The sequence below is a fragment of the Pimephales promelas genome, chromosome 15 (genome assembly GCF_988280905.1).
Source record: "Pimephales promelas chromosome 15, fPimPro1.hap1.1, whole genome shotgun sequence".
Taxonomy (NCBI): domain Eukaryota; kingdom Metazoa; phylum Chordata; class Actinopteri; order Cypriniformes; family Leuciscidae; genus Pimephales; species Pimephales promelas.
Window position 1 is genome coordinate 523,568 of NC_142783.1, and position 107,933 is coordinate 631,500.

At 42.4% G+C, this 107,933-nt stretch overlaps 8 protein-coding genes across 10 annotated transcripts in view; 6 read left to right on the top strand and 2 right to left on the bottom strand.

Moving 5' to 3' along the window:
• The window catches only part of ddx24 (DEAD-helicase 24), a 19,189-nt gene extending 11,982 nt beyond the window's left edge, over nt 1-7,207 (bottom strand). Inside the window, exons 1-5 of one of the 2 annotated variants that reach the window (XM_089119997.1) lie at nt 7,078-7,207; nt 5,502-6,153; nt 3,949-4,179; nt 3,855-3,876; nt 3,586-3,818 (exon numbers count right to left, since the gene is read on the bottom strand). In XM_089119997.1, the coding sequence (XP_088976123.1) occupies nt 3,586-3,818; nt 3,855-3,876; nt 3,949-4,179; nt 5,502-6,150 (1,135 nt within the window). In that variant the 5' untranslated portion in view covers nt 6,151-6,153; nt 7,078-7,207. The other variant, XM_089119996.1, reaches the window with a different exon arrangement.
• A 4,214-nt stretch (nt 7,208-11,421) lies between these two features.
• LOC120462451 (nuclear factor 7, ovary) lies at nt 11,422-16,367 on the top strand. Its single transcript, XM_039651089.2, has 6 exons — nt 11,422-12,062; nt 13,224-13,319; nt 13,548-13,778; nt 13,844-13,866; nt 13,948-14,066; nt 14,888-16,367. The coding sequence occupies exons 1-6, from the start codon at nt 11,661-11,663 to the stop codon at nt 15,376-15,378; spliced, it is 1,362 nt and encodes a 453-aa protein (XP_039507023.2). The 5' UTR covers nt 11,422-11,660; the 3' UTR covers nt 15,379-16,367.
• Nucleotides 16,368-25,205: 8,838 nt separating this feature from the next.
• LOC120462462 (membrane-spanning 4-domains subfamily A member 4A) lies at nt 25,206-31,108 on the top strand. Of its 2 annotated transcripts, none has more exons than XM_089119970.1 (7): nt 25,206-25,434; nt 26,338-26,511; nt 26,657-26,776; nt 26,855-26,911; nt 27,116-27,232; nt 30,635-30,772; nt 31,065-31,108. In XM_089119970.1, exons 1-7 carry the CDS (start codon nt 25,375-25,377, stop codon nt 31,071-31,073), a joined length of 675 nt encoding a protein of 224 aa, XP_088976096.1. In that variant the 5' UTR covers nt 25,206-25,374; the 3' UTR covers nt 31,074-31,108. The 2 variants fall into 2 exon arrangements, with proteins under 2 accessions (XP_088976096.1, XP_088976097.1); XM_089119971.1 differs by lacking the exon at nt 25,206-25,434 and adding an exon at nt 25,940-26,013.
• Nucleotides 31,109-35,984: 4,876 nt separating this feature from the next.
• On the top strand, nt 35,985-46,540 carry LOC148973432 (membrane-spanning 4-domains subfamily A member 4A-like). The gene is made up of 7 exons (XM_089119998.1): nt 35,985-36,058; nt 38,997-39,180; nt 39,371-39,490; nt 39,573-39,629; nt 40,264-40,404; nt 41,813-41,950; nt 46,428-46,540. The coding sequence occupies exons 2-7, from the start codon at nt 39,013-39,015 to the stop codon at nt 46,434-46,436; spliced, it is 633 nt and encodes a 210-aa protein (XP_088976124.1). The 5' UTR covers nt 35,985-36,058; nt 38,997-39,012; the 3' UTR covers nt 46,437-46,540.
• Nucleotides 46,541-51,497: 4,957 nt separating this feature from the next.
• LOC120462463 (membrane-spanning 4-domains subfamily A member 4A) lies at nt 51,498-56,431 on the top strand. The gene is made up of 6 exons (XM_089119972.1): nt 51,498-51,647; nt 51,793-51,912; nt 51,992-52,048; nt 52,248-52,364; nt 56,012-56,149; nt 56,347-56,431. The coding sequence occupies exons 1-6, from the start codon at nt 51,498-51,500 to the stop codon at nt 56,353-56,355; spliced, it is 591 nt and encodes a 196-aa protein (XP_088976098.1). The 3' UTR covers nt 56,356-56,431.
• Nucleotides 56,432-60,448: 4,017 nt separating this feature from the next.
• LOC120462415 (membrane-spanning 4-domains subfamily A member 4A-like) lies at nt 60,449-68,718 on the top strand. Its single transcript, XM_089119973.1, has 7 exons — nt 60,449-60,558; nt 63,508-63,691; nt 63,863-63,979; nt 64,061-64,117; nt 64,847-64,999; nt 65,309-65,446; nt 68,575-68,718. The coding sequence occupies exons 2-7, from the start codon at nt 63,524-63,526 to the stop codon at nt 68,581-68,583; spliced, it is 642 nt and encodes a 213-aa protein (XP_088976099.1). The 5' UTR covers nt 60,449-60,558; nt 63,508-63,523; the 3' UTR covers nt 68,584-68,718.
• A 1,680-nt stretch (nt 68,719-70,398) lies between these two features.
• vash1 (vasohibin 1) lies at nt 70,399-82,372 on the bottom strand. The gene is made up of 7 exons (XM_039651106.2): nt 81,059-82,372; nt 79,390-79,478; nt 77,366-77,422; nt 75,592-75,666; nt 74,023-74,404; nt 73,792-73,901; nt 70,399-73,717 (listed from the first exon to the last, which is right to left on the bottom strand). Exons 1-7 carry the CDS (start codon nt 81,398-81,400, stop codon nt 73,654-73,656), a joined length of 1,119 nt encoding a protein of 372 aa, XP_039507040.2. The 5' UTR covers nt 81,401-82,372; the 3' UTR covers nt 70,399-73,653.
• A 1,256-nt stretch (nt 82,373-83,628) lies between these two features.
• Nucleotides 83,629-103,653, top strand: LOC120462450 (gamma-aminobutyric acid receptor subunit rho-1). The gene is made up of 10 exons (XM_039651088.2): nt 83,629-83,813; nt 90,072-90,122; nt 90,823-90,929; nt 91,889-91,956; nt 92,687-92,910; nt 94,491-94,573; nt 94,713-94,853; nt 98,887-99,039; nt 99,977-100,173; nt 103,185-103,653. Exons 1-10 carry the CDS (start codon nt 83,698-83,700, stop codon nt 103,479-103,481), a joined length of 1,437 nt encoding a protein of 478 aa, XP_039507022.1. The 5' UTR covers nt 83,629-83,697; the 3' UTR covers nt 103,482-103,653.
• The last annotated feature ends 4,280 nt before the right edge of the window (nt 103,654-107,933 follow it).

Sequence of the window (107,933 nt, forward strand, 5' to 3'; positions counted from 1 at the left end):
TTCTTTTCTTCCTTGTAGGCCAGAAACGAGACTTCCTTATAGATTTCCACGACGCATGCGCGAGATTTGCGATCTGAAGTAGTGTAAGCTGGTGTAAGGAGATCGCAATTCTCGCGCATGCGTCGTGGAAATCTAAGGAAGTCTCGGCAGCAGCCCTGCTAAGATCAGGAGCATTAGTTTCTTTACTTTTAATGAAGATGGTAGTGTTGCGGTAGATCATCTGAGGTGATGCGTGTCGCAGTAGTCGTCATATCTGACTAAAATAACATGACATAACACGCTCTCACACGTTTATTTTTTTAGCATTTTTGGGAGTAACATTTACATATGTGGTTTCAACAACCAGATGCATTTACTCATGTCCAGTTTCGTCAGGAATGTGGCCCAGACCTCCTGATGTGGTTTGAGTGATCGGAGTTTCGGACGGCATTTACACCTGGTCTTTTCGAGATCGGATACAGAAAACGTATGAAGTGAATCAGAGCATCCGTTAACTGAATTAATTGAGAATCTCACCTGAAAATCCAATAACATCAGCATTGTCATTTAAGCAGCTGATTTCTGTATTATGCATTACATATGCACTCATCAGATATTTCATCCCTCTCTATTCATTTGTATTATTAGAAAAAGAGCTTCCCGGACACTACTAAATAATTAATTTTGTGTTACACAGAAGAAAAGTAGATCCAGTGGGGTTAGAATTACACAAGACAACAACAACAACAACAACTGATTTAGTTATTATTTCGTACTGTTTAAAACTAGGGTTGACAATAGAATAAAATAATTATGATTACTCTCATTATTCATAATAATATGAACACTCCAGTGTTAAATCTTGTATAAAACATATTCAGACCTAATTACAAACTAACCGCGAGGTTATTTACACATATAAGAACGCCTTTGGGAGAATTCAAATGATCCATTTTAATCTAGATTAAAAAAATTAATCTATGCCCACCTCTAATAAATACCTATGCATGCATGTATATATTTAAGAATTGTTTGCGCTTAAATTCTGTATATATATATATATATTAGGGGTGCAACGGTACAGATAGCCCACGGTACGGTCCGTACCTCGGTTTTTGGGCCACGGTCTCGGTTCGGTTTCGGTACATGTTTTGTGCAGAAAGAGACTGCTATTTCATCCCAAAAATCTGTTTTATTTTTCTTATGAGCATAAACAGAATGTCACAGTAATAACATCAATGTGTATGGAATAAATTAACACTCTAGTCTGTACTGAACCTCTTCAACTACCACTTATGAAATACAAAATGTAAACGAGGAAACTTTAAAATATTCAAGTGGATCCCAAATCCAAACCTTGATAACTGGTAAATGAAGTGATCAATGTGAAAGAAAAAGTGCACTTTTACCTTTAACATAACTTAGCTTGTGGTTTGAATAAAAAGAGCAGAGCAAAATAATATAATTTAAAAAAAAATACTGCATTCAGGATACAAAGTGCAATGTTATTTACTCATCCACTTTTGAGAGATTCTTGTGCAAAAATATACTGCAGTCAAACGTTTGACTGGGTTTGCGTTATGCATCTGTGCTGGGAATGTAGAGAGTAGGCTACGTGGAGCCGAGGTGAGGCGTTTATTTAGTAAGCGTGAGCGCGCTGGGGCGGGCACGTAACTTACATTCGCAGCCTGACTCATATGAGTATTCAATGTGCGGCGGCTCGCTAACAACAGTGGGTTGTTTTGAATGAGATGACCCGTGTGAACGGGGAGCGCTTTATGAACGTCTATGACGCGCGAGCAGCGCCGGTCTGTTCGTGTGTCTGTTAGAGTGAGCGCTCGTGAGCGACACACACATTACCTGATTTATACGTGGTTGAACTGGCCGTGTGACAAACAAAGCGGGCATAAGCTGGACACGAGCGCGAGTTCGCGGGCGAATTTAATAATGCGGAGCGTTGTTAACTAATTGATCCATAGCTATATAGTAAGGCGCTCCCGAATATAAGGCACACTGTCGTCTTTTGAGAAGATTAAAGGCTTTTAAGTGCGCCTTTTATAGTGCGGAAAATACGGTAAAAGGATCAGCACGAACTCTATGGCAGTCTTGGCAGAACCGAAGTCCCGCGGGACACGAGGTTAGATTGTCCCGTGCAGGGCTGACCGAACGGTCCGGGTTTTTACCGTGTACTAGGGGTGGCACGGTACATGAAAAAACACCCGAACCGTTCGGTTCGCTTGTCTCGGTTCGGAGCGCGTGTGCGTCTCACGGTTCGACGCATGCGCAATGTAACCTCGTGCCCGTATGTGACGTGTGTTTTCTTTTCGCGCGACATAAACTTGTTCGACTTGGACCGCTGCACAGAGCGATCGGTGAATAACATCAATCTAGCGCGAGTCGGCTCCGTATGCATTCATCACTTTCGCGGTATTTGATGTCATTACCGATCGCTCTGTGCAGCGCCGGTTCAAGTTAATAAACAAGCCAGTAAAAGTGGAGTATGGAGCGCTGCAGGTCACGGCACGCGGAGAAATGGCAAGTGGGAGAGATGAGGGAGTTGGAGGACGCACCAGCGTCGTATAAGTCTATGGTATAAGTCCGGTGTGTGGGAACATTTTGGATTTCATGTTATGATATTTTAATTTAACTACAGTGGCACTTTATGTATAGATAAGAGCTTCAGTCATACGTTTCCAAACCCTGCACTTTAATTTTAAGTGGAAAAAAGTACCCTTACATTTTGGGAATAGAAGCATTGTTGATACTGTTTTTGTGTTGAGGTTGAACTTAAATTTCACTTTATGTTTATGGCCTTTGCTATTGCAATAGCTTTATTATCTATAGGCAATGAGGTTTCATGTATATTGACATTTAAAAGACAGTGTTTTAAGAGTTGCTCTCTTTTTCTTTTAAAAGATAGAATTTTGGTAAGAGCTACAAAAGTTAGCAGTTGATACATGAAAGTTAATTTCTTTGTGTAAATAAGATTTATGTGATAAAAATGCACAAGTTCTTGTAGAGATAGTGATACACATTCTCCTTTTTTTTGCCAAATAAACAAAAAGCATGTCAATTTCTTCTCTCTTGCTGTATCTAAATCTCACCTAGCTTTCCTCTGAGATAGTCCCAAAATGTGCTTAAAGTCAAAGAGTCAAATTCAGTTTGTGCATGATTGCATGAATATAATATATATATTTTTAATACTGTATCCTAAAGTGTGGATAATTAAGCTATATATCACATGCTGAAGTACATTTCTGGAGTGTTAAAGATTAAAAGAAAAAAAAATAACAAGAACCGTACAGAACCGAAAACCGTGACCCTAAAACCGTGATACAAACCGAACCGTGGGTTTTGTGAACCGTGCCACCCCTACCGTGTACCGTTGCATCCCTAATATATATTATATAAATATTTTATATATGAAGAACACATTTTCTTAAATATATACATGCATGTGTGTGTATTAATATATACAAAATAATAATATACAGCACACACAAATATATTATGTAAACACAGACTTTTATTTTGGATGCGATTAATCTCAAGTAATTTTTGCACAGCCCTAATATATATATATATATCAGATGAAGCCACACTGACCTGTGAAGCGAGCCACGGCATCGATGTGGTGTTTGACCTGAACGGCCAGCTCTCTGGTGGGGGTCAAGATCAGACCGAGCAGCGGCTGCTTCTGCGGTTCATCAGCGCTCACAGGGTCATCAGCTCCAGCTTCAACAGCGCTCACAGGGTCATCAGCGCTCACAGGGTCATCAGCTCCAGCTTCAACAGCGCTCACAGGGTCATCAGCGCTCACAGGGTCATCAGCTCCAGCTTCAACAGCGCTCACAGGGTCATCAGCGCTCACAGGGTCATCAGCGCTCACAGGGTCATCAGCGCTCACAGGTTCATCAGCGCTCACAGGGTCACCCGGTCCTCCATCAGGAGCGCTGCAGTCCTCTTCACCCGGTCCTCCATCAGGAGCAGGAGCGCTGCAGTCCTCTTCATCCGCTCCTCCATCAGCGCTGCAGTCCTCGTCCTCACGGCTCGTGTCTGACGGCAGGTACAGACTCTCCACACGCGTCTCTGCATCATCAGGGTTCCTGCCTTCATCCGTCTGCTCGTGGCTCGATGCTTCCTTATACTCCAGAATCATGTGGATCATCGGAATACCGAAACACAGCGTCTTCCCACTGCCTGCGCTCAACAAGAGGAGTGGACCACATCATGAACTACTGGGACACTTACAGCAGGCTCAACTTGACCAGCGAGTACTAGCTGCGATTTATTTGGATTTTGGCTTCTAATGAACATGAAAACATGATAATTGGGATAAAATGAGTCGCTGCACTTGACAGAATTACTTTGAGAATCAAAGGCAAGGCAAGTTTATTTACTGTATAGCACATTTCATACACTTCACAGACAGGAGCTGACCGATACTTTAAAACTATCGCGATTCTCGCAAATTAAATATGCCATGATTGCTAAATTTATTAGTATCGACACTTTTATGAATGACCGCGTAAGAGTCCAGTCCCTCCCCATGGATGTCTGTGTTTCTCCTCACGCACGCAGTAAAGAAGCGGCAGCTGTCGTGAGGCTAACAGTACTGCGAGCACACGTGATGCTGTGGCCGCCGGTCAGTGGAGATAGATCGAGTGAAGACGGTGCGTGAAGACACTGTGTCCATGCCACTGATAGCAGCGATAAAGAGCGCTCCACTTGATTAAAAAAACAGATTTTAGCGCTAGATCTCCTGTTTAATAGCCAACTAAATGAATGCTCAGCTAGTCAACAGGAGATGTTTTATTTATTGTTGTATTAGCTGTACAACTGTCCCCCTCAACTTTCATAGATAACATTAATCATTTGCAAGCTGCTAAAATAAAGCATACAAAACATCAGCTAAAATGATCTGAGTATGATTATAATCAGTGCATGTGTTTGTCAGTGATTTAATTAGATTAGGTTATTACAGCATTTAAAGAGCACAGATCTACACACAGGAGGAGCAGGAGAAACGCCCTGTGAAAAATACTGTCCTTTTCAGGAAAAGTATCAAAATCGCAATTCTTGACTTGTTATCGAAACAATAATTGTGGTATCGTGACAAGACTAAATTAAAATAAATCACAAAATAAAAGCAAGTCATAATTGATACAGATAAACTTCTCATCTGGCAAAGCATTTAACAGGATGTGGATACAAGTTATTATTGTATTGAATCAATAAAGTTATACTGATTAATTGTGTATTTATGATATGAATAATATACTTCTGCATTTGTATAAATAAGGCTGTTCTATTTGTGTATTTTTGCCCATGTATAAGTAAGTAAGTAAGTATTATTTACAGAATGGATTATGTTATTTATAAGTGTATATTACAAGTTAAATTTGTCTTACCAAATAATAATAATGTGATATGAAGTGATAAATTTGCCTTCTATCATATAAAGTGTAAATGGTGAGGTAACGCCGGTTTAACAGTGCTGAGGTTTGTGGACGGGCACTCACCGGTCTCGGCCGCTCCCAGCACGTCCAGGCGGTCCCGGATGGCGGGTGGCAGTGCCAGGGCCTGGATGGGGGTCGGGGCCGCAAACCCCAGCGCACTGAGAGCTTTCAGAACCGGCGGCGGGACCAACAGGTCTTTCCACGCGGACACGTCTGTCATCGGAGCCTCGGGGTCGCCGGCCGCCGCGCTCCAGTTCCGGCTCTTCTTCTGGCCCTCGGCCGGGGCGTCTGCAGGCGCTGGCTGCTGCTTCTTCTTCTTCTTCTTCTTCTTGGCTGTGTCGTGTTGTGTTTCTGGAGTCACGTCAGCACACTCGTCCTGTGAGATCTGCTCCTCCTCAGTCTCCTCGTCCGGCTCGTTCTTCTTCTGCCTCTTCATCGTCTCCTCTTCAGCGTCAGACTGCTCTTCAGCCTCGACCTCGCTGGCCTTCCTCTTCCTCTTCTTCTTCTTGTCTTTCGGTGTGGTCTCGCGCACGGCGACGGCCCGTTCGGGCTCCACCAGGGAGTAATCGGTGAGCTCCTCGAAGCACACCAGGCCGTCGAGCCCCTGCTCCGAGAACAGCCCGGGGTCAACCTCCACCGGCCTCCAGCGACCCCGCACCACGATCCCCCGCCGCCCACCGCCCTTCTGCACCTTCATCTTCTTCTTCTTCATCTCCTGCGGGGGAGAGAGAGTCAGAGGAACAGCGGTGTACGGACATACGTGTGCATCTATACATCGTAATTCAATTCAGTGACAAAATGAAGAATAGCATGTTCATCAAGAGAGATGAGATAGTGTCATCTATTGTGTGGTCAGGAGCAATACTGAAGAAGGGTCATCTGACTCTTAATCTACCCTGTTATTACAGCATTTACTCTACAGAGCAAACATGAGGAATATATTTTTTAAACATGAGGAATACAGGACTTTGGGTTTGTGTGTGCTGAATATGTATATGAATACTTAAATACAAAAGTTGACTGTAATAATTTAATTCACATGTAGTTGTCCACATTACACATAGAGTGATCTGTTATTAGAGGAAAATGTCTAAGTTATGTATTTCAGAAACGTATATATATACACACAACATCACAGTGAACATATGTATTACTTTAATCAATGTAATAGTTTAAGGCAGAAACAATGAGCTCATTGAAGTAATGCATACTATACTAGTAAATAAAGATACTTATACAAAAACAGGATGGCATTATAAAATGTTACACTTCATTTTTAAGGTTTCCGTCTTTAAGCACAGAGTAATATTAACTGACAACAAATACATACTATAGGATTAGCTAAAGCTGTTGTTTGGTTGAGGGTTAGTTGCTATTAATTATACAATTTACTGTCATTACTACAGTTATTACAGATATGTAACAACAGGACACGGTAAAATAAAGTGTTATAATACTATGCAAAACAAGGTAATCTCCTTGTGTGTATGTTGTAGCGCAGTAAATATCTTCAACACGCACATTAGCGATAACTTCGATATAAACTACATCAGTAGACAAACATTCGCGATAAAAATGCGATTCGTTCTCAACACGAGTGTTTAACAGCATTCGTAGTGATATTAAAGATAAATCTTACGTGTAGTTGTCTCTGTTTTGTCACACACTTTCACACACATGCACAACACGAGGGCGCCGCCATGATGGGGCTGACGTCAGCGCAAACCCGCCAATCGGAGAGACTCTCGTCACCATGTGGCAGGAAGAACCATAGCTATCTAAGCCTAGATATCTCGTCCACGCTGCTGGCCCATGGAGGTCGACGTCAGCACCTGGCGGCCATCTTGTCACAGGCAGCTCGCTCACTGGTAACATTATTTTAATGGTGCATGCACTTTTTAAATCATCGTAACTTGCTCAATTTTCTACCGATTTTCAAACAGTTTGGTTTGTTATAAACGGCAGAGATGTAGTTATGATACTGCATACTTATGAATAATAAGTGTATAAATAATCATCCAGAATTATAGCCATGTTAATAATGTTTGTAAGAAACCAAACCGTTTGTAAATCCATCAAGATTTCAACGAGATAAGAGTATTTCTTACATCAGATACCACAAGCCCCTTATACACCAAAGCATTTTGAGAGTCGGTTCGGAGCCGGTACCTGCGCGCGAACCAGTTCTTTGTGTTTCGACAGCTAAAGAACCGGTTCTCGGACGGGAAAACTGGTTCCAAAGCGGCACCAACTCTTTGCTGGACTAGAACCGTTCTTTTAGCACGTAATGTTTACGTCGGGGGCTGAGGCGGGTTTAGATGTGTCCTAAACATCTTTTCTGACCATCACAAAGCCAGGAGAAACTGCAGAAACACGCAAGCGTTTTTATTTATTTATTTTTTATTTGAAACATAAGCAAAGAAGAAAACAGTCACGATATATAGAACAAATAAATGGAAAGAAAAAGGACACACGACAGGGGTACATAACTTTTCAGAAAAGATTACATATCAAACGAAAAGATTAAAAGACTTACATATTTCAATTGTTTTTAAAGTTTTCTTGGTACACGAGTTAGAGATAATCCCAAAGCAATAGAGTGCCGAAGTAACGACGTCACTGTAGGCCAAAACGCGGAAGAGAGTTAGCATTTTAGCACTACGGTTCCCTCGCTCTAAAGCCTATGGGATTTTTGAATGGGTTTTTGCTAAATCGCCTGAAATAAGGTCTGTGGTGAACAGAGCCTCTAAATATTTTCACGTTTTGATCTCTGACACAGAACACACGGTTATAACCTGCTTGTGGTTTTTTAAACTTTATTGTGTCTGATTGTGTTTTTAAAAATCTTTATATAGGCTTCAAAATGTACACATTTTGGATTACCTTGTAAAGATTATCTTGCTAGACAAAACGTGTACGCAACCCTTTGTTAAACACAGATCTTATTTTTTGCTATTTTCCAAAAGTCTATGGGGAAAATGCATTGCTTTTCGACCGAGGGAACCCATGCGCCGCTAGCTTCCGAGTCGTCCTACAAAGTGACGTCATCACTTCGGCACTCTAGCGTTACATGCACAGTGACGTAACGACGTCGTTCCCTGGGCGCTTTAGTCAGTGGGAAAACAAACAGGTTCTGAAGCGGTTTGCAAGTTGAACCAACTCCGAACCAACTTTGAACCAGCACCAGTTCTGAACCAGTTCTTTTTTCGGTGGAAAAGGGGTAACAGAGCCCTTTGTGTGACAAGATGGCCGCCGGTGATGATGACAAATACTCCGCCGTGAGACATCTAGCCTTTATATAGATCTATGGGAAGAACCTCCCAGACCGGTTATGCTCTATGGTTATGCTGTCCCGATGTGTGTTACAGGTTACAGACAGCTCGGAAGATTTGTCATGAGGGAAAAAACAAATAACACATTTGAACAGCACAGTTGAACACTGGGCATGATATGATTATGAACTAAAGGAAGAGAAAGAGTTTACATGCGTGAGCAGAGAGAGTTCCTCCTGAATACTTGGAATTGCAACATCCTGATGGATGTAAATGGCGACGCGCGGGTAGCGTCTAGACATACGGACAACCTTAAGACGCAAAATGCGTCATTTCCGATTCTTCTTCCTGTATCCAAAGACAACAACAACAGCAGCACGCGGATTATGAATAGTACGGGGCAGATAGCGATCGCCTTTGTTTGCGCTTAGATGCGGGTAACGTCACTGAGCTCGCTCCAAAAGTGTGCTGTGCTGTGTCTCGTCTGGTCTCGCCATGTTTACTTCAGGTATACTGCACGTGGATTTTTGAGCCCGTTCTCATCCCAAAGCGCCATATAGGACGCTTTTGCAAAAGCGTAAATATCCAACGCACATGGCACCCTTTAACGTGAAATGAGACGCAGATATATTTGGGCAGAAGGCGCCCCCTAGTGGTCTAACCCTAACCCTACACCATACCTAAACTTAACCATAACCGAAGCGTCTCATTAGACGTTAAAGGGTGCCATGTGCGTTGGATATTTACGCTTTTGCAAAAGCGTCCTATATGGCGCTTTGGGATGAGAATGCGTTGGATTTTTCTATTCGCCGAGAAGTTTCTCTACTCAAAAGACCAAGATTCCTTGCGAATAGAACATGCGCAGAACACCAATCACTATGGGGATATGCTGATACTCTAGCCTGACTTCGTCATACTCATATTCAAGAGAGAATATGAGTCTGAAACTCCTCCATTGGGCTTTGATTATGAGGCGTGTCGTAACCGAACCAGGAAAAAAAAACCTCTGCACTCAATTGGATAGTCGGTAGACCTACAACCAATCAGAGCAACGCATAAGTCAACTCCTTTGCATAGCACAGTTTTCAAATACAGAACGTAGCCTAACTTTATTTATTTTAGAAGTTAAATAACGAGTGTTGCTTCTTTTACTTACTTCTCCATGAGTGCCACCAAAGGAGAAACCTCAACGACCACAGGCTTCATTACGTCCCATCTTCTTAACGACCGTCAGAGTCAGCTGATGAGTTACACTTTTCCCGAATCATGTAGGAAGGACGCCAAAAATATCTTTCCGATCGACAAATGCCTTGATTGCAGTTCTCTGTTTGTCTATTAAAATGAATGCGCTGTCGATTTATTTTACAAAAGACGCGACTCTATCTATACATCTCAGTTCTCCAGCTGCAGTCATCTCTGACAAGCGCTCTTTGATAACGTGAGGATTACGTCCCTGCAGATCATCTGTCAATCAATCGTATAAAGCCCGCCCTGGCAATTTGATTGGCCCGATCATTTTTTGCCTGATCATAATTACTCCTCAATGGATCGAGTCCAGACCGAACTTCCCGACCAAATAATGTTGTGGGCGGAGTTCGGGCTGGCATCCAAGCTACTCGTTTACATGATCAAAAATACCCCAGGTATAATTTCCCGGTTTTTAAAATCCAGGATATGAGCATTTTTCGGGTTTTTGCCGGAGTTTACATGGTTGTTCGCGATCGGGTTATTGCTAATATCCCAGTTTTGAACGGGTTATTGGCTGCATGTAAACGTAGTCACTGACACAAGAGCAGCTGTGAATTGACATATACATTTTAGTCCAATGATGATGAAGTTACAAAATGGTTTAAATAACAAAAGGATTTATAAAACTCAGGTAAGTCATTGGATGTGTAGTGAAGTTTTTCTTGAACGCAACAGATCAGGAGACTTTCAGGTATCTTTCACGCAGAAGTTCTTTATTGTGTCGCTGTTGCCATCTCAAGAATAGTCTAACAAACTAAAATACAGAACTATTCTTATACATTTCAAAAGGGGATGGGTTGCATAAAGGTGGAGACACTGAAACAAAGCAAATGGAAATGCATGTGACGAGGGCAAACGGTCTCAGAAATGAACACAGCAGGTGTTCAAACTCGCTCAGCAGGAGTTTCCACACGGTGAGACGAGAGACAGGAAAAGCACGGCTTTCTCGTGCCGTCACAGGACAGTCAGAAGTATAAACTCCTACTGTGTGCAGAGATTTAGAGACTTTCTCCATTTAAAACATTAAATTAAACATGGTAAATAAAATTTGTTATGCCACAGACACTTAGATAACCTATGTACAAATAAAGAGCAATAAATAAAACACACAAGTAAAGTGTCTTTTTAGTATTTTTATGGTCAGTATTTGGGTTTTTATTGTTCTCTAGTGTTTGAAGTTTTGTTAAAATTGAATCTGAAGAAACCCTGCTGTTGTTCCCCTGCTGAAAAATCCAGCTAAAACCAGCCTAGGCTGGTTGGCTGGTCTTAGCTGGTTTAAGCTGGAAGTAGCTGGTTTTAGTTGGTCACCCAGCCTGACTACCAACTTGACCAGCTAAGGCTGGGAGACCAGCCAAAACCAGCCAACCAGCCTTGGCTGGTTTTAGCTGGATTTTTCAGCAGGGTCTTTGAACCAAAGATGATCATAAACTCCACCCTCATAAACTCCTCCCTCTTACAACACTCACCAGGAAGAGACTGAGTTATTATTTCTCCTTTCTGATGACTCTCTTCTCTCTCGACAAAATCAAGAAAGAAGCAGCGATCAGTGGAGAATGAAGATAAACACTTTCAGGAAGGATTTGTGAGACATTTGTTTCTGAACAGAGAGCAGATCGTTGTGATTTTCAAGGTGATTTATTCTTAAACCCGTCGTTCAGAAAGTGAAAGTAAAGTTTGTGTTGCTGGAGCTCAAACTGTGGAAATGGCTTCACTAAACGTGTCTGCAGAAGAGCTTTCTTGTCCCGTGTGCTGTGACATCTTCAAGGCTCCTGTTGTTTTATCCTGTAGTCACAGTGTCTGTAAAGAGTGTCTTCAACAGTTCTGGAGAACCAAGAAAACTCAGGAGTGTCCCGTCTGCAGGAGAAGATCCTCAAACGAACATCCTCCTATTAATCTGGCGTTAAAAAACTTGTGCGAGTCAATCCAGAAGGAGAGAAATGAGACTCGTTCATCAGGATCTGAGGAGATCTGCAGTTTACACAGTGAGAAACTCAAACTCTTCTGCTTGGAGGACAAACAGCCGGTGTGTATAGTGTGTATTACTTCACAGAAACACGTCAATCACACAGTCAGACCCATCAGTGAAGTGGTCTCATCATATAAGGTAAGACAAATGCCTTTTGTGTCACATGTAAGTGAAAGTAAAAGTGAATCAGTGCACACACACACACACACACACACACACACACACACACACACACACACACACAGCCAGTATTGAATCAAACCTGCAACCTTCATTTACTGTGCTGTGAAAAAGTATTTGCCTCTATCCTAATTTCTTCTGTTTTTGTATCTCTTACTAATTTAAATCATTTTTAAATGTACATCTTAAAACAAAACACAACACTACTTTACTCTGGTCGACTCTGCTCTGGATGGAGAGTTTTTGATCCGGTTCTGTTGATAACGGAGAGTTCTGTACCTTCTTCCAGACGGCAGGAGTTCATCAGAGCGATAGAGTACATCAGACGGGTCGCTTTAAATCCTCTTTGCCTCATTTAATGTGCATTGCTCATACAGAGTCTGATTACTGGGCTAGTCTTTCAGTCCAGTCATTTTCATCGAAGTTTGAACAATATATAGTATCTTTGATATATTTGACCGTAACAAGTGGACAGACCATATCTGATCACACTTTCTAGAACAGACTAATAAAAAAGGAAACATAATTTTCCTGTCAACTCCATTAAACCACAATCTTTGTAAAAGTACCATCTCTGGTGAAGTCTTTCACATGCTAGTCCCAAACATCGACAAAATGAGATATCTAACCCGAACCTCCGTGAGGACGACTCGAGCCGAGCGGGACGTTTCTCAGCGATACGCTGCTCAGTTTGAGGATCATTATGAGATGTTGCCGCTGTAGTTCCTCATGTGGCGAGCGGGGCGAGGCCGAGGGGGAACGGCGTGATGGATGATGAGCGACTCCTGTCTCTCACGGAGGAGCGAAGCATAAAGCAGGAGCGACGACAGTGAAGGATGAGAGAGGCTAGGCCTGGAGTTTAATTGTGTTATGTCTGTGAGGGGCTGCTGTCTTTACTTTCATGTTGTATTGGTTGATTTTTTTGTTAAAGTGTGTTTGAATGTTCGCTGGTTCCCACCTCCTCCTTCCCATAACAAGTTGCCTTTGTTTTATGGTAGGTTTTAATTTCTGAATCAATTTAGAATGAGAAATCAGGACGAGGGCATTATAATATTTCCATCATTGATCATATCTCTGTATCGTCTTCTCTTCTTCTCTGTATTTGTTCTCCAATTCTAGGAGGAGTTCAATACAGCACTGAAGTCCTTACAAGAGAAACTGAAACACAAAGAAAACATTAAAGGAGAGTTTGAGAAAACAGTTCAACACATCAAGGTGAGGAAACACAATCAGGAGTTATCTTCAGTACAGCTGTAGGATCACTGTATACAGTTATGATATGACATATTTAATATAATGGATTCCAGTTGATTATTTCTGTAAATGACGAGCATCAATCTGCTTCTGGATCCGTTATATGTCGAGTTTATCTCTGATATGAATGATGTGAAGTGTTGATGTGTGTGGATTGAGATGATTGAAGTGAATGTGATGTGATTTCAGGCTCAAGCTGAGCACACAGAGCGTCAGATTAAACTGCAGTTTGAGAAGCTTCATCAGTTTCTCAGAAAAGAAGAAGAAGCTACAGTCACTGCACTGAGGGAGGAAGAGGAGCAGAAGCAGCAGATGATGAAGGACAAGCTGGAGGAGATGAACACACACATCTCAGCTCTTTCACACACAATCAAAGACATGGAGGAGATGATGGAAGCCAGTGACGTCTGCTTTCTGAAGGTCTGATTTCAGATCATTGGTTGATTGATTGAGTTCTTGATGATCATGGTGTGTTTGTTCTGCAGGAGTTTCCAGTCTCAATGGAAAGGTGAGTGATCTGCTCCTGTCTCTGGTCTCTCTGGTTCTGATCCAAAGCCACTGCAGTTCTGACTCCTGAATGTTCTTCCAGAGTCCAGAGCTCACGGCCGGATCCACAGATGGCGTCTGGAGCTTTGATTCATGTGCCACGATACTTGGGCAACCTGCCGTTCAGAGTCTGGAAGAAGATGCAGGACATCGTCCAAAACAGTGAGTCTGATGGCGGAGATCTGAGATAGATAGATAGATAGATAGATAGATAGATAGATAGATAGATGATAGATAGATAGATAGATAGATAGATAGATAGATAGATTGATAGATTGATAGATTGATAGATAGATAGATAGATAGATATCCAGTTTGTCCTTAAATTCTCGTTTCTGGGACGACAGCTTTTAAAAACTTATTTCTGTGTTTAAGCTTGTTTGTTATAAAGTTTAGGGATGTTGTCTGTTTAAATATGATTTTTATTTTTATTTATTAATGTAATGAGTTTTTAGTTGGAGTTTGAACAGTTTTGATCCTCATTTTTAGGAAAACTGTAAGTCTGATCCGTTATAAAAGATAAAGCCGGAGTCAGGACCGAGTCTGGAGGTTTTTAGCAGGAGTTACAATTAGAACATTTAGTCTCAGAATAATAATAATAATTTCTCAATCCAGAATAGTTAGTCAAACACAACAGACTGTCAGAATAAACTGTTTTAAATCGATACACAGACTGTCCACCTTATTTCCAGCTCCCATGATTCCAATTCCTTGTGGGACTTCCTGTATTTAAATTTCCCAAAGTATCAGTTTCTGTTGATGGACACAAATGTCTGAATCCCATATTTAATGTTTGTAGTTGATGCCGTTAAACGCTGATGATAAAACGAGTGTGAAACTAATAACAGCACTGACAGCGATCAGAGGAAAATGAGTTTGATCAACAGGACGAGTGTCATAATTCATAATAATCTGTGTTGGGTTCACTGTTGATCATTATATGAAGATCAGAATTAAAGCATGTGTTGATTGTGTCTCATCAGCTCCTGTGATTCTGGATCCAAACACTGCGAATCCACATCTCGTCCTGTCTGATGATCTGACCAGTGTGAGAAACAGCAGGAACAGACAAACTCTTCCTGATAATCCAGAGAGATTTGACTGTATTCCCTGTGTTCTGGGTTCAGAGGGTTTTAACTCAGGAACACACTGCTGGGATGTGATCATTAAAGAGAGTAAATTCTGGAGTCTTGGAGTAATTTCAGCATCAGCCCAGAGGAAGGGAGGAGTTTTCTTCATCACTGATGATGTCTGGAGAGTGTCGTACAGATTGACTCCAGGTTCTAGTTTTCCTGTTAAACAGAAGCTTGACCGTGTGAGAGTGAATCTGGACTATAATGGAGGAACGGTGTCGTTCTCTGATCCTGTAACTAACACACACCTACACACACTCACAGCCACCTTCACACACACTCTCTTTCCATTCTTCTGGTGTTCTGACTCTCTGAGGATCTTACCGGTCAACACTCAGTAAAGTGACTCCTGTAGATCTGGATCTTCCTGCTTTCATCATGTTTCCCATATTTCCTCCATATCTCATGAGTAAGAGTGCTGTAGATCTGAGTATCAGTACGGCTGCTGTGATTGGGCCGTGATGATCACATGACTGATATCCAGCACTACAGCAACACACACACACTCATGTTGCTTTAACAGACCAATAAACAACAGGGAAATTTGTCACTCCCTCATTTTCATAGTATTATATAATATTTTCTTCTTCTAGAAACTGAGCCTAATTCTACACATGCTCAATTTCAGTGAATTTGTAAATTAATAATTGTTTATTTCAGTTTAAATGGTCATTTGCTCACTTAAGTCCATGGATGTAAATGATAACAGGGCGACGAGAGGGTCCGTATCTCTCCCCATTGGAGGAAGCGTACGGGCTAACCTGGGTCATGTGACGCTCCTCAGCCTATCAGCACATCTCCTGTTTGGACTCTTTATCCTCAACTTGTTTGTGGTGGCATTTCTTTTCTCTTAATGTGTAATTATGATATATCCACACTCCCTCTCAAACGCTCCAACGTTCATCATCAGGTTCTCTAAGCATGGGCTCTAATTTATAAACATTACTTTTCCTCATGTTTAACTCATCTCCATATCGGCCTGAGTCCGATCTTCAACCACACAGCTGGATAATATTCTGACTCACTGTTCTTGATCCAGTCTGACCTCTGACCTGTGACGCCTGAATCATCCTCACACACTGTTGGCCAGAGGACTGAGCTGAGGGTTTCACCATTCTGATGGAGTTTGGGTTCCTCCTCTGTCCCCTTGGCTTTAGGCGGCTTAGTTATAATGAACATTTAATATTCAACTATATTACTGATCTGCCTTCATGTGGACGATGACACAATATTCTTCTAGAAACAAACTTTGCTGTATTATTTTCATGTTATCACTGAGACACAATCTGTCCTGTAAAAGCACTATATTAATAAAGGTGGCTTGACTTGACCACAGAGATGTTTTATCTGGAACAATAAGAGTCCATTTTATGACAATGGGCTTTATGCACAGCTGCACTACTTCCTGAACTTCAGCCAGCTCCTTGTTTCCGGTCTGCCATTATTGGCCAAATTGATTAATTCAGGTGTACCTGACCTCAGTAGTCATGACAACAATAATCAGACACACCTGAATTAATCAATTTGGCCAATAATGGCAGACAGGAAACAAGGAGCTGGCTGAAGTTCAGGAAGTAGCGCAGCTGTGCATGAAGTCAATTGGTTCAGTAAGAGTTAATGTTTTCTGGACTAGTTGTTTAATAAGCAAGATATTTAGAACATCTTTCCAAAACACCAATAACTCCAGACTCGATAACCCCAGACTCGATAACCCCAGACTCGGTAACCCCAGACTCGGTAACCCCAGACTCGATAACCCCAGACTCGATAACCCCAGACTCGATAACCCCAGACTCGATAACCCCAGACTCGATAACCCCAGACTCGGTAACCCCAGACTCGATAACCCCAGACTCGATAAACCCAGACTCGGTAACCCCAGACTCGATAACCCCAGACTCGATAACCCCAGACTCGATAACCCCAGACTCGGTAACCCCAGACTCGGTAACCCCAGACTCGATAACCCCAGACTCGATAAACCCAGACTCGATAACCCCAGACTCGATAACCCCAGACTCGATAAACCCAGACTCGATAACCCCAGACTCGGTAACCCCAGACTCGGTAACCCCAGACTCGATAACCCCAGACTCGATAAACCCAGACTCGGTAACCCCAGACTCGATAACCCCAGACTCGATAAACCCAGACTCGGTAACCCCAGACTCGATAACCCCAGACTCGATAACCCCAGACTCGATAACCCCAGACTCGATAACCCCAGACTCGATAACCCCAGACTCGATAACCCCAGACTCGATAACCCCAGACTCGGTAACCCCAGACTCGGTAACCCCAGACTCGATAACCCCAGACTCGATAAACCCAGACTCGATAACCCCAGACTCGATAAACCCAGACTCGGTAACCCCAGACTCGATAACCCCAGACTCGATAACCCCAGACTCGATAAACCCAGACTCGGTAACCCCAGACTCGATAACCCCAGACTCGATAACCCCAGACTCGATAACCCCAGACTCGGTAACCCCAGACTCGGTAACCCCAGACTCGATAACCCCAGACTCGATAAACCCAGACTCGATAACCCCAGACTCGATAACCCCAGACTCGATAAACCCAGACTCGGTAACCCCAGACTCGGTAACCCCAGACTCGATAACCCCAGACTCGATAAACCCAGACTCGGTAACCCCAGACTCGGTAACCCCAGACTCGATAACCCCAGACTCGATAACCCCAGACTCGATAACCCCAGACTCGGTAACCCCAGACTCGATAACCCCAGACTCGATAACCCCAGACTCGATAACCCCAGACTCGATAACCCCAGACTCGGTAACCCCAGACTCGATAACCCCAGACTCGATAAACCCAGACTCGATAACCCCAGACTCGATAACCCCAGACTCGATAAACCCAGACTCGGTAACCCCAGACTCGGTAACCCCAGACTCGGTAACCCCAGACTCGGTAACCCCAGACTCGATAACCCCAGACTCGGTAACCCCAGACTCGATAAACCCAGACTCGGTAACCCCAGACTCGGTAACCCCAGACTCGATAACCCCAGACTCGATAACCCCAGACTCGATAACCCCAGACTCGGTAACCCCAGACTCGGTAACCCCAGACTCGGTAACCCCAGACTCGGTAACCCCAGACTCGGTAACCCCTGACTCGGTAACCCCAGACTCGATAACCCCAGACTCGGTAACCCCTGACTCGATAACCCCAGACTCGGTAACCCCTGACTCGATAACCCCAGACTCGATAACCCCTGACTCGATAACCCCAGACTCGGTAACCCCAGACTCGATAACCCCTGACTCGATAACCCCAGACTCGGTAACCCCTGACTCGATAACCCCAGACTCGGTAACCCCTGACTCGATAACCCCAGACTCGATAACCCCTGACTCGATAACCCCTGACTCGGTAACCCCAGACTCGGTAACCCCAGACTCGATAACCCCAGACTCGGTAACCCCAGACTCGGTAACCCCAGACTCGGTAACCCCAGACTCGGTAACCCCAGACTCGGTAACCCCAGACTCGGTAACCCCAGACTCGATAACCCCAGACTCGGTAACCCCAGACTCGATAAACCCAGACTCGGTAACCCCAGACTCGGTAACCCCAGACTCGATAACCCCAGACTCGATAACCCCAGACTCGGTAACCCCAGACTCGGTAACCCCAGACTCGGTAACCCCAGACTCGGTAACCCCAGACTCGGTAACCCCAGACTCGGTAACCCCAGACTCGGTAACCCCAGACTCGGTAACCCCAGACTCGGTAACCCCAGACTCGGTAACCCCAGACTCGGTAACCCCTGACTCGGTAACCCCAGACTCGGTAACCCCAGACTCGGTAACCCCAGACTCGATAACCCCAGACTCGATAACCCCAGACTCGATAACCCCAGACTCGATAACCCCAGACTCGATAACCCCAGACTCGGTAACCCCAGACTCGGTAACCCCAGACTCGGTAACCCCAGACTCGATAACCCCAGACTCGGTAACCCCAGACTCGGTAACCCCAGACTCGGTAACCCCAGACTCGGTAACCCCAGACTCGGTAACCCCAGACTCGGTAACCCCAGACTCGGTAACCCCAGACTCGATAACCCCAGACTCGATAACCCCAGACTCGATAACCCCAGACTCGGTAACCCCAGACTCGGTAACCCCAGACTCGGTAACCCCAGACTCGGTAACCCCAGACTCGATAACCCCAGACTCGATAAACCCAGACTCGATAACCCCAGACTCGATAACCCCAGACTCGATAAACTCGGTAACCCCAGACTCGATAACCCCAGACTCGATAAACCCAGACTCGATAAACCCAGACTCGGTAACCCCAGACTCGGTAACCCCAGACTCGATAACCCCAGACTCGATAACCCCAGACTCGATAAACCCAGACTCGGTAACCCCAGACTCGATAACCCCAGACTCGATAACCCCTGACTCGATAACCCCAGACTCGGTAACCCCAGACTCGGTAACCCCAGACTCGGTAACCCCAGACTCGATAACCCCAGACTCGATAACCCCAGACTCGGTAACCCCAGACTCGGTAACCCCAGACTCGGTAACCCCAGACTCGGTAACCCCAGACTCGGTAACCCCAGACTCGGTAACCCCAGACTCGGTAACCCCAGACTCGGTAACCCCAGACTCGGTAACCCCAGACTCGGTAACCCCAGACTCGGTAACCCCAGACTCGGTAACCCCAGACTCGGTAACCCCAGACTCGGTAACCCCAGACTCGGTAACCCCAGACTCGATAACCCCAGACTCGATAACCCCAGACTCGATAACCCCAGACTCGGTAACCCCAGACTCGGTAACCCCAGACTCGGTAACCCCAGACTCGGTAACCCCAGACTCGGTAACCCCAGACTCGATAAACCCAGACTCGGTAACCCCAGACTCGGTAACCCCAGACTCGATAACCCCAGACTCGGTAACCCCAGACTCGATAACCCCAGACTCGATAACCCCAGACTCGGTAACCCCAGACTCGGTAACCCCAGACTCGGTAACCCCAGACTCGGTAACCCCAGACTCGGTAACCCCAGACTCGGTAACCCCAGACTCGGTAACCCCAGACTCGGTAACCCCAGACTCGGTAACCCCAGACTCGGTAACCCCAGACTCGGTAACCCCAGACTCGGTAACCCCAGACTCGGTAACCCCAGACTCGGTAACCCCAGACTCGGTAACCCCAGACTCGATAAACCCAGACTCGGTAACCCCAGACTCGGTAACCCCAGACTCGGTAACCCCAGACTCGATAACCCCAGACTCGATAACCCCAGACTCGGTAACCCCAGACTCGGTAACCCCAGACTCGGTAACCCCAGACTCGGTAACCCCAGACTCGGTAACCCCAGACTCGATAAACCCAGACTCGGTAACCCCAGACTCGGTAACCCCAGACTCGGTAACCCCAGACTCGGTAACCCCAGACTCGGTAACCCCAGACTCGATAACCCCAGACTCGGTAACCCCAGACTCGGTAACCCCAGACTCGATAACCCCAGACTCGGTAACCCCAGACTCGATAACCCCAGACTCGATAACCCCAGACTCAATTCCAGACAATTTGTTTCAGAAGCATCTCACGATTTTGCTCCCTTATCTGATCATAGATTGATTAAAATTCATTTAGTAGGCACTAAACAAAATCAAAACAATCTTCGTGGTTTTTGGAAACTAAATAATGACATATTAAATGATGAAATATTTTGTGGTGATTTTAAAAGAATAGCAAAACAGACATTTGGGGGTCCTAAGATGAATCATACACAAACATGGGAATACTTTAAATTTAAGATAAGAGAAACAGCAATGAGACGGAGTAAAGAAATAAAGCTTTCATAAGGTCAAGAGCAAAATGGTTGGAATTAAGCGAAAAGAACTCTAGCTACCTTTCTTGCCCTAGAGAAACGAAATCAAAAAAGAAATAATATGTCTGCACTCAAGATGGATGATGTCATAACCACTAATCATTTGGACATTTCAAAATATGTTTATTCATTCTACAGTAATATATACAAATCAAATTCCCCAATCAATGATTGTGATAAGTTTATTGAATCAATTAAAAAATATACACCAACCATTTCAGTGAACAACCCATCACAAAATCAGAAATATCAGAAGGAATATCTCCAGGCAACGACGGCCTCTCGATTGAATTATATTTACATTTCTGGAATATTATTGTGGATCCTTTATTGGAATTATTTAAGGAATGTAAAGATACGAAAGATAGGTCAACAAGTATGAAACAGGGTATTATAACACTAATCCCTAACCTTATGATAGAAAATTGGAGACCTATACGCTCCTGAATATAGATTACAAAATTATTTCATTGGTATATGCTAAAAGGTTAAAAGAAAATCTTGGAGAAATTATCGCCGAAACTCAGACACCGTCATCAGTTCCAACATAAGGCTTGTTCTTGACTTATTACACTACTCTGAAAACATTGATAATGACTCCCTTACAGTTTTTCCTGATTTTTACAAGGCTTTTGATACGGTGGAATATCATTTTTTGTTTAAAGCACTTCAAACCTTCAAACCAAAATTTTATTTCAACAATTGGAATGTTTTATAAAAATACTGACAGTTGTGTCATAATATCCAAACACTACCCGTAGATTTCCAGTGCTGAAATCCGTCCGTCAAGGCTGTCTGATTTCTCCCTTTTTATTTTTGATCGTTGTCGAATTGCTCTCATTACATATTTTAAAGAACCCAATAATTGAAGGTTTGTCTATTTTTGGAAACTGACCCAACTAGCTGATGATACAGCATTCTGGACTAAAATTGAATAAATCTAAATGTGAAATTTTATGTCTGTTTGAAACAAACGTTAAAACCATATGTAATATGCCTGTTAAAAATTGTATTAAATATCTCGGTATTTTTGTTTGTAAGAATGTTATAGAGCGCCAACGATTTAACTTCTCCCCCAAAATGAACAAATCTAAAACTATATTGAACCAATATATGGCTTCAAAGAGACTTATTAATCTTAGGTATATAGGGTCCTAAGGCTGAAGGAGTTTCTAGATTTGAGTATCCAGCACGTGATTCTACATGTAAAGAAATCAATGTTTGTAAAATTTGTATGGAAAAAAAAAGCTTTGCTTTCTGGTCCTAAAGCTAAAGGGGGCTTTGATCTATTATACTTTGTGGATTTAAATATATACTTTTAAATAATAATTTTAAAGAATATACTTCTAAGGGAAATGGTTAAAGGAATGCTTAAAAGCCCCATGCAGACTCAATATGGAATTTTATTCCTCTTAATATATTCAAGAAGGTTGGAGGTCTCAAGTTCTCAGTATTTCTAAATTACCAGTTAAGATGTCAGGATTTCATCAACAAGCTCTGTTAGCCGGGAAGCGTTGTCATTCACACAACTTTTCACCACAGAAATCTAGCATTTGTAACAATGAGTATATTATTAAAAGGAGCAAATCATTGTATTTACAAAACTGGATAGATAATAATATCATTTACTTAAAAGATTTATTTAACCCTAATGGTCAACTTCTTAGCTATGAAGATTTTCTTACACAGAAAACTTTTCCTGTAAAATTTAAAGTATTTAGCTCCGTAATTAACTCTATTCCCATGCATTATTAGAATTAATGAAAAGCTATGTAGAGCAAAATGTACAACGCATCACTCCTAACATACTTTACATAAATGGTATTGACATTCTAAGCAAAAAATTTACTAATAAACATATCAGAGAATGTTTCTACAATGCCAAATAAATAATACCAAGAGGGAAATTTTTCTGGAATGCTATTTTTATGAATATTAATTGGCAGAAGGCATGGCTTGTTCCTTTTAAATTTTGTGTCACATCTAAAAATATTACATAACATACACCTAAGATGTACATTTCAACATTTCTTGATATTGATAACAAATGTAGCTACTTTTTGTAAAAATGAACTTGAAAATGTAACCCACTTGTTTTATTGTTGTTCATACAGTAATGCATTTTGGAAAGAACTTGAGAATTATATATTATGTAAAACAAAACACAAAATCAACATTGAGGGGAAGAACATTGTCACTTATTTTGAATACAAACAATACAAAGAATAAACTTTTACATTTTGTTAGGTAAGTTTCATATCCATAAGTGTAAATTCCAGAATTCTTCACCATCATTTAAGTTGTTTTTGATAGAGGTGGATTTTTATTTTAAGTCTCTTCATTTAATTACAAACAAGAAATGCATATCTGAACATTCATTCAGAAATTTTTAATGGTTAATATGTCACTAGAGTTATTTTTGTCATGGGATACAAATCTGTCACAAGTTTATTTTTCTTTATTGGTAACTTGCTTTTTTTCTTGTTTTTTTCAATCTTTATTATATTGTATTGAGACAATTATAACGAATGTGAACTGGAAAGACTGAAATGTTGTTTTTATGTTTAAAAGAAAAAAAAACTTTTACTGCAGCTATTATAAGTTTTTACTATTACAGCTATCGAGATTAACGAATCATGGGAATTTTTCCGAGTATTTAAATGTTGCTGTGATGAGCATTGAGCAGCAGATAACACTAATATATAAAGTAAATCCATGAATAGAGAAGAACAAAAAAAACGTCTTGACCCCTTGAGCAGGTTTCGAGAGTCATGCCCTTCGGCACTAAATAAAGGAATAGACTTAGCCCTAAATAAAAATCTTTAATTATTTTTTAAATGAAACAATCTTCTGGGACAGAAAAGCAGCTTTTCCACGTTTTGACCACAAGGTGTCGTTAGTGAGCAGCGTGTTGAAGAGCTTTGAGTAATGAAACATGTGAGAGACAGTCGAGAGGTCACCAGCTTCATTTCACCATCACTAGTAATTTCCTTTTGGAATAATTTGTTTATTAACTTTAATTGGAAAAAAAAAAAAAAAATCGAGCCTTTACAGCAGAAATTCTCACAAATAAAGTGAAAGAAATCTCCTTGAATCTCACACATGTTCTATCCTGTTAGGAAATGTAGGCCTATTCAAAGATAGAAATGTTTAAACAAACAGGCATTAAGCCCTCAAAGCAAACGAAATATACATTTCTCCTGAAACAAATAAAAAGGAGAAAACTAGAAACATTCAAATTTATGAAGTGTGGCCTTAGCCATCATATTGAGCTTTAATAACACACACACACACACACACTATACTTTTTTGGTGACATATAAAAAGGCAAAATAAAGACATTGAAAGTTTAATGTTTAGTTTTTCCGCTCTTGATCTGTAACCTTCACTTGAAGACCACATGTTTGAGAAGAGAAGCTGTCCCTGTTCATGACGGCTGTGGTTTGTGGTGAGTTTATCATCTACATCCGTTCACAATCATCCTGACCAATGTTTCAGTAAACAGAGTAATGGTTTTAAAGCCTCAACTTACATTACTCAAAACAGCAAAGGCACAGCGAGCCGACTGAAGAGGAAATATGAGTCCACCACAGATCTGCCTGATAATCTGCCTTTAACACGACCAGTGTTGTGTAAGTTACTTCCAAACTGTAATACATTAGGTATTACTTGCTACTGTTATTTAAAAGTAATTCATTACCTTACAATATTACTGCCTCAGAATTGTAATGCGTTACATTACTCATGTATTACTTTTGAGTTACTTTTACCAAAATAACTACAGAAGTAGAACTTAATTTTGTGGCTGTAACTACATTCATGCGTGACAAAAAATATTAGGCAAAATATAGTTTTTGTAATTCTGTTAATTACACTGCGCAAATCGGATGAGGAAGGGTTGGCTGTCCAGTCTCCATAGAACTTCAAATATTCATTTTATTTTAGTTTTCGTGTTCGCATTTATGAGGAAAAAACAAATGTTACAGACTGAAATGTTCAAGCCTCACTGTAATACAAATGTAATACAAGCCTCACTGAACATGTAATGAGTAAAATATTACTGAAAATTGATTAGTAATGCCTTACACTACTGCGTTACAGCAAAAAGTAATATGTTACTGTAATGTATTACTTTTGTAATGCGTTACTCCCAACACTGATCACGACTGGTGTGAAACTGGTCTTCTGTCGTCTGCTGGAAGAGATTATGCCGACACACGTGATCAGCTCCACTTTCCCAGGGCATGAAACCCACAACCTTAATATGAGGACGGCATTCTCCACGGTTTGGGCTTCAGGACCGCTGTTCAGATCCAGGAGCCGTTCTCTAGAGCTTTCTTCCTTTCTGTTTATTGTAATAAAGTGTATTAAATAGTTTATAGTTTATATGGCATTTGGCTGTTATTGATCAGATTATCCCACACTGGTCCCAGTATGAAGAACACACCTGATGCTGGTGATCCTTCAGTCACTGGAGAACCAGAAACACTTCACGGAAACAGAGAAAACGGTAACGAATCTGACTGGGGAAACAATTATTTTGATTGGATTTCATTAATAAATATTTTCCTTCATTTTTACTAGTTTTAGAAAACAGACCAGAATGACATTTATAATGTTTAATTAGATTAACTAACTTCCCTTTCCTGAAAACAGAATCTGTGTTAGACACACTGTCACTGATTACACAGTGTATATTTTACAATTTTAAATAGTATGATTTCATTCCTTTATACATCATATTCAATATTATATACAGTAGTTTAATACTATAACTTTAATTTAATGCACGAAATTGGTTGAATTTGCATTAGTTCTTGTAATTCTCGTTAATAATGTATTTTCTACTATTTAGAGAAACGCAGATATTTTCATCCTTCATCATTGGCCAGAAGTTATTATAGTTTATTTTCCACTCTTATGTAAAGCGCTGTGTATTTTAAGAAGAAAGCAGACGTTCTGTACGTAAAGTCCCTCCTTCTCTGTTCACACACACACACACACACACACACACACACACACACACACACACACACACACACACACATTCATCAAACGAGCTTCTAGACATCAGCAAATCTCATTTCAGGTGAAACCATTTATAAGTCAACAATTATCTTGTTATTAGATTTTTAGACAGTAAATGATGAATAATAACTTCCAGTGGTTGTTTTTGTGTTAAACTTCTTTAAATGTTTTGTGAGTTGTTTGGATGAAGGCATCCTTGTCAAACAGGTATTTCGCTATGAGAAGTACAGATATTTTTGTTATCTTTAAATAGTCAAAGTACGTGGCTCACATTTCTTCTTGAACTTGAACAGGAGTGATATGAGCATGATATGAGCATGATATGAGCATGATATGAATATGATATGAACATGATATGAGCATGATATGAATATGCCGATTACAGGTGACACCCAGAGCTGTTCCTGAGATGGACACCGGCGAGGTCAAAGATACGGTCATCAGATTAAAGGTGACACAAGGACACATTATTTCTGTTGATGGACAGGAGACCGAAGGACAATATCTAAATGCAGTTCTTCTTAAAGGATTTTTGAAATTGCAACCAAAGGCGTTGGGGGTAACGCATTTACTTAATACCACATTAATTATAATAATACATCGTTTTAGGAATTTTCTGAGTATTTCTTCTAGATTGCCGTCTCCATTCACACATGTATGTTATGCCATAATGAATGAAACGCCTGACCTATCTCTGCCCGTAGACTGTGCAGGTGATGATCGGAGTGGTGGTCTTCTTTCTCGGTGTTCTGCTCACCCTCAACGACTACAATTATCCTGCTATTCTGGTCTATAGTGGCATCACCTACTGGGGCTCTTGCATTGTGAGTTTCACTCCATGTTTTTCCTATTTGCCACTCTTTTAATTTCCAGAATGAACTGAAATGCCGTTTCTTCCTCAGTTCATCATTGCTGGATCTCTGTCTGTTGCTGCGCAGGATAAACGTCATCCTTCTGTGGTGTGAACATGTCCCTTAATAACTGATATATAACTGAGAGAAAGCCCAACACGGGGAACACAAGCCGTCTCTCACAACACATTACACTTGAACACCCTGGGACGCAACACCCGACTTAAAAACAATTATGAGTTTCTGCAAGCCTTTTTAATGATCTGTTGTTTGAGTAAAAATTGTGTGAGAGTTCATGCTGTGTCTGTACAGGTCAAAGCCTCTCTGGGAATGAATGTGTTCAGTGCCGTAACTGCAGGACTCGCCATTCCTCTGATGTCCGTACAGTTAGCAGTCATATCAATGATGGATCCAAGTTTATATGCTGAGGTATTACAGGCCATATTTTGTATTCATGTGTGATGTGTTTTTATCTTTTATTAATTACTTTTTTGTTTAAAATTCTGTCATATGACTAGTATGACTTTTTTCTTCCTTGGCCCGATCAGACAGAGCGCCTTTAATTTGTTTTCTATCTGCAGGGACAGTTTTCTCGTGTTTCAGTCGGCTTCTGCGCCTCGTGCTTTTGCAGGACATTGAAAAAAAATCAACTTGATGTCATTACGTTTTTTTCCCCACTGTCCAATCGAATGACTGGAGAGGCGGGCCTTCCTGTTTATATTTGCTTGGAACGTTTATTCTGAAATGAAGGATGAGAAATTTAGCCCTAACCGCTTCAGTCGGTCACGTTTGACTTATTGCTGCCACTTCCAGCACAGCGTGAGCTCCGGATCCTTTGGGCAGCTTGGGGCGTGAGATGGGAAAGGGCTTAGGCCAAGGAAGTCTGAACTGCTGTTCCACATTACACATTCAGACAGAATCGGATAACACTGGGAAAGCGCTGCAGAAGCCCCATCCACACCTATAGGTATCAGGGCGGTATCATGTGGGAGTTACACATATGGACTGGGCGTAAGGGCAGTCCAGCACACGTCACTGAGATGACTCCAGCCTGTAGGGGGAGGCAACACCGGTCAGAGACAGCAGAGCGAGGCAAAGACACGGGCTCACCTCAGGGGGCAGTACTGTGGAAGAATACACATATGGGATCCACCAATGCACACGAGTGTTAGGCCTGGGCTGTGTGAGGAACTGGCTGACGGGAATCTCACCAGGAGCAGAAATGGCACACGTATCCGGTCCATGAGAGGGGAATGGCACAGCAATGGGGGGTCTATGGTTTTGACTGGCTATTTGAAGCACACCACCAGCTCGACATGAAGGCTATAAAACCTAACAAACGTGTGGATGTAGTGGAGTGGGCTCACAACCTGAGGGGAATGGCAGGCCTTGGGATTGGCACGCCAAGATGATGGCATCCACTATCCGAACTCTGCTTGGAGACAGCCTTCCCCTTCTGCTGACCTCCGTAAGAGACGAAGAGCTGGTCTGAAGAGCTGAGGCTCTCTGTCCATGTATAGATGCAGAGCACGAACGGTACAGAGAGAAGCCGGGGCTGGGCCTGACTCCTGAAGCAGCCTCGTATGAAGCAAACCCAGCGGTGTTTCCCTCTTGATGTGGATGCCATACACCCCAGGAGCCTCTGAAACAGTTTCAGTGACCACATTCTGCTCTTGATTGTATTAAAACAGTTCAACACTGAGCGTTCCTCTGTGAGGCGGGCCATCTGTCTGACCGAGTCCAGCTCCACACCGAGAATAGAGATCCTCTGCAGTTTGCTCTTTTCCCAGTTGACCTGAAAGCCCAGAGGTGACTGGGCACCGTGTCCCTGTGTTCGAACTGCTGCCGAGACTGAGATAGGATCAGCCAGTCATCGAGATCGTTGAGGATAGGAACGCCACGCTCTCTCATGGGAGAGTCTCTCCTTCATAGAGACACGAGGCGACAGGGACGGCCTGAAGGGTAGGACTCTGTACTGATATGTTTGACCCTCGAACAAGGAAAGCACCGGAACGACCTCTGAACGTGTCACGGATGATCGAGGTATGAAAGTATACGTCCCTCAGGTCGACTGCTTTAAAACAATATTGGGGACAGATGCATTCAAAAATGCGTTTCTGCGTTAGCGTCTTGAACGGGAGCCTGTTCGAGGCCCGACTCAAGGTTCGCAGATCCAAGATTGGCGTAACCCACCGCCTTCCGTGGGTATGAAGAAATACGGGCTGCAGACGGCAGCCTTTATATCGGCTGGAGGGACCGGCTCTATTGCGTCCTTCGCCAGCAGGACTGCGATCTCCGGACGCTGGAAAGGGCTCATTTGTTCAACACAGAGTTGAAGTGAACGCCCTGGTCTTGGGTGGGTGCCGGGTGAACTGAAGTCTGATGGCATGGAGGAACCAGCTGGACGGGTTAGCCAGGCTCCCAGAGACGAACCAGGGGGACCAGAGGCACCACGGACACACCCGCAGTGGGGCAGCGCGGTGGAAGACGGGGACTCGACTCGGCAGGTATAGCGACCCGAGCGGGGTCTGAGTGTCCAAGTTTCCACGGATCGGCAGGGGTGCGTGACAAGGCATACTCGGGTTCGTGAACCACACCAGGGTGGCGAGGTTTTTCAGGGTTGCACACCGCCAGTCTGGCCCTCTTGGGTCACAGGAATAAAGGAATTTGCTCTTTTTTTGAAAATGTGGAAAAGCCTCGGTTCCCCAGCCGGCTCTACACTGAGGCCTGGGTGCTGCTGGGGCCGAGCGGGAGCGGAGGTGGTGGCGCGGGGGACGCCCTCGGTGACGGGCAGGCGGGAGATCTGCGGCGGGTGGCGGAACAGAAACAACCGTTGCAAATTAGCTCAAAAAGGGAATAAATATATACTTGATGATAATTAGTTATCGTTCATCATGAATGCATGGGGTGGATATTCGTTGAGTGACTGTGGGCCCTCATTTCCAGGGCCGATCACTCCAAATCAAGCGACGAGGTCAAGCCAGGCCCTTAACATCACCCGGCTCCTCGGAGGCGCAGTCCTGCATGGAGAACAGTCACTCCTCTGTATTTAAAGCTGAGGCTCTATTAGTCCCATCCCCGCGCCTCCACTGCTTCCTGCTTTCAGGCTCCGAGAGGGAGAGGACAGTGGATATCGAGGGGCGGCGAGAGCAGGAGCGCAAAGGAGTTTTCCCATTCTCACAATACAAGTGAAGCGTATCGATAGGGAACCTATGACCTCAGAAGGAATCTTTTGGTTTGCAGACTGATCTCATGAAGTAGGGTGTGTATGACACGCCAATTCGTATTTCCATTGTTGGTGTGCTATCAAGACGCATAATCGCTTTTCAGCGTGTTTATGAACGCCGTTGACTTAACGTTATATAAATATATGACTTACCTCAACCCCGTCCCTAAACCTACCCGTCACTGGGGTTAATGGCATTTATGACTGGAGATTTGACAGCATGTACAGACACGCAGAATCACTCGGACGTTAATGGCATAGACATACACGCGGATAGCTCAAAATGCGTAGAGATAACACGCCACTTGACTCGAAAGTGGCGTGTATGTTTATGCAAAAGTCATGATGTCATATTGTGGTTTGTGTCTTTTCTTTTTTTAAGCTTGAATGCCTTAGGTATCATTTATTATAAATGTGTTTAAAACAGTCATCAAGATGTGTCCTGTTCACAGAGGAAAGAACGGTGTATATAGGTTTGGAGTAATGACAGAATTTTTCTTAATTGCTTTATTTTTCTTATTGCTTGAATATCCTGATTGGGGGGACTGTCATAAGTAGCTCAAACTATGCATGCTTCTCAATTACTTGTGTTGAATGTTTTGTAGTATTTCAGTTTGCGGATCGTTGGAATAATGCTGGTGTTCACCGTTCCCCAGTTCATCATCTCCATCTGTGTGTCTGCATTCGCCTGCAAAGCCTCCTGTAACACACACTCTACACTGGTCAACGTGGCACTAAACCAGGTACACGACTCACAGTAATCCAAATCCACTTCAAATCCACTAAATAAGCCACAAAGGTATAGAGTTCAGAATGAAAAAGAAATATAAAGTTACCAGAAAGTTTCATGGTAAACTGCCGTTAACATTGCTTATCATGAAATAGATATAATAGGAAATATTAGTCAATCACAACATGATTTATTGTTTTTCTCTTTTTCAATAGTTTGTATGGTGTGTGATTCTTGTTGGTAAAATTAAACCTGATAATGAGTCTGAGTGTCTACACTGACATATCTTATCTGTTTCTTCCCAGGGACACTGAACCACAGAGAGGAGATCAGCCAGACAAAGTTAGAGATGAATTAATGATTTATATATATATATATATATATATATATATATATATATACACACACACACACACACACACACACACACACTACCAGTCAAAAGTTTTAGATCGTTTTTTTTATGTTTTTAAAGGAAATCTCTTCTGCTCACCAAGGCTGCAATTATTTGATAAAAAAATACCAAAACAACAACAACAAAAAAAAAAAAACCCAGTAATATTGTGAAATATTACCATTTAAAACAGCAATTTTCTATGTGAATATATAGTGAAGTGTAATTTATTCCTGTGATCAAAGCTGAATTTACAGCATCATTACTCCAGTCACATGATCCTATACAGAAATTATTATAATATGAGCTCAAGAAACATTTATGATTATTATCTATGTTTAAAACAGTTTTTTACATTTTTATTTCAGGAATTTTTGATGAATAGAAAGTTCAAAAGAACAGAATTGATCTGAAATGGAAAGCTTTTGTAACATTAATCACTACCATTCAAAAGTTTGGGGTCAGTAAGAATTTATTTTTTATTTCGGGGGGGAAGAAATTAGAAAATACTTTTATTCATCAAGGATGAGTTAAATTGATCAAAAGTTACAGAAAAAAACATTTGTAACAATCTGCATTTAAACTCTTTGTTTTTCCACAGATATATCACTATAAACGCACAAGGGGATCTTTAGAATGTCAGCAATAATCAGAAAAATACACTTCAATCGTAACACATTCTCAATGTTTTCTTCATCAAATAACCATGCTCAAGCACAAATGCATGGAAGTTTTTTGAAAACGCACTGTACCAAAACAAATCTTCAGACGGCGCTGAAGATCACAAAAAAACAAAACAAAAACAAAACAAAAAACAAACACCAACAAGCAAAAAAACAAAACAAAACAAAACAAAACAAAACAAAACATATCATTCCATTCATTTGCTTGACGCGCTGAGCGCGTATATTATGAAAGAAGAATCGTCCCGTGCGTGCAACCCCACAATTTCTGTCCCAGTCCAAAAACAAATGTCCAGTTTAGCTCAAGATCGCGCTACAGTCTTTCCAACTAAGTCAGTTCGCGAGAAATTATCCTCTGTTGGCTTCTTGACAATAAACGTAATCCACAAACAAAGGGAAAAAATAGAGCCTTGACTCTCTGGTGTTCCACTCAAAAAACAAAAACAAAAAAAAATAATAAATAAAATTAAATTAAAAAGTAATGAGTCAGATCTCACCAGCTCTGTAGATCGTCGGACAATATTAACTCACACACTTATGAAACTTGAGTCCAAGCACGTCCTCTTGCTGGAAACGCGCACCCCAGTACAGTTCGGGTGGTTAAAATATATGTTGTCCCATTAAATCCTTTACGTTTCGATTGGAATCTCTCAGACCATAAGGAAAGCTTTACTCTTTAACGCTGCAGCAAACAATACTGGCACGCCATCTCCCAAAACACACCTCACCACCATTAAATAAACTTAGGTGCACCTTACCCCGTAATCAAGAGCGTCCGAAACCTTAAAGGGATATTACCAAAATACACTGTAGACACCAAGTATATTAAAGAGCCCCTATCATGGATTTTTGAAAATTCATGAAAGTTCATGTAGTGTGGAATATAGCTCTAAGGGAATGAAAACATCCTACAAAGATTTATATCTGAAAGTGCACCGTATATAAAGTTAGGGTTAGGGTTAGGGTTAGGGTTTCAAAAGTGAGAGTTGACTCTGAGTCTATAAAATGAATTGTTTTTGAAACGAGTCATTAGCTGTTACATCGTGACGCAGATACAAAACATCAGCTCATTGGCCGCTCGCAACAACTGCGCGCGCAGACGAAAGTATAAACTTGAAGTCTAGAACACATTCAAATACTTCAGCAGAATCGCATCATGTCGAGAAGACGCTGTTCTACATTGCAAAGACAGTTCAGCCACTTGTTTCCATTGTCCAGAGACGAGCATGTGAAGAATCAGTGGTCAGAGTTCATATTTGCAGTGATACAACAACAGTATAGCCCGAACCTTGTGTTCTCATCATTTTATTGATGAATCATTCAAAAACATAAATGAATTCAAATGTGGATTCGCAAGCCGGTTGTTCCCGAAGGAGGGCTCAGTATCCAGTGTATATGGATCAGGTTCGTCCTCCTCCGAATCACAATCTGTAAGTATTATTAATAATGCTTGCTGTTATGTTTTCTGTAGCATGCACACTATAGTTATATTGTGTATATAGTTCTATATTCGATCTATATAATAAGCACTGCCCCTCAAAAGCCGCCGCAATGTGAGTTTCGCGGGGAAATCTCGCTCTTGACGGAGACGCGAGTAAGGGACCGTGTGGAAAGTGCACTTTTTCTGACACGTTTGTTCAAACACTATATACAATTTTCAACACTTGACGAGCTATAATCCTGGTTATGGGCGTCCCGTTGCCGACAGTCTCTGCCTACGGTTTACCAATAACAACTGACTGGATCATGTGACCAATCGCCGCAGATTTGCGTCACTCAAAGGAGGTGTTTGGGAAAATGACTCGTCGAACGAATCATTTGGGAATCGTTGGTCAAATCGGGTAAAAATAAATGCATATTATAAGACAAATAAAGTGTTTTTTTATCCTTGCATGCACGTTAAACTGTTTTTGGGAACTCCTAAAACAAATATAGGAACATTTCTAATGCTATGATAGGGGCTCTTTAAACAGTATGAACCATATACATGAAATTAATCATACATTAACATTATCCATAACCCATGTAATACGTTCTATGATCCCATAATAGTTTAGCCAAGAAATTATTTTGCAGCAAAGTGCTAACATCTTGATGTAGGTCTGGCATGCCAGGCTAATAACAGTTAATATCTCAAAGAAACCTTTACATTAATGTGATAATATTACACATTTATAATGATAGAAAATATTATATTTTAAATAAATGCTGTACTTTTGAACTTTCTATTCATCATAGAATTTTGGGGGGAAAAAATGGTACACGACTGTTTTCAACATTGAAAATAATAATTTATGTTTTTTGAGCATAAAATCAGCATATTAGAATGATTTCTGAAGGATCATGTGACACTGAAAACTGATGTGCAATCGGCAACAGTAATGCACTCTAAAAAATGCTGGGTTGTTTTAACCCAACTTTGGGTCAAATATGGACTAACCCAGCCGTTGGGTTAAATTTTTACATTACATTTTTAACCCAACATTTCGGGTTTGTCCATATTTGACCCAAAATTGGGTTAAAACAACCCAGCATTTTTTAGAGTGTGATGTTGAAAATTCAGCTTTCAAATTACATTTTAAAATAGAAAACAGTCATTTTAAATTGTCATAATATTTCACAATATTACGGTTTGTCATTTTATTTTCATCAAATAAAGCAGCCTTGGTGAGCAGAAGAGACTTCATTAAAAACATAAAAAATCTTACTGATCTAAAACTTTTGACCGGCAGTGTATATATATATATATATATATATATATATATATATATATATTCTAGTGTTACAGGCAAGAATATTTGTGCTTATTTTGCTATTTATTGTAATACTTTTGCATGAGGAAAGGACCAAAGTTTTGTAATATATTACATGTTTGACTTGATTTTATATTTGTTAACCAACTTTCTGAATTAGTATATCTTGGACTTGTATGTTTATAGTCTATTGTGATACTGTTGAGCAAACACACACACACACACACACACACACACACACACAAATAAATTCTGAATAGGCAGTTGTTTCTCACATTTCTAAATTATAGACCTGTTAGCAATCAATCATCTACAGTCTAATAACAGTATAATCATACTCCTGCTCCTATTTCTGAATATTGCTCCATGATGAAGTATTGGTCTAAGTAGTCTATGTAAGTAATGTTGTTAATAAAAATAATTTTATGATGTATTCTATAATAAGGCTTTGTTTCAAATGGATGAGAACTATAGCCTATAGTGTGTTTTTGCTGTGAATGATGTGGATGTGTGTTCTGTGTTCATCTAACCACGGCTGCTGGGCCGCATGTTCAAGGGTATCTCGCCTTACACATTTACAGTTACAGTTACACAGCGGAGAGTAATACATATTTTACAGGTATTTGGTATGTGAAAGATATAGACAATATCATTTATAATATATACATGAAATGATGTATTGAAGCGGATTAAGAGGAGTTTTTAGCAAGACAACAAAACTAATGTGGCACTGCATTATTTTAGGGATGACGGCACGCACAATTTTATCTGTAAAAGGCCAAATAGACAGAAACAGTTTGTCGATAATAAACAGTATAAAACTGGATAGAAACGTGTCGTCATTTCTAGGTCTAGTTCATTATTAGTTGTCTTGGTTTCTAATTAGTTCTCTCCTGTTCCATTAATGTTCTCCTCTGTCCTAATGTCTCCCTTCTGTACATTGAAATGATAATGTTTTGTATGAATGCCGTAGTAGTGCAGTGTCCCTCTCATTAATATTACACTCATTGCTTATGGGTAATATTTCAAATTTGTTGATACAAAAATGGCAAAAAATGTGTAGTTCATTTAAGGCCTTTTCCCATTATTTATTGCTAAATCAGAGCCCAACTACAGGATTACTGTGTGTTTTGAACAGAGACACTTCTGATGATGCTTTTAATCACAGATATTTTTGTCCTCAATCAATGGCTATAATGTAGGCTATCTTTTAGGTTTCATCTATATGTAAATTTGACCAGAAAGTGCATCAACATAATCTTTAAAATTATAAAGTAAATAAAATAAGTATTTCTTTTAAAGTATAAAGCAAGCTCATATGAAGCAAACTCCTCCTTAGCAGTTCTTCAGTCCACCACACACACACACACATACACACACACACACACACACACACACACACACCCACACACACACACACAGATACGCCATAAGCGCGATCAGACGTCCTCATCAACAACTCATTTCAGGTAAAATATTTTATGCATCAATTGACATCTATAGTTAATTTTATTACTAGTGAATCTCTGCGTAAACTGTTGTTCGTTTATTATCATACTTCGGCACATACAATTATATTTAATAGTTTTGCATTTGTTTGGACATTAGGCAAATATAAAATATGCAATCATGCAAAATATTGTGAACAGAGTAAATTTGAGGAGAGGACGACGTCTATAAGTGAATGTGAGCTTTAGTAAAGCAAGAATCACGGTTTAATAACTCTGGACAAAGGCATCAGACAATAATGCTTTAATCATAAATACTGTACTGTCCGTGAAATAAAAAACATTAAACAGAAATGTTTTTTTAAGTTTATTTGAATAGGGACAACTATGTCATGTTCCATATACTACATTTTAGCCGAGGCTAATTCTCAATGTTAGTCCCTAGTTGGCCTTTACATAAAATTAAACAATAAAATAAACAATAAGTTAAAATAAGCATAATAATACAGTATAACACAATATAAACGCAGCGGTCACATTTCTGACCTCTGATTAAAGAGTCTTTGAGTTTGTGTTTGAAAAGGACCCAGTTTGACTTCAGTGGGTAAACTATAGCGGCTGTTCAGAGAAAGCTCCTCAATCCCCGAACCCACAGCCCCGAGAGCAACTACTGATTTAAACATTTATGCATCAGCTTCAACAGAGAACATTTAGTGAAATTTGCAAAAGATAACATATAAATTCCTCAGACTAACACAATGATGTGTCCTGATGGGCTTCTAGGACTGTAACCGCTCTGTTAATAATCATCTGAAGTGGTTTAACTGCAGTAACAGCAGCTGTGACCGTGAGCAGACGCAGTAACACAACGCTAGAGAGTCCCGATCAGTCTGAATGCATGAAGATTTGCTTTGGTTTCGACAGATTTTTTTAATATGATTGTCCAATTTAAGTGGAGAGTCAAGTACAAGGCCCAGGGGTTTGACCTCTGAGACCTGCTGGATCATTTATCTGTAGATTTAGTTCTTCTGAAATGGACTTGAATCTTGAGGCAAAGCAAACAGACATAGTGTTTTAACATTTAATGTCAGATCTGCATTTTGAAACCACACCGCACAGGTATTTTGCTAGTTCATCAGAAACTGCATGCAAAACCACTAAACCATATCATCTTTCCCTCGCTCATAAACCACTGCATCGTCTTTCCCTCGCACATAAACCACTGCATCGTCTTTCCCTCGCTCATAAACCACTGCATCGTCTTTCCCTCGCACATAAACCACTGCATCGTCTTTCCCTCGCACATAAACCACTGCATCATCTTTCCCTCGCACATAAACCACTGCATCATCTTTCCCTCGCACATAAACCACTGCATCGTCTTTCCCTCGCTCATAAACCACTGCATCATCTTTCCCTCGCACATAAACCACTGCATCATCTTTCCCTCGCTCATAAACCACTGCATCGTCTTTCCCTCGCACATAAACCACTGCATCGTCTTTCCCTCGCTCATAAACCACTGCATCGTCTTTCCCTCGCTCATAAACCACTGCATCGTCTTTCCCTCGCTCATAAACCACTGCATCATCTTTCCCTCGCTCATAAACCACTGCATCGTCTTTCCCTCGCTCATAAACCACTGCATCGACTTTCCCTCGCTCATAAACCACTGCATCGTCTTTCCCTCGCTCATAAACCACTGCATCGTCTTTTCCTCGCTCATAAACCACTGCATCGTCTTTCCCTCGCACATAAACCACTGCATCGTCTTTCCCTCGCTCATAAACCACTGCATCGTCTTTTCCTCGCTCATAAACCACTGCATCGTCTTTCCCTCGCTCATAAACCACTGCATCGACTTTCCCTCGCTCATAAACCACTGCATCGACTTTCCCTCGCTCATAAACCACTGCATCGTCTTTCCCTCGCTCATAAACCACTGCATCGTCTTTTCCTCGCTCATAAACCACTGCATCGTCTTTTCCTCGCTCATAAACCACTGCATCGTCTTTTCCTCGCTCATAAACCACTGCATCGTCTTTCCCTCGCTCATAAACCACTGCATCGACTTTCCCTCGCTCATAAACCACTGCATCGTCTTTCCCTCGCTCATAAACCACTGCATCGTCTTTTCCTCGCTCATAAACCACTGCATCGTCTTTCCCTCGCACATAAACCACTGCATCGTCTTTCCCTCGCTCATAAACCACTGCATCGTCTTTTCCTCGCTCATAAACCACTGCATCATCTTTTCCTCGCTCATAAACCACTGCATCGTCTTTCCCTCGCTCATAAACCACTGCATCGTCTTTCCCTCGCTCTAGGATTGAGGACGGAAGCCAACTTGTAATGGGTGTAAAATGTTATTTGATCGTATGAAAGCCATAAGATGACCATACACATTCTTGAAAATACAAGTCAGAGACTTACGGGTTGATAACTGCATGTCTGGTCAGGAGTTCGTGTCTTCAATAATGGCATAACCTTTGTCTGTTTCTGAGGTGTGGGGAATAGTCCATTCTGAATAGACAAATTGATCAAGTGTGTCAGCGGCTTTACAAAAGTGTTTTTATTTAATAAAACAGACTGAATTTAAGTGAAAAGGATCTTTACTATAACTGTTGTTAACTGAGTGTATAGCTTCAAGCACGTTTGCTTCATTGGTCTGCTGAAGTGAGAATGGAGAATATTGGATTATTGATTGATGTTTACTGAAGTTTAGTTGCTGTTCTGCATTAACTTGTTGCTCCAGTTCTTCTACAAAAAACCTATTAAATTGCAGTGCTATTTGTTTACTGTCTCTAATCTTTCTAATCTTCATGGATGATCTTTGATTTGCCTGACGGTTTCACAACACCATTTATTTGCTTCCACATTATAAGTTGGCTTCCATTGGCTTCTGTTATTGTTGTAATGTAGGACTCATGGAGTGAGTTATATGAATGCTTAATTACAGGTGAAAACCTCCTACAATGGAGACCAGCAAGATCCTCTCGTCTGATAAAGCTACAGTGGTCATCCAGGTGAATCCACAGGTGACTCAGAATATTGTGAGTGGAGATGATGGACAGGAGAGCCGAGGAGCACACCGCAGTACGGCTCTGACTGGGTTCTCCAAAGCACAACCGAAGGCACTGGGGGTAACGCATTAATGAAGAATTATAATTACGGATGATTTGGGGATATTTTTAGTGTCTAATTTACTTCTGTGTAAAACATTAACAGAAAATAAAAAGCTGTTAGCATATGACCTCAAGTTCATGTGTGTGTGTGTGTGTGTGTGTGTGCCATTATGAAGAACAGTACTTGACTCACATCTGCCCTGTCTAGGCCGTCCAGATAATGATTGGAGTGGTGGTTTTTTCATTGGGTATCATACAAACCACCAATATCTACCGTTACTCACATATCTCTGTCGTCAGTGGCATCACCTACTGGGGATCCCTTATTGTAAGTGTCATTTAATGGTTTTCCTTTAAAGCCTCTCTTCTTCATTACCAGAATGAACCGTGAAATGTCCTGTTTCTCTCAGTTCATCAGTGCTGGATCTCTGTCTGTTGCTGCACAGAATAAACTTCATCTGTGTGTGGTATGTACATAATGTGCTGAAATCTTTTCTTATTGTTTCTAATGTATATTCATACACTATTATTATTAAATCAAACACAGCATCAGTCCAGATATCATCATCTGTTATTAGCAGCAAAGCATTAACCCGTATGTGCTGTCGGGGAAACTCCAAACTCTATAGAAGACTTTTCTGACACTACATCTACAGAAAAATACTGATGTGGTGTCGGACTGGATGTTAGTGGGACAAAAAGAAAGTGACACTCAGGATGTTTGGGGCTCTGTAGACACCACATAAGTGAATATTGTGTGTGTGTGTTGAATATAAGTGAGAAATGTAGATCTGATGATGTAGATTTTTCATCAAAATTAGCTATTCTGTATGAATAATTACAAATTGAGGCAAATAAGTTTTAAAAATGCCATAAATCCCCCAAAAAACTCTCCTTTACCACAGTAGTTAGAAGCTTGCACATTAATCTCAGCTTTCTTATAGAACAATGACACAGTTTTACTATTGAAGGAATGTGGACTAAAAGGAGATCTGACTCAATATCAATTTACATATTTAAAACCTGCAGTTCAGGACATTTTTTAAGTGTACACCTTTACTATTACGGTCACCCTTCACATGTCAGTTTTGTCTCCTGCAGGTGAAAGCCTCTCTTATAATGAATGTGATCAGTGTCATAACTGCAGCGACCACCATTGTTCTGATGTCCATAGAGATGGCAATTAAGATTTACGATCTAAGGTGGCGCTATGGCAGTGATTCTTATTACTATAATTTGAAGGTACTAAATGTACGCCTACAATACTATATTTATGTGATCGGTTTATTTTTTTTTCTTTAAAGCCACAATATGTATTTTTTCTGCATTAAAAATAGCAAAAATAACTGTATCTATGTTATATATTTCTGTTAGATATGTACTTACATTGTCCCGACAGTTTCCACCAAATTTCAAATACGGAGAAATTTATATTTTAATTCGAAGACACGGGACGTTTCTTTATTTCCGTTTCGTCGCCCGTCTGTGGCGTCATATAACCTTTGACTCCTCTATTGTCTCTAACTTCCTTGCGGAACCCGGTGAAACCGCCAAACACAAAGGGGAACACTGGACTACCGCCAATAAAGCAAAGAAAATGACGAAGAAAAAAAAGTTGTACGTATTTTTATGTGTGTAAATCACGTGCCCGCTCACGAGCGCTCACTCTTAACAGACACACTGTCCCCGGTGCTGCTCGCGCATAAAGCGCTCCCCGTTCACAGTAACCGGGTCGTCTCATTCAAAACAGCCAACTGTTGCTGTTAGCGAGCCGCGCACATTGAATACTCATTATGAGTCAGGCTGCGAATGTACGTGCCCGCTTCAGCTCTCTCATGCTTACTAAATAAACGCCTCACCTCCGGCGCCGCGCACTCACTACATTCCCTTTAGCCTTTAGCACATAGTGGATGAATAACGCAAACCCAGTCAAACGTTTGACTGCAGTATCTTATGTGCTTTATAATCCGGTGCGCTCTATATATGAAAAATGTTCTAAAATAGGTCATTCATTGAAGTAGTAATATTCGTCTGTATTATAGTTATGGACCACGATTACGCTTTGCCTGCACGTTCTGCTGCTACAGCCAGCTCATTAGCTAAAGCTCAAACGTACCTGAAAAATATGACCCGAGAAGGGTTTGGGACAGGAGAAGCATGACACAGGTAAACATTGGGGTTGGATTTAAAGCTTCTTGACAAGCTAAATCTACAGAGAGATGCCGTATATCCGTATATTTTGTGAAACGATGATGTCATGAGCTGAGCTGGTTGTCATTGACAGCGACAGCAACTCCCGTGAGCCCACGCTCTTTCCCGACGTCATCAAAGTACGTCTTTTGTTATTATTTTAAACGAGTGACCCCTGGTGGCCAAAAATCGCATACTGTACGTTTAATTGCTGTTCACCCAAAAATGACAACTGAGTCATCATCTACAAATTGAGACCAGTTTTTACTAATAAAGATTGTCTTTTCCATAGAGTTATAATGACTAACAACTCCTAATTGTGTTTTAAATTACACAAAAGGCATCAAAGATGTATCATAAAAATTACAAAGTAATCCATGTGACTTGTGCACTCAACCTCACTCAATATAATCGATTACTTGTAATCTACTTTTATCTGATCTTGTTGAATATATTTTAGGAATATGATCTGGGGATGGTTGGACTAATGCTGGTGTTATCCGTTACTCAGTTCATCATCTCCATCTGTGTCTCAGCATTCGCCTGCAAAGCCTCCTATAACTCAGACTCTGCAGTGATCAATGTGGCACTAAACCAGGTACACGATTAGTGGAAATTATGTCATTTTCTAACTATATGTCATGATTCTGCCTTCTTGTCTTTGATTTTCTCTAGTCGTGAGGCAGGATCATGACAGAATCATGTTTTGTGGAAAGCGCATGGCCAGTTTGGGCCATGTGCTTGTGTCGTCTCGTTACGTTACCCCGCCCCCTTGTTATCCCTGTCTTGTCATTATTGTCTTGTCAGTTTCACCTGTCCTCGTCATGACCTACCCCTGACCCCGCCCCTAAACATAACCGTCACGTGGGTTTAGACAAATCGTACAAATTTGTACGAGTGAGGTTACGAATTAGCCACTTTTGAATCATTCGTACGAATTGGTCGTGAGATAGGGTAGGTCTGCTGTCCTGTGCCGGTTCATTGTGAAACATTGTGTGATCCACTGTGAGTATTTGTCAATATTAATGTCCAGAGAGAAGTTCTGATTCTGCGTTTGCTGTTTTGTTTACTGTCTAGTTAATTGTCAGTCATAGACTAGTTTAGTCACTCGTTGTCCTGTTCATGTTTTGCCCCCTCGTGGGTATTTGTTTTCCCTGTTTACTGTTCTTAAATAAATCGTGTGTCTAGCAATCTGTCTGTGCTTGGGTTCATCCTCCCACATCATAACACTACAACCAGGGTGACAGTCAGTTTGATCCCAACAACAAGTCTTTTATTTTTAAATTTAGGTTAAAAAAGCCACAACCAACCACTATATATATATATAAAAAAAATTATGTGTAGTTCTATTATTTTATTTATGCAATTATATGGACCTATTATATGTCATCACAGTTATCTCACCTGTTCTGTTCTGGTTTGACCTCATCTGGCGTTTTCACTGGCCGTCGATGCTGCTTAAATCTTCCTGTACAATGTGGGTCAGCAGAACATCCATCTTGTTTGTCTGGGTCTGTTTACTGCCTGTTCACCTGCTAGTGACGGGTTTGCTTCAGTATTTGGCCACTGACCTGCTCGGGGTGCGCTGTCAGCTGACTGGACCTGCGCCGGAGGCTTTCCATCTTTTCCATCGCCTTCCAGCCTCATCAGAGATGCATCCACAGAGGGTCCCGCTGAAATTTCCACCACAGCAGCTCAACAGTAATAAAGTCCATCTGGTCCAGCTCTCGTCACCCTTCACGCTACACCAACCGGGCTGTTGACCTCAGTGTGTTAGCTCGATCGGCTAGCACCACCACCAGCTGTGACAACACTGCACTCCACTGCACTCTGCTCAACATCCGCTCACTGACAGACATCTCATCCAGGACCTCATCTCCGCTAGACTTTCTCTGTTTAACCGAGACATGGCAACAGCCCAACGACTTCTCTCAGCTGAATGAATCCACTCCTAGTGGGTTTGTTTACATCTGTTATCCCTGAAGGAGGTCTTATATTTTATCACAGGAAGTGGAAAGTCTTGCCGATATCTGTGCCTGTGTCCAGCTCATTTGAATCTGCTGTCTGCAAGTTGTCTGGTTCCACCCCAACCATCATTGCTACTGTATACCGCCCCCCAAAACCACATTTGGCTGCTTTTCTCACTCACTTATCCTAAGATAATACTGCTGGGGGATTTTAATATCCACATGGACAATATCAATCTGCCTCTTAAAGACTTCTCCTCCTGCCTAGAGAGCTTTGGATGCCAGCAATTGACTCTGTGCACGAGAAAAATGCTAACTTCCGCCTTGAGGGCGGATGTTGGGTACTTCGGTTCCGGTTGCCGTTGTTTACATCCTACATCAGTGGACCGGCTATCTAAAGCTTAGCTATATAAATATATTTGTCTAAAACTATGTTCGTTTGTTCATTGTCAAGTCAACCAACACAGTTTTCACTCCTATTTGGGTGGAGCCAGGCGCTGCTGCATTGTGAAAAGTAAACGATATTTCACATTTTGTCACCGCACCCAAGCAGTCGCTTTACAGAGTGGAGCGTTGCGTATCCATGACAACTAGAAGGAAGTTTTTAGGCTACTAATTATTGAGTGATCATGCTACTGAGTGATTCCACGTGTACCGCGTATGTACACGCCGTCAAATGTCCGAGCGAAACAAAACAAAATGTAGATCTACATCTGGGGAGCGATATTTATTTTTTCCTAGGATGGTAGGAGTGACGGGTAGGTTGGGGTTGAGGTAGGTCATATGCTATATATATATATATATATACACAAACAATAATAACGTTAAGTCAACGGTATTCATAAACACGCTGAAAAGAGATTACGCGTGTTGATAGCATGCCAAAAATACGTGATACGACATACACGCATACACGTGATACGTGTCATACACGCAATTTCATGAGATCAGTCTGAGCATGGATGTTGTTGTGACTTAACGTTCCAAAATGATGCAAATACTGAGAAATGTAATATTTAAACCCCTTCTCTCTTGCTCTGGGGAGCTGGAGGAAAATCATTAGCCAGTCGATGAACATAATCGACTGTAATATTCGGCAAATGTTCAAGACATCTGGAGAAACATACATCCTCTACGTCGTCCATCAGGCTACCGGAAACTAGACACCCCATATCGGTTTCGCAGCCGGAACTAGCATATGCTAACGTGCACATTTCCATATATCACTTTTCCCACACACTCCGAAGTACATACTCTGGACTTAAGGCCCGTACACACCGGGACGAATATCAGCGCGCGTTATTCGTCAGCGTTTTTCAACGCGTTTTTTGTGTTCACACCCAAGCGTTTTTCGCTGACGATGAGCTGAGTGAACATGCAAATTCATTCCCTGACATTAGATGGCGCTTAATGTAAAACAGAAATAATAATAGAATACTATACTAGGGTGATCATATTCATGTCTCAATGTAATGTTTTATTATGACAGATAGAAAAAAACGAATGAAATAATGATAGAAATAATGTCTTCTGTATTAGAAAAATAAATATATAAATAATAAATAACTAAAAGAAATGCCTCCAAATGTAACAAAAAATAGCTCTCACAAACTTACAAAAACGAACTAACAAAATCTATTTATATCTTTAGTTTTCATTCTCTTTATCTTGTTTTTCTTCCTCGTCCACCTTTTTTGCCCATCTATATTTTGCTGTAGGACTGATCTTTCCCAGCAGTTTTTTTTTTTTTTAAAACCAGGACATTTTCATCACTTAAAAACAGTCAGGACAGGACGTGGAAACAGGACGTGTGTAACGCAAAGTTGAGATGTTGCCCAGAGATAAAAACATAGCACTAGTTGTCGGATGAACAGATGTGCTCGACAAGACCGTTTTGTGTTGGCGCGCCCCCAAGTTGTGTTTTACTGTAACTTCAGAAGTACTAGACACGTGAGCAAACCCGCCAATCTCGTTGGTCGGATAGGTTTTGACGCGGCGCGTCAAACCAAAAAAACGAACCCGAGGCGTTTTTTTAAAAATGACGCTTTTACGCGTGGCGTTTTTCGCGTCGGTGTGAACACTCACATTGGCGCCCATTGTTTAGTCACGAGGCGTTAAACGTCGACGAATAACGCGCGCGAAATTCGTCCCGGTGTGAACAGGCCTTTAATCTGCTGTTCTGGTGTCACCGCTTCTGATCTTACAGCTGCTGAACTCCCCATAACTGACCATTTACTGTGAAACTCACTCTCTCCATTTATAAAATACCACGCCTTATTTCATTGAGAAATATAAAGAATATAAATCCTGCCACTCTCACTTCAAGTATCCAGTTCCGTATCCAATTCAAAGTCCTTCTGTGAAGATTCGAGGCCGTCCACAAACTCGCCCCCCATATCTGTCTGATCTCCTCCCAACTTCCACCCGCTCCCTTACATCCTCTTCCTCCATTCACCTGTCACCCGTTTATTTATTTCTGGTGATTTAATTGTCTTATCCCTGTACGGCGTCCTTGAGAAAGGCGCCTTAAAATAAAATATGTTATTATTATAAACAAAAAATACAGTTAATTATTGTACATAACCTTCTGAAACCTCCCAGATACAACATACATGCAAACATGTCTTTAATTATTCATTCTGTCAACCAAAGAAGTCAACATTTATGAGATTTAAATGCCAGCATTACCACAGGAACACAACCAACGTGCCGAGCGAGCACCGAGTGCGCCACTAATGAGTGTCCCACCAGAAACAAACCCCACATACTGTAGTTCCAGGACGAAAAGTAGCTATAACTAACATAGGCCTAAATAAGCTATAAAAATCAGAAAACTGTTTAGATCAAATAAAATGTATTAGTGCTAGTTATTGGTCTATTTTACACATTTGATTAGATTGATCTGTGTAATTAATGACTAAATAAATCATGTGCCATTCAAATTATTTGTCACAAAGCTGCAGATAGCAGATTATTACAGTTTAAATTATGGCAGTATTAAATTATGTGTTTAATTCAAATTTAGATTGCTTATTTAAATATAAAGTTAAACCAGATAATGAGTCTGAGTGTCTTGTGTGTTAACATTTCTTATCTGTTTCTTCCCAGGGATACTGAATCACAGAGAGGAGATCCTGCCAGACAAAGTTTGAGAGGAATTAATATCTCATATTGTTGCATCTGATGAATATTATTAGAAAATGTTGAATAAAAAAATTAAAGTACACCAAATAAATTGTTTGTTGGTGCAAAGTTTGTGTCTCTTTTGTTTTAACCTAAAATAAAATTAACAATTAAACACTACAACAAAATCATACAAATTATGATTGGGGGGGGGGGTGGGGGGGGGGTGGGGGGGGGAGACATGTCCCCACCACTTTTTGCCAGGGTCGATTTTGTACCCACCACTTTTGAAACATGATCTCGCGGCACAGATGTACCAATACAAATAAAACATCTCCAGTTAACAGAATTCGTTTCATTTGTTTGTTAAATAACAGGCGATCTAGCACTGAAATGTGTTGTCTTCTCTCGGAAACGCGCTTCAATCCGTTGTGGAGATTCGTTCTGGTGAAATCACAATTCAAAATGCACACAAACGTGTCCCTGTTTCTCATGGGTTCTAATTCCGCTCTCGTATGTTTTTCCCCCTCATCAAAACATATAAAACCACTGATAAACATTACATCAATGCAACCACTGATAAATATTACATCAATTCAACCACTGATAAACATTATATCAATTCAACCACTGATAAACATTATATCAATTCAACCACTGATAAATATTATTGGTTTTGATGAGGGAAAAAAAAAAAACTATACGAGTGCAGATTAGAACCTCGAACCTCCCGAGTCCCGACACGCTAGGCAAAAATTCTACCTCTGGACAATCACAGTACACATACATTAAAGGGCGTATATAGTTTATATACTCACTAAACTCGGACATTGTGCTCATTTTTATTTATCAGGAAGCTACAGGACATCGTCTTTCAAAACATAGTCTCGCGTAGCCAGACCTTCAGACTGACGGCTGAAGGTCTGGAATTCATAGCAGCTTTCTTTGGTCAAGGCCCGCCCATAAGGCCGTTAGACCAACATGTCAAACAACCAATTACAGTTCGTTTCGTTCAGCGTCATGTTTCGGGGCGTGGAAATGTCCCCACAACAACAGACCGGTGTGCAACAAGTCAGTCAGCAGTCACCGGAGGCGCTAACAACGCTCCGTGTTATTAAATTCACCCACGAACTCGCTCATGTCCATCTTATGTCCGCTTTGTCACACGAATGTAAGTTACGTCCCCGCCCCAGTGCGCTCACGCCTACTAAATAAACGCCTCACCTCCGGCGCCGCGCACTCGCTACATTCCCTTTAGCCTTTAGCACATCTAGTGGATGCATAACGCAAACCCGGTCAAACGTTTGACTCTGCAGTATCTTATGCGCCTTATAATCCAGTGTGCGCGACCTATATATTAATACTGAATCGGCCAGCTGCGATGTCAGCCTCTGTTTTTATGTTTGTCCACAAACGCAGCTGATATACCCTTCGCAATTAAGTACTTCACTTGATCTTCCATAATAGATTGGAGGGGACATACAACTACGTTTAGCTGATCTTGAGAAATGCTCATTGTCACTCACATAGGCCACTCATATAAACACAACAGTTTTTCTTCCGCAATCACACGTCTGCGCTTTGTTTCCCGGCGGACCGAAAATAAACGCGACACTGACGCCCCCCGGAAATCAGATAAAATTCAACCAATCAGATGACGACTTCGACATTCCTGAAGTGTTTCCAGTTAAGTGTACCATATGCATCAGACGTTTAGCCAACGTTCCGTGGGCGTGACGTCTGAGGCTGACACTACTCAAAACATGACGGGGATCTGTCAGGCAATGGAAGTGAATCAATCAAACTAACTTTATTTGGACAATAACTTTATTCTAGAGCTGCTATAAAGCCGAAACACTCTCTGTTACTGTAATCTCCTGTTATTACTGTAAAGCTGCTGTGAAACATCTACATTGTTAAAAGTGCTATATAAATGAAGATGACCTGACTATAAAAGTAATTATCATCTTAATTCTATCAATTCTGTTGTCAAGTAGATTTACAATTAGCATACAGGTTGGATTTGCTGTAGGGCTCTGGAACTCATCAGCCCTGCATGGATAAGAGCAAAAACCCCCAAACAAAACCACAAGCTAATATCCCCCAAACACAAAATATGAATCCCTTAAAAAAAAAACCCTCTGATTCTGGAAAAGACAGACAAGAAAGGACATTTGTAAAGAAACAGCATGTCCGTCTGAAACAGAGACTGAGAGACAGTGGAGAGTAGCGAAGGAGTGATCTTCTGTTACAAGCCGCCGCTGTAAACACAGAGACCCAAACGAGCTTCAGTAACAAGCATGTGACCCTTACCCAGAGTTCAGCTGATCAGACCAGAGCACGAGGAGAAAGAGTGATTAACCTTTAAGTGTCGGGTCCCTTTATTGAATAAACATCAAAATGCACAATCTGAACTTAAATGGTTGTAATTCAAGAATGCTTCAGAATATAGATGTCCTCTTCCTCTTCATCCTCTACCTCACCCCCTTGGCCAAATCATCAGCCGTCACAAAGTTTCATTCCACTGCTCTGCTGATGACACACAGCTCTATGTAGAGCAACCCCACCCTCACAGTCATCTTCATCATAACATCGCTCCGCCTGTCTGGAGGAGATAAAGGAATGGATGGAGCACAATTTGCTTCAACTAAATCGCTCCAGAACCGAAGCCATATGGGCTGGCACTCCTCACCCTACCAAATAATCATCCATAACCAGCATCAGCTTTTCTGGCACCAACATCCCCCTCTCATCAATAGTCACAAATCTTGGTGTAAAAATGACTCCCAACTCATTTTTGAAGCCCAAATTAATCACCTATGCAAGACCTCTTTCTACATCTCCAATGGTATAACATCTCCAATCTCCGCCCCATTCTCTCTTTCTCAGATGCTGAAAAGCTGGTTCATGCCTTTATCTTAGGGGTCGGCAACAGGCGGCCCTCGGGCCAAAACTGGCCCACCAGCAATAATATTCGGCCCGCGCCGCAGCCTGAAAAGTTTTCTTTGCCATTGGCTCATTTTGTAAGAGGCAAATCTGATTGGCTTTCTAAGCGAAACCCCATTCATCATCGTCATCATCTGACGGAGCTCGGAGTTACAACGAAAGGGAACTAGAAACATTCAAATTTATTAAGTGTGGCCTTGGCCATCATATTGAGCTTTAATAACACACACACACACACACACACACACACACACACACACACACACACACACACTATACTTTATTTGGTAACATATAAAAAGGCAAAATAAAGACATTGAAAGTTTAATGTTTAGTTTTTCCGCTCTTGATCTGTAACCTTCACTTGAAGACCACATGTTTGAGAAGAGAAGCTGTCCCTGTTCATGACGGCTGTGGTTTGTGGTGAGTTTATCATCTACATCCGTTCACAATCATCCTGACCAATGTTTCAGTAAACAGAGTAATGGTTTTAAAGCCTCAACTCACATTACTCAAAACAGCAAAGGCACAGCGAGCCGACTGAAGAGGAAATATGAGTCCACCACAGATCTGCCTGATAATCTGCCTTTAACACGACTGCTGTGAAACTGGTCTTCTGTCGTCTGCTGGAAGAGATTATGCCGACACACGTGATCAGCTCCACTTTCCCAGGGCATGAAACCCACAACCTTAATATGAGGACGGCATTCTCCACGGTTTGGGCTTCAGGACCGCTGTTCAGATCCAGGAGCCGTTCTCTAGAGATTTCTTCCTTTCTGTTTATTGTAATAAAGTGTATTAAATAGTTTATAGTTTATATGGCATTTGGCTGTTATCTATCAGATTATCCAACGCTGGTCCCAGTATGAAGAACACACCTGATGCTGGTGATCCTTCAGTCACTGGAGAACCAGAAACACTTCACGGAAACAGAGAAAAGGGTTACGAATCTGACTGGGGAAACAATTATTTTGATTGGATTTCATTAATAAATATTTTTATTCTTTTTTACTACTTTTAGAAAACACACCAGAATGACATTTATAATGTTTAATTAGATTAACTAACTACCTTTTCCTGAAAACAGAATCTGTGTTAGACACACTGTCACTGATTACACAGTGTATATTTTACAATTTTAAATAGTATGATTTCATTCCTTTATACATCATATTCAATATTATATACAGTAGTTTAATACTATAACTTTAATTTCATCTCATGCACGAAATTGGTTGAATTTGCATTAGTTCTTGTAATTCTCGTTAATAATGTATTCAATAAACGCAGATATTTTCGTCCTTCATCATTGGCCAGAAGTTATTATAGTTTATTTTCCACTCTTATGTAAAGCGCTGTGTATTTTAAGAGGAAAGCAGACGTTCTGTAAGTAAAGTCCCTCCTTCTCTGTTCACACACACACACACACACACACACACACACACACACACACACACACACACACACACACACACACACACACACACACTCATCAAATGAGCTTCTAGACATCAGCAAATCTCATTTCAGGTGAAACCATTTATAAGTCAACAATTATCTTGTTATTAGATTTTTAGACAGTAAATGATGAATAATAACTTCCAGTGGTTGTTTTTGTGTTAAACTTCTTTAAATGTTTTGCGAATTGTTTGGATGAAGGCATCCTTGTCAAACAGGTATTTCGCTATGAGAAGTACAGATATTTTTGTTATCTTTAAATAGTCAAAGTACGTGGCTCACATTTCTTCTTGAACATGAACAGGAGTGATATGAGCATGATATGAGCATGATATGAGCATGATATGAACATGATATGAGCATGATATGAATATGATATGAACATGATATGAGCATGATATGATTATGATATGAGCATGATATGATTATGATATGAGCATGATATGAATATGATATGAGCATGATATGAATATGATATGAGCATGATATGATTATGATATGAGCATGATATGATTATGATATGAGCATGATATGATTATGATATGAGCATGATATGATTATGATATGAGCATGATATGAATATGATATGAACATGATATGAGCATGATATGAATATGCCGATTACAGGTGACACCCAGAGCTGTTCCTGAGATGGACACCGGCGAGGTCAAAGATACGGTCATCAGATTAAAAGTGACACAAGGAAACATTATTTCTGTTGATGGACAGGAGACCGAAGGACAATATCTAAATGCAGTTCTTCTTAAAGGATTTTTGAAATTGCAACCAAAGGCGTTAGGGGTAATGCATTTACTTAATACCACATCAATTATAATAATACATTGTTTTAGGAATTTTCTGAGTATTTCTTCTAGATTGCCGTCTCCATTCACACACGTATGTTATGCCATAATGAATGAAACGCCTGACCTATCTCTGCCCGTAGACTGTGCAGGTGATGATCGGAGTGGTGGTCTTCTTTCTCGGTGTTCTGCTCACCCTCAACGACTACAATTATCCTGCTATTCTGGTCTATAGTGGCATCACCTACTGGGGCTCTTGCATTGTGAGTTTCACTCCATGTTTTTCATTTTTTGCCACTCTTTTAATTTCCAGAATGACCTGAAATGCCGTTTCTTTCTCAGTTCATCATTGCTGGATCTCTGTCTGTTGCTGCGCAGGATAAACGTCATCCTTCTGTGGTGTGAACATGTCCCTTAATAACTGATATATAACTGAGAGAAAGCCCAACACGGGGAACACAAGCCCTCTCTCACAACACATTATACTTGAACACCCTGGGACGCAACACCCGACTTAAAAACAATTATGAGTTTCTGCAAGCCTTTTTAATGATCTGTTGTTTGAGTAAAATTGTGAGAGTTCATGCTGTGTTTGTAGGTCAAAGCCTCTCTGGGAATGAATGTGTTCAGTGCCGTAACTGCAGGACTCGCCATTCCTCTGATGTCCGTACAGTTAGCAGTCATATCAATGATGGATCCAAGTTTATATGCTGAGGTATTACAGGCCATATTTTGTATTCATGTGTGATGTGTTTTTATCTTTTATTAATTACTTTTTTGTTTAAAATTCTGTCATATGACTAGTATGACTTTTTTTTTCCTTGGCCCGATCAGACAGAGCGCCTTTAATTTGTTTTCTATCGGCAGGGACAGTTTTCTCGTGTTTCAGTCGGCTTCTGCGCCTCGTGCTTTTGCAGGAAGTTAAAAAAAAATCAACTTGATGTTATTACGTTTTTTTCCCACTGTCCAATCGAATGAATGGAGAGGCGGGCCTTACTGTTTATATTTGCTTGGAACGTTTATTCTGAAATGATGGAGGAGAAATTTAGCCTAACACCGTGTCCTAACTACACGCGACGCGACGCCGCGACACGCGATAAAAGGTTTCTTTTCCATGTTAATCAGAGTTTTTGTCCTAACCAGACGCGACGGCAACACGCGAAATTTCTAATTTAGAAATGGTTCCTATTTCTGCGACGTCGCGGCTGACAGAATGAAGAAATTACACTGGTTATGAATATATACATTATTTATTTTTAGTTAAAAATAGGTCACTGTGCCACAAGCAATAACGGATAATTTAACTCAGATTTTGAAAGCATATAATACTGCGTTCAAAATTAATTCTATGCAAACATACGACTGTACTTCATAACAAAATTAGTCAATGAGTATATTTTGTAAATGTTTTGATTTTTAATAATGTTATTTCTTGATTTGATTATGTCCTTACCCATTTCCAATGCGAGTGCGGCCAACAGTGTCTGCTCACACCATAGGCTCACACGCTGTTCTGAATGTGTGGCATCTCACAGTCGCGTCGCGTCTAGTGTGGACAGACACACTTGCTGTCGCTGGAATTTTATCGCGTCGTGTGTAGTTAGGACACGGTGTAACCCTATCCCTAACCGCTTCAGTCGGTCACGTTTGACTTATTGCTGTCACTTCCAGCACAGCGTGAGCTCCGGATCCTTTGGGCACCTCGGGGCGTGAGATGGGAAAGAGGTTAAGCCAAGGAAGTCTGAACTGCTGTTCCACATTACACATTCAGACAGAATCGGATAACACTGGGAAAGCGTGTCTTTTCAGTGGACAGGGAGCGCTGCAGAAGCCCCATCCGCACCCACAGGTATCAGGGCGGTATCATGTGGGAGTTACACATATGGACTGGGCGTAAGGGCAGTCCAGCACACGTCACTGAGATGACTCCAGCCTGTAGGGGAGGCAACACCGGTCAGAGACAGCAGAGTGAGGCAAAGACACAGGCTCACCTCAGGGGGCAGTACCGTGGAAGAATACACATATGGGATCCACCAATACACACGAGTGTTAGGCCTGGGGTGTGTGAGGAACCAGCTCGACATGAAGGCTATAAAACCTAACAAACGTGTGGATGTAGTGGAGTGGGCTCACAACCTGAGGGGAATGGCAGGCCTTGGGATTGGTACGCCAAGATGATGGCATCCACTATCCAGTGGGCCAAACTCTGCTTGGAGACAGCCTTCCCCTTCTGCTGACCTCCGTAAGAGACGAAGAGCTGGTCTGAAGAGCTGAGGCTCTCTGTCCAAAGCCAGGGCTTGGCCTGCCTCCTGAAGCAGCCTCGTATGAAGCAAACCCAGCGGTGTTTCCCTCTTGATGTGGATGCCATACACCCCAGGAGCCTCTGAAACAGTTTCAGTGGCCACATTCTGCTCTTGATTCTATTAAAGCAGTTCAACCCTGAGCGTTCCTCTGTGAGGCGGGCCATCTGTCTGACCGAGTCCAGCTCCACACCGAGAATAGAGATCCTCTGCAGTTTGCTCTTTTCCCAGTTGACCTGAAGGCCCAGAGGTGACTGGGCACCGTGTCCCTGTGTTCGAACTGCTGCCGAGACTGAGATAGGATCAGCCAGTCATCGAGACCGTTGAGGATGGGAACGCCACGCTCTCTCATGGGAGAGTCTCTCCTTCACAGAGACACGAGGCGACAGGGACGGCCTGAAGGGTAGGACTCTGTACTGATATGCTTGACCCTCGAACAAGAAAAGCGCTGGAACGACCTCCGAACGTGTCACGGATGATCGAGGTATGAAAGTATACGTCCTTCAGGTCGATTGCTGCAAAAGACAGATGCATTCGAAAATGCGTTTCTGCGTTAGCGTCTTGAACGGGAGCCTGTGCGAGGCCCGACTCAAGGTTCACAGATCCAAGATTGGCGTAACCCACCGCCTTCCATGGGTATGAAGAAATACGGGCTGCAGACGGCGGCCTTTACATCGGCTGGAGGGACCGGCTCTATTGTGTCCTTCGCCAGCAGGACTGCGATCTCCGGACGCTGGAAAGGGCTCATTGAAGAATGATGAACTGGGTGAACTGAAGAATGATGGCATGGAGGAACCAGCTGGACGGGTTAGCCAGGCTCCCAGAGACAAACCAGGGGGACCAGAGGCACCACAGACACACCCGCAGTGGGGCAGCGCGGTGGAAGACGGGGACTCGACTCGGCAGGTATAGCGACCCGAGCGGGGTCTGAGTGTCCAGTTTCCACGGATCGGCAGGGGTGCGTGACAAGGCATACTCGGGTTTGTGAACCACACCAGGGTGGCGAGGGTTTTCAGGGTTGCACACCGCCAGTCTGGCCCTCTTGGGTCACAGGAATAAAGGAATTTGCTCTTTTTTTGAAAATGTGGAAAAGCCTCGGTTCCCCAGCCGGCTCTACACTGAGGCCTGGGTGCTGCTGGGGCCGAGCGGGAGCGGAGGTGGTGGCGCGGGGGACGCCCTCGGTGACGGGCAGGCGGGAGATCTGCGGCGGGTGGCGGAACAGAAACAACAGTCCTGCATGGAGAACAGTCACTCCTCTGTATTTAAAGCTGAGGCTCTATTAGTCCCATCCCCGCGCCTCCACTGCTTCCTGCTTTCAGGCTCCGAGAGGGAGAGGACAGTGGATATCGAGGGGCGGCGAGAGCAGGAGCGCAAAGGAGTTTTCCCATTCTCATAATACAAGTGAAGCGTATCGATAGGGAACCTATGACCTCAGAAGGAATCTTTTGGTTTGAAGACTGATCTCATGAAGTAGCGTGTGTATGACACGCCAATTCGTATTTCCATTTTTGGCGTGCTATCAAGACGCATAATCGCTTTTCAGCGCGTTTATGAACGCCATTGACTTAACGTTATTACTGTTTATATAAATATATGACTTACCTCAACCCCATCCCTAAACCTAACCGTCACTGGGGTTAATGGCATTTATGACTGGACATTTGACGTCGTGTACAGACACGCAGAATCACTCGGACGTTAATGGCGTAGACATTCACGCATACACGCGGATAGCTCAAAATGCGTAGAGATAACACACCACTTGACTCGAAAGTGGCGTGTATGTTTATGCAAAAGTCATGATGTCATATTGTGGTTTGTGTCTTTTCTTTTTTTAAGCTTAAATGCCTTAGGTATCATTTATTATAAATGTGTTTTAAACAGTCATCAAGATGTGTCCTGTTCACAGAGGAAAGAACGGTGTATATAGGTTTGGAGTAATGACAGAATTTTTCTTAATTGCTTTATTTTTCTTATTGCTTGAATATCCTGATTGCTGGGACTGTCAGAAGTAGCTCAAACTATGCATGCTTCTCAATTACTTGTGTTGAATGTTTTGTAGTATTTCAGTTTGCGGATCGTTGGAATAATGCTGGTGTTCACCGTTCCCCAGTTCATCATCTCCATCTGTGTGTCTGCATTCGCCTGCAAAGCCTCCTGTAACACACACTCTACACTGGTCAACGTGGCACTAAACCAGGTACACGACTCACAGTAATCCAAATCCACTTCAAATCCACTAAATAAGCCACAAAGGTATAGACTTCAGAATGAAAAAGAAATATAAAGTTACCAGAAAGTTTCATGGTAAACTGCCTTTAACATTGCTTATCATGAAATAGATATAATAGGAAATATTAGTCAATCACAAAACATATCTTATCTGTTTCTTCCCAGGGACACTGAACCACAGAGAGGAGATCAGCCAGACAAAGTTAGAGACGAATTAATGCTTAATATATATATATATATATATATATATATATATATATATACACACACACTACCAGTCAAAAGTTTTAGATCGTTTTTTTATGTTTTTAAAGGAAATTTCTTCTGCTCACCAAGGCTGCAATTATTTGATAAAAAATACCAAAAAACAACAACAAAAAAAACCCCCAGTAATATTGTGAAATATTACAATTTAAAACAGCAATTTTCTATGTGAATATATAGTGAAGTGTAATTTATTCCTGTGATCAAAGCTGAATTTACAGCATCATCACTCCAGTCTTCAGTGTCACATGATCCTACAGAAATTATTATAAAATGAGCTCAAGAAACATTTATGATTATTATCTATGTTTAAAACAGTTTTTTACATTTTTATTTCAGGAATTTGATGAATGGAAAGTTCAAAAGAACAGAATTGATCTGAAATGGAAAGCTTTTGTAACATTAATCACTACCATTCAAAAGTTTGGGGTCAGTAAGAATTTATTTTTTATTTTGGGGGGAAAGAAATTAGAAAATACTTTAATTCATCAAGGATGACTTAAATTGATAAAAAGTTACAGTAAAGACATTTGTAACAATCTGCATTTAAACTCTTTGTTTTTCCACAGATATATCACTATAAACGCACAAGGGGATCTTTAGAATGTCAGCAATAATCAGAAAAATACACTTCAATAACACATTCTCAATATTTTCTTCATCAAATAACCATGCTCAAGCACAAATGCATGGAAGTTTTTTGAAAACACACTGTACCAAAACAAATCTTCAGACGGCGCTGAAGATCACAAAAAAACAGAACAAAAAACAAACACCAACAAGCAAAAAACAAAAACAAAACAAAACAAAACAAAACAAAACATATTCCATTCATTTGCTTGACGCGCTAAACGCGTAGCCTATATTATGAAAGAAGAATCGTCCCGTGCGTGCAACCCCACAATTTCCCCACTTCTCTCTGTCCCAGTCCAAAAACAAATGTCCAGTTTGGCTCAAGATCGCGCTACAGTCTTTCCAACCAAGTCAGTTCGCGAGAAATTATCCTCTGTTGGCTTCTTGGCAATAAACGTAATCCACAAACAAAGGCCTTGACTCGCTTGTGTTCCACTCAAAAAAAAAAAACAACAACAACAAAAAACAAAACAAAAAACAAAACAAAAATAAAAATAAAAAGTAATGAGTCAGATCTCACCAGCTCTGTAGATCGTCGGACAATATTAACTCACACAGTTATGAAACTTGAGTCCAAGCACGTCCTCTTGCTGGAAACGCGCACCCCAGTACAGTCCGGGTGGTTAAAATGTATGTTGTCCCATTAAATCCTTTACGTTTCGATTGGAATCTCTCAGACCATAAGGAAAGCTTTACTCTTTAACGCTCCAGCAAACAATACTGGCACGCCATCTCCCAAAACACACCTCACCACCATTAAATAAACTTAGGTGCACCTTACCCCGTAATCAAGAGCGTCCGAAACCTTAAAGGGATATTACCAAAATACACTGTATATTACCAAGTATATTAAAGAGCCCCTATCATGGATTTTTGAAAATTCATGAAAGTTCTTATAGTGTGGAATATAGCTCTAAGGGAATGAAAACATCCTACAAAGATTTATATCTGAAAGTGCACCATATATAAAGTTATAGTCTTTCAAAAGTGAAAGTCGACTCTGAGTCTATAAAATGAATGTTTTTGAAACGAGTCATTAGCTGTTACATCATGACGCAGATACAAAACATCAGCTCATTGGCCGCTCGCAACAACTGCGCACACAGACGGAAGTATAAACTTGAAGTCTAGAACACATTCAAATACTTCAGCAGAATCGCATCATGTCGAGGAGACGCTGTTCTACATTGCAAAGACAGTTCAGCCACTTGTTTCCATTGTCCAGGGACGAGCATGTGAAGAATCAGTGGTTAGAGTTCATATTTGCAGTGATACCACAACAGTATAGCCCGGGAACTCCCAAAACAAAAAATAGGAACATTTCTAATGCTATGATAGGGGCTCTTTAAACAGTATGAACCATATACATGACATTCATCATACATGAACATTATCCATAACCCATGTAATACGTTCTATGATCCCATAATAGTTTAGCCAAGAAATTATTTTGCAGCAAAGTGCTAACATCTTGATGTAGGTCTGGCATGCCAGGCTAATAACAGTTAATATCTCAAAGAAACCTTTACATTAATGTGATAATATTACACATTTATAATGATAGAAAATATTATATTTTAAATAAATGCTGTACTTTTGAACTTTCTATTCATCATAGAATTTTGGGGGGAAAAATGGTACACGACTGTTTTCAACATTGAAAATAATATTTTATGTTTTTTGAGCATAAAATCAGCATATTAGAATGATTTCTGAAGGATCATGTGACACTGAAAACTGATGTGCAATCAGCAACAGTAATGATGTTGAAAATTCAGCTTTCAAATTACATTTTAAAATAGAAAACAGTCATTTTAAATTGTCATAATATTTCACAATATTACGGTTTGTCATTTTATTTTCATCAAATAAAGCAGCCTTGGTGAGCAGAAGAGACTTCATTAAAAACATAAAAAATCTTACTGATCTAAAACTTTTGACCGGCAGTGTGTATATATATATATATATATATATATATATTCTAGTGTTACAGGCAAAAATATTTGTGCTTATTTTGCTATTTATTGTAATACTTTTGCATGAGGAAAGGACCAAAGTTTTGTAATATATTACATGTTTGACTTGATTTTATATTTGTTAACCAACTTTCTGAATTAGTATATCTTGGACTTGTATGTTTAGTCTATTGTGATACTGTTGAGCAAACACACACACACACACACACACACACACACACACGCACACACACACACACACATAAATAAATTCTGAATAGGCAGTTGTTTCTCACATTTCTAAATTATAGACCTGTTAGCAATCAATCATCTACAGTCTAATAACAGTATAATCATACTCCTGCTCCTATTTCTGAATATTGCTCCATGATGAAGTATTGATCTAAGTAGTCTATGTAAGTAATGTTGTTAATAAAAATAATTTTATGATGTATTCTATAATAAGGCTTTGTTTCAAATGGATGAGAACTATAGCTTATAGTGTGTTTTTGCTGTGAATGATGTGGATGTGTGTTCTGTGTTCATCTAACCACGGCTGCTGGGCCGCATGTTCAAGGGTATCTCGCCTTACACATTTACATTTACAGTTACACAGCGGAGAGTAATACATATTTTACAGGTATTTGGTATGTGAAAGATATAGACAATATAATTTATAATATATACATGAAATGATGTATTGAAGCGGATTAAGAGGAGTTTTTAGCAATACAACAAAACTAATGTGGCACTGCATTATTTTAGGGAAAACGGCACGCACAATTTTATCTGTAAAAGGCCAAATAGACAGAAACAGTTTGTCGATAATAAACAGTATAAAACTAGATAGAAATGTGTCGTCATTTCTAGGTCTAGTTCATTATTAGTTGTCTTGGTTTCTAATTAGTTCTCTCCTGTTCCATTAATGTTCTCCTCTGTCCTAATGTCTCCCTTCTGTACATTGAGATGAAAACGTTTTGTATGAATGCCGTAGTAGTGCAGTGTCCCTCGCATTAATATTACACTCATTGCTTATGGGTAATATTTCAGATTTGTTGATACGAAAATGGCAAAAATATACAGTTAATTTTAGGCCTTTTCCCATTATTTATTGCTAAATCAGAGCCCAACTACAGGATTATGGTGTGTTTTGAACAGAGACACTTCTGATGATGCTTTTAATCACACATATTTTTGTCCTCAATCAATGGCTATAATGTAGGCTATCTTTTAGGTTTCATCTATATGTAAATTTGACCAGAAAGGGCATCAACATAATCTTTAAAATTATAAAGTAAATAAAATAAGTATTTCTTTTAAAGTATAAAGCAAGCTCATATGAAGCAAACTCCTCCTTAGCAGTTCTTCAAGTTCACAGTCCACCACACACACACACACACACACGCACACACCCACCCACCCACACACACACACACACACACACACACACACACACACACACACACACACACACACAGATACGCCATAAGCGCGATCAGACGTCCTCATCAACAACTCATTTCAGGTAAAATATTTTATGCATCAATTTACATCTATAGTTATTTTATTACTAGTGAGTCTCTGTGTAAACTGTTGTTAGTTTATTATCATACTTTGGCACATACAATTATATTTAATAGTTTTGCATTTGTTTGGACATTAGGCAAATATAAAATATGCAATCATGCAAAATATTGTGAACAGAGTAAATTTGAGGAGAGGACGACGTCTATAAGTGAATGTAAGCCTTAGTAAAGCAAGAATCACGGTTTAATAACTCTGGACAAAGGCATCAGATAATACGTTAATCATAAATACTGTACTGTCCGTGAAATAAAAAACATTAAACAGCAATGTTTATTTAAGTTTATTTGAATAGGGACAACTATGTCATGTTCCATATACTACATTTTAGCCGAGGCTAATTCTCAATGTTAGTCCCTAGTTGGCCTTTACATAAAATTAAACAATAAAATTAAACAATAAAATAAACAATAAGTTAAAATAAGCACAATAATACAGTATAACACAATATAAACGCAGCGGTCACATTTCTGACCTCTGATTAAAGAGTCTTTGAGTTTGTGTTTGAAAAGGACCCAGTTTGACTTCAGTGGGTAAACTATAGCGGCTGTTCAGAGAAAGCTCCTCAATCCCCGAACCCACAGCCCCGAGAGCAACTACTGATTTAAACATTTATTCATCAGCTTCAACAGAGAACATTTAGTGAAATTTGCAAAAGATAACATATTTAAATTCCTCAGACTAACACAATGATGTGTCCTGATGGGCTTCTAGGACTGTAACCGCTCTGTTAATAATCATCTGAAGTGGTTTAACTGCAGTAACAGCAGCTGTGACCGTGAGCAGACACAGTAACACAACGCTAGAGAGTCCCGATCAGTCTGAATGTATAAAGATTTGCTTTGGTTTGACAGATTTTTTTAATATGATTGTCCAATTTAAGTTGAGAGTCAAGTACAAGGCCCAGGGGTTTGACCTCTGAGACCTGCTGGATCATTTATCTGTAGATTTAGTTCTTCTGAAATGGACTTGAATCTTGAGGCAAAGCAAACAGACATAGTGTTTTAACATTTAATGTCAGATCTGCGTTTTGAAACCACACCGCACAGGTATTTTGCTACTTCATCAGAAACTGCATGCAAAACCACTAAACCACATCATCTTTCCCTCGCACATAAACCACTGCATCATCTTTCCCTCGCACATAAACCACTGCATCGTCTTTCCCTCGCTCATAAACCACTGCATCATCTTTCCCTCGCTCATAAACCACTGCATCGTCTTTCCCTCGCTCATAAACCACTGCATCATCTTTCCCTCACTCATAAACCACTGCATCATCTTTCCCTCACTCATAAACCACTGCATCATCTTTCCCTCGCTCATAAACCACTGCATCGTCTTTCCCTCGCTCATAAACCACTGCATCATCTTTCCCTCGCTCATAAACCACTGCATCATCTTTCCCTCGCTCATAAACCACTGCATCATCTTTCCCTCGCTCATAAACCACTGCATCATCTTTCCCTCGCTCATAAACCACTGCATCATCTTTCCCTCGCTCATAAACCACTGCATCGTCTTTCCCTCGCTCATAAACCACTGCATCGTCTTTCCCTCGCTCATAAACCACTGCATCGTCTTTCCCTCGCTCATAAACCACTGCATCGTCTTTCCCTCGCACATAAACCACTGCATCATCTTTCCCTCGCTCATAAACCACTGCATCGTCTTTCCCTCGCACATAAACCACTGCATCGTCTTTCCCTCGCTCATAAACCACTGCATCATCTTTCCCTCGCACATAAACCACTGCATCATCTTTCCCTCGCTCATAAACCACTGCATCATCTTTCCCTCACTCATAAACCACTGCATCATCTTTCCCTCGCTCATAAACCACTGCATCGTCTTTCCCTCGCTCATAAACCACTGCATCATCTCATAAACCACTGCATCGTCTTTCCCTCGCTCATAAACCACTGCATCATCTTTCCCTCGCTCATAAACCACTGCATCATCTTTCCCTCGCTCATAAACCACTGCATCATCTTTCCCTCGCTCATAAACCACTGCATCATCTCATAAACCACTGCATCGTCTTTCCCTCGCACATAAACCACTGCATCATCTCATAAACCACTGCATCATCTTTCCCTCGCTCATAAACCACTGCATCATCTTTCCCTCGCTCATAAACCACTGCATCATCTTTCCCTCGCTCATAAACCACTGCATCGACTTTCCCTCGCTCATAAACCACTGCATCGTCTTTCCCTCGCTCATAAACCACTGCATCATCTTTCCCTCGCTCTAGGATTGAGGACGGAAGCCAACTTGTAATGGGTGTAAAATGTTATTTGATCGTATGAAAGCCATAAGCAGACCATACACATTCTTGAAAATACAGGTCAGAGACTTACGGGTCGATAACTGCATGTCTGGTCAGGAGTTCGTGTCTTCAATAATGGCATAACCTTTGTCTGTTTCTGAGGTGTGGGGAATAGTCCATTCTGAATAGACAAATTGATCAAGTGTGTCAGCGGCTTTACAAAAGTGTTTTTATTTAATAAAAAAGACTGAATTTATGTGAAAAGGATCTTTACTATAACTGTTGTTAACTGAATGTATAGCTTCAAGCACGTTTGCTTCATTGGTCTGCTGAAGTGAGAATGGATATTTATTGGATTATTGATTGATGTTTACTGAAGTTTAGTTGCTGTTCTGCATTAACTTGTTGCTCCAGTTCTTCTACAAAAAACCTATTAAATTGCAGTGCTATTTGTTTACTGTCTCTAATCTTTCTAATCTTCATGGATGATCTTTGATTTGCCTGACGGTTTCACAACACCATTTATTTGCTTCCACATTATAAGTTGGCTTCCATCGGCTTCTGTTATTGTTGTAATGTAGGACTCATGGAGTGAGCTATATGAATGCTTAATTACAGGTGAAAACCTCCTACAATGGAGACCAGCAAGATCCTCTCGTCTGATAAAGCTACAGTGGTCATCCAGGTGAATCCACAGGTGACTCAGCATATTGTGAGTGGAGATGATGGACAGGAGAGCCGAGGAGCACACCGCAGTACGGCTCTGACTGGGTTCTCCAAAGCACAACCGAAGGCACTGGGGGTAACGCATTAATGAAGAATTATAATTACGGATATTTTTAGTGTCTAATTTACTTCTGTGTAAAACATTTACAGAAAATAAAAAGCTGTTATCATATGACCTCAAGTTCATGTGTGTGTGTGTGTGTCCCATTATGAAGAACAGTACTTGACTCACATCTACCCTGTCTAGGCCGTCCAGATAATTATTGGAGTGGTGGTTTTTTCATTGGGTATCATACAAACCATTATCTACGATTACTCAAGTATCTCTGTCGTCAGTGGCATCACCTACTGGGGATCCCTTATTGTAAGTGTCATTTAATGGTTTACTTTAAAGCCTCTCTTCTTCATTACCAGAGTAAACTGTGAAATGTCCTGTTTCTCTCAGTTCATCAGTGCTGGATCTCTGTCTGTTGCTGCACAGAATAAACTTCATCTGTGTGTGGTATGTACATAATGTGCTGAAATCTTTTCTTATTGTTTCTAATGTATTCATACACTATTATTATTAAATCATCACAAGCTGTCAAACACAGCATCAGTCCAGATATCATCATCTGTTATTAGCAGCAAAGCATTAACCCGTATGTGCTGTCGGGGAAACTCCAAACTCTATAGAAGACTTTTCTGACACTATATCTACAGAAAATTACTGAAGTGGTGTCGGACTGGATGTTAGTGGGACACAAAGAAAGTGACTCTCAGGATGTTTGGGGCTCTGTAGACACCACATAAGTGAATATTGTGTGTGTGTGTGTGTGTGTGTGTTGAATGAAAGTGAGAAATGTAGATCTGATGATCTAGATTTTTCATCAAAATTAGCTATTCTGTATGAATAATTACAAATTGAGGCAAATAAGTTTTAAAAATGCCATAAATCCCCCAAAACACTCTCCTTTACCACAGTAGTCAGAAGCTTGCACATTAATCTCAGCTTTCTTATAGAACAATGACACAGTTTTACTATTGAAGGAATGTGGACTAAAAGGAGATCTGACTCAATATCAATTTACATATTTAAAACCTGCAGTTCAGGACATTTTTTAAGTGTACACCTTTACTATTACTGTGACCTTTACTATTACTGTGACCTTTACTATTACTGTGACCTTTACTATTACTGTGACCTTTACTATTACGGTCACCCTTCACATGTCAGTTTTGTCTCCTGCAGGTGAAAGCCTCTCTTATAATGAATGTGATCAGTGCCATAACTGCAGCGACCACCATTGTTCTGATGTCCATAGAGATGGCGATTAAGATTTCCGATCTAAGGCGGCACTATGGCAGTGATTATTATTACCGCAATAATTTGAAGGTACTAAAGGTAGGCCTACAATACTATATTTATGTGATCGGTTTATTTTTTTTTCTTTAATTGCTGTTCACCCAAAAATGACAACCGAGTCATCATCTACAAATTGAGACCAGTTTTTACTAATAAAGATTGTCTTTTCCATAGAGTTATAATGACTAACGACACAAATTGTGTTTTAAATTACACAAAAGGCATCATGTACATATCATAAAAATTACAAAGTAATCCATGTGACTTGTGCACTCAACCTCACTCAATATAATCGACTGGATATTATATGTAATCTACTTTTATCTGATCTTGTTGAATATATTTTAGGACTATGATCTGGGGATCGTTGGACTAATGCTGGTGTTCACCGTTACTCAGTTCATCATCTCCATCTGTGTCTCAGTATTCGCCTGCAAGGCCTCCTATAACTCAGACTCTGCAGTGGTCAATGTGGCACTAAACCAGGTACACGATTAGTGGAAATTATGTAATTTTCTAACTATATGTCATGATTCTGCCTTCTTGTCTTTGATTTTCTCTAGTCGTGAGGCAGGATCATGACAGAATCATGTTTTGTGGAAAGCGCATGGCCAGTTTGGGCCATGTGCTTGTGTCGTCTCGTTACGTTACCCCGCCCCCTTGTTATCCCTGTCTTGTCATTATTGTCTTGTCAGTTTCACCTGTCCTCGTCATGACCTACCCCTGACCCCGCCCCTAAACATAACCGTCACGTGGGTTTAGACAAATCGTACAAATTTGTACGAGTGAGGTTACGAATTAGCCACTTTTGAATCATTCGTACGAATTGGTCGTGAGATAGGGTAGGTCTGCTGTCCTGTGCCGGTTCATTGTGAAACATTGTGTGATCCACTGTGAGTATTTGTCAATAGTAATGTTCAGAGAGAAGTTCTGATTCTGTGTTTGCTGTTTTGTTTACTGTCTAGTTAATTGTCAGTCATAGACTAGTTTAGTCACTCGTTGTCCTGTTCATGTTTTGCCCCCTCGTGGGTATTTGTTTTCCATGTTTACTGTTCTTAAATAAATCGTGTGTCTAGCAATCTGTCTGTGCTTGGGTTCATCCTCCCACATCATAACACTACAACCAGGGTGACAGTCAGTTTGATCCCAACAACAAGTCTTTTATTTTTAAATTTAGGTTAAAAAAGCCACAACCCAACCACTATATATATATATATAAATGATGTGTAGTTCTATTATTTTATTTATGCAATTATATGGACCTATTATATGTCATCACAGTTAGCTCACCTGTTCTGTTCTGGTTTGATCTCATCTGGCGTTTTCACTGGCCGTCGATGCTGCTTAAATCTTCCTGTACAATGTGGGTCAGCAGAACATCCATCTTGTTTGTCGGGCTCTGTTTACTGCCTGTTCACCTGCTAGTGACGGGTTTGCTTCAGTATTTGGCCACTGACCTGCTCGGGGTGCGCTGTCAGCTGACTGGACCTGCGCCGGAGGCTTTCCATCTTATCCATCGTCTTCCAGCCTCATCAGAGATGCATCCACCGAGGGTCCCGCTGAAATATCCACCACAACAGCTCAACAGTAATAAAGTCCATCTGGTCCAGCTCTCGTCGTCCTCCACGCTACACCAACCGGGCTGTTGACCTCAGTGTGTTAGCTCGATCGGCTAGCACCACCACCAGCTGTGACAGCACTGCACTCCACTGCACTCTGCTCAACATCCGCTCACTGACAGACAAAGTACATCTCATCCAGGACCTCATCTCCGCTAGAGTTTCTCTGTTTAACCGAGACATGGCAACTGCCCAATGACTTCTCTCAGCTGAATGAATCCACTCCTAGTGGGTTTGTTTACATCTGTTATCACTGTGGCTCCGGTCGGGAAGGAGGTCTTATATTTTATCACAGGAAGTGGAAAGTCTTGCCGATATCTGTGCCTGTGTCCAGCTCGTTTGAATCTGCTGTCTGCAAGTTGTCTGGTCCCACCCCAACCATCATTGCTACTGTATACCGCCCCCAAAACCACATTTTGTTGCTTTTCTCACTCACTTATACTAACATAATACTGCTGGGGGATTTTAATATCCACATGGACAATATCAATCTGCCTCTTAAAGACTTCTCCTCCTGCCTAGATAGTTTTGGATGCCAGCAATATATCACTTTTCCCACACACTCCGAAGGACATACTCTGGACGTAATCTGCTGTTCTGGTGTCACCGCTGCTGAACTCCCCATAACTGACCATTTACTGTGAAACTCACTCTCTCCATTTATAAAATACCACGCCTTATTTCATTCAGAAATATAAAGAATATCAATCCTGCCACTCTCACTTCAAGTATCCAGTTCCGTATCCAATTCAAAGTCCTTCTGTTAACATTCGAGGCCGTCCACAAACTCGCCCCCCATATCTGTCTGATCTCCTCCCAACTTCCACCCGCTCCCTTACATCCTCTTCCTCCATTCACCTGTCACCCGTTTATTTATTTCTGGTGCTTTTAAATGTCTTATCCCTGTACGGCGTCCTTGAGTACTGAGAAAGGCGCCTTTAAATAAAATATGTTATTATCATAAAATACAGTAAATTATTGTACATAACCTTCTGAAACCTCCCAGATACAACATACATGCAAACATGTCTTTAATTATTCATTCTGTCTACCAAAGAAGTCAACATTTATGAGATTTAAATGCCAGCATTACCACAGGAACACAACCAACGTGCCGAGCGAGCACCGAGTGCACCACTAATGAGTGTCCCACCAGAAACAAACCCTACATACTGTAGTTCCAGGAAGAAAAGTAGCTATAACTAAACATAGGCCTAAATAAGCTATAAAAATCAGAAAACTGTTTAGATCGAATAAAATGTATAAGTGTTAGTTATTGGTCTATTTTACATGTTTGATTAGATTGATCTGTGTAATTAATGGCTAAATAAATAATGTGCCGTTCAAATTAATTGTCACAAAGCTGCAGATAGCAGATTATTACAGTTTAAATTATGGCAGTATTAAATTATATGTTTAATTCAAATTTAGATTGCTTCCTATTTATTCTTACGGAGACTGATTGATTTAGTTTACCCCTAAACGTTAATTAATGCATTAACCCATGGTGGTGTTGTAGTATGCTGCCTGGAGTGCATACTACATTGAATTTCACACACTTTTTCATCACCATCCGCACACAGATTTCACACCCCAAACGCTCTTCTAAACGCAGAATAAAAAGTCATGACGCAACACCACTTTCGCTTTTTCTCTTCAGAATCGTTTCCGTGTAAACATAGCCTCAGGCTGCTGTTATGAATCAGTGTGACTCCTGTTGTAGTTAAGGGTTGCTCTTGGTTTATGATTAGTTCATATATTCACTAATCATGAGTTAATGTTGAAGTAACTGTAAATTCAGGTATTAGTACATGATTATCCATGGCATGTTATTGTAAAGTGTTACCGGTGACAGTGCTGTTTAAAAGCTCCCAGGGCTTTTCACATTGCCATATAAACATATGTATGGTGTGTGTGGACATTGTTAGTAAAGTTAAACCGGATAATGAGTCTGAGTGTCTTGTGTGTTAACATTTCTTATCTGTTTCTTCCCAGGGATACTGAATCACAGAGAGGAGATCCTGCCAGACAAAGTTTGAGAGGAATTAATATCTCATATTGTTGCATCTGATGAATATTATTAGAAAATGTTGAATAAAAAAATTAAAGTACTCCAAATGAATTTTTTTGTTGGTGCAAACCCCCTTTGTGTCTCTTTTGTTTTAACCTAAAATAAAATGAATAATTAAACACTACAACAACGACATACAAATTAGCTTTTATACTTTTGAAGTACATTTTTATCATTCAGTCAGGGATCTATCAGGCAACAGAAGTGAATCAATCAAACTAACTTTATTTGGGCAATATCTTTATTCTAGATCTGCTATAAAGCCGAAACACTCTCTGTTACTGTAATCTACTTATCGCTGTAAAGCCGCTTTAAAACATCTATATTGTTAAAAGTGCTATATAAATGAAGCTGACTTGACCTGACCTGACTATCAAAGTAATTATCATCTTAATTCTATCAATTCTGTTGTCAAGTAGATTTACAATTAGCATACAGGTTGGATTTGCTGTAGGGCTCTGCTCCGGGTAAGAACTCATCAGCCCTGCATGGATAAGAGCAAAAACCCCAAACAAAACCACAAGCTAATATCCCCCAAACACAAAATATGAATCCCTTAAAAAAAAAACCCTCTGATTCTGGAAAAGACAGACAAGAAAGGACATTTGTAAAGAAACAGCATGTCCGTCTGAAACAGAGACTGAGAGACAGTGGAGAGTAGCGAAGGAGTGATCTTCTGTTACAAGCCGCCGCTGTAAACACAGAGACCCAAACGAGCTTCAGTAACAAGCATGTGACCCTTACCCAGAGTTCAGCTGATCAGACCAGAGCACGAGGAGAAAGAGTGATTAACCTTTAAGTGTCGGGTCCCCTTTATTGAATAAACATCAAAATGCACAATCTGAACTTAAATGGTTGTAATTCAAGAATGCTTCAGAATATAGATGTCCTCTTCCTCTTCATCCTCTACCTCATCCCCCTTGGCCAAATCATCAGCCGTCACAAAGTTTCATTCCACTGCTCTGCTGATGACACACAGCTCTATGTAGAGCAACCCCACCCTCACAGTCATCTTCATCATAACGCTCCGCCTGTCTGGAGGAGATAAAGGAATGGATGGAGCACAATTTGCTTCAACTAAATCACTCCAGAACCGAAGCCATATGGGCTGGCACTCCTCACCCGACCAAATAATCATCCATAACCAGCATCAGCTTTTCTGGCACCAACATCCCCCTCTCATCAATAGTCACAAATCTTGGTGTAAAAATTGACTCCCAACTCACTTTTGAAGCCCAAATTAATCACCTATGCAAGACCTCTTTCTACCACCTCCGTAACATCTCCAATCTCCGCCCCATTCTCTCTTTCTCAGATGCTGAAAAGCTGGTTCATGCCTTTATCTTAGGGGTCGGCAACAGGCGGCCCTCGGGCCAAAACTGGCCCACCAGCAATAATATTTGGCCCGCGCCGCAGCCTGAAAAGTTCTGAAAGACATTCAGAAGAGTCTGTGGATCGCTAGACACACCTCTAAAATAACCGTCATGAAATGTCTAATATTATATTAAATGCGTCGCTATAGCATGTGTTGTGGTTATCGTGTGGTTATAGTCAGTTATATCTTATACTAATTGAATTTAGGACATTTACAAATGTGACATTATCGTAATTACATAATTATATAATTATGAGCAGTTTACTATTTTGTGATGTATTTCCATTCAGTTTAGTTTTTATTATTTTGCGAGTTCTCGTCTGACACTGTAAATCATCAGCGTATCATCATGACACAATTGACAGAAACAACATTTTATTTAACAAAAGAATTTATTGTACATTTCAATTTCAAGTGTCACAAAGGTGTATGAATGACATTCCAGTGGCGTGACGAAACATCTGTAGATCACACGCAGGTCATTGATCATGTGGCAGGAACGGTTCCCTCTCGAGGGACGACACTGGGACACTCCAGAGTCTGAAGCATGTGTCCATTGGTGTTACGTCATGTGACGAGTCTGAAGCAAGTGTCCGTTGGCGTACAAAGAAGCGACAAAGGAGAGCCGGCACACAACAACTCTTCAGCAAACGTTCTGTATTGCTCGTCAGTCATATTCGGTGTTGTTTGTCTCATACTGTGCAAAGCATTATATCTATTGAGAAAAAGAACGAAAGAAAGTAATGGAGAGTGAACGGCATTATAGGCAGTGCACGTCTCCCTGTCCTAGATTCATCACGGATGCGGACACACACTCTAGAGCTCCCTCCACGAGGAAACTTTATGCTTCAGTGGAATGTGTTAACTTTATGGTGCAGAGAACGCCAGTTGAACCCAGTGACCTCCCAGTGGAGAACGCCAGTTCAACCCGGTGACCTCCCAGTGGAGAACGCCAGTTGAACCCGGTGACCTCCCAGTGGAGAACGCCCGTTGAACCCGGTTACCTCCCAGTGGAGAACGCCAGTTGAACCCGGTGACCTCCCAGTGGAGAACGCCAGTTGAACCCGGTTACCTCCCAGTGGAGAACGCCCGTTGAACCCGGTGACCTCCCAGTGGAGAACGCCAGTTGAACCCGGTGACCTCCCAGTGGAGAACGCCCGTTGAACCCGGTTACCTCCCAGTGGAGAACGCCAGTTGAACCCGGTGACCTCCCAGTGGAGAACGCCTGTTGAACCAGGTTACCTCTCAGTGGAGAACGCCAGTTGAACCAGGTTACCTCCCAGTGGAGAACGCCAGTTGAACCCGGTGACCTCCCAGTGGCTTCAGCGCTGGAGTTCCTCCAAAGCCGGTTCTCTGTTGGTCTTTCCCATCCACACCTAAGGTCTATGTGGTGGCCATAGCTGCCTTCCATACGTCTATAAGCATGGCCCGTTAGGGAAACACCATTTATCATGTTTCCTTCGTACCAGGAGGATGATGCCTGTTGTCCAATCCAGGGCTCCCGTTGTGGTTCTTGAGGGGTTATGTCTGGCTCCCTTCGAACCCATTGATGAAGTGTCAAAGTTCTTTCCTGCTAGCTATTACCTCCCTTAAAAGAGTTGTGGACCTGCAGGCACTCTTGCCTAGACTTCGGTTCTGATAGAGTAAGAGGCCATTCTCCACCCCAGGCAAGGTGCCATCGAATGTGGGACGGTCTGTAATCCTGCAGTCCTTTCGTCCTCCACCACATGTCTCAGCTGATGAGGAAAAGCTACACCTTCTATGCCCTGTTCGGCCCATACATTCGTAGGTCCTCGGGTTGGAGGAAGTCGGACTAGGTACTTGTGTGCTTTGGGTCTCCTAAGAAGGGTTCCCCAGCCACTAAGCAGACTATTAGCAGGAGGATTATAGAGGCTATTTCATCAGCGTATGAGGCACACAGTTTGCCCTCGTGTCTCCTGATAAGAGCCCACTGGACTTGAGGAGTGGCGTCCTCTAAAGCCCTGCTATCAGGGGTTTCTCTTCAAGAGGTGTGTGATGCTGCTGGCTGGGCCTCCTCGCACACCTTCATCAGAGACTAGCCTGGATCTGCCCTCACACCGGGCTCTCCAGCTGTTCTTGACAAGCTTCACACCAGGACAGGCACTCGACAGTGTGGCGTAGTGGGTGTTTCGCTCCCCACAAGTGTCCTGTTCCCTGAGAAGAGAAAGGGCACTGTGCCCCTTTGCCACGCCTGCGTGCCTGAGAACGACTTGCTTCGACCTATCAGAAGCTAACTCTGTTGTGCGCTGGCTCCCCTTTTGTAGCTTCTGCATACGCCGCCGTCATGTGACGCCATGACGCGACACCAATCGAGATCTGACGAGTTCCATACGTGCTTCAGACGCTGTCACGCTGGAGGCGTTCCCCAGTGACGTCTCCGATGCAGCGTCTCGTTGCGTCTCAGGGAACAAGGGTTACATGCCTAACACAAGACGTCTCGAATGCATCATGAGACAGACGACGAGAAGATTTAACAGCACCAGCATCATCAGATGTACGTTTGGCTTCAATGTGTGTGTTTGTGTGTTTGAGTCAGTGAGCGAGTGCGTGTGTGTGAGTGTGTGTTAGGGATGCACCGATACCATTTTTTCAGAACCGATCCGATACCAAAAATTCGACCAATGACAATACGATACCAGCTCATTTTTTTTAAAATCAAGTAGAATTTTGTAAATATTGTATTTGGATCGGCCTTGTCTGACCGATACCCGATCCGGCAAAGAATGGCAGTATCGGAGCCGATACCGGTACTGAGTATTGGATCGGTCCATCCCAAGTGTGTGTGTGTGTGTGTGTGTGTGCTCTCATGAAATAGATTGCCTCTCAAACCGCATCACACTCCTCTAAAGTCAACATGAAATGATCTCATCATCTCTCCAGTTAAAGGCCTCGTTCACCAGAACACAGAGGCTCAGAAGTGGAGCAAGCCATTACATTTGATTAACGATTATGAAGACAAACATTTATGTCTCTAGCATATTGAGATGAAACATTCTTATTAAGAACAGGAACGTGAATTTAGATAGTTCTCATCATTTCATGTTGACTTCAGATGTTACTTGTAAAGTGTAAGTGAGCAAGTCTTTCAAGAGTTAAAAAATGTACAAAACCTAAAACCCCGCAGGGGCGAGTGCTGCATTGACTGAAGAACCCCTGAACCCTGTCTGCTGATTTACATGCTCATGATAACATATCGCTGGAAAATAATGACGTTCTTCCATGTTTCTGTCTTGTTTTTGTTAAACTAAGTGAGTTTTTGCTTATAAGAACAACAAATATCTGCCATTGCAGTAAAAACGGTTATTTCACTTTTTAAGCACAAACTCACTTAATTTTGATATATTGTTTTTATAAAACAAGACTTAACACCATAGTTATTTTGATTCTCCAGTAAATGTATGTTGACTTAAGGATGTTTAGACATTAGGGCTGAAAAATCATTTTTTCTGATCAAAGGCACTACAGACTAGCCTGTACATTAGTCTACTAGTAGAGGTAAAGGTTAAGTGCACTCTATTTACAGATTAAATGTGAAATGAATATAAATATGACGCAGTGGTGTGAGGAGGGATTGAGTGAGCACACGATCCTCTTCGTGTCGAGTCTCTCACACCCGGATCTGGTATCCGTTCAGATCCGCCGCTGGCCCCGCTCTCTTCTCCACCGCCAGCCTGTGGAGACAGCGCCAGCTAGTGTTAGCTCAGCTAGTGTTTCTGACGGTGTGCAGTGTAAGATCTGTAGGTACCGTCTGTCGCTCGGGCTGTTCTTGCGCATCGGGCTCCCCGGGGTCCTCAGAGGAGATCCCACCTCCTTCCTCCGGTCTCTAGGGGGCGACGGCGGAGCGGCTTTACCGATCTGAAACACACCACAAATGGAACACATTATTAACTAACCATTTTTTAAAGACATTCCATGTTCCTAACCTCAAATATTTCAAATGCTTAATAAGCTGTAAGTGCAGGCGTCTGGGCCGTACCTTCAGCCTCATGTCCCGGGTGTGCCTCTCCAGCTCTTTCCTCAGCTCCTCGCTGGACAGCTTGTCCACGTCCAGCACCGAATGCGTCCACTCGATCTGCTCCACGCTGTGGGGGTCGTGGGACACGTAGTGCCCGATCTTGACCTTGCACAGCGTGTGCCAGTAGCCCCGATAGGCCGCCTGGAACTCCTGCAGGAGGTCGCTGAGCGTCCTGAACTCCAGCGGCTTGTACATCAGGTCCTGGCGCCGGCTGATGCCCAAGGCCCCGAAGCGGCCCCCGCTGTGCACGCCCAGAACTATGTGACGGAAATGACTCCCTGAGAACTGTGTTTTAAAGCTGAGAGGAAACCGCTCCACGTTCGGCATGCTGTTGGTGAGGTAACTGGCAGGCCAGCGGGGTTAAGGGTTATATTCAACACAGAGGGAACATGTTCAAAATCTGTTCCCTTAATGCATGATTCATCTGTGCATACACTACTGCTCGAACGCTTGGAATAACTCTTCTGCTCACAATGCTGCATTTATTTTTTATCAAAAATAAATTAAAAATAGTCAAATATAATTACAATTTGAAACAGCAGTTTTCTGTGTGAATATAGAGTCCAATGTAAGTTGATCCTGTGATCAGAGCTGAATTTCAGCATCATTACTCCATCCTACATCCATCACTCCATCCTCTTGTTGCCCACATCCCTCTTTCTGTCATTGAAGTGTTTAGAACATGACTGGAAGACTAAACGTCACTGAACAATTATAAACGCAACACTTTGGTTTTTGCCCCCATTTTTCATGGGCTGAACTCAAAGATCTAAGACTGTGGACACAAAAGGCCTATTTCTCTCAAATATGGTTCACAAATCTGAATTTATTATGAGCATCTAGCAGCATAAAATACTCATAGACCCATCTAAAACCCATTTATGCTGTAAATATACCCCCGCTTTCAAAGACCAGCTTAAGCCTAGTTTCAGACTAACATGCATGTTTGAGCCGTTTTAACTGAAAGCAACTTGCGCTGACATATCTTAAAATATGCACGTAATATGCACTATTATCTCAAGATGCACCTGTACTGTTTTTAATGCACATTTATAAAAGCTACTTAAATGTCCTAATTGAACTAAGGCCTAATCTAAGCACTGTCTGTGAAAGCAGGCCTCAGAGTTTAAAGATTTAGGCCATAGTAAAAAGACAGTGCTGTCAGAGTTACATGTTGCTTTTATCATCTCTCATTTTGCATCTCTCTTCTAGTACTAAAAGATTTTAGTGCCTTCTTTGATACAAAATACCATGTCATTCCCTTGGGCAAGTTATAAGATGGTTATAAGATGCAGGATATAATGTTATATAACAATAACAAGTTATAAGACAAGCATTAAGGTGGTTTAGATCCTATTTGTCTTTTTGCTGCCACTTTGTTTGTATGAAAGAGTGAAGAAAGCAGTATGGACTACCGCGTGCCACAAGGCTCTGTATCAGGTCCTCTGTCGTTTTCAGTGCACATGCTTCTATGTTAATAATGTTCATACATCCAATCCAGGATTCAGTGAACTCCTAAGAGAAGGATACATCCCGAGGATAACGGCTTCCAAACATTTGATTGGTAGAGATTCTCTTGTCATTTCCTTGGCAATGTCCATCAATCTGAGGAACAAATTGTAGATATTAATGCAATAAGAGTCACAGTTCTGTCACCCTTGTCTGGGTTTTCTCTTGCTTTAGAGACAAAGCTGTGACACTCCTGGTTTGTCATGTGTTTGTGTTTCGTCTGGTCTGTTGTGAGCACATGTCTCTCATGTTATTTGCTTGTGCCATGTGCTCTCCAGTCAAGTGTCTGAACCCCGCCCATCGTTATTGTTTAATTTCCCCCACCCGCCTGCCTCTTTACCCTCTAATGTTTGTTCCCCTATTTAATCTCCCTGTGTTTGCAGTCCTGTGCTGGTTTGTTGTCCCTGTTTCCATCTCCTTAGTGTTTCCAGATCTTACCTGTTCTCGGTTTTCCCCCACGGGGGAGTTTTGTTTGTAGTTTGTTGTTATTAAATGTTTACCCATTGTTCTTGCACTTGAGTCCTTGCAAAACGAACCAGCCTACTGAGGACTCTGAGAATGCTGGGGATATTATCTTTCTGGCAGTTTGTGGGGTATGTTTACAATGACGGGGCCAATGCAGACTGGGAGGGTGGTCTTCCGCCTCTTGGCCCACCTCCGACTGACCTCACAAACTGCCAAGTCCGCAGTCCTCCGATGACCCCTTCGGAGAGAGGGAGGAAGAAAGGGTGAGACCCATCAGCCTCCTATCCAGTGAAGGCTGAAGGAGTTGCAGCACCCCCAGAGGCAGTTACTCTCACACCACCCTCGCCAGCGTAGGAGGAGGAGGGCTCCTGTCGCTTCCCTTCGGCCGGTGGTCCAGGAGGACCTGACTTTGGTGGTCCCAGAGCTGTCCTCTCTCCCTGCAGCGCTCTCAGAGGTAGCCGGGGATCTCGTAGCACTGACTAGCTCATGTAGACGGAGGAGGAGAGCTTCAGGTCAACCACAGGGTCCAGAGGTGTTTTCAAAGCCTGCAGCTGAACCTCCGAAGCCTCCAGCGAAGCCTCGCCCTGCAGCGCCACCCAAGCTCCTGGCCCCGCCGGCACCGGCCATGTTACCAATCAAGCCCGAATCTGTTCACGTCATGCCTGCTGCACAAGAGACTGTTCACGTCACGTCTGCCAAGCCAGAGACTGTTCCCACCAGGTCAGCCACGCCAGTGTCTCTCGACAAGATGGCCGCCGCCGAGCCAACGTCTCCAGACAAGATGGTCATGCCGGTGTCTGTTCCTCGGCCGGAGTCCGTTCCTCGGCCGGTGAGTCCGTTCCTCGGCCGGTGAGTCCGTTCCTCGGCCGGTGAGTCCGTTCCTCGCCCGGAGCCCGTTCATCGGCCGGAGTTCGGCTGGAGTCCGTTCCTCGGCCGGAGCCGGTTCATCGGCCGGAGTCCGTTCCTCGGCCAGAGCATGTTCCTCGGCTGGAGTCTGTTCCTCGGCCGGTGAGTCCGTTCCTCAGTTGTGAATGTTTGTGAGCAGAATAATGCAATCATCAGATGCCTTTACTATAGTTGTTTACTTGCATTCAGACTCTTATTGTCACAGAATGGGTAGATTAAAGTGCAAGAACAATGGGTAAACATTTATTAACAACAAACAAACTACAAACAAAACTCCCTCGTGGGGGAAAATGAGAACAGGTAAGATCTGGAAACACCAGGAACATGGAAACATGGACAATGAACCAGCACAGGACTGCAAACACAACAGTAAATGGAGGATGACGTGAGTATGATGCGAGGGTGATGTGTGGACTGGACTTACGCGGTGAGCGGCCGGCTCTTCTTGATCTCGAAGAACTGTGTTCCAGTGTGATTGTATCTGACAGACAATGTTAAGCACAGAACACAAACAATGTGCAATAGAAAGTCCCCAGAGTTAACTCAACGTGAATCTACTGCTACACTACAAATTATTTGCACAATACAGCAGATAAAGGTATGATTACTTTTCACAGAATATCATATTAATAATCATATGACAAATAGCTATGAAAAACATTGGAAATATCAGAGAAACATGTAACAGGAGCAGTACTGAGAACAGAGGAACAAAACTGAGCCATCACTGGAAAAGACCATGAACACAGTGAACTGTACACACACACACACAGATAACAAAGGACTGGAGAGGGTAATTAATGAAGTCATGTGATGCTGAGAAAGAGGAACAGACCCAAAGTCATAATTCTTGAAAATCTTCCTCCATCTCGCTCTATAATCTCATTTGTCCCTCTTTTATTAAGTCGCTCTGGTTAAGTGTCTGCTAAAATGCATAGGCTAAATGTAAATGTGAATTTGTATATTGAAGCTTGCCGTGTCAGGACTGATCACACGAGAAATGAGAACCAGTGGAGTTTAGACATCCTTAGTATAGCTTTTCCATCCACATATAACTAATGCACAGCATTTTTATATCACCAAAAAACATGAATAAAGCAGCGTTTCCATCACATGTTCAAGAGAACAACATTGTCATTCTGGGGAAATACAGTAAGTTATATCAGTAAGCAACATGATATCATGACTTTTGCGTAAACATACACGCCACTTTCGAGTCAAGTGGTGTGTTATCTCTTGTATTATCTAAGCTATCCGCGTGTATGCGTGTATGTCTACGCCATTAACGTCCGCGTCATTCCGCGTGTCTGTACACGCTGTCAAATGTTTGAGCAAAACGAAGCAAAATGTACATATACATCTGGAGAGCGATCTTTTTTTTTCCTAGGATGGCAAGGGAACAGTCATAAATGCCATTAACCCCAGTGACGGGTAGGTTTAGGGACGGGGTTGAGGTAAGTCATATATTTATATAACGTTAAGTCAACCGCGTTCGTAAACACGCTGAAAAGCGATTATGCGTCTTGATAGCACGCCAAAAATGGAAATACGAATTGGCGTGTCATACACACGCTACTTCATGAGATCAGTCTGCAGTAAGTCAATAAACTGTAAGTTTCTCCCTCTACCATAAACGAGTGTGTCGAGAGCATCAGATGAATCTCAGTAAACGCTGGGGTTCGGGAACACACTCGTGAAACACCAAACCAACATCTGAGATGCTGCGACGCCATTGGTCCACTGGTTACTCCAGTTATCCAATCACAGGGAAGTCACAGGAGTTTAATGTTGAGCATCGAGGGATTTATTCAGTAAATAAATGGAAACATTTTATGAGCATTTAATGTTAAGCGAATAAGTTATGCGCATCTTAGCCTTTCCTTTCAGTATTTTTATGCATTATCCTAAAAAATAGACGGATGGAAACATTCAGTTATTGACATCACGACATCTGACAAGAGTTGAACACATTACACAAGGACAAATGAGATTACACTACAGGCTGTTTCTCACACTAAACTATCACATGACTCACACTGTTATATATGTAGACATTTTTGCTGTATGATTTTTGGAGTTTGGTAGGAAATTTTAGGGGGAATCATTACTTTACATAAACTTAGCTTCAATCTCTGACCTTCATCGTATAAGTTAGTCAGGAATCAGCAAACATGTTCATATAGCATGCAGTAACTCCATGATAACTGCAGATTGATGGAGATAAAGCCACTGTAAACGGTGCAAGCAAAACACAATGTTTGTCCTCAGATACTGGAGAAGCAAAAGACTTAAGTCTTGCTTTTTGAAAAAAAAAAGTGAGTTTGAGCTTTAAACAAGAACAAATATCTGCCAATGAGGTCAGAAAAATAAACCCTGATCTTTCTGAGCTTGCTGACAGATGTGTGCTCTTGTGAAGGTGTGTGTAGGAGACGCTGAGCTGAAGGATACTGCAGGTCCCTGATGTATCTCTGAATGGCCTCCAGGCGCTGGGGAACGCTGGCGCTGGCCGGGAGAGAAGGCACACTCGGTACTGGGATCTGCAGGACAGCACACACACCATCACACACACCGGCACTCACGACAGGCCAGATCAGTGTGTCACGCTACTTCTGCATTACTTGTATCCCACAGGCGGACTCGGATGGTTTGCTTTTTAATTTAAAAAAAATGTAAAGGCCCTTTTACAGCAAAAGTGAGGTGAATAATCCTCAGGCTGAAGGAAACACAGATCCCCTGGTGAACAGTAGATGGCGCCGCTCACACACACATCTCAGCGCTGGCGTTCTCGACCACAGAAGAAGAAACTTCAACTTCAGCAATAAAGCTTCATCAAGCTTCTCAGATATTTTTAAAGCTTCTTCAGTAACACAGGCACGCAAACTAGAAAAATAATGTTTATAGACGGGTATATTCTAATCTATGCAATGTGTTGATAGAAAAAAACAAGATACAATTCTAGTTTCAACATTATTTGTTGTTCAGATATTCCTCTATAGAAGAAGAAAGCGACACACATCTGTGTTTGACCACTGAAAATGTGTTCAATTGACCAGTTTAGATCTCTGTATCTCTGGGGTTGAGCCTTTAAAATGAAAATACGAAGAGTAAAGTTTATTATGAATTATAATCTAGAAAAGATATGAAGGAATCTCTAATTATTCTTGAGTACAGGTATTCAAACTTCAGGAAATAAACTCAAGAAGTGCTTTCTCCCAGTGTTGAGCTGTATAATGCAGCTGTAGATCCACCGATCTCTGTGTAGAAATATAATAATCATGCTGCCATATTTATATATTCATTCAATATTCAATATTCATTCTGACCCTCCTCTACAAATAGTGGATTATACAGCCATTACATGATTTCATCACTATTTATCTTTGTCTTTCTTCAGAAAATAAATATGATCAAGTTGGGGAAGTTTCTGTAATTTAGTTGATTTGACGCGAAACTCTACCATTTGTGTGTGTATATATATATATATATTTCACAATAAACTTTCAATTTGTCGTTTTTATATATAACACACATTTATAAATGAGTGGTTTCAGATGTTATTGATTATGCTGGGCCTGTAGACTGTCCCTCACACACACTAGATCCTGACCCCGGTTGCATCACACACACTGATGAACACGAGCACGAGTGTGTGTAGACGGCCCGAGGAAGACACGATTCTTTATTCCGAGCCGGAAACAACACAGCAAACACTTTTGTGTTTAAAAGACGTCTAAGAGCGTCCAAACACAGCCTGACGTCTAGCCTAACACAAGGCAAAGTTCAGGCGGTCAGTGAACATTTAATAGACGTATAAGAATAGACTAGTCCTCGATTACACAACAATGAAATAAAGTGAGTGAAGAAATGAAAGCAAACCCCTTGTGATCACTGTTGACTTTGCTAACATCTCACACAAGTTATTTTGGCAAAAACGACATGTAACCAAATCCAAGGTTGTTTTGTCTATAAGTGTGTTACTCACAGCCGGACTATGTCAGGTTTATAGTTCACCGAGACGGAGGAGTGACGGCTATTGCATGCTGGGAACCTCCCAAGCCCTACACGTGCTCCTGAACCCGACCCGAGGCGTACAGGGGTGTTGGTGTCAGTGCCGTACCTTCGGCAGGTCGCTGGTTCCCCGGATCCGCCCGCCCAGCGCTCCTCCGTCCGGGTGTATGCGGGTCACGTGATGCCACATCTGCTCCCAGGTGTCGGGGTTCACGGGCAGACCCCCCCTGTTGATGATGAAGGGCACCCCCCCGTCCCGCTGGTCCTCTCCGTCCTCCTCCTGGTCCTCGTCCCGCTCCTCCACTCCCTCCAGACTGAAGGAGGAGCGCAGCATCTTCAGCCCGTCGGAGGCGCTGGGCTGGCCCAGACAGGCCCTGACCCCGGCCGGGCCCGGGACGCTCCTGCGGGGGGACGAGCCGGGCCCCAGCGCCCCGCAGCACGACACCGGCATGGGCCGAGGCGCCGCAACACAGCTCAGAGACCCGCGGGCCGGACACAGGCTAACCGCGGCTCCGTCCCATTACGCTGGGAAAACCTTATACTGAATGTTTTAAAAATGGTTTTATGACCGTTTACACTTTCTTTATTACAACTTTGCTAACATTATGGGAAAGTTACGTTTGAATTAGTTCATAAACAAGTCGTGACATTTAAAAAAAAAAAACGTTTGTCTAAAAAAATTTTTTTTTTTAGAAAAAATATTCTATGAATAATGTAAATGATGTTTCCGTGCTAGTGTTTTGAGAACATTATTAAAGATAAGATGAAGCGTTCTGCTAATGTTGCTTTGAGTCGGCCTGTGGGTCCAGCTGGGTGCCGGACCGACACTGACCCCCAGACAACACCCTCAACATATATCAGCCAGCATACTACAACATAATCAGTCCTGAAATCCCATCATACTGGCTATATGCTGATCATCACACATCGATGTACAGAAACCATCGTTAGACGAGAAATAAACAGCATTGCTTCTAAAGGTCTAGATATAAATGTAACGCGGAGAACACAGGTCACATGATGAGTTAAATACCGGTATATGTGCCGGGAATCAGAAACATATTACAGACAATGAGGCCAGAGACGCTCCTCTGACGTCAGTCTCTGTCCCGCGCTCAAACACAGCTCGACGGTACCGTACTGCCGTTCCCCGTGGTCAGCTTCTGCATTCGGTCTCGGTGTTCTGCCCGAGCCGTCGCCCTGTTCGGTCCAGATCCCGTTATACGCCCGAGATTGCGATGCCCGATTCGCGAACAACTCTTTGTTTTGAACTGGATTCATTTGAATGATTCGGGCGAACCGATTCGCGACGCGTTTGTAGGTCACTTTGTTTAGGTGAGATTAAAACAATGTTGTTAATTTTTGGAAATAATACCGTTAATATTTAGCATTATTTTTTTATTTATTGGATACGTGTTTTTAATGATGTTCATAATGATGTTAACAACAATAATAATGTTGTTCAACATTGGTCTCAATGAACTGTGAACCAGTTCATTAAAACGAACCGTCCGAACGAACCGATTGGCTAAAATGATTCAGAATTTCCAGCGCTGAAGACGTGATCGACTCTTCTAAATCCTTGTTTGATGCGCAGGCGCACAACGATAAGACATCATTTTTTTGCAAAAGAAAAATAAAGTATTGAGATTTTTTTTTTTCAAACAAAAATAAAGAATAGCTAAATATAAATAAAGATATGCTTAATTGCTGCAACAGATTTTTAGCAGTATTATTTCTCCATAGCGACACCTACTAATGCATTTACGTCTCCTTTTCTTCTGAGTCCAGAGAGTGAGCTTGCAGGATCATGTCCGCTTTCCCTGAGCGAGGATGCGGGACTGTGGGTTAAACACCAGTGGCCAGCCAATCAGAGCCGGGGTTGTGGTCCCGTTCCTCAGCCCTGTCAAACCAAGGCAGTTTATTAGTATAATACAGTCTATAATACACGTCGCTTCAAAGCAGCTTTATAGATTGCATTACTATATTGTGTGTGTAATACTTAGTCTAATAAAGTCCATCATTATTTTTCTTAGTCACTAGACAGTAAGACTGTTGCAATCTTATATTATATTCTTAGTTGATATTTAATTATTTAATTATATAGTATATGTCGTGTTCATCTCAGTAACAGCTGGTTGGTTGTGTCCGTGTTGGACTGTAATGGTTCCTCAAAAATGTATGGCCAATCAAAACAGAGACAGAAAATTTCTTATTAATAACCATTCAAACTTGAAAAACATGAATAATAATATCAATAATCAAAAAATAGGGAAAACGTTTATCCAAAACATCTAGATTTAAAGCAATAATACAAAATAGATTAAATCAAAGTGAATCAACTAAATCCATAAAACGATCCTGATGGAACCCGTATGGTTCTGTATCTATCTATCTATCTGTCTATCTATCTATCTATCTATCTATCTATCTATCTATCTATCTATCTATCTATCTATCTATCTATCTATCTATCTATCTGTCTGTCTGTCTATCTGTCTGTCTGCCTGTCTGTCTGTCTGTCTGTCTGTCTGTCTGTCCGCCTGCTCACACTGACCCCGTCACAGTAAAGCAGAGCACAGTGTCATTAGGGGAATTGGTCCTCGTGGCGAGAGAGCGAATCTGTGCCATCTGACGCTCAGGGATTTATGGGTTTAGTCAAAATTGCTTTTGCCGGCGTGGAGATTAATGTGTGTGTGATGTTGCGAGGCGATGTCCGAAGCGCTGAGGGGAATGTGAGCGCTGAAGATGTGCAGCATGCAGCTGGAGACGGTGCTCGTGTTCATGTGTGTGTGTCTGCTGGGAGCGGCCGGGAGATCCACACACAGGAGAGCACACCGAGCCGACGGCTTCAAGCAGAGCAGGTATGACCCCTGACCCCCCGATGACCCTGAACCCTATCCCTGATGCTGTCTCTCTCCCATCGAGAGGCATAGGAGAGGACATTATGTGTTATTGGTTTTAAATGCAGATCTTTCTATTGCTCTCCAAAACACTTTCTTGGATCATGAAGCATAACATAGAAAATTATGTTTTATTGTCGTATATCAAATCCAGATCTTTCTCATGAGGTGCTGTTGTTTATACTTTAATCTTTGCGTATGTGAAATATTCTGTCAGTGCAAGGCCAGATTTCATATCGGAGTGTGAAGCGTGTGTTTGTACCTCTGGTTGAGATGGAGATCTGCTGGCAGGTTCTCATCAGTGATCATCATCAGTTCGCTTTAGCTCGGCGTGATGGATCTCGGTCAGACGCTTCACACACACGGGGTTTCAGTGATCAGTTCTTAATGTGAGGGACATTTTAATATTCTGAAGAACATTTTGTGCAACAGAACGCATTTAAACAGATCACTTAATTTTTTTCCAGTGATAAAGTACATTTATGAGCTGCTCACAGTTTTTCTCAGTCGCTTTGGTACATTTCTCGAATCATCCTCGACACTTGTAAAACAGTAAGTGCAGTTCTCAAAACAATTCGTACACATAGCAAAACACCATGAGTTACCTGCAAAAGCCAGTGTTGCTCAAAATCCTTAATTCATCTCTCAGAGGTAAATATCTGTGTCAGTGAACATGCATCAGAATGACAAGTCCTTGAGTCAAGTTTGATCGCAAGAGACTGGACAAGATTCCAGATATGTTGGACAGACCATGTCATTGCGATACAGGAAAAGACAGCACTGCACAAAGACAAAAAAACAAAACAAAAGAAAAAATAAAAGTACACACAAATATCAAAATGAAGTGAGTTTGCGCTTAAATCAAGAACAAATATCTGCTAATGGAGTCAAAAAACAAGATTATTGAGAAGATTATTTTTCTAAAAATAATAATTTGTGTGAGAATGCAGAGTCAGAGTCGGAAGGTTCTCTGTCTGTGAGCAGCGTTTATTGAAAGAAGCAAAGGAAATGCAGTACACACACTCGCCAGCAGGGCAATGCAGTACACACACTCGCCAGCAGGGCGATGCGGTACACACACTCGTCAGCAGGGCGATGCGGTACACACACTCGCCAGCAGGGCAATGCAGTACACACACTCGCCAGCAGGGCAATGCAGTACACACACTCGCCAGCAGGGCAATGCAGTACACACACTCGCCAGCAGGGCGATGCGGTACACACACTCGCCAGCAGGGCAATGCAGTACACACACTCGCCAGCAGGGCAATGCAGTACACACACTCGCCAGCAGGGCAATGCAGTACACACACTCGTCAGCAGGGCAATGCAGTACACACACTCGTCAGCAGGGCAATGCGGTACACACACTCGTCAGCAGGGCGATGCGGTACACACACTCGCCAGCAGGGCGATGCGGTACACACACTCGCCAGCAGGGCAATGCAGTACACACACTCGCCAGCAGGGCAATGCAGTACACACACTCGCCAGCAGGGCAATGCAGTACACACACTCGCCAGCAGGGCAATGCAGTACACACACTCGCCAGCAGGGCAATGCAGTACACACACTCGCCAGCAGGGCAATGCAGTACACACACTCGTCAGCAGGGCAATGCAGTACACACACTCGTCAGCAGGGCAATGCAGTACACACACTCGCCAGCAGGGCGATGCAGTACACACACTCGTCAGCAGGGCAATGCAGTACACACACTCGTCAGCAGGGCAATGCAGTAAACACACTCGTCAGCAGGGCAATGCAGTACACACACTCGCCAGCAGGGCAATGCAGTACACACACTCGTCAGCAGGGCAATGCAGTACACACACTCGTCAGCAGGGCAATGCAGTACACACACTCGTCAGCAGGGCAATGCAGTAAACACACTCGTCAGCAGGGCAATGCAGTACACACACTCGTCAGCAGGGCAATGCAGTAAACACACTCGTCAGCAGGGCAATGCAGTACACACACTCGCCAGCAGGGCAATGCAGTACACACACTCGTCAGCAGGGCAATGCAGTACACACACTCGCCAGCAGGGCAATGCAGTACACACACTCGTCAGCAGGGCAATGCAGTACACACACTCGTCAGCAGGGCAATGCAGTACACACACTCGTCAGCAGGGCAATGCAGTACACACACTCGCCAGCAGGGCAATGCAGTACACACACTCGCCAGCAGGGCAATGCAGTACACAAACTCGCCAGCAGGGCAATGCAGTAAACACACTCGTCAGCAGGGCAATGCAGTACACACACTCGTCAGCAGGGCAATGCAGTACACACACTCGTCAGCAGGGCAATGCAGTACACACACTCGTCAGCAGGGCAATGCAGTACACACACTCGTCAGCAGGGCAATGCAGTACACACACTCGCCAGCAGGGCAATGCAGTACACACACTCGCCAGCAGGGCAATGCAGTACACAAACTCGCCAGCAGGGCAATGCAGTAAACACACTCGTCAGCAGGGCAATGCAGTACACACACTCGTCAGCAGGGCAATGCAGTACACACACTCGTCAGCAGGGCAATGCAGTACACACACTCGTCAGCAGGGCAATGCAGTACACACACTCGCCAGCAGGGCAATGCAGTAAACACACTCGTCAGCAGGGCAATGCAGTACACACACTCGCCAGCAGGGCAATGCAGTACACACACTCGTCAGCAGGGCAATGCAGTACACACACTCGTCAGCAGGGCAATGCAGTACACACACTCGTCAGCAGGGCAATGCAGTACACACACTCGTCAGCAGGGCAATGCAGTACACACACTCGTCAGCAGGGCGATGCAGTACACACACTCGCCAGCAGGGCAATGCAGTACACACACTCGCCAGCAGGGCAATGCAGTACACACACTCGTCAGCAGGGCAATGCAGTACACACACTCGTCAGCAGGGCAATGCAGTACACACACTCGTCAGCAGGGCAATGCAGTACACACACTCGTCAGCAGGGCAATGCAGTACACACACTCGCCAGCAGGGCAATGCAGTACACACACTCGTCAGCAGGGCAATGCAGTACACACACTCGTCAGCAGGGCAATGCAGTACACACACTCGTCAGCAGGGCGATGCAGTACACACACTCGCCAGCAGGGCAATGCAGTACACACACTCGCCAGCAGGGCAATGCAGTACACACACTGGGGAAACCAGTATTGGGCTGCAGTGGGAAACCAGTATTGGGCTACAGTGAGAAACCAGTATTGGGCTACAGTGGGAAACCAGTATTGGGCTGCAGTGGGAAACCAGTATTGGGCTACAGTGAGAAACCAGTATTGGGCTACAGTGGGAAACCAATATTGGTGTACAGTGGGAAACCAGTATTGGGCTACAGTGGGAAAACAGTATTGGGCTGCAGTGGGAAACCAGTATTGGGCTGCAGTGGGAAACCAGTATTGGGCTGCAGTGGGAAACCAGTATTGGGCTACAGTGAGAAACCAGTATTGGGCTACAGTGGGAAACCAATATTGGTGTACAGTGGGAAACCAGTATTGGGCTACAGTGGGAAAACAGTATTGGGCTGCAGTGGGAAACCAGTATTGGGCTGCAGTGGGAAACCAGTATTGGGCTGCAGTGGGAAACCAGTATTGGGCTGCAGTGGGAAACCAGTATTGGGCTACAGTGGGAAACCAATATTGGTGTACAGTGGGAAACCAGTATTGGGCTACAGTGGGAAACCAGTATTGGGCTGCAGTGGGAAACCAGTATTGGGCTGCAGTGGGAAACCAGTATTGGGCTACAGTGGGGAAACCAGTATTGGGCTACAGTGGGAAACCAGTATTGGGCTACAGTGAGAAACCAGTATTGGGCTACAGTGGGAAACCAGTATTGGGCTACAGTGGGAAACCAGTATTGGGCTACAGTGGGAAACCAGTATTGGGCTACAGTGGGGAAACCAGTATTGGGCTACAGTGGGAAACCAGTATTGGGCTGCAGTGGGAAACCAGTATTGGGCTACAGTGGGAAATCAGTATTGGGCTGCAGTGGGAAACCAGTATTGGGCTACAGTGGGAAACCAGCATTGGGCTACAGTGGGAAACCAGCATTGGGCTACAGTGGGAAACCAGCATTGGGCTACAGTGGGAAACCAGCATCGGGCTACAGTGGGAAACCAGTATTGGGCTGCAGTGGGAAACCAGTATTGGGCTGCAGTGGGAAACCAGTATTGGGCTGCAGTGGGAAACCAGTATTGGGTTACAGTGGGAAATCAGTATTGGGCTGCAGTGGGTAACCAGTATTGGGCTGCAGTGGGAAACCAGTATTGGGCTGCAGTGGGAAACCAGTATTGGGCTGCAGTGGGTAACCAGTATTGGGCTGCAGTGGGAAACCAGTATTGGGCTGCAGTGGGAAACCAGTATTGGGCTGCAGTGGGTAACCAGTATTGGGCTGCAGTGGGAAACCAGTATTGGGCTACAGTGGGAAACCAGTATTGGGCTGCAGTGAGAAACCAGTATTGGGCTACAGTGGGAAACCAGTATTGGGCTACAGTGGGAAACCAGTATTGGGCTACAGTGGGAAACCAGTATTGGGCTACAGTGGGAAACCAGTATTGGGCTGCAGTGAGAAACCAGTATTGGGCTACAGTGGGAAACCAGTATTGGGCTACAGTGGGAAACCAGTATTGGGCTACAGTGGGAAACCAGTATTGGGCTGCAGTGGGAAACCAGTATTGGGCTACAGTGGGAAATCAGTATTGGGCTGCAGTGGGAAACCAGTATTGGGCTACAGTGGGAAACCAGCATTGGGCTACAGTGGGAAACCAGCATTGGGCTACAGTGGGAAACCAGCATTGGGCTACAGTGGGAAACCAGCATTGGGCTACAGTGGGAAACCAGCATCGGGCTACAGTGGGAAACCAGTATTGGGCTGCAGTGGGAAACCAGTATTGGGCTGCAGTGGGAAACCAGTATTGGGCTGCAGTGGGAAACCAGTATTGGGTTACAGTGGGAAATCAGTATTGGGCTGCAGTGGGTAACCAGTATTGGGCTGCAGTGGGAAACCAGTATTGGGCTGCAGTGGGAAACCAGTATTGGGCTGCAGTGGGTAACCAGTATTGGGCTACAGTGGGAAACCAGTATTGGGCTGCAGTGGGAAACCAGTATTGGGCTGCAGTGGGTAACCAGTATTGGGCTGCAGTGGGAAACCAGTATTGGGCTGCAGTGGGAAATCAGTATTGGGCTGCAGTGGGAAACCAGTATTGGGCTGCAGTGGGTAACCAGTATTGGGCTGCAGTGGGAAACCAGTATTGGGCTGCAGTGGGAAACCAGTATTGGGCTGCAGTGGGAAATCAGTATTGGGCTGCAGTGGGTAACCAGTATTGGGCTGCAGTGGGAAACCAGTATTGGGCTGCAGTGGGAAACCAGTATTGGGCTACAGTGGGAAACCAGTATTGGGCTGCAGTGGGAAACCAGTATTGGCTCGGGGTGATATGGCCTCTGACTCCACTGGCAGATATTTGATCACGTTTAAGCGTTAAACCCGTAAGAGGCGTGAATCGTGATCGTTTGAAGCAGGAACAGCTGAGGGCAGATGATCAGTGTTGTGTCGTGGCAGTGGAGGAGGAGGAGACGCTGCTGGTCTGTTCTGGGAACAGAGAGGATTTCTGCAGAGAGGATTATTAACCAGCTGCTGGTGAGGGAGTGTAGCCGCTCTCTCTCTCTCTCTCTGTCTGTGACATCACGTCGAGCATCACGGCCTGCTTCTGCTGCTCTGTTCTTCAGCTGTCGTTTGCACATGACGACGAGGATGATGCGCTTGATTTGAGCTCAAAACAAAGAGCTTTAAAAATAGCTCAGATGCATGTGATGCGTATGAGGAAATGATGCTGTACAACACAAGCTGGAATTGATTGAAAAAGCACAAATGTCTGCAATCACAAACGTACAATAATGAAAGGCAACTCAAACATCCCTGTGCTCATTTGTTAAATACAGTGGTGGACAGAGTACAACCTAATGAAATAAAACTCATGTAATGAAGTAAAACTACTTTGTTACAGTCCTCAATTTTTAAATGATGTTTAATTAACAAAGTTCGTGAGGAGCACGTTCAGATAATGAAGACGAGAGGAGGCATTCTCTCTCAAATAACAGGATAAGGAGAGTACTCTCGTCTCCATTTAACACTGATCCTGCTGTTCACATCCACGCTGCTGATTGTGTTGATATCCGTCTAACTCTGTTCCCTCACAGATTGCGGAGAGAAACTACACGAGTGGATGGAGGAAGCCACAAGTCTGGCAGGTGCAATATCGTTCCACATGGATTGCTTTTGTCTCTTTTGTTACTATTTGTGTTTGAAAGACTTCTTTGAGTTATGCTATATATTTTTAAACGGCTTTATGGTGTACATTGGGATGATCAATTAATTTTTGTCTTCTAACTTCTAAGATCATAATGTTGGATGTGGCGGCAACGCTAAAGAAATATGTCAATGTTTTCTAATGTTCCAGTTCCAGTTAAGAAACAGTTATTTTGGATGTTCTCTGAAAGCTCTGTGTTTTAACAGAAAAACGTTCGGTTTCACTTTATCTGGATGATCTATTTAACATATAAGTATAAGTAACGTTGCACCTACATCTCCAACTCTAGTGGGAGTATTAGTAGAGTATTAGTAGAGTATTAGTAGACTGGTAGGGTTAGGGATAGAAGTGTAGTTGCAAAACAGGATGTTGTATGTAGTGGTGTTGTATATTGTACAACCGTTTACTGTTACCAAACGTTCTGTGAAAGATAGATATATAAATAATATTTAGTGCTAACATTATAGGAACATTATAGACTAGATAACTACAGGAAGAATGGTTGATAACTTTGAGAGAGCCATGTCAGAGCATTGGCCAGTTGTGAATGATCTGTTGATTCAGTTCCTCGTCCACACACACACACACACACACACAGCTTCAGCTCACAGTCTGACAGTTTCACTCTTATCATCGTTTAGCCCGATCTTCAGGAGAAGTCCAGACATGACAAAGTCTCCGATAACCAAGTCAGAGCAGCTGTTGAGGATAGATGACCACGACTTTACAATGAGACCAGCGTTTGGAGGTGAGCATCCGATAGATCTGAGAAATCTGCACAAACACTGACGAGGCGAGAGTCACTGTATCGCTCTTCAATGTCTTCTATGAAACACTATGTTTTGTATTTATAGATGTGTTTAGTGATTTAGTCCATGTTATGCAATCGAATCTACTCAAGATGTTCTTCCTCTGAGTTTCTGACGTGTTTTCCAGCACAAACATCTAAATATTCATAATCAAGACACATTTGATTTGATTCAAGTCTTGTTTACTGAACGTTAAGCTTATTTCTCTGACTGGCAGACATTTGTTCTTGTTTTAAGCACAAACTCACTTCATTTAATATCTTCAGTCATTTTGCTCCTCTAGTAAATGTGTCTTGATTTAAGAATGTTTAGATATTTGTGCTGGAAAACAGAAACACTGCAAATCATTTTTGTAGTGTAAAATACTGGACACACACACACACACTCACGCATGTATGCAAAGACTTTAGTTCATTCCTATCCGTTTTTCTTCCCCGGGGAATCGAACCCACAGCATTGATGCCGTTTGAAAAACATGTTAAAATAGCGTTTTACTTTCCACTGCTGACGAGTCCAGCGTTTAATAACTGGTCACATCACAGCACTTCATGAAGCCGTTGGCGGTGTGTGTGTGTGTGTGTGTGTGTGTTGTGTTCTGGCGGTGGAGATGAAGTGTCTGTCGGTGATCACCCGTGACCCACTTGTGTTTCAGTCCCTGAGCTAAAATAGGCCACACACACACACACACACACACACACACACACACACACACACACACACACACACACACACACACACACACACACACACACACACAGCGCCGCTAAATCCAATCCCGTCTGCTCACACACTCCGCATTACTGTAGGCACCCCGGACATATTCTCTAGAGTGAAATATTTCATGACAATCACATCCCTCCTCTATTATCAATAAAAGGATCCGGTTTGTGTCCGACAGGCCCTCCGATCCCCGTAGGAGTGGACGTGCAGGTGGAGAGCCTCGACACCATCTCTGAGGTGGACATGGTGAGGGTTAAAGAGCACAACAAACCTGTTATTAATATTATTACTACACAAATCTAGAGTTAAAGTACAGGTAAGGGTTATTATACAGTAATGGCCAAAAGTGATGTCCGGAGGGGGGTTCGATTAAACCATCCACATATGAGGAAAATATTCTATATTTTTTTATATATTTAAATTATGAGGGAAGAACAAACACTAAACTTAGTGAAAGTATTTATCTGAAAATTATTTGCAAACTACAACTGCAGGAAAAAGCATAAACTGACTATGGCATAATCAGTTATTAATATTTCGCCGGTTCTCTTGGTGTTTTATTTGTTCATGATTTCTTTGTATGACAGTCTGGTCCAAAATTATGTTGCACAATTTAGCATTTCATTGCATTATTATTATTATAAACAAAACAATCGACTCCAAGTACTACTACTCCATATGACTACAAAAATATTTGACCAATTTTTATTAATATTTGTTCTTAACTGTACTTTACTATACTGTTACTGTACTATACTTGAATCAACGGGATATTTGCGTCTGGAAAAGTGCTGATGAGTGTTTACAGTACAGTATTGCGTACTGGTGGTTATTAATCCTTAAACGTATCACTAATGTCAGTATTCATTGCTTGTGTCGTATGTAAGATCGCCCCTCGCCTCTCTTGAACTGGTTCAGATGTTTTCTATTCTGTGTTCATACCTCGGTGTGTTTAACATCTGACGTTTCCCCTCAGGATTTTACGATGACGCTGTATTTGAGGCATTACTGGAAAGACGAGCGTTTGTCCTTCCAGAGCACCAACAACCAAAGCATGACCTTCGACAGCCGGCTGGTGAAGAAGATCTGGGTGCCCGACATGTTCTTCGTCCACTCCAAAAGATCCTTCATCCACGACACAACCACCGACAACGTGATGTTACGAGTGCATCCAGACGGCAACGTCCTCTACAGTCTGAGGTGAACCGGTCTAATCATCTCGATCCTGAACTCAACTCAGAATACGGCACTAAACATTTGAGAATAAAGCGTTTCTATCCCGTGTTCAGGAGATTAAAATCATCACTTCCTGGGAAATTGGCGTAAAATATCAGTAATAAACTGTAAGTTTCTGCAATCGGCTGCAATCCCTCCATCATAAACGAGTGTGTGTCGAGCGTCATCATAAACGAGTGTGTGTGGAGCGTCAGGCGAAACTCAGTAACTGCTGTGGTGTTCTCTGGCGTTCGGGCACTGGTGTTCGGGAACACACTCGTGTGTGTGTGAGACGCTTCTGGGGGGAATTACACACAATCATTCTGATTCAGAAACACCAAACCAACATCTGAGATGCTGCGATGCCATTGGTCGGCTGGTTAGTCCATTAATCCAATCACAGCCTCTGCTGGGGCAAAGTCACATGGTCATCTTTAGGGATTTATTCAGTAAAATTACTGTTTCCATCGTAGTTTATGTGAGTGTGTTCTTGTCGTATAAAAATAATCCGCCTCAATTTTTTAATGCACATTTTTAGAAATCATGCACATTTTGAAGTTTCCATGCAGCATTTTTATATGATATCCCAAAATTAAAAATAGTTGGAAAATGACTATCCAGCTCAAACTATTCAATGAACTATTCTATTGAAAACACTATGCAAACACCATAAACAATACAAAATAGATATAGCTATAGAACTCTTAAAATGCAACATTTAAGGCCTGATGTATTCATGGTGAAAGAGTTTTCAGTGATATATTCGGCGATTAGAGGAATCTGTAAATATGTGCTGCACTTTCCTCTCCGTAACAGAATAAACATGAAAAACCGTGTGAGTGTCTCTTTCAGCTTCAGTTTCTGCTATACAGCGGCTCTCGGTGTGTTCGTGTTTTTACTCGCGTCTGAACAGAAGAAATGAACTGGAGATTTACACCTCAGAGAAGGCGGAGCCTCAGAGCCACACCCCCCTGACTGTGACGTCATCATCACTGGCCAATGGGAGTTCAGAGGTGTTTACCAGCCGGAGCGAACGTTTCCCGAGAGTTCACTTCGACAAGTACCCTGTAAATCCAGAGTTCTGGCGAGAATCTGAGTTTGCTCAGCGAGTCCCTCTGGCACTGAGTAATGATGCTCATTAACTATGCCCTTGTGTCCGAGCCGCACCAATCACATCGGGTTAGTAAACAGACACCGTTCCCTGTTGAAAGAGGAACAGAAGACGGCGCTCGAATCGTTCCTATGGAAGATAGACAGCGTTTTTGCTGTTTTGCCGACCGGATACGGCGAGAGTTAATCTAGCAGTTAGCGGTGCTGGTAGCGAAGCGTTTGGGCGTATTGTTGTGATTGGTCGTAGTGTTTTCCATTTGCGTGCAGTGAGATTTTCAAACGTATGCTTGGTGCCGCCCCTCGAGCTGGGCGATGTACACACTCGATGCCAGACCCTTAGACCCAGAATAAATAACAGTAGCAAAACTGTGACACTGGTTCCCGTCCACTTCTGATGCCACTGGAGTCCGGGGTCCTGTCTGGACTAACGCTGGATGTCTCGTGTGTTGTTTCAGAGTGACCGTCACTGCCATGTGCAACATGGACCTGAGCCGATTCCCCCTGGACACGCAGACCTGCTCACTGGAGATCGAGAGCTGTATGTACACACACACATTTCTGCATGCCATCTTACGTCCATGGTGTCGTTGAACTGAAGAATTAAGACGCATGTGGTTGTGGTCATTGGAAATGTCCCTGTTTATGTGATGATGTGATTGCGTGTGCTGTTTTCTCAGATGCGTACACTGACGACGACCTCATGCTTTATTGGAAGAAGGGCAACGAGTCGTTGAACACAGACGACAGGATTTCTCTGTCCCAGTTCCTCATCCAGAAGTTCCACACCACAACTAAACTGGCGTTCTACAGCAGCACAGGTACAGCGCTCGTGCCCTCCAGTCTCTCAGAGGGTTATGCTGACATCTTTAGCTTGGCATTCAATTCTCTGAACACTGCAAACAGTTATCTCCCTACTTCTCAATTATTTCTAAAACATTTTTGTTGGAAGTTAGTCTGCAAATATTTTTTAAACTACTTTCAGATGGTTCAGAGAACATTGTTCCCTAAATAATTGCAAAACAATAAAACATTTGCATAAGATTTTTTTTAAGTTTACAAAACTAGATATTCAAAGAACATTCAGAAGAAAAAACCTTTTTATAACTTAATGGGAAAATTAATAAAATGTTTTTAGAACATGTTTTTGTAAGTTGGGCAAACGCATGATTTCAGAACTTTTGTTGGCACACGTATCGCTGTGCTTTTCTCAACTGTTGTCCGAGTTCTTCAAGATTGCATCTGCTGTTACACTACAGTTAGTTCTGGTCCTCGAGCAGCGTACAGTAACGCTGGGCTTACACCAAAGGATTTTCACAGTCCCAGACTAAAGACCGGCAGTCTTTAGGAATCTCACTGGAGTCTCGGCGCGCTCCCGTCGTCTCGATCTTTAAATGTGAGGTGATATTCTGCAGTCGACGACCCGATTTATGCCAGTCTTTTTCTAGTCTTTCATATCAAACATGTTTGATATTATCATAAGTCCTAGCGTAGACCTAGTGATGTAAAACAATCAACAACCAATAAAATGGAGGTTTGCGTGTCCGCCTCTCACACCAGAGACACAAGTTCGAGACCCACTCATGGGAGCTGTCTCAGGGAGCTGGCTGGATGTGATGGTGATTACACATTGTTTCCTGAGATTGACTTTTTTCCCTACCAGAAAAGTTTTTATATCTACTAGGGCTGGGCGATATGGAGCAAAAAATTATAGCTCGATATATGATAGAAAGCAGAACGTGGGTAATTATATATAGCCGTATTTACCGCACTTAAGGCGCACCTTCAATGAATGACCTATTTTACAACATTTTTCATATATAGGGCGCACTGGTTTATAAGGCACATAAGATACTACAGTCACATGTTTGACTGGGTTTACGTTATGCATCCACTAGATCTGCTAAAGGGAATGTAGCGAGTGCGCGGCGCCGGAGGTGAGGCGTTTATTAGTGTGAGCCCGCTCAGGCGGGCACGTAACTTACATTCGCATGCTGACTCATATGAGTATTCAATGTGCGGCGGCTCTCTGACAGCAACAGCTGGCTGTTTTGAATGAGACGACCCGGTTACTGTGAACGGGGCTGATTCCAATGCACGAATACACCTCAGGCTCACTCTCGCTCTTATCCAAGGTAAATCATCAACACTATCATCCCTTACAAGTGTTTTATTTAACTGAATTCATCACAATAAGGACACATGATGCGCAGGATACTTTACTTCCTGAAGAAGTGCGCGCCCTAATCCGTGTTGCTTTCACATTCACGCAACCGCGGCACTAGAATGATGGGATGAATTTGGTGGGAAGCTAAAATAATCTAGTTGTAGTCTTGTAAATAGTGTCACTACAAGATTCAGTGTTTGTAAAATCTTTAGTCTGAGACTAAAAACTCTGAACCCAAAGTCTTTAGATGTGAGCTGATAATCTTATAAGTCTTTTCTAAATTTTTTCAAAGTCTTTTGGTGTACGCCCGGCAATAGACAGTAAAAGAAATGGACACAGTGACCTCATAGATTTCAACGGAGAAAAGTGAAGCCCAGTAGAAGCATTCACTTCCTGATGGCTGAGCGACTGCCCAGAAATAAATAATGGACAAATGGAGTCTTTGGACGCCTCAGATGTAAAGTTATTCGCTGTCAAAGTAACGGCAAAATGAATGGGAGTCAATGTAATGCTAATAGCAGGTGATGGTCTGCTACAATGACGGCTCCCAACGAAGCTTCAGTTTCCGGCTGATGCAGTACCCCCTTGGTTATTATCCCTCCAGCAGTCTCAGCGTGGAGCCTCGTGTTCATCAGCTCTGTCCTGTCCTCTGCTCTGGTCTGAGACTGCTGGTCTGAGACTGCTGGTCTGGTCTGAGACTATTGGTCTGAGACTGCTGGTCTGAGACTGCTGGTCTGAGACTGCTGGTCTGGTCTGAGACTATTGGTCTGAGACTGTTGATCTGAGACTGCTGGTCTGGTCTGAGACTGCTGGTCTGAGACTGCTGGTCTGAGACTGCTGGTCTGAGACTGCTGGTCTGGTCTGAGACTATTGGTCTGAGACTGTTGATCTGAGACTGCTGGTCTGAGACTGGTGGTCTGGTCTGAGACTGCTGGTCTGAGACTGCTGGTCTGGTCTGAGACTGCTGGTCTGAGACTGCTGGTCTGGTCTGAGACTGTTTATCTGAGACTGCTGGTCTGAGACTGGTGGTCTGGTCTGAGACTGCTGGTCTGAGACTATTGGTCTGAGACTGTTGATCTGAGACTGCTGGTCTGAGACTGGTGGTCTGGTCTGAGACTGCTGGTCTGAGACTGCTGGTCTGGTCTGAGACTGCTGGTCTGAGACTGCTGGTCTGGTCTGAGACTGTTTATCTGAGACTGCTGGTCTGAGACTGGTGGTCTGGTCTGAGACTGCTGGTCTGAGACTGCTGGTCTGGTCTGAGACTGGTGGTCTGGTCTGAGACTGTTGATCTGAGACTGCTGGTCTGAGACTGGTGGTCTGGTCTGAGACTGCTGGTCTGAGACTGGTGGTCTGAGACTGCTGGTCTGAGACTGCTGGTCTGAGACTGCACCTGAGCATCAGTGCTGAGGTTTAACAGTACCCCACTGAATCCTTCATTTGGGGCTATGGTGATGCAAACTCAAACTGACGGTATTAAAACTGATGGTCTAAAATGCAAGTTACTCCATATTAAAGTGACCCTGATATGCTTTTTTAAATATTACCTTTCATGTAGTGTGTAAAAGAGACTGGAATGGTGCTGAAACTGGAGTTTGGTTTGTGGTGTATATGTCGAAAGACGCTATTATCTGATCCAAATCAAATCCACTTTCATGAGATTAATACTGTAAAACTCACGCCATCGTTATTGTTCGCATCACTGTGTATCAAGAGCTGTGAAAGAGCTGAGATTCAGATATGATAATGAGCATTTGGTTTCTGACCAATCACAGCAGACTGGACCATGTGACCAATCAGAGCAGACAAATCACAACAGACTGGACCATGTGACCAATCAGAGCAGACAAATCACAACAGACTGGGCCATGTGACCAATCAGAACAGACCAATCACAGCAGACTGGGTTACTGACCAATCACAGCAGACTGGGCCATGTGACCAATCAGAGCAGACCAATCACAGCAGACTGAGTTACTGACCAATCAGAGCAGACCAATCACAGCAGACTGGGTTTTCTGACTAATCAGAGCAGACCAATCACAACAGACTGAGTTACTGACCAATCAGAGCAGACCAATCACAACAGACTGAGTTACTGACCAATCAGAGCAGACCAATCACAGCAGACTGGGTTACTGACCAATCAGAACAGACTGAGTTACTGACCAATCAGAGCAGACCAATCACAGCAGACTGGGTTACTGACCAATCAGAGCAGACCAATCACAACAAACTGGCCCATGTGACCAATCATAGCAAAGTGTTTTTAGACTTGAATGCATCAAAAAATGTAGCAGAAATTTAAAACAAAATTAGGAACCTGTAACATAACATTTAACAGCACTTTAACCTGAAGTTAACTGAAATATGTCCAGCAACATCTCAGAAACGGTCCGAGCTGTAGTTCTAATGTGGTGTTTTCGAATTATAAACAGACACTAGTAAATTAAATGAAGTCTACAAAACCACTGTATGTCGAGCCACACCGGCTGCACTTTACATCTAAGCCCTCTTTCCAGGTGTTTGAACGTTTCCCCCGTTATGTTGGTGGAAAACCATGTCTAAATGTCTGGCTAAACAACTTCTACAGCCAGAAAAACTTCTAGTAAAAATGCCCCAACAGCAGAACTGGCCTGCGAACACTGCCATATCATCGCAGCACTTTCATCCAGATTTGTGTTTTCCAGGCTGGTATAATCGGCTCTACATACACTTCACTCTCCGGCGGCACATCTTCTTCTTCCTGCTGCAGACGTACTTCCCCGCGACGCTGATGGTCATGCTGTCCTGGGTGTCGTTCTGGATCGACCGCAGAGCTGTGCCTGCAAGAGTTCCTCTCGGTACCATAAACCCCTCAAACTCTTGAGATGGAATATATATATATAACTATTGTAGTGTACGTAAGAGATTATTCAGTTGTATGGAGATTATCTTAAAAATCAACCGCGATGAGTCCACTCCTCAACACTGCAAAAATGAATTTCTTTGTATTTTTGTCTTATTTTCCAGTACAAATATCAAGCAAAATGACCAGATATTAAGCCTTGCTTTTGGAAAAATGTATTCAAATTGAGTTTATGCTTAAAACAAGAACGAATATCTGCCAGTGGTGTCAGCAAATCAACTTCTTTTCCCTTTGAATTAAGTTGATGTTTATGACCCCATTTGCAGATTTGTTTCCTGTTTAACTCTAAACTCACTCAATTTTTATTCTTCGTGTTACGCAGCACGTGTAGACACTTCATGCACTCGACTGTCTCAGCTGTAATTTTGTAGCATGGGGAGGGGGTTATAAAACATAGTGTGTAGTGGTCATTTGGGACACAACATATGTTCATAGCCAAGTCAGTCGAAGTGAGTGCTTTTAAAATTGTAGGGCGCATTCGAAAGAGCCTTCGAATTTGGACAGGCTTCGTCGCGCCTCTGTGATCGGGCCTACGATTTCTGCTTTAGCTTCTGAATATGGATACAGTATGTGAATAAAAGCTTTAAGTTTAATCTGTTCACCCTTTAAAGTTAAACTGTTAAGTTTAGTTAAACTGCTTCATTCATTTGAATTTATTTTGAGGATCTCTTTATGACCGTTTTGAAGCATCTGTTTTTTTAGGTGAATAGACTAAAGGTACATGTTTAGAATATTTATATATTAGATATTTGTGTTGGAAAACAAGACAAATTACTAAGTGCTTTCTACCTACAGTCCTAACAAGACTAAATACTGAGGAAGAAAGTAATATTTTGCAGTGAAAATGATATCCAACCAATGCTTTCACACAGGAATCACGACAGTTCTTACAATGTCCACCATCATCACCGGAGTCAATGCCTCCATGCCCAGAGTCTCCTACATCAAAGCCGTGGACATTTACCTGTGGGTCAGCTTCGTCTTCGTCTTCCTCTCTGTCATCGAGTACGCTGCCGTCAACTACCTGACCACCGTACAGGAGCGCCGAGAGAGGAAACTCAGGAATCAAGTAAGACGCCACTTTTCTCTTTGCCAAAATAATGACTATCTAATGCTGGTAGACCAAGATGACGAGAGGAAAAGAGCGATACAGAGAAATAATGAAGAATATTCTCCATTTAGAGCCAGTGTAAGGGTAAAACTTGCACACCAGTGGAGGACAGTCGGGAATTAGTTCCCTTTTGAGGGAACTCAACCCTGCGTCGTTGAAAACGACCTTTTGGGGACGCTCCCTTAGCGTGCGTCTCTGAAGTATGAATGAAACTAATCCAATCCTGATTGGTGTTGCGTCATGACGTAACATGTGACGGCATAACCGGATGCATAAAAGTGACGCCGGAAGCATACACATTAGCTTTCGCTCTTCAGTAAGCGCTCTGTGTTGAAACTGTCTCTATCTATTTGGTGTTGTTTGTCTGATTTATCAGTTACTATGGCGAGTGAACAATTCGTTAGATGTCTGCACCCCTGCCCAAGATACATCACGGGTGGGACACACATCAACTTTGTGTGAATTGTTTGGGAGTGCAGCATGCACAGGCATTCATTTTTGGGTGAACTATCCCTTCAACTCGATAGCTCATGTTCCCGTGTATGAGGAGTTGGTAGAGATTGTGACGCGTGCTTTGGCCAGACTCAACATCAGCTGGCCACAAGATAAGCAGGAAGATTCTAGTCACAGTAAATTAGACGAGAGATTCCTGCAGCACAGATCACAACTTCAGCGCTGGGGTTTGCCATTTTTCCCAGATCTACATAAAGAGATCACTAGATCCTGGGAAAAACCCCACTCCTCTCGTATCTCACACAGTACATCATGCGATTATAGCAATGTTGTGGGTGCCAGGGAGGCGGGGTATGGCAAGATGCCGCAGATGGAGGAAGCCTTGGCAAGCTATCTTTCTCCTGAAGCAGCATCTTCACTTAAAACCCCAGTGCTGCCCAGCAGACCATGTAGAGAAACATCAGCATTAGTTTGCAGGGCATATATGGCAGCTGGTCGGGCTGGTGCGTCTCTGTATTCGCTAGCTATCTTGCAGGTGTACCAGGGTGACCTCCTTAAAGATTTAGACGAGGGACCGTCACCTGTGGATTTTGCAGAATTGAGGAGGGCCACAGATTTGTCTCTCCGGGCCACTAAAGAAACGGCACGCTCCATCGGCCGTTCAATGGCAGCTATGGTGGCTACGGAAAGGCATCTGTGGCTTAATTTATCTGGCATAAAAGATAAAGACAGATCTTTCCTTATGGATGCACCGCTTTCGCCTTCTGGCCTGTTCGGCAATGCAGTTTCGGCTGTCGTCAACAGGTTCCAGGAGGCGAAGAAACAATCTGCGGCGCTCCAGCAGTTCTTTCTTCGCCGCACTAAGTCTTTTAGGAGGGCTGGTCCAAGTGGCCAGCCACAGCCGTCAACGAGCTCCTCATACAGGCAAGAGCAGAAAGAGAGCGTTGCCTCTAGAGCCCCTCCTCCGGGAGCTTGGCAACAAAGGAAACGCACTCAACCAAGACCCGCCGGCCAGAAGGGTAAATGGTAAATGGACTACATTTATATAGCGCCTTCATAGACCTAATGGCCACCAAAGCGCTTTACATTTGCCTCACATTCACATTCGCAAGGCGCCAGCCAGCTCGTCGGGAGCAGCTGGGGTTAGGTGTCTTGCTCATGGACACCTCGACAGTTGGTCAGGTGGAACCGGGGATTAAACCACCAATCTTTCAGTTCGTAGACAACCCACATGAACCACTGAGCCACTGCCGCCCCAGAAGGGTGACCTGAGGGCCGTCCTTCAGGCCAAGAGAGTGGGGAAGAGGTCCTAACCAGACCCCCCAAGTTCGCAGGGGTGGTGCCGACTACAGTGTTTCCAGAACAGGCTCGGGTTATGGAACAAGAAATACAGACTCTTCTGGCCAAAGGGGCCATAGACATTGTTCCCCTACCAGTCAGGGAGTCGGGGTTTTACAGCCGTTACTTTATAGTTCCAAAGAAGGATGGAGGAATGAGGCTGATTTTAGACTTAAGGCATCTGAATCTGGCTCTGAGGAGGTTCAGGTTCAAGATGTTCACCAATCCCAGGATGTGTTGTCACAATAGATCTAAAAGACGCCTATTTTCATGTTTCCATCCTTCCATGTCACAGGAGGTTCCTAAGGTTCGCTTTTGGGGGCAAAGCGTACAAATATCGGGATCTTCTGTTCGGCCTAGCACTCTCTCCCCGAACATTCACAAAGTGTATGGATGCAGCTCTGGCTCCAGAGCCGATTCTTTCCAAGGAATACATTGAATTAGTTCACAAATCCCACTGAAGGATTCATTCCTGAATCAGACTGATGCGATCGCAGCTGTTCTCGAGTCAACTCACCCATTCAAGCATCCAGACAGAATCAACCGGAATCGGGATTTTGTCAGAGCTTGAATGGCACGAAAGTAAGTTGCTAAAGCCAAATTTTAGTATTAATAAATCTTTTTTAGGACATGAAAGTCAGTTATTTGTGAACTAAATCTGCTGTAAAAGTATACAAGTATAATGTATAACAAGTAAAAACTTCAACTGACTAGTACTGACTAGGATAAATAATAAACATGGTTCATTGATCAGAGCTTTATTAATAGTTAAGTACATAAAAAATTAATAAAAATTTTATTAAATAAATTGAAAATTAGTGCTTTAATACTTACACTGAAGTATTATTTTATTAGGGTATCGCCACTTTTCCTCAAGTCCTTGATGTGTGTACTTGTCCACCACTGTCCATCCCACGGCACTACTCTCCTTTGTTTTTCAATGTAAATGCAACAGACGGACGTGTTTAAGCATTGCACTTGTGCATTTTGCATTGTTGCGCGTACAACACAGCATTCTAAAAAACGGGCACTCAAGTTAAAAGAAGTTCAAGTTTTAAAAACACGCACCTCTAGACCTTGTGTTTTTCCCCGTTTCACTGACCTTCGTCTCTTACGTTCTGGATGAATCGGCCCCTAACATGTCCGTCTCTCCTTTGTTTTATGGCTCAACATTGCAGTTGCCTTGCACATGTGGAATAGCAAACCCAGACGAGGACATGATGATGACCACATGCTACAGCGGCGTGGATCCCAACACAACGGGGACCTACGGGATGCCGGAGAACGGCGGGAGGCAGGAGAGGATCTTGGCCCAGCTTACCCTCGCCGACGGTCCGAGTACGAGTCGGGTCAGAACCTCACGGGGCTACGTCAACATCTGGATAGACACTCATGCCATAGACAAGTACTCACGAGTGGTCTTTCCCGGCGCGTACACCCTCTTTAACATCATCTACTGGTCCATCTACTCCTAACTGGACCCGTCCACCCCAGTGGCGCAGAGAACGCTGAACGACTGGACGACTGGGTCGCTCCGCCTTCATGATCCAGTGTCTCTGACATTTTTTTTCTGTTTGTCTTGTATGTTTTTGTTATTTAATGACAGCTACTTTTTGAGGATATATTTGTTTGAATAATCTGTTATTCCTCACAAATAAAAAGGAAGAATTGTCTAGGAATCAGAGAACTGATCTGGGAAAAGCCTGATATACTCAGAGATTAGAGGAATCTGTAAATATGTGCTGCTCTTTCCTCTCAGTAACAGAATAAACAGAGAAAACAGCAGTTCAGAAAGCATCTGATCACAGAGATGTGGATGTTTGAAACATCTGAGATCTACAGTAATGTTTATACCGCACTTTATACAGATTACTTTAAATCAGCAGCTGTACAGTGTTAAACATGAAAAACAGTGTCACCGTCTCTTTCAGCTTCAGTTTCTGCTATACAGCGGCTCTCAGTGTGTTCGTGTTTTTACTCGCATCTGAACAGGAGATTTACACCTCAGAAAAGGCGGAGCCTCAGAGCCACACCTACCTGTGACATCATCATCACTGACCAGAGCCACACCCACATATTACATCTTCACCACTGACCAGAGCCACACCCACCTATGACATCATCACCACAGACCAGAGCCACACCCACATATTACATCATCACCACCAACCAATGAGAGTTCAGATGTGTTTACCAGCCTGAACAAACATTTCCAGATTCACTCCAAACAAATTCGTTTCAACCTGTTTTTGTTCGAAATTAATGACGTCACACCAGTTCATTCTTCGATTTCGCTTCAAGTATTTAGGAGCCTTTATGAAGCGACAAGAATATCTGTTCTAAGAACATTTTCGCTAAAATTCCCATTAGGTTATGAAAACATATCTGAATGTTCAGAACAGTTTTATTAAAAACACATGTGGAGGTGATCAGTGTAAGTGTACAGCAGCTCTTCACACAAAACATCTCATAATCAATCAGAAATCAAGTCTCGGCTGCCGTTCACATGAAGCTTTCTGCAGGATTCGGATCTTTTCTATTGACATGTTAAATATGAAACCTTTATAACACAACATTACAATATCTATATTTACTAATGCTTTTATAATGTCATTTTTCATGTTTACTATTAACTGTGCTGTGTTACATATTAGGTATGAAAAAAAGCATAGTTTATTTTTATGTTTATTTTTATTCAACAGAAGAAAAATCAACCATTGATATTGTTTGATTACTCTGCTGGACATATGGATGATCTCAGACCTGTGTTAATCCCGAATCACACGAGCGTGTTGTGTTCTGGACGGTCTAGTAATCTCCGTTCTCCACTCTCTGACTGATACCAGCTCGTAGATGTAGTTATTGTTTGTGTCACGACTCTTAGGATCATATTTTGTGATTTAGCTCATGATTTACACTTTTTATGATTGTTGTAGAATTTTATACAAGCCCTACTTAAACCTGTGACCTCATCACACTGGATATAAATAAACAGCATTTTATTAAGCTTCTTGTTTCAAGTTGTTTTAATAAATGCTATTTCCATTACACAAGCATTTATTTCTGAAGTACAGCTTCAATCTTTCCATGAAAATCTTCTAGAGAAGAATCAATGGAATCTTTCCATTTCCCAAAATTATATTTTTTGAATATTCTTCACATAAAAAAAGTAAGAACTGTTCAATGAAAGTTTATTTGCGAAAGCTTTCTTGTGTGTCCTTCATCCTCTCTGGTGATCACAGTGATTTCTTGTTTGCTCAGTGTGCTTTCTGTGTTGAATGTGATTATGAATGGGAATCTAACCTGGTTTACTCGGATCCACTTCACAGGAGAAAAAGCTTTCTGTCAACTCAGGATCAGGGCTGTGAAGAAACAAATTACAAATACTCACGTTACTGTAATTAAGAACCCGATTTTCCCTACTGTTTTAAGTCATTTGCAACAGCAAGAAAATGATTTATCAGAATTCAAACGGTAATATGCTGTATATTTTCTAGATCATGATTATTTTACCATATTCACGACTCTTGCGGTGCTCTCCGCCATTTTGAAAAGTTCAAAGGTTATCTCATCTCGGCAACTCGTCCATCAAAATATTCTACGAGTTGCCCAGCCGTCGGCTTTTGGTATTTACCATAATTAGCATAGCACATGAACGCATTTCTCTCCAGTTGTTTTCAGAGACTGGTCTGACAGAACCTTTAGATCAGGAGTGCCCGATCCTGCTCCTGCCGATCGGCTGTCCCGCACAGCTCATCTCCAGCCCTAATCAAACACACCAATTAAGCTCTTCAGGATCAATTAAAGGCAGGTGTGATTGATTAGGGTTGGAGATGAGCTGCGCAACAGTAAATAACACATAATTAGTACATACAATGGAGAATAGACATTTACCCAGTCCAAGAAAAGAGGCTAATGGTCCACTAGCGTACCACAGCACAGTCCCGAGGGTAGTGTCCATTCTCCCAGAGACGGCTCTGATGGACACTATTAAGGGATCCTCTCTGGAGGAAATGTGTGCAGTTGATCCTCTTTGACAATCACCAAATGTTATCACTGTCTCACCTAAGACAGTTTCTACTGTTCAGCAAATATCTGAACAGGTATAAATTGCTTTATGTTAAAATATATCAAGGTATATTAAGTACCTGGTGGTTTTGTTGTGAATCATGGAGAACTAATAAAATGTTCTCTTTGCAGGAATTGCTTTTCTGGTTTTATTGACCCACTAGTTCTTTCCTGACCTTATCTGGTAGAGCTGACCCACATGGGGCGGGGTCAGCCGGGGGTCGCTTGCCGCTGGCCGGCAAATAAGGAAGGGCCGGCTGGTTACCGCCTGTATTTATACCTGTATAATTTGATATACCATCTCCTGAAAACTCACCTTTAGTGAGGCTGACCCATACAGGTGTGTTGATATTCACAGAACCTGGATCACCTGTGTAACCTGCCCTTTGGGAGTACAACTTATAATACATTATTATAAATACTATTAGATGTTGGAATTAAACATGTGCAATATGACGACATGCTGTGCATGAAAACTTCTTTATATTAAGAATGCAACATGAGCAGTAAATGTGGCCCTCTAGTGGCTGATGGGTAAACTGCAGGGCACTCGTGGAGGAACACTGTTGGTAATTCTGCGAGGAGTGCTTCGGCTCAGCTCTTCAGCGCGGATGAAGATGATGGTTTGATTTTAACCGTAACGTGTGAAATGTAGGTGGTTGTTGAAGAGATCACCCTTCCATATGTAAAAGCCATATATAAATTAAACGAATTATATTTTTATAAATTACATTTCCAGCAAAATCCGACCCGATACGACAGCTCAAATTATACATCATTATTATAAGCTCACACCAAAATGCAAAGCACACGACCAACACTGATTTGAGTCCATTTATACAGAACAGGAAAAAAGACAACAACAAAGATCAAACATCATGTGTATTTCAGGGTTTTTCACAGCTTTATTTTTCATTGTTTTAAACAGGCTTTTGAAGCAATGCATGCTTCGTAATCTCAGGTTTTTGCACAGGCTGATCATGGAGCTTAAAGGGATAGTTCACCCAAAACTGAAGTTTATCCCATGATTCCCTCACACTGAAGTCCTCTAGGTGTGTATGACGTTATGAGTTATATTTACACACGTCTGGCTCTACCAGCTTGAGCTCCGCAGGGTTGCAGGGGTTAATAACGGCCTTCTGAAGTGAAGTCATGCGTTCGTGAAAGGAAAATACACATATTTAAAACTTTATAAACTATAATTACTGGCTTCCGACAGACCGCCGTATGCATCGATTTACACCGAAAGACTAACCTCTGACCTGACGCACAGCGTGATGACGAGCGTAGGGGATAGCGAGAGACACACCGGTTGCGAATCAGCCGTTTAGAAATGTGGGAGGATTTCTATATAACAGGAGCATGAGTTTATAGCCCAGTCCTGTTTGTTTAAACCGCGAGAAAAGTCAAAAGTTACTCCTACATCCGACAGCACGTGTGTCACGGGTTACTCGTGTAGTACGTGTACGACCATCTGGCAGGAGCTAGTCGTTTTAGATTATAAAGATATTAATATGGGTATTTTTCTAACAAAATCCCATGGCTTCAGAAGGCCTTTATTAACCCACCGGAGCCTTAATCATATATAGATGCACTTTAATCATGTATAGATGGACTTTAATCATATATAGATGGACTTTATTCATATATAGATGGACTTTAATCATGTATAGATGCACTTTAATCATGTATAGATGCACTTTAATCATATATAGATGCACTTTAATCATGTATAGATGGACTTTAATCATGTATAGATGCACTTTAATCATATATAGATGGACTTTAATCATATATAGATGCACTTTAATCATGTATAGATGCACTTTAATCATGTATAGATGCACTTTAATCATGTA

What these genes read in the sequence shown, in the direction of transcription:
- LOC120462451 (XM_039651089.2), top strand. Translation starts at nt 11,661, where the DNA reads ATGGCTTCACTAAACGTGTCTGCAGAAGAGCTTTCTTGTCCCGTGTGC. An exon ending in AAACAGTTCAACACATCAAG is followed by an intron (nt 13,320 to 13,547) that starts GTGAGGAAACAC and finishes ATGTGATTTCAG; the next exon opens with GCTCAAGCTGAGCACACAGA. An exon ending in TTTCCAGTCTCAATGGAAAG is followed by an intron (nt 13,867 to 13,947) that starts GTGAGTGATCTG and finishes ATGTTCTTCCAG; the next exon opens with AGTCCAGAGCTCACGGCCGG.
- LOC120462462 (XM_089119970.1), top strand. Translation starts at nt 25,375, where the DNA reads ATGCTGGTGATCCTTCAGTCACTGGAGAACCAGAAACACTTCACGGAA. An exon ending in TGCAACCAAAGGCGTTGGGG is followed by an intron (nt 26,512 to 26,656) that starts GTAACGCATTTA and finishes CTCTGCCCGTAG; the next exon opens with ACTGTGCAGGTGATGATCGG. An exon ending in CCTACTGGGGCTCTTGCATT is followed by an intron (nt 26,777 to 26,854) that starts GTGAGTTTCACT and finishes TTTCTTCCTCAG; the next exon opens with TTCATCATTGCTGGATCTCT.
- LOC148973432 (XM_089119998.1), top strand. Translation starts at nt 39,013, where the DNA reads ATGGAGACCAGCAAGATCCTCTCGTCTGATAAAGCTACAGTGGTCATC. An exon ending in CACAACCGAAGGCACTGGGG is followed by an intron (nt 39,181 to 39,370) that starts GTAACGCATTAA and finishes TGCCCTGTCTAG; the next exon opens with GCCGTCCAGATAATGATTGG. An exon ending in CCTACTGGGGATCCCTTATT is followed by an intron (nt 39,491 to 39,572) that starts GTAAGTGTCATT and finishes TGTTTCTCTCAG; the next exon opens with TTCATCAGTGCTGGATCTCT.
- LOC120462463 (XM_089119972.1), top strand. Translation starts at nt 51,498, where the DNA reads ATGGACACCGGCGAGGTCAAAGATACGGTCATCAGATTAAAAGTGACA. An exon ending in CCTACTGGGGCTCTTGCATT is followed by an intron (nt 51,913 to 51,991) that starts GTGAGTTTCACT and finishes TTTCTTTCTCAG; the next exon opens with TTCATCATTGCTGGATCTCT. An exon ending in ATCCAAGTTTATATGCTGAG is followed by an intron (nt 52,365 to 56,011) that starts GTATTACAGGCC and finishes AATGTTTTGTAG; the next exon opens with TATTTCAGTTTGCGGATCGT.
- LOC120462415 (XM_089119973.1), top strand. Translation starts at nt 63,524, where the DNA reads ATGGAGACCAGCAAGATCCTCTCGTCTGATAAAGCTACAGTGGTCATC. An exon ending in CACAACCGAAGGCACTGGGG is followed by an intron (nt 63,692 to 63,862) that starts GTAACGCATTAA and finishes TACCCTGTCTAG; the next exon opens with GCCGTCCAGATAATTATTGG. An exon ending in ATAATTTGAAGGTACTAAAG is followed by an intron (nt 65,000 to 65,308) that starts GTAGGCCTACAA and finishes AATATATTTTAG; the next exon opens with GACTATGATCTGGGGATCGT.
- vash1 (XM_039651106.2), bottom strand. Translation starts at nt 81,400, where the DNA reads ATGCCGGTGTCGTGCTGCGGGGCGCTGGGGCCCGGCTCGTCCCCCCGC. An exon ending in GAACCAGCGACCTGCCGAAG is followed by an intron (nt 79,479 to 81,058) that starts GTACGGCACTGA and finishes GCTGTCCTGCAG; the next exon opens with ATCCCAGTACCGAGTGTGCC. An exon ending in CCCGGGACATGAGGCTGAAG is followed by an intron (nt 73,902 to 74,022) that starts GTACGGCCCAGA and finishes GGTGTGTTTCAG; the next exon opens with ATCGGTAAAGCCGCTCCGCC.
- LOC120462450 (XM_039651088.2), top strand. Translation starts at nt 83,698, where the DNA reads ATGTGCAGCATGCAGCTGGAGACGGTGCTCGTGTTCATGTGTGTGTGT. An exon ending in GGAAGCCACAAGTCTGGCAG is followed by an intron (nt 90,123 to 90,822) that starts GTGCAATATCGT and finishes ATCATCGTTTAG; the next exon opens with CCCGATCTTCAGGAGAAGTC. An exon ending in AATGAGACCAGCGTTTGGAG is followed by an intron (nt 90,930 to 91,888) that starts GTGAGCATCCGA and finishes TGTGTCCGACAG; the next exon opens with GCCCTCCGATCCCCGTAGGA.